The sequence below is a fragment of the Centropristis striata genome, chromosome 4, assembly GCF_030273125.1.
Source record: "Centropristis striata isolate RG_2023a ecotype Rhode Island chromosome 4, C.striata_1.0, whole genome shotgun sequence".
In the NCBI taxonomy this organism is placed as follows: Eukaryota; Metazoa; Chordata; class Actinopteri; order Perciformes; family Serranidae; genus Centropristis; species Centropristis striata.
In genome coordinates this window covers 16,202,458-16,333,276 of record NC_081520.1, presented here as the reverse complement: position 1 = coordinate 16,333,276, position 130,819 = coordinate 16,202,458, and the positions used below count along the sequence as shown (strand labels likewise).

The following is a 130,819-nucleotide window of genomic DNA, read 5'->3' as shown; positions in this document are numbered from 1 at the left end:
TTTTATTTGGAACATGTGCGAGTAACACAACAAAGTCAACTCAAAAACAAACAAATCCAATGAGAATAATCAAAACAAAAATAACAATAGTCAAAACAAAAGCTTTAATGTGAATGCAACATGTCCGAAAAGGAGTAGGATGAAGCATATGCTTATTTAAACCTACCCCTTCTCCACTACTCAATTAAAATTTTTCCCCCCGTAAACATACATATTTACATAGGGTTGTCACGATACTGAAATTTTCAACTCTATACCGATACCCAGGAAAATATTCGATACTGGATACCATTTTCGATACCACAAGGATAAAAACAAAGACCCCCAGAAAAATGCAACATGTAAAAATGAACAGAACCACAGGTTAAATATTTATAGTAAAAAACAGATGTGCAAAAAGAAACTGCAACTATGATAGCAAGATTCAGGTCTGAGGTAGTGCAAAAAATAAATAAATACAATAAACAATAACAACTCGAACAATATTTTGAGGTTGTATGGTTTAGCTGCTTAATAGGTTGTTGGATCGATACTTTTGAAAATGAGTATGGTATCCGGATACAACGTTTTAGTATCGATACTTTTGATTGAATTACCCTACAATTACATATAATTACCCTATAATTACATAATACTATATATTTACAAAAATAAATAAATAAATAAATCAATCAATCACTTATCATTTATGAAAACACCTGATTGCTAAAGCCCTTCTTCCTCCCTGTACCTTGTGAAAACCATGTGTTTGTACTGCTTTTTAAACTGGCTCGACATGTTTCCAATCATTAGGACATTCTAAGCTTCCTGTTTGTGTAAATATTTTCTTATTTTGTTTTCCAAGAGAGCAGGGTAGAATAATCAAGGCTGACCTCTCTGCCCTCCTGTTTCCTCATCACGTGGACGCAGCTCACCTTGTGTGTCGACGCGCCTGAGACCAGAGCAGCAGCCTGTTGTGACGCGTCGCAGGCTGGTGGGAGAGGTTAGTCAGGAATGGAAGGATTCTCTAAAGGTCATGAGCAACAGCCATTGATACCAATGGATAACAGCTGTGGGGCCAGTTTAAACTCAGCACAACCGTCTTTTAAACTTCACGCAAAGACAAAAATACATATCACATACTTTCAGATGTGTTCTATGTTTTTATATATTTGAAAAAATGAGTTATATTACATTTGAAAGAATAGAAGTCATGTTAAAGTCTTACAAAGCTCTTCCAGATATAGCTGTCTGCAACTTTGAAATATTACAGGATAAATCTTTCAACTCAGTATGTGTCTTAGCTTTTTTGGAATGAGGCCCTTAAAATCTCAGTATCCATTGCATCACCTGCCTTTCATCTTTCATTTATGTTTTCTCCGTGCTCCCAAAGATACTGACAGTTTGATTTCTCAGTATTCCTCCCTACGAAATAATCCTTTTTGCAAATGTTCTGAAGCATCTGTGAACAACATGCTGTGGCTCTCCACTCCGGGATTTCCGTTGTTTGAAAAGTTTGTGATCATAATCCTGCCTTAATCCTTACTGTAATGTTATTCTAAAACTTGGCCCACAGATCAGTCTTTACTAAATTAATCTAAACTGCGGTATTACATGGTATATGCATTTAAACAGACAGAGAGAGAAAATGACTGACTTAAACAGAGGCTTTTTGACTCAGACTAGTGTGGCTTGCAGGGAAGGAGAGCAGGTTGGTGGATTGGTAACAGTTTGAAATTAAAGCTAATGAAGGTTTGTGGTTGAAGCCAAGGACACAGCGAAGTTACACAGGTAACCAGGACAAAACCAAAGTTTTAATTATCGATACTGAAGCGAAGAGAGAGTAACTAACTATGAAACTCCAAGCACTGAATTTTAACCCTTGTCAACAAGTTAAAAACCTGGGAGTTATCATTGATTGTGATCTTAGCTTTGAGCCCCATATTAAAAATATTACCAAAACTGCCTTTTACAGTTTCTCTCTCAAACCAATACTGAGACATTGATGCTTTTATCACCTGTAGAATTGACTATTGTAATGCTCTACTTTCTGGTCTACCTAACAAAAAATTTGATTGATTACAGTTATTACAAAATTCAGCTGCTCGTCTATTGACAAAGACCAGAAAGAGAGCTCATATTACACCTATTTTAAAGTCTTTGCATTGGCTGCCTGTGTGCTTAAGAATCAATTTTAAGATTCTTTTACTGGTATATAAATCTCTTAATGGTCTTAGTCCAGCCTATTTATCTGATTTTCTTTTATCCTATGAACCCTGGAGGACCTGAGGGCCTTATAATAAAACCAAAAGTTAGAACTAAAACCCATGGTGAGGTGTCATTTTCTCTCTGTGGTCCACGTTGGTGAAACAGCCTCCCTGAAGACCTGAGGCCATCAGAGACGGTTTATATTTTTAAGAGCAAACTTAAGACTTTTCTTTTTAATTTGGCTTTTACTTGAACCATTTTTAGAGATTTTTCTGCTCATGTATCTTAGTGTTACAACATTTTCTCTTTTATTTATTTATTTGTCTACTATTATATAGACTATTTATTAGTCTATATATATATATATATATATATATATATATATATATATATATATTATCATGCTCTACTTCTTAATTATTCATTTATTGTTTTATCTTTTTTATCTATCTTTTTTTTTACTTTTTATTGTTATTTTTATTTACTTTTATTTACTTTTATTTCATTTTATTTTTTATCTTACCTTACCTTACTTTATTTTTTATTTATTTTATCTAATTAATTTCTAAGCTGCCTCCAGTGTTTCCTCACTGCTCCACATTGAGATGGAGCTTTCTCAGTTTGTGCTTTGTTTTTAATAGGATGGTGGTTGGAGGGTCAGGGCTGGAGGGTTGGGAATGGGTGGAGGGTGTTTGCTTGTTTCTATGTTTTGTTATTCATTCATTCATTATCCTTAACCGCTTATCTGCACTCGAGTCGCGGGGGGCTGGAGCCGATCCCAGCTGACATTGGGCGAGAGGCGGGGTGGACCCTGGACAGGTCGCCAGACTATCACAGGGCATATAGAAACTGACATTCACACTCTCATTCACACCTATGGGCAATTTAGAGTCACCAATTAAACCTAAGTGCATGTTTTTGGACTGTGGGAGGAAGCCGGAGTACCCGGTGAGAACCCACGCTGACACGGGGAGAACATGCAAACTCCACACAGAAGAGCCGCAGGCCTGTTTTGTTATTATTGTTATTATTATTATTATTATTATTACTTTTTCCTTTTTTATGCAAAGCACTTTGTGTTACATCTCTCTTATATCAAAAGTGCTATACAAATAAAGTCTGATTGATTGATTGATTGATTGATTGATTGATGATGTTGTTGATGCATGTAGCAAGCAGTGACAGAGGGTGACGCTGACTAATAGCGTTTGGCTTGTTTAAAGTTGTAAAGATTTGAGAAAAAACACAGAAGCAATTCAGGCTTGTATTCATAAAAATATTATACCCCACTCAGAAGTTCAGAGATACTTGCATTATGAAGAAAGTTACCACTTATCGCAAATGTTTGTACTGTTAGATTTGGCGGAAATGTCTCTGCTGTCTAACCAGCTTCTCATTCTCTCCCCTCACCTCTCATACCTTCAGCTTGTCTCTTCACTCCTCTGTATGAGGCACCGATGTGTGAAGCAGCTCTCTGAGGAAAGGCTAAACAAACAGGCTGGCCTAGGCACAATGAGTCCGCCACTCAGAGACATGTGGCAGCAAAACCCTCTCAATCCACGTCCCCACCCCCCCAGCCTCCAATCTCAAGCCCTCACACTCCTACCAGAGCCACACATACCCTGAGCATGGAGCCAAGAGAAGGAAAGATGGAGGAGGAGGGGGAGCAAATTCTGATTCCTATTCAGTGAATGTCACCACCTCACAAAGGGGACCGCATGACACTGCCACTAAATCAGAGTTAATGGACTCCTTTCTCAGTCCTGCGAACATGACAGGGGGCGTGTGTGTGAGAGTAAGGGGGTGTGGGAGAGGGACGGGGGCTGGTGAGGGTGCCTGTTTGCCCCATTGAAGGGGCACATGGGCCAATGAGCCTTGTGTGATATAGTGAGAGCAGATTGGCGAGGGAAGTGTGTTTTTCAGGGGCATTAACAGCTCGCCCAAATGGAAAGCCCCATGTCTTATTCAACGCTTATTTGTTTTGAGCAGTGTATAATTCAGAGGATATGCTGACTCTGCGCTTTCTCTAAATTGTAAGTGATTTAAAAAAGGTGAATGTTAATCATGTGGTTTGTTTGACTGTTCTGTCGTGACTCTTTCGACACAGCTGATTTGTGTGTAAGAAGCGAAACAACATAACATCAATCACAGGCCACTTTAACAGTAAGTACAACGCTACACAAACCATGTTGGTGCATGGGCAATCCATCAAACTCCTAAAGTGATGTTACGGGGAGCACCATCCACAGGGCTTGTGGGGCGATTGTTGATTTGCATGTGAACACTTATTTCACAATGAGGAGCCAGACTGGGGGGACAGCAATTTCGAAGACGTTTGTTATCTTCCCAACAGGGCAGAACCTAATACAAGTAACCCCTCTCACAGGGCAACGGCGCACCCCATCCCCGATTCAAAGAGCGCAGCTTGGAGGCCGGGGTGGAGATGAGTGAAGATGGCATTGGTGTCACTTGGCAGGCATTCATCGCCGCCACTCCCCCCGACTTGGACTGCGCAGGGGAGCTGTGGAGAGACAGAGGCGGAGAGACACGGAGCCCCAGGTACCGACCTCATTAGCAGATAAAAGCAACCTTTCCCCGTGACCCCTGACCCCGGAGGTTGCCATGGAGTCTTCCAGTCGAGGCATAGATGTTGCATGCTGGGATTGCTCCCAGCAGGGTCGAGTGAATATGGGCTGCTGTGAGAATTATTAAGAGCTCCCCACCCCCTCCTCTCACATACACAAATCCATATTTGTGCACTTCATGCTCCTCTGAACTCACTTCTTGAAGTTGTGCTGTGGCTCATGTGCTGCGCTCCCTCTCTTCCTGCTTTGTTTCTGCTCAGTCGTCTTAATACCAGTCAAACAGTTAAGCTCATTACACCCCTGAGTTCACCTTTGATGTGCATGGAGGAAAAAGTGTGATAGTTTACATAAGGGTGAAATGAAAAGAATAACTGCAACTATTTTCTCTGCTTGTTTCTTCTCAAAGAAGTGGCCAAGGGTGTTTGTTTTCAAGCTTTACTGTGGTGCATTATTGATGCTGTTTGTTTTTGTTAGCTCTCGAGGTGCAGAAATAGTTTAAATGTACATATCTTTTAATTGTTATTGCATGGGAATATGTTCACACAGTACATAAAAGAAAGAAGGCCTCAGCTTGTGTTGTAATCCTTCATAGTCTTTTAGGTAAAACTTATGGGAGAAAGTGAATGAGTATGTTACAGGGTGTGTGTTCATGTATGTATCTGTGCACGCATGAGTGTGTATGTGTGTGCACGTGTGGTTGTTGGAGAAAGAGGGGGGTGGGGGGTTATATCTTGGTCATGCTGACTGAGTTTTATAAGCTGTGGCTAACCCCACTCCCCACAGCTGACTGAATATTAAATAAACAGAGCCAAGTGGATGAATTCAACGGAGTGAGTGCTCAGGCTGGAGAAGCACTACTTCACCAGCACCGGGCCTCCCCCATGGGGCCCCCACATCAGCCTGTCTTATTCTTGGCAGCTGCAGTGGAGAGAGGCAGCCTATGGGGTGGATGGGGTGTGTTTGGGGTTGTGTACAAGGGGGAGTCACCTAAAGATGAAGGGGGAGGTGGATGGAAGGGAAAGTTGGAAGGAGTGAGGAAAAAGGGATGTGGGCAAGGGAAAACTGGGGGCTGGTGTTTGTTGCTGTGCAGCTGTGGGATAAAAATCACTACCAGCAGCAGAAGAAATCTTAGTGTTGTGTCGTCGCTGGCTAATTTTTCTTGCGGTTTTGTGGAGAGTTGGTTGAATCTGTGAAAGTAAGGCAGTGTGTCAGTTTCAGTCTGTCATCCACGAACAAACCTTCTGCCAGAAACACCACAGGCCTTCATGCTTAATCCCTAATTGTTTCTCATATCTAATGTTTGCAGAGGTGTCATGTAATATATATGAGACCAACACATACAGACACAGATACTGAAAAGACACACCGAGCACAGAACAATGACAAAAGATGTAACATCTGTTTTTGCACATTCAATTACCATGATTGGTTCAAATATTTTGAGGACTGAAACAAGAGTTGGTGTTAAAGAATATGTTGTGACAGCTTGTTTTCCCTTCTGTTGCAGGTACATGTAATTGGAAGGCGGGGCCGTTCACTTGGCTGATTGGGAGCACCTGGGCCCAGTGCTCCCAGTACATAAGCTGCCACTGAAGGCCTCTTTAGGGAAATTCTTGGTTTATTCATGTGCTCCTCAGATGGTCTCATTTCCTCAGCTGGCAAGTCATTATTCTGATTTTGTCTCAAGTGTAGATCAATTTTGCATTATGTTTCTTAGTTAGAGCCACAGGTCTCTAAAATTAAAAAAATGTAGTTCATAGTTAGAAAACACCAAATTTCTTCTCTACAGAGTCATGGTAAACACACACGCACGCACGCACACACACACACACACACACACACACAGCTCCGTCTGGAGCCCCCACCCCACTTACCAAACATCACTGTCTCACACCCTTGAGAGTTTCCTGTGTTATGTTGTTAAAATAAGATCTGTGGCTCAACCCCAGATTACCCCTCCACCACCATCATTACACACACCCAGTGCTTTCCATACACACACGCACACACACACACACACACACACACACACACACACACACACATACAGTACTTGGTCCATCCTTTGGGAACCCAAAACCGACCATCCCAGACTTTGTGTTTCGTCATTCCAGACAGTGAATAAAAAGCATTTGATATCAAGCTCCTGCTTGATTTATAAGGCGCTCCCACATGAACGATATCGAGTCGCAGCAAGCATCTGGGCAGGTCATGGGAGCCATTTTCTGGATGGAGTGAATCCGCAGGGCTCCAGCCTCCCACACCCTGCTCTATAAACACAGCTGTCAGTCTCGTGTCTCCTGTCATTGCCAGCTCTTGTGTTTTATTCTCTCCTCTTTCACATAATTTGAGCTTTAGGCTGAGCAGGCAGAGCGCTCCCTGTCAGCATCCTCTTCTGTTGTTGGTGGAAGTGGGAGAGTTTAGCTTACTTGCTGACTGAACTGATTTTGTCGAAAATAAATATATTTGGGATGCTCCCCCTTGTTTATAGAGCAATCTTCGCCAGGAACTTAAACTTCTGCAAAATGCTGGCCGTCTCTAATGACTGACACCAAAAACTAGCGAAGCACATAGTGAGAGTTCAGCTAATTGAAGCCAGCGTCTGTGTTTTTTGATGAATTGTTGTCCTCTTCGTATCCCTCCCTAAGCGTCCTCCCACACTGTGCTTTAGACCTCCCACAGAACGCCACAAACATACATTCATGCACTTGCAGTCACACATTCATACACATACTCAGCAGGGCAGGTAGAGGCTGTAGTCAGGGAAATGGCGTTTCATCTTGACCCCAGGAAAGCAGAGGCACGAGTGCAGCTCATTGGTTTTCAAAGGGTGAAAGAAAAAGGAAACAGAAAGATTGAGAGTGATAGACAAAAAGAAAAGAGTATTTGTGTGTGCGGTGGAGGAAAAAGGAGAACGAAGGAAACAGCAAGAGGTAGTAGGGAGCTTGCGAAAACCTCTCTGTGGACTCCCCTCTGCTTCCCTCTCCTGCAGCCCCACTCAGGTCGGCGTTCCCCCTCGCTCTCCTTGTGTGGTCCGGAGCTCCGAGTCATTCCCAAACAATCGGCATTAATCCAGGGAGCGAGGGGCCTGGAGCACAGCGCTGCCAGACTGCCAGAGCACCCTCACCCTGGCCTGTACTGACGCACGCTACACTACACCCGCTGTACAGACACACTAATAGACTCCTGCAGCCTTTAATCACACTCTGTACCGTGTTGTATTGTATGGCAGACTTTGACTTTACATTAGCAACATCACACAGCACACCATCGCAAATCTTCATGTGAAAATTGCAAGTTGAGAAGTCGCAGAAGAAAAGATATAAATTAGTTCAGTTCAAATATTTGTAGTGGCTGACTTCATTGAAGGTCAAGTATGGCATCACTGTTCCTGTTCAACACGTTCAACAGTAAGTGAATGTGGCACTTACTGTCAATTGGTTTGTTACTAGTTCAAGTTACGTTCAGTTCAGTACAAAAATAGGCCAGTATAAGCACTTTAGCTCAGCAGCCACTTACTGAAATAAACTGAATAAACTAAATATCCTCATATTCCACTCAGGAATGTTTTCTTTCATTGTTTACGCTCCCTAAAATGTCTGACCTTGACTATACTGACATGTTCCTACTGAAGGGAGAGATGTCTTTGCACTTCTCTAACGTCTGAGATTTAAATAAGCTAGATCTGGTATATCATAACTTTGAAAGCCAATCGTTGTCTTATATGCAAAAGCTGGAGAAGAAACCTGAAACCTCCAGTGAAGAGTCCAAGCCCTACAAGGCAAGTACAAGCCCTATAATGCTTCAGTCACTGTCAGACACAAGCTAACAAACAACATAAACTAATAAAAGATGCCAACTACACTTACCAATATGTCTGCTAGTCACCGAGTTTGGTGCAGAACAATCTTATTGAACACTGCTCTCTCACTGGTCAACCTAGTGCAAGCAGTGGTGGTGGGCGGGGAGGAGACAAGATCTTCAATTTCACAATAAGGGAGAAAGAGATGTTTTTATAGCCCCTTTTCAGATTTTTAAAGAAAACCTTTTTATGTGGGAAACCATGTTAAACAATACAGTCATGGAAAAAATTATTAGACCACCCTCGTTTTCTTCAATTTCTTGTTCATTTTAATGCCTGGTACAAGTAAAGGTACATTTGTTTGGACAAATATAATTATAGCAACAAAAATAGCTCATAAGAGTTTAATTTAAGAACTGATATCTAGACATTTTCCATGGTTTTCTTGATAATGATTTTTGTTATTGTGAAGAAAACCATTTTTTCCATGACTGTATATTAATCACAACAGAGTATTTTTGCATTCTTTAAATGTGTCTGGGTGAGACTTTTAATGCGCTTTAAGATTTAATATATCAAATATCATATATTGAAAGACATTTTTATCAATTTTTTAATTTCCTTGGCAGTCCAATATTATTCAGTCATCCCCCTTGCTCTTCACAGGTGCACTTAAATATTTTCCTTTCATGGACCATCTTCTTCTAATCTGACGCTTTGCATCAAGTCAAGGGTTTTAGTTAAGGGTTTTATTCCGTGTTTAGACGAGCGTTTTCGGGAGGAAATTTGCGTGGATACGGTGACGCAGAAGTGTGTGGAATCCAATTGTATGCATGCCAGGCGGCATCACTTAAAGCGATAAGAGCATCTTTGGGCATGCGGAAGTTTTCACACCACGCATTTTCATCAGCTACTCCTTCCACAAAGTTCTCCACCATCCACTAGATCTCCCAAGTCTCGTCCAAAGCCGTCTGCCTCGCCTCCGACCAATCGGTGCATCCAAAATGTGATAGAGGTAATTCCAGATCCTTCTCTGTTCAATAATACTATCTGTACATATCCTGTTCATTTGGTGGAAAGACTGTTTATTAGTTTATTAGAGCTGCCAGAGCAGCTTGAAGGTCCGACGCATGGAAATAATCCCACATGTTTGTTTATTTCCCTGTACTGGAGCATGTATGTGACGTAAACGCGTACGCGACGTGAGCAGATCTGAGCAGAGTTTTGCGTCTTGGCAGTGTAGACGGACACGATACGGCGGAGCGGATTACAGTTTTACACTCTGGAGGGTGGTTTCAGATTTTTGCGTTTTTAAGCCCCAAAAACGGCGTCACCATCTAAACGAAAGGCACTTCCGATAAAATATTTTGTCGTTTTTACCCGTGTCCTCATGTAAACAGCGCCTTAAGGTTGGTTGTGCACAAGGGCTCACATTGACCAGAACCTGCACCACTCCCATCCCACCCCTTCCCTCATATGCAGGCCCAGGCATCTGGGATCAGCATCGTGTGCTGCAGCCTGGAATGTATATTCCTGGCAGTGCTCAGGGTAAATTGCTGTAATCAGCCATTACTCTAATTCAGTGCTTTACCTGACTTTACACATTCATCACTTTCATATAATTCTAGGCACACAGATGATGAATTGGAGTGTTTGTGCCCCCCTCCCTCCATCCCCCTGCTGTAACAGCCCAGAAAACACGGCTCGCCAGGGGACCAAACTGGACTCCCCCTCCAGCCTCTTACAGCCTAATCACCAGCTCCGACCAGCCATTAGTCAGTCAGTTCAGACCAGGGTTCAGACACCCTGACACCACGTCCGGTACCCCAACGCACCATGCTCCCCAGCACACAGGCCAGAAGGTGGGTGTGCTGCTGGGAGCTTGGCTGCTTGGAGTAGTGGCGAGGAACCAGGTCACTAGCTCCCTTACGGCCATTACTGTAATTATAGTTGGCGTTGTTAATTGTTTTTTGTTGGGGCTAATGAGGTGGGGGCTGGAGCAATGCAATTAGGGAACCCGAAGGAGGCGGTGGGAGGTGAGGGAGTTTTGGGCGCGACGCAGGGTGAGTTGGGAAGCCGGAATGGGAGGAGGGAGCAGGCAATGGAGTGCAGGATTGAATTGTCAGTCCAGGTTATGATTAGGAGGCGCAGATGCGGCCATGTGAGAAATGAATTTCATGCCTGTTGATTCTGCGATTTCTCCTGGAATGTAGGGGAGAGAGAGAGAGAGAGAGAGAGAGAGAGAGAGAGAGAGAGAGAGAGAGAGAGCTCCTTAGACGGACTAACGTAACTCTTTGTGCTCTGATGCAGAGAGATAGAGGTATGAAAGTCTGAGGCTTCTTCATGGGGAAGAAGTTGTGCTTTAATCTTTTCTTTTTGGTCAAACTGTTCAGTTCCCGGTATAGGTAGTTTCATATCTTAATAATGATAAATATCACAATATAGCATGTGTTATGATAATTCAATTTAATGTAGGCTATTCAAGAAATAGCCTGCATGTAACAGAGTAAAGCCATTTTTGTACACTCCTGCAATAAATATTGGACAAATTAACGTTTTCTCATGAACAGTTTCAAGTGATATTAAAGAGAAAAAATAAACATACAAACATACTGTACATCAAAGTTTCTAAGAAATATGAATCGTATTGCTTGTCATTATTGCTTTAGAATAAATTTAGATTAAAAGATGATGAATTTGCACATAGAAAATAAATTTAAGGCGTACAATAACAGCTTTTATAAAAATGGAACTGATTTCAGTTCACTATTAAATGTATTTTATTCCTTAATCAAGTTTTTTATTTATTGATGATTTATTACTTTAGTTATTTCAGATATTTACGAGTTGATATTGTAAAACACTTAAAGCACTTTGTATTAATTTTAATGTAATAATTATTATGAAATGTAATAAATTACTTGCAGGGCTGTGATATCCTTAAGAAGTTGACCGACTATGACCCCTCAGACAAAGCAGTTCAGTATTCTTAGACACACATGGGAAGAGAGGTTACACAACGAGCCTGACCAGCTATGTGACAATTAATCAGGGAACGTCAGACAAATATTCCCTGGTGTTTTTGCAGGGATGCGTCAGATTGGATTTAAGGGCTGAGCCTGAAGAAAAAGTTGAGAGGCATTATGTATCCTTCACTGTGGGAACAACAGAGCACTATGTACACTTCTCTCCCCTTTGACTCCTCATGTGAGCACATGTTTTCCATTTCTATTTGGAGTGTCAGCGAAATGTGTGACACAAGGAGGGAGCAGAGTGTCTAAGGAGGGTGTATGTGTAGAGATGGGCTGCCAGGCACTGTTTACTCTGGCCAGCACCAGTTGTGGATACCAGCTTGTAGCCAACTGCTAACCTGCCATCTCAACAGCAGCTTCCCGCTTCATGTTGCTCCCCCACCCTGTACACTCTCCCGGGCCAACATTGGACGTAGATTACTTGGACCAGATCAGCAGCGAGGGTGCTGGCCAAGTGGGCTCCTCATCAGGAGAATGCAAGGCTCAAGGTTCAGGTTTATTTGCCCTAGAAGTGAACAATTATAGTTTTTAAGCATGAGAAGAAAACAAAACATCAAAAACAATCCGACCGAGAGATACAGTTCATCATGGTTCAGTGAAAGTGATTAGTACAGTTACTGTTATTCCTAATTACTTTGGATTTCCCGTTATAGCACAGTGGTGTTGGAATAAATGGTGCTTGTAATTATTTATCCTGACCAGAGGAACCAGAGCGTAAAGGCTTGAATTAAGAGTGAAGGGTGAGAGCGCTTTGGTTGAACTTACTGACATGATTTTCCTCGTCTCAGCCTTTTTTTCCTGCCGCTCCTCTCCAGTGCACAATAATAAAGAAAAAAAATCAAAGATGAGCCAGAAACTGAGCCAGCAATATATTCCGTAAAACTGTCAAGGTTTTACAGCCTTAACAATTACCAGCTGTCATTGGATAAAATAAAAACAAAATGTAAGGTATACGTTCCTTAAATGCTCCAACATGTTCTAATTGTGACATGTGATGATTGCTGCTTTAAACATGTTGCAAAACCGTGAGACTTTGTTTAAAGCTAAGCACCAAAACTACTTGGTTAAGTTTAGGTAAAAAGAAAAAGGTTTCACTTAAAAAACAGTAATTCCTGACATAACTTCAAACATCAGGATGCATGTCCGCTCTCTTCCCAATGGCGGATCTACGTGGTTTTTAACATCAAGGACAAAAAACTTTACAGATCAACGTTTTTTTACTAAAGTTAAGTGGTAAAACTGGAACCTTGCAACCCAACATTAAATTACACTCCAAAAAACATGAAGCTTACTAAGTCTTTTCTTCTTATATCTAGCAATAGTACCTTAATTGACATTGTGAGCTTTTTCACGCTTTTCAAGCTATTCAACTGTTGAATAAAGTGAGTTTTTACCTAAATTATTGGCTCCAATTGAGAGTTTTAATTGCATGTAGTTTGAATGTTATTTCAAAAGCATTTTCTACCACCAACGTGGTTGTTTCAAATATTTTTGGCTTATTCTAATGTTACTACAGTCGGGCTATTCAAGCCACAATTGCTCAAAATAAGTATTTGTAATATAGTAATATACTTGGTGTATTTGGATTCATTTCAAGACATCGTTGTTCTCACAAAGAAACATTTACTTACTGCACTGGCAGATAATTTGACTTGTTTCGAGCATGTATTTCCTAATTCTAGCTATTTATTTCTTATTTTTTGTCAGTTGGTTTTTGCAGTGTACTTATGGAGGTATAACATGCCAAAATTTGATATCATTTTGATGGCAACATACAAAGAAATGATCTCTTGGCACGATTTTCTCTGTCCAACCTCGTGCTGGTTCCTCTTGGTCCAGTCACTCAGAGGGTGGTGAGAGCCTGAGCAGTGAGGTAGTGCACATGCTGTAAGAGGGTGTCACAGTCAGACATAGTGTTGTGTCTGTCCACTGGGGACATAGCATCATGGAAAATCAAGCACAGAGCTCAGCCTGTGCGGAGCTGGACATTTCGTAAAGTTTTCAGCAGCCTTGTCGGAAATGAGTCAACGTACTCCCGAAAGCGTTTGTCGCGCCCTCGGTCCTGTCTGCACCTCACGGCGTGGGAGAACGCACAGGTGCAGGTCACAGTGCGTGTGTGTACATGTGTGCATTTCAGCATGTGGCTGTGCACAGGGCCCTGTTTGTGCCTCTCCCGCTGGGTTTGTTAATGAAGGAGTCTAATTGGATTTTTTGGGTTGGTGCTGGGGCGTTCAGGGGAGGGCGGGGCCGGTCAGAGCCCCCTGAAGAGAGGGGAGAAGAGGGGGACAAACCTGCGGGCTGGATTACCACTGTGCCCTTTTCTCTCTTGCTCTGTCTTCCCAAGGCAGGGGATTATTGTCCATATGAGCAGGGAGGCTGGTGAGAGAGCATTTCATGAGTTCAGCTTGTTAAGATAAAGGGCAGGTCATGCGAGGCTACACAAATTCAGCTTTGAACGCGAATGGTAAAGGGATAATCTAGTGTAGGTCAGCTGCTGCTATTCAATATCCATTACGTCCATGAACTTGTGCAAACTTATTCTCAAAGGTAACTCTGTGCACGCTGAAAGAGCGGTCATAAATTTAACAAATTAGAATTTTTATGACATGAAACTTATGAAACACTTGTGTGACTAAAGTCCACTTTAGAAAATGAACCTTACTTGGCTAGTTCATTTGCTGAGCTGTTTACTGCCGTGCCCTTTTCCTGCTCAGTGAACTGACTGTAAAAAAAAAAAGGAGGTTGACCCTTTCAGATATGCCATGACAATGGTAAAGAGAAGAGGGAGGTTCTGCAGATTTTTTTTTCACCAACAAAAGCAGTGAAACAGAGGGAGCCGTGGAGTGAGGGTGAATGCAGGTTCGCTGTCCCTCACACTCCTTCCCACCCTCCCTCGTTCCCTCTCCCTCCGCTGGGCTATTGTCCACTGTCCCCGACCTCCCCGTCTTCCGGCTGGGACTGGAGTAGTTCCCGATGGCCGCAAACAGGATTAGGAGCACCCACGGCTCCGGTCATTCTCTCTGGATTTGGGAGTGTTACTGCAGCTTGGCTGGGCTATGGTACTTTAATTACCCCACCACCAGGGGGCCTCAGAGCGGCCCGGCGGGTAACAAACGGGGAGCGGGTGAAAAGCTTCTGTCTTTACATGGGAATAATCTCTGAGCCCCACTCATCAGGTCAACTTGTACTAAGCACTAACAACCATTTTTAACCCTGACTGCCAGGATTTAGTGCCAACTGCACATCTTTTAGAGCAGCGATAAGAGAAATTACATTTAAAAGCGGTTGCATTCTTTACTTCTTTACCTACCATAAAAGGTTAAAACATTTTCAAAACGATTCATATCAGTAAATTCAATTTGTGGCGTTACCCCCTTTATAAACACATTGTGCAACATGGTTCTGCCTACGAGTGTGTAGGCCATTGTTGTTTTAAAAGGGGTTCAGACTGTGCATGAGAGTAAACTGTTAGGTTTGCTTTTATATAAAATTATTTAATGATCGATAAATGGAAGGATTTTTTTAATGTGTCTGTCTTTTAATAGGCGGTCAGCAAAGTCTAGAAAAGATGGAATGTATATGGGAACAGGAATAAAGAACACATGAAGGCAATTTTAAAAAAACACAAAAAAATATTTCTAGACTGTTTCACAGCTTCTTGGCAAATGCAAATCAGAAGGAAGCCTTGTCCCCAAGTCTTGCACTGAGGTCAAAGCAAAAAGGATATTTTTTCCAAAGGTTCAGCAGAGTCTGGACTGTGCAACTGGAAAAAAAGCAACACTTTTAAAATTTAACACTCAGGTTAAAATTACATTTATGTTAATTGACATTTAGAACATGTCAGACAAACTTTAAAGCTGCAGTATGCAAGAAAAGTAGCCGACTACATAGTATTGTTCCAACTTGTCAAGTACTGAAAAAAAATACTTTGAGTTAGTGTTGGTATGCGTTGGTATGAGAAGACCTAGGAAAGAGACAAAAATTGCATAATGTATCTTTAATGGTATATTTTTCTGTGAACACATGTTGTCTGCAGGAACTGTTGAAATGCTCTAAAGTTTTTCCTATCAAAACAATACAATAATTCAGTTTTAAAAAGAAAAAAAAACCAAACACAATAATGTAGCATACAACAATTAGGCTGTTTGAGGAGTACCAATGTTGGTGTATTCATTTATTTTATTTATAAAAAAAGAGGTCTGGTATGCCTATTTCCTTCTAACACAGTGATTACAGTCTATTCATGTACAAGTTGACTCAACAGAATCTTTCTTGAACATATTTAACCTAAGTAGGCACTCAGAGTGGCTGTAGTGCAGCTACATACACACAAACAGACCAACAGGGTTTGAACTGAGTCACCAAGTGAGTGACATCTATTTTTAATGTTATATTTTCATCAAATTGGTAGTTTTCAAATCATATTGTGATTTGAAATTGATGCAAACATAGTTGTGTTGTGTGTGTGTGTGTGTGTGTGTGTGTGTGTGTGTGTGTGTGTGTGTGTGTAACATAGCAACAGAACTACAGGCTGTTTGTTTGTCTGTTGTCTAAGTGACAATATCCAGGCTATATGCAATGCTTAGTGCTAGAACGTCTTTTTGTCTACTGAGGCTACATTAGTTTTATCTTCTTGAACCTGTTATATCCAGATGAGACCTGTTGCACCTGCTAATGATCAACAGACTTCATATAAAAAGTGAAAGAGAAGATTCTTTTTACAGCAACGATGTCTCAACCGATGGATCACAGCTGTAAACATAACTGATTTTATGCATTTCACTTCATGCATTTTTTGTGATACTGCAAAATTCAGGTGTAGGTGCAGGTGTAATCTAAATAAAGTGTATTTATGACAATGCATTCATGGATATATATATATATATATATGTATATCTTGAGGCGAGTGTCAAATGAGAAAATACAGCACGGACTTAAAATGCCAACATCTGGATCTAGCTTAATGTCCCTGTTTGCTGTGAGTGTATTTGTGAGCCCTGTGTGATGGCAGATACAGTGTGTGTGTCTGTGTGCCTGTGAGAGAGCAGGGTCTGCAGAGAAGGAGGCAGAGCGCGGGCACAGACAAAGGTAGGCCTGTGTGCCCCTTCCACTGTCGACCTGTGGAAAATTCCCCGTCAACACTGTGCCAAGACGCCTGGCCCTGCGAGGCGGGACTCAGGAGGAATGTGAGAGGCAGACGTGACCAGGAGTGCCAGCATTTAACCAGAGCCAGAAAGGGTAGACAGGGCACGTCTGAAAGGGGCGGTCAGTTTAAATTCACAGACCTTTGGGATGAAAAAAACTGCAATGCTTTAATTACTGAGTAGGTTGCGATGGGTGATTATAGTTACATCTACTCAATAATACTGCACTGCAAAAAAGGTGTGTCTAAAAACAAGATAAAAACACTAAATCTGAGGGAAATGATCTTGCTGCATGGCCGGATAATTTCACTTGAGAAGATTTCTTTAATTAAGATTGTTAAATCTAGAAATAAGCATGTTGAATGCTTAAAATAAGAAATAACTCTTAAAACACTTCTAAATCTAAAGTTTTTTTTATCTTGTTAAGAAACAAATAATTTACAGGTCACTCTGCTCGGGCCAGTTCATCGCTGCTTGCAGCTTTAATTCATCTTGTTTTAAGAGTTAATTTCTCATTTTAAGCATACAACATGCTTATTTCTAGATTTAATCATCTTAATTTAAGAAATCTTCTCAAGTGAAATTATCTTTCCATGCAGTGTGTGGCTCTCCCTCATTTCTTGTGTTTCTCGTTGTTTATTCTTCCCTTGTGTTTTTGTTTGGTCTCCTGTTTGTAATCTTTTTCTGTATGTGTGTGTGTGTGTGTGTGTGTGTGTGTGTGTGTGTGTTTGTGTGTGTGGGCGGAGCATTCCTTCTTTTCACTTCTGCTGCTAATCAACCTGCACACCTGAGACCCATCCACTAATAAAGGTCCTGCGGTAGATATACTCCGGCTCTTCAGGCTGGCTCTTCTTGGTCAGTTCACCATAGTGGTACAACTTGTTGGCCTTTTCTCTGTGGCCAAGCTTTGCCTGCCCTACTCTCAATGAGGAGAGTTCTCCTGGATTATAACAGCCTGCTGGTAAGTTTTACTAAAAGACATTTGAAACTCTCCTTTGCCTTGGTCCAACTTTTTTTAGCTGATCTCAGTAGGAGGCAAATGGAATTTCTGTGTAGGACACTGGTTTGTGACTAGAAGTCAAGTAAAAAGTACAATAGACAAGCCTAAAATGGAAAGCTGAGTGGTTTGCTGGTTGTGTCTATTTGGTGTGTTTCAGTTAGAGCAGGGGTCTCAAACCTGGGGGCCGCTGGAGGCAGTATCAAAATGACCAAAAAAAGACACAAAATGACTAAAAAAAGACACAAAATTACAAAAAAAGACAAAATGACTGAAAAAACACTAAATTACTTAAAAAAAGACACCAAATTACCAAAAAAGACACACAATTATTAAAAGAGACACAAAATTATATAAAAAAAAGACAAGTACCAAAATAGACACAAAATTACCAAAAAAAGTAATTAAAGCGACTTTCCACACACAACACGGTAAAGTGCCATTCATATAAAACTCACATTAAACTTTCATATCAAGGTGGGGGCCACAAAATATAGTCACGAGGGCCACAATTGGGCCGAGAGTTTCAGACCCATGACTGTAAATGAAAAAAAAAAAGGTCTCAAGTTGGGAAGAGCCAGATGTAAATTGTTTGCATTGCGTTTTATCTTTAGTGGCAGATGAAAACTGTCTCCCTGTCTGCTGCGTCCAGTTTAGTAGTTGTCCTGTGGTTTTTGGCGAAGTACCCATCTATGTTTGCTCATTCAAACAACTCAGGACCTCCAAAAGTATCTCTTTCTTGGCACTGCAGCCTCATTTAAGACAGCTGTCCTCAGGCAGTTCACCTGGTTGCCCGGCCCCAAGATGTCAATCTGGACCAGGTGTCCCATTCTACCCATCACCCCTTTAGTGAGGCATGTCTGACCTACAGGAAGTTGCCAAAATATCACACCCCACCTGCACTGGAGGCCTGCATTTCCTCAACCTCCATCCCCTCTGCTGCTGACGGCTGGGAGATATGCTACAGTGACTGCAAACTTCCAGGAACGGAACTGTTTAAATGCTCAACTACACTAATGAGCATGAGTTATTGCCTTGGATGGACATTAATAATGAACTATGAACAATTATTAGGGCAGTGGGGTGGCGCAGTGATTAGAGAGCCTGGCTCTTGAGCACAAAGCCCTGAATCCAATCACGTTTGACAGCAAGATCCCTTGGGGTGCCATTGTGTAGCTGATTTGGCACCTTGATGTCAGTGAGGTAAGCAAAATGACGAGATTCTTCCTTTATAAGAAAAAGTGTGTAGGTGGTACTCATATGTCCCTTTATGGTCTTTTAAGAGGTATATCTTTACCAGAGAAGCATTTATATGACAGTGATCAGGTGCTGTTGTATTCATTGTGTTGTCAGGGGTGCAGAGAGGAAATTGTCCCGTCTGCCAGGCCTCTGTGAATCCTGTCAGAGGCTCCACTGGGGCTACCGAGCCTCCCTCACTCGGGCCCAGGAGCCGCCAGGACCCTTGCATATGGTCCTGCTTAGGGCAGCCCCCAGCCTCTCCCGAATAACATAACAATCATTTGCTTTTGCTCCAGTTTTCTACCACAGCGAAGCTGCAGAGGGGCGCTAAGACAAACTGCTGGGTGTGCTCCTCTGCCGTGCAACTAAAGCATGCGTGAAAACAGTCAGGGGTTGGAGGAAACACATGCGCAAATACATAAATAAACACACATATGGAGACTCACATACACAATGGAGAGAGAAAAAGGTCAGCTCTGCCTTGCCCCCCTCCCTTGTAGACATTCCTGGAGCACCTGCACTCACTTAATATTTTGGCAGGAGTGGAAAAAAAGCTCCTCTGCTCAGCGCCTGTCATGTTTGTTCACTGAAGGAAACAAGTTTGGTTTTAATTAGAGCCCCTGCCAAGAGCTGAGGTAATTGCCACTCTGTATGTCTTGCTTTCTTTTTAAAATTTCTTTTCTCTCTTGTTGCCTCATATACTTTAAAACAGAGTTGAGGGGAGCTTGTGCTTGCAGAAAACCCCCCTGCATTTGTCTGAGCATGCGTTGAGTCTGGTCAGTGGGTGCATCCATGCTGGAAATTGTAAATGCAGAAAAAAAATAATGAGCGTTGACAGACCTGTATTGTCATCAGTGACACAGGACATGAAGTATATGCTGAGGGGTATAATAATTTGGAAAATTGCTGTATCCATCCAGAGCCAACCTCCCTCTGTCTGTCTGTATGTCTATCTCTCTGTCTGGTTTTGGCCCAGAATGAGGTTTTGTCCTCGAGGGGTCTCGGGGTTCCGCTCTTACTTTACCCTCCCCACCACCACCCACCCAAGCCTCCCATCCCCACCCCTTCTCCCCACCTGTAACCCAGCTGTGGCTTCGTGCAGCTCATGAAAATTCCCACCAAATTATTCTGACAAAACACCAACATCTGCTGCTGGGAGAGACACCCCCTTCATTACACACACATGCAAACACACTCATTTACATATAGCAGAGCAGCTCTGTTTGGTGCATACCTGTTTGTGTAAACGCTGTACGGTGGCCAAGGAAGCTCGACTTTTGTTTTTCTTGTGCGCTACTGCAACGATATATTAATGTAAAACATACACAAATTTGACAACTCATCCTTCTCCCTGCTGTGTTTCATCACACTCTGTGCAACCAGTGACAGTGGTGAGATTGAGAGGGTAAGATTGAGACAGGAAGACACTTTTGATTTGTCTGTCTGTCAATATGTGGATGAGAATCAGGGATGTATTTTCTTGACAGAGCCTCAAATGACTTGAGCACATGCTGAGCCTTTCAGAGGGGCTTTTATTTTGATTTGCACCAGCAGGGGATGGAATCGAGCCTGCTTGGTCTCTCTCCATCCAAGCCCCTGTGGACCCATCAGAGCCGCGCTCCAGTCCACAGATGAGACGCCACGGCGCTGATTTACTATTCAGAGGTTATTCATCGCCTGTGGATAAAAAGACAATTGAATTATGTTGTTGGAGCAGCCAGGACCGGGCCAGAGCAGTTCAGGACGGACGATCTGCACGAACCGAGACGGAGAGACAAGAGAGAAGGACGGATAGAGAGAGATGTCTGATCCTTCTGATTGCTCCAGGCCACTTCCTGTTTCTCTGATCTGTTCTATGTGCCGATGAAAAACAGAAATGGGAGCGCTGTTAATACACCCTGAGATGTCTACAAAAAGCTTAAGGTCAAAGGTGAGGTGTGAGCTCAGAGAACACAATTGCAGACAGGTGACTGAAATTAGATGGACATTTGAAAAATACAACAGAAGTTACCACGGACAAAATGTTGATTTCAGAGGTGGGGGGGACACAAGTATCTTAAGTTTTCTAGTAGTTCTTCTAGTTTTCTATTGTTACTTTTAAGTTTACTGTTCCCTTTTTGCTTTGACCTTTTGTAAAGCATGTAGCATGTAGCCTCCAGCCTCTCCTCCTCCATCTCCTCCAGCCTCTCCTCTTCCATCTCCTCCAGCCTCTCCTCCTCCACCTCCTCCAGCCTCTCCTCCTCCATCTCCTCCAGCCTCTCCTCCTCCATCTCCTCCAGCCTCTCCTCCTCTACCTCCTCCAGCCTCTCCTCTTCAATCTCCAGCCTCTCCTCCTCCTGTATCTCCTCCAGCCTCTCCTCCTCCTCCATCTCCTCCTCCAGACTCTCCTCCAGCTTCTCCTCTTCCAGCTTCTCCTCCTCTACCTCCTCCAGCTTCTCCTCGTCCACCTCCTCCAGCCTCTCCTCCAGCCTCTTCTCCTTCTCTACCTCCTCCAGCCTCTCCTCCTCCTGTATCTCCTCCAGCCTCTCTCCTCGTCCATCTCCTCCAGCCTCTCCTCCTCCTCCATCTTCTCCTCCAGCCTCTCCTCCTCCTCCATCTCCTCTTCCAGACTCTCCTCCAGCTTCTCCTCTTCCAGCTTCTCCTCCTCTACCTCCTCCAGCCTCTCCTCGTCCATCTCCTCCAGCCTCTCCTCCTTCTTTACCTCCTCCAGCCTCTCCTCCTCCATCTCCTCCAGCTTCTCCTCCTCTACCTCCTTCTGCATCTCTACTATCCGTCACCTGACAAAAATATATTGATGCATAACATGAACAGTGTGACAATTTGCGGTGTAACAATCATCAATTTTGATTATATGATTATGGAGGAAAAAACTTAGTTTCACAATTATGAGTATGGATGTATAAAATCACAGGTTTAAGCTTGAGCGGCCGTTTACCGCTTGGTCCTAGTCCCTGACGTCTCTCTTTTGGACGGTAAAAACTGTGGGGGACAAAAACGGTCTTTTGAAAAAGTGCAGGGGACATGTCCCCTGTCCCCCCCCAAAAAAATTACGTCCGTGGAAGTTATGTCTTTTGCGTGTTCAGTGTTCACACTCGTAGTTTCCCCACAACATAGCTAAATGCTTACTTCCTAACATTCCCTACTAATGCCTCAGATGCTACGTCATGAGTAGATTACAGATTTAGTCATTTACTGGCAGTAGTGATTGTTTAGACCATGGTTTGAAAAGTTTCTATGATGAATTTAACATTGTTTTTGCCATGATTTAGGTCTCCATTAGTATTGATTACATTTTCTGTGAATCCAAACTGACAGCTTCTGTCTTCCACAAAAGAGAAAGTTACAAACATTAAAGGTTTAATAGATTAGACAACCTTTAATAGATTAGGTGGGTGATTTTGGAATGAAATCCTTAATTTTCTCACAACATGAAATACTTTGGCTAATAAAGAGGCCTCTGCTCCGCACTGCAGAGACTGTGCAGATGCATTTATTTTTAATGGGCATCATGTCATACCTGTAAGATGTCCAACATATATACAGTTGTTGCCGTTGTAATGAAGCAAGAATGCTGTCAGGTCTGAAAACTCAAACACTGGTTTGACGCCCAGCAGTTAAATTGTTTCTTGGATGTTCTACTTCCTCCTCCTCGATGACATCATGTTGCTCGTATTGACCTGCTGTCAGTGCAGCAACATTTCAACTTTACACAGCGGTGCAGGCCCACATTTTCTGCCGTTTGTGGAAGATTAAACCCCTTAGTCATGTCTCAGGTGAAATAAACCACAAGAGACGCTCATTACCAAGCACTCAGTGGCCACAATTTCCATGTGAGCTATAAAATTGCTTTTTAATCACTGCTGCAGAAATGTCTATGCCAGATGCACTGAGGTGTTGGCAGGACATCCCTCGATTTTGAAGGACAGGGATGTTTTACCCATTTCCCATCACCCATGTGGAGTCGCTGATATTAAATTGAAAATACACATTGAAATCCCGGGACACACACAGATTGCAAAAATTTCAAAACATCAACAAATGGAAAAAACATTTAACAGCACGGATCCCTGTATCCAGGAGTCGAGTCCGTTGGGTGGCCTTTGCTCCGGGGGTGGCCCACCGTGGCATGTTAGGAGTGTTGATTGTATACAGTGTGAGTATCAATTGTAACACCCCCTTCTCTGTTCGCCAAGGGGAACATAGCTCCCTGTGCCCCTAACCTCCCAGGACACAGAAGGTGAGCTGGACACCGGCCCAGATAAATGTACCGTCTGTTCCAGCTGGGGTTGTGTCAGGATCTCCCGGGCGGCGTGGACAAGCCCGTCTTTGTCCAACAGGAGCTGCGTGTGGTTCAGTATCTTAAGAGAGTCATAATCACATCGGTGATCGGGGTGTTAACAGGCCCCCACAGCTGTCAGAAAGCGATGCACCCTGGGAATGCATGACGAAGGAACCGCTGGCCCTCGGCGAGCGGGTTGCAGTACGTGTTAATGTCCGTACACACACAGCATGCATATGTCTATTCATCTCTGTGAGTGTAATATGGGTGAACGCCTCATTTCTTGTCCAAACATACCAACAGCTATGGCTACACATCAACAGCTTCATCCTGTAATTTAAGTGTCTTATGAAAAGCATCTGTCTTGGACGTTGCGTCAAGGCTTTCTGAGCGTTGTTGTGATACATCTTTGAACAAATGCCCAAACACACTAAATGACTGGATTCAAAAATAAACATAACAACATGAAAAACAATATAATTTCAGAACCAAAAAAACCCACAAAACATCATCTGCTTTAAATCAACCCGACGACATTCTCTTCGCCGAACAGACATTTGGAGGCCTTTTGATGCGTGGAGGCTGACCCAAAAATAGCCTCGTGGTTAGGCAAGGGGATCTATGGGGCATTGCAGGGAACTGTGTTCATGACCCACGCTCAAGTACCTCCTGTCCACGGGCTGATTCATGAGCAGGGGTCAGTCCTTCAGAGTATATATCAGGTTCTCAGTTTGTTGCTTTTAGCAGCTGTTATTGCATTCAAGAGACTGAGCTGGCCCTGCAGAATCACAGGCATGAGTGAAGGGAGGGGGGGTTTGCTCTCGAGGGTCCCAGCATGCAGGCAGAACAGGAGGCAAGACCTTCAAGATGACGCTAAGGTGCTACGCTACTATGGTCCGGGCAGGAATATGGCAACACCACGCCAGGCTGTCTCCAGGCTGGCAGGCAAGGCAGCACAGGCTAGGTGGTCCGGTCCTGTTTACGCCTTCATCTGCACGCACAGGCTTGTTTAAACAAGGTGGGTGCCTTCACAAGCTTCCCCTCAGCCCGTGGACGTCATCAGGCAGGCGCGTGTTGATGTGGCCGTTCCCTGGAGCTCCCTGGACTCTGTCCTCCGGAGATGTTGCCAGCTGCAGGACTCAGACCACAGCAACTCCTCGTCCCAGTTGTTTGACCAGATAACTGTGGGCCAAAAAGATGGTGGAACAGCATCAAAATCTTGGCTCCGTGGCAGCCCTGATTAACATTTGGATCCTAAAATTGAGCCCTCCAGCCAACGATTCAACATTCTTCCACCCACAGTGCTGCCAGCTCTTTCTGTGATCGCTGGGTGCTCACTCCATCACCTGTTGCTTCTTACAGGTGATCCTTGCTGAAACTGTGCTTGGGCGTACAGTTAACATAAACAGTTTCTTCTGGAAGGATGTTGATCATAATGATTTAAGGGTTTAAGAGTTGTTTATATTTATAATTTAAGAGTTGTATATAGTTCATGAACCCAACGAAAACTAACTCCTTGTATCAGAGATAAATGGTTAACAGAAAAATGGGGGGGAAAAGGCAAAAACATAATTATTCTGAGCAACCTGGTTTCAAAATGTGTCTTATTTTTGGCTCTGAACACCTGGACAGGATGACTCACAGTGAAAATAATTTTGGAAAAAAATTTGCAAACTGTTTTGCCTCTGCATGTGTGTATAAGTTAGGGGAAAAAGTGAAAATAATAAAGAAAACTCTCCTCTGTGTCTTCTGATTGATTTGCTATGAAATGTAATGTTAAAAGCTGCATATGTTGCTTGTTAGGTAGGTTGCTGATGAGTCTAATTCTTGGCCTTTCAAGCAGCAGACTGGTGTTTGTGTTCTGCTGTTGGAAGTTACAGTATGTCTGGTAGTAGTATTTCTAATCCTGTTCTTTTAGAATAGTGAGCACTTGTTCTGTTAGGTAAAACAGCGGTTAAAACACTGTGCTGCGGTGCTTGAAAACAGCACTTGTCACATGCCACATTTTGTAAGATATTATACAAATTGCTCTGCAAAAGTTTAAAGTTTCATAACCAATTAAAACTCCTTGTTGCTTGAAAGTTGTCTGAAGGAGCTGGTATGTACTGTATCTCAGGACAAATGGTCTAATCAGCAAGCAGAACCATATGACCTGGACTTTATCTCCTGAAAACAGGTCGCTGCTATCTAGTCATGCTGAAGCTTTTTTCCTGAGGAATTTTAACGGCAGAAAATCTCCTTCTGGTGCACCACTGTCACTGATACCAAACCATCCATATCAGTCAAGAGCAGTTAAATGACTCATGAGTAGCTGCCATGAAGCCCATTTGGCTGCTCACTTTATCATTAATCAAAGCTCTGTGTCACTTAATGGCAACCAATAGTGTGTAACAAGCAGTGCTATCTGGGAGCTTTGATCAAGCACCCGCCTGTTCTCCATCAGCCTGTGGGCCTAGGGTGGCCCTGGGTGGCCTTGTGTTGTGGTCCTTGGGGACAGGGTTTAGAAGAGGTGGCTATCTCAGATGTCCTCCCCTCCTCCACACCGATCTTCTGCGTCCTTCTTCTGCGCCCCTCCCCTGTTTCTCCAGCACATGAAAGCTAACAGAGGGCACGCTGGTCTGATCCCAGCCGCTGACATGAATTTTTGATCAATGACTGGTGCCTCTGAAGGGCCTTTTCCAACGCTGCTCCTCTCGCCAGCCTCCCCCCCCAGTCCTCCCCTTTCCTCTTACTCTAAAGCTTGTGCAACTCCAAATGTCAATGATGTTAGTTTAGCCATTGTACACGGCTGGCCGCATCTGAATGGGTGACTTGTCCCCAGGCCAGCCCCCTACAATGGCCTCCTTTCTCACTCTGACTTGTTCTCAGCATTTTCCCCCCTCCATGAAGAGAGGGCTCTCTCTCTGGCTCTCTTAGCTCTTTGGCTCTGCTGAGAATCCTGGAGCCGGAGTTAAACTGGAAGAGAGGGAGCAGGAGATCAAGAGAGAAGGCCAGAGAGAGAGAGAGGGTGTGAAGGAAGGATGGAGGTTGGGAGGTCAGTGGGGAGGTGGACCGTGACAGAGCAGTAAGCGGTTTTATAACCAGAATTGTTACAGTGTGCTCTGCCAATAATTACCAGCATAGAGGAACGGCGGTAAATCTGGCTTTCACAGATCGGCTAAGCTTGTTAGTGTGCTTAATCGGACAGGGAAAGAGTGTGTTGTAGCGCTGAAAGCCTCGGAGACTGAGAAAATGTGCACCCGCTTCCCTAATGAAGAGTGACGAGAGGAGATGGGGTGGGGAGGAGGTGGAGGGAGGAAAAAGTCATACATGTATGGTGAATTTACAGATCAGGATGGGTTGAAATTCCTCATCTGAGAGAGAGAGAGAGAGCTCAGCTCAGACTGACTACATGGACTGACTTACAGCTGAAGGGCAAGCTGGGTTATGAAGAAAAAAAGAGGGAAGAAGTTTGGAGCTCTTTTTTTTCTTCCTTTTTTGGAGGCCAACTGGGGTCCAGCTGATGTGGTCAGTAGGGGCCAGGTTTGGTTTTTAAGGCTTCATGAGGCAACGTCATGAGATCTGAGTCAGTTGAAACAGGTTCAAGTCAGCAGTCTTCTCATACCAAATGTCAAATCTCTTGTTCTTAAAGTCAAATTTAGTGCAGTCAAGTATCAGTGAGTTCTCTCAGGTGTCTGAATACCAACAATTATTATGAGAGTTGCCTTTTAAAGATGTGACTGTTCTTGTCATAATAAAGCCAAATATAACAAGAGTATAAACTAGTCCAAATCTTAAGATACTCATGTAAATTTGACTGCTGGACCATTTCTCAGAAGGACTGAACGTGTAAGGAGTGTACATGTTTGTCTGACAGTTCTCAGAACTTACAGAGAACTCCAGTTGTTTTTATTATTTCTCTTCAGTCTCTTTTTTCAGTCTCTCTTGTCTGTATATTCATGAAACAGATTCATAAAGTGCCAAGCACAAATTTAAAACATTTTCAACTACTGCAGATGCGTCTTTGACACAATTTGCTTCGCCATGATCTTGGTCTTGCTGTTCCAGATGGTCGGAGAACTCTGACTACTCTTCATCTTCTACTTCTACCAATCATCTGGTGGATGGATTGGAAAATTCAAGACCGTGACTTGAACGGCCGTGAGAACATGTTGCTATCCGGACAGTTTTTACAAGTGCAGGACATCTCAAAACATTAAATTCCAGAAATGTGCTCTTATTTTCCTTGGAATATCTCTCACTGCTATCATTGAAAACGGCACATTGACGTTCGTGATGCAAGTCTCGCTTGAGCCTCAAGTCTTCAGCTCAGGTCCCCTCTCCTTCACCATCAAGCACATTGTCACCACTTTCTTCACCATCTGCTCAACAATCACCATTCAGTACCATCCCTCATTTCTCATGTGGAACAGATTTATTTTAGCACGTTAAAAAAAACAATGTGCATGTGATATTTTGTTGAACAGCTGCTGACTGGGTCCAGATTTCTGGAGAGGACACACACTTAAACACCCACACAAAAAACAATTTACCCCCACTTTTTCTCCTTGAGGTTTTTATAGACACATTGAACATCTGCAGCAAGAAGAGAAGTAACAAGTCACATATTGTCACTGACTTTCTTTTAAAGGAATTAAGTCATTTTTGGCTGTAATAATAATTACTTTACCATTTGAGGAGTGAATCGGCTTTTATGTTTACATATTTATTAAGTGGTTGTCGTTCTCATCAAAAGAAAAGTTATAGGATTTTAGTTGTACACTGATAATATGGCACATGTGTAAGACCAAAGTGTTAAGTACAATATGGTTTCTGCAGAGATTCAGTTCCTCAACCAAATGCTTGTTCCAGTTGAACAAAGTAGCTAAAACATTTCACAAGAAAGACACATTCATTTTTTTAAGTGACTTGGAAGAATTGCTTATTTTCAGACACTAGTTTGCTTTCTGCATGTAAACTTTGTGTGCTGCCATCTACTGATGCCTCACTGAATTGCTTGGCTCTTTGCAGGTATGTCCACATCTGGCAGGCACATGCCTTCTGAGACAGATGTATGAGGGGTCAGGGGTCACCCGGGCCCTTTAATGCAGATTAAAGAAGAAAAGTGAAGAACAACAGAGATGAACAAACCTCTGAAGTGGCTCCAAGGCTGGACAGCAGAGAGTGAGACTCTGATCAGCATCACTCAGGTATGCAAGTGATGACGTGTGGGTTGATTGCACAAAAAGACAGGAAGGAGGCTGCAGAAACTGTCCAGGACTAAAAAATATGTATGCGTGATTACATTTATAACATGGGGCAAAGATCGGACTGGTTTTATATTCTGGTTTTATTGCAAAATTGCAAGTTATTTCCTGCTTTACTGAGGATTGTTTTAACTTCTGTTTTAACACTTTAAATGTAGATGTGTTACGTGGCGTGCTGCTTGTGTCGAGTCTTTGTTCCTTCTGCTCCTCTGCTACTCGCTCTGCTCAGACATGTTCCTCTCTCCCTCCCCTAAATTCCCTTCTTTCAGAGAGGGGTCAGAGGCCAGGGACTGTGACCTACCCTGGGGGTGGGTGAAGGACTCACCCCTCCTTCCCTTTCTTGAGAGATGGGCCATTCCTTGCCATCTCTTTATTTTGTATACACCTGAGTCCCTTATTCTCTCTTGGATCAACTGACAGAGTGCAGAAAGAGCTGCTGTATCTAGTTTCCAGCTCTAGTTTGAATTGTTCGGGCAGATCAATAAGTGCCGGCCTGTATGGAGTCATTGTGCATGCAAAAAAAAGAGGGAAAAACATGGAAACTTTACTGATCATGCAGCTAAAAAAAGAAAAAAGCAATCAGTTTACAAATCCAGTGGACATAATGACGCTCGGTAGAACTGAATTACGTCCGTTTGTGTGGTTACGTTTTCCAAATATGTTTCTAGTTAGTAGTAATCTCTTTAAGTTTTCCACATCCTAAAGAGGTTTTCCATCATTACCTGGTTCAGGGAAGTTATTTCAGATACAGTCGGGCCTCAAAAGTAAAATCAGACAGTGTATGATTGTCCTCTCCGCACTCATACGCTCATGTGTTTTAATGTTGACCACGCTCCCTCCTCCTGTACCCCCTGCCCCTCCTTGGCACCGGCCCTTCATGTGTGTTTGCTTAGAGGAATTTTCTGGAGCCTGCAGGAGAAACGAGCTGCATTACACGCCACTGTCTCCTGCTCGCTCTGTCCAAAGAAAAGTGTTGCTGGCCTGTGTCTCTGCTTGCGCTATTCAAACACGTTCAAACAACTTGCCTCCTCTCTGCTCCTCATTCCGCATTTTGACGAGCCAGACAAGCAAAAGTGTTGGGATGAAGCTGGCCCCGTCTCAAACTTGTGTCTCCTCACAGTGCCTCCAGTGATCTGAACGATTTTTACAATCTCGTACTCGGTTCCCAAGAACTAAGATGTTTCTTATGTGCCTGAAGCTTGTTTTTATATCCAGATTTCAAAATGTGACTGTTATAAAACAAATTTCAAGGGATCCAGTTCAACATTTTCACATGTATTTATTGTTTTTACTTGATCTCTGTTATGAAAAAATGTTTATCATTCTTTGTCTCCTCTGTGACTTTCGTTATTGCTTTTCATGATGTAATTCTGTCTCCTTATATTTCATGTTTGCAAAAACACCCCACTTTTCCTTTAAAGCCACCTGTGCCAATTTATCGCTCCAATTTTCTGTTTTGGGACTCCAAACCGATAAATCAAACCGATGGAATTCAAATATTTCATCAGAAACACGCTACAGTACTGGAGCAAGTTAAGGGTCCTTTATAAACTTTTGAATGTATACTTTTCATGAGGTTTTATGTGCGGGATATGAGATTCTGCCCTTCAGCTGGTGGCATTCCTTTGCTCCTCAAATGCAATTATCTTTTCCCATTTGTCTGTTTTTGTTTTCCCTGTCCTTCCCTCTTATACTCATTTCCTGTTTTGAGCTGCACCAGGCTTTTAGTCCCCCCTCTTGCTCCCTTCCCATAAGTATGAGAGCATATCTGTTATTTACAGCCCCCAGGGGCTACCTGTCATTCTCACCGCTCCATTGTGATTGCCATGGTGACACTCAAATTCCACGGAGCACAGGTCCCGACCCCCACCCGCTCCACCATAAAGCTTTGACCCCTCACCTCCACACCTGGGGATGCAGGTCACAAAACTTATTGCTGTTGATTAGAGAGTGGAGGAGGAGATGTAGACGGAGGCAGAAGAAAACCAAACAGACACACGAATACTTTGAACTTAACTATAATATAATTGAATCTTCATTACACATAATAACATAACTATAATTCATGGCAAAATAATAGCCTTGTGAAAATGTCAAAGCCCCATAACTTCTAACAATCATTAAGTTAATTTGCCAGTTTTTCAAACATCAAATAAATATTTATTAAGCTACAGTAGATGTTCGTGTGACTGCCTGCCTCAGCAATGAAAAAAACTAAACAATAAACAAACAAACCACATCTGAAGCTATGCAACCTGCAAAATTAATCAGTGAGTGTTAGAGGAGCTGGAAGGCAGACTTTGTAACCTTTCAGTGGACTCATGCTACCTCTTTCCCCATTCTTAATAAAGTGGCTGGTGTGGTCTTCTGTTGCTGGAGCCCATCTGCTTCAAGGTTAGACCCGTTGTGCATTTAGAAACGAGTGGTTATTCCAGTTACTGTTGCCTTTCTAACATCTCATTTACATTTAGTCATTTAGCAGACGCTTTTATCCAAAGTGACTTACAGGAAAAAAGGGGAACAATCAAGGTGTAGTGCAATAAGAGCCGTTAGTGCAGCAATAAGTGCTAGTGACAATTCTTTAAGGAGTAGAGTTGTGGTGTGGTGCTAGGAGAGAAGATGCTCTCTGAAGAGCTGGGTCTTCAGGAGGTTTTTAAAGGTAGAGAGGGACGCCCCTGCTCTGGTAGGAACTGATAGTGCTACCAGAGCAGGGAAACGATAGATAGATGGGCCGGCTGTGGCTCAGTTGGTAGAGTGATTGTCTTCTCATCGGAGGGTTGATGGTTCGATCCCTGACCGTGGCAGCCTACATCCTTGGGCAAGATACTGAACCCCAAATTGCTCCTGATGCTGCATTCATCAGTGTGAGAATGAATTCCCAATGGTGGCACCGTTTAGGGGAGCCTCTGCCACCAGTATGAATGTGTGTGTGAATGTGTGTGTGACCATAGATAGATTACAGACATTACACACAGAGACAATAACAACACAATTAAATAAAAAGAACAACCTAGGCATATTCAAGCAATAAAAATGTCTAAAGAAGGAGTATTGATTGTAGTGCAGAATAAAATATAAATAATAGTATAAAAATATAGGTGCCGTGAAAAGATTAAGGTGCAGTGAACAGTGTGCATAAAAAACACAAAGTGCATAGCGACTGTATGTGGCAGGAAAGATTATCTATATCTGTCCCTACGGCAGCGGAGCTGGAGCAGCCTGTGAGAGAAGCTACTCCGCTGTCTTACGAGTGGTTATTCCAGGTACTGTTGCCTTTCTAACATCTCAAATCAGTCTGGCCATTCTCCTCTGAACTCTGGCATCAACGAGGCATTTTAAACCCTGGAGAGTTTCTAATTAAAACTGGGACTAATTTTTTTTTTTGTGATCAAATGTTTATTGGGATTTGACACACATACACGGCAAATCATAATAATAAATCAATGAAAACATGAAAATGAAATAAATATAACTGAAAATAACTCAACAAATAAATAATAAAAATACAAAAGGCAAGTAATTAAATACAGAGAATGTCAAACGCAAAAGGAAAATAGTGCCATTGATGTGCAACCTGGTTAGATCTATCAACTAGGTTAATGTCATCCACAATTTGCAGTACACAGTAAAACCCAAACAGGGAACATATACATATAAATACAGAACAGTACCAGAGGGGGGGGGGGCAGTTCACACCAAAATGCCTTTAAGAGCCTCGACTGTTTGAGCCCAGTACAATGTCACTTCCTCTTTTGCACCATGTACACGTGCTGTGGACAATTCCAGAAGCGCAACATCTATGAAGTTGAGCAGCCACTGACGCCGAGTTAGTATATGGGGCGGTTTCCACCTTGTTGCGATCATTTTTTTAGCTGCAGTTAGGCCAGCCAGAAACACGCGCTTTGGGGAATTCGTAAGTTTCAGTTGAGAGAGGTCATTTAAAATAAAAACAGCTGGGGACAGGGGAATAGAAAGGGATATAAGCAATGACAGTTCACTTTGCACCATTTTCCAAAAATTTGCAACCCCTGGGCATTCCCAAATCATGTGGAAAAAGGTGCCCACAGTGCCTATAGTACAAAATGTACAGTTTGGATTATCTTTTTTTTTCATACTGTAAAGTTTACGAGGAGTCATATAAGTTCTATGAATGAAATTTAGATGGATCTGTTGATGGTCAGGGTTTCTGGATGACTGTTTAACTGTATCCCAGACCCCATCCCAGTCGAAGTCGGGGTCAAGGTCAGGAATATCGGCCCGCCAAGATGTATCAACTGGCAGCGTGACGTAAGATTTTTCTAGGAAATAGCGATACAATTTAGATACAATTTTTCTAGATTCCCGGGCCTGATGCAAAAGTTTGATTAATGAATGATCCTCCAGAGGACCTTGCCAGGGTACACCATATGTTTTCATGACTGTTCTCAGCTGCAAGTAGAAATAAAAAGTGGAATGTTGCAAGTTAAACCGACCTGTAAGCTCTTCAAAAGAGTATAGGCCCCTGTTCCCAAAAATGTCACCAAGGGAGTGGATCCCCTTGTCATACCACTGGCGACACTGACCAAATTTAATTGGGGATTTACCAATCAACAAACGATCATTATAAAAAATAGGTGAATAAGGGTTCCAATTAGATGAAATACCACACACTTTTTCCGCTGCCCTCCAGACTGCTAATACGTGAGTCACAATGGGACCATAGCGAACTTGAGATTTCTTTAGGGGAACATTGGAAAATAAGATTTCATTTAGTTTCAATGGGCGAACCATATTCTCTTCCAGTGTTCGCCATGAAGTCTCGATATCCTCGTCGAACCAGCTGATCAGAGGGCGCAGAGCGAAAGCCCAGTGATATAATTTAGGGTTAGGCAGTGAGAGACCCCCATCAGCTCTATCTCTCTGTGCTGTGGATAATCTGAGACGAGGACGCTTCTTATTCCAGACAAAGTTAGAAATTATCTTCTGGGCCTTGTCCCAAAAAAGTGGGGGTGGTGGCAAGGGCAGCATCGCGCTCACAAAGTTAATCCGGGGAAGCACGTTCATTTTAATGATCGATACACGAGATCTAAGAGAATTAGGCAGCGCGGACCATTTATCAAGGTCACGGGTTATATTTGATAAAGTATCTTCATAATTGGACTTGACAATGGACTGTACTGATGAACTAATCTTAATTCCCAAATACTTAAAGTGGTTGGCTACTGGTATATTCGCAGGTAAAGCTACGCCTCTCATTTGGTCATTCAGAGGTAACAAAGCCGACTTTGTCCAATTTATTCTGTACCCAGATATATCACTAAAACGTTGGAAAATAGATAGAACATCAGGTAGAGACTGCTGAGCGTTCCCTAAATATAAGAGGATATCATCCGCGTACAAAGATATATAATGTGAGGTCCCAAACACAGTGATAGGAGTGATATCTTTAGACATTCGGATTGACTGAGCGAGAGGCTCCAGAGAGAGCGCGAACAGGAGAGGACTCAGTGGACATCCCTGTCTGGAGCCCCTCGCAATGTTAAATAGGGACGAACAAGTCCTGCCCGTAAGTACCATAGCTGTTGGATTGGTATATAAAACTTTAATCATATGTAAGAAGTGAGGACCCACCTCGAAGACCTCCAGTACTGACCAGAGATAATGCCACTCCAAACGGTCAAATGCTTTCATAGCATCTAATGAGAAGACAGCTGATGGTAGTTGTAATGAGGAGGCGCCGTGTATTATGTGTATTAATCTCCTCACATTGTCTGAAGGCTGCCTGGATCTGATGAAACCTGTTTGGTCACAGTTAATGAGTTTCATCATAAAGGGTTGGAGCCTACGTGCAAGAAGCTTAGCGTAAATTTTTATATCAGCATTTAAAAGGGATAGGGGTCTATAATTGGCACATTCAGAAGGGTCTTTATCTTTTTTTAACAACAGTGAAATGATAGCTACATTCACATCTCTAGAGAAAGCGCCTCTCTCCAAGGAGGCCTGAATCATATCAAGAAATAAGGGCCCCAGACTATGCCAGAAAGTTGTGTAAAATTCTGGGGGGATCCCGTCCAGGCCAGGAGATTTGCCCTTGTGCATATCGTCAGCTGCAGCCTTAAGCTCGTTTAGAGTGATAGGGGCGTTTAAACTTGGGGAGCCATCGTCTGTCATTTTAGGTAGCTGGATGGAACTCAAGAAGTTGTTGCATGAGTCTTCATCGTGAGAAACCTCTGAGTTATATAAGTCAGCATAGAAACTGCGAAAGCAGGCATTAATCTCAGAGGGATCTGTTAACAAATGCCCGTCTTCTGATCTAATGGAGGTGATGTCAGCGAAATGTTCATTAGCCTTCAGCCTCAGTGAGAGCAAGTGACTGGGTCTAGCGCCATTAAAATAATATGTTTGCCGTGTTCTATGGATCAAGAATTCAGCACGCCGTTTGAGAATAGCATTAATGTCTTTTTTCACCAAGTCATACTGTAATGCAATCTGATCGTCAAAATTTTGTTGTAATAAGTTATCCAATGCTGAAAGTTTGTGCTCCAGCTGAGTCAGCCTGGAAGAGCGGGCTTTCCTCAAATTAGATGCATAAAGTGTAGCATTACTTCTAATAAAACCCTTAACTGCGTCCCAGAGTATTCTTGGGTCATTGACTGACCCCTTGTTTATATCGATGAATTCGCTAAGTTGAGCCATGAACTGAGTTCTAAATGACTTGTCACGAAGTAAGGTAGTATTAAAACGCCATTTAGGAGCTCGCAATGGCGAAGACCGAATCAGGGCAAGAACAACTACAGCCTTGTGATCTGAAAGAGTGACTGGCAGAAGAGAGACCTCCATAATTTTTTGGAACAAGCCTCTAGAAGCAAAAACAAAATCAATCCGTGAAAAGGACTTGTGTCTTGCTGAGAGGTGGGTAAAATCTCTGGAAGTAGGGTGCATCAAACGCCATAAATCCACCACTCCAATGTTATTTGACCAAGATCGCAAGGCATCAGAACACTGCTTTTGATCTCTGTTTTCAGATTGACCGGATCTATCTAAAGAGTGGTCCCATACAGCATTAAAATCAGCACCTATGATTAGCTTGAAGTCAGGAAGATCAAGTAGAATTTTAGTTATCTGTTCATAAAATTGTGAGTCAAAGGAATTAGGAGCATAAAGCGATACAAGTGCAATGTTTGTGTTTTCTATATGAATTTTGACAATAGTTATTCTGCCTTTATTGTCAGACCATGTATCCAGCAATTTAAAGCGCAAATTGCGACGGCAGATAATTGCAACACTTTTGGTTTTGTTGGTGGCAGAAGAATGAGCAAGTATCCGGAAAAATCTATTAGATAAACGGTTCACATCACGACTAACCAGATGAGTTTCCTGTAGCATAGCAAAATGAGCGCCTTGTTTGCGGAGGAGTTCGAAAATAGCAACTCTTTTCACTGGATTATTTAAACCCCTTGTATTAAGACTCAGGACTTTCAACTGGAAACCATCACCCATTACAATATATAAACAGAGGCAAAAGGAGGGCAGCGTAATCGAAGGCTATGGATATGAATCTCAGGCAGGGAAAGTAAAGGGGCAAGGAAGAACCTCTGGACCTGCAATAACTCAATAACATCTGAACAATAAAAATAGAAACATAAAACAAGGAGAAGACAAGAACACCCATGTCTACAACTCCTATAGGAAGAAATAAATAAGCTAGTCTCCACCAAAACTTCAAAACCACAAGGCGGTGTCAAAGTCACAACTTAAACTAGCTTAAAAAATGAAAAGGCTTCCTTAATGAGTAAAAACAAACATCACCAGGAGATGGCCAACTCCCCCGCCCAGATGGCTGCATAATTTGGGGAAGGAAAAAAAAAACACAACAAAAAGCGCATGACCCATCACTCCACCACCACGCTGAAAGTTAAGGGGTGCAATTAGAAATATCAACCACGAATGATAAAGGGGAAGAAGATATAAAGAAAAAATAAATAAATACATAAATAACAATAATAATAATAAAATTAAATAAATAAAATAAATAAACAAACAAATAAAATAAAAATAAAAAATAAGGGGGGGGGGGGGGGGGGGGGGTTAACTGATGTGATGTGTGGGGAGCAGGGCATTGGAGTTAAATGTCTGACTCACCAGCTGTCAGAAGTACAATGAAAGGCAGAAAACGTGAAAAACACTGATCATATGTTACCGTCCAAAAATGTCTTTGCATCCTCTGGGTCCTTGAATGACTTCTGTACCCCATTTACCCTGAATGACAGCACGGCAGGGAAGATCATCTGGAAGCGGATGTTTCGCTTAATAAGCTCGGAGCAAACAGGGTTGAAAGCTCTGCGTGCAGACCGGACCAGCGGCGGGATATCGGGGGCGAAGCGAATAGGTTGGTCGTCATGTTGGATGGATCCTTTGCGTCTTGCCGCGGACAATATCATGGAGACATCTCTGGAACGATGGATCTTGACAATGACCGGGCGAGGGCGACCTTCCAAAGGCGGCCCGAGACCTCGGTGTGCGCGGTCGATTGTAATGGACTCGACCGGGAGCTCCAACACTTTGGGAATGAAACTTTCAAAGAAACGAACCGGGTCACCGCCTTCAGTCGACTCCTTTAGGTTTAAGATCCTGATATTGTCTCGTCGGGAGCGACCCTCTAAGTCTGTGACTTTAGTTGTCAGCTCGGCATTTACTTTCTCCATCGCGGTTAGTTTCCTCTTCAGCGGAGTAACGTCGTCCTCCAAGGCGGAGACACGGGCCTCGTATTCGGTCTGGCGTGCCGTGAGGGACTCGGTAGATGCTGCGACCTCATCAATGCGTTTCAGCATGCTGTCAACTTTTTCCTCCAGTAGCGATTCAAAGCTGGTGAAGACCCGCTGGATCATAGTTTGCGTCCGCTTGCCTTCCTCGGCAACGACAGTAGCAATGTGTTTAAGCAGCGCTTCAGTAGAAAACTCCGGCAACGAGCTTTTAGCGGTAGCATCATGCTCGGTGTTAGCGTTAGCCTCGCCCGAGTCAACAGGCTCTTCTGCCGTGTCCCGGGACTGGTCAACTTTTTGTTGTTTTGCAGACTTTGGCATTGTGAAGTGAAGTTAAGAGGACACTTTGACACGTTTCTATGCTGGTTCAGCTGGTGAAAGATAATTTGCTGGGTACTGAACGGGGGAGAGACCATGCCACGCTGCTGCTCGCTACCGCACCATACCGGAAGCCCTCCTGGGACTAATTAACGTTTATCTTAACTTAACCCAAGGTTGCTAGTAACCATGCAGTGATGTGAGAGAACCTTAACTCTCAACAAGGACGTGAATTAGTGTATTTCAACAAATGTCGATCCTTTTAACCTAAAGAAATTTCTTTATCAGTTCTGTTCAAGTCAAAAGCTGGTTTGAGATAAAAGTTTAAAGTCTTCTTCAGCACTATGCAGTACTCCAGTTAAATGCTGATTGTGCATCTCTTAAATATCTGAGGATCTGTTTGATCCATGTTTCTGGTGGTTTTTGTGGTCTTGGCTTCATCTCGATGCACCAGCCTGCATGTGTTTGTACATGTTCCTTTACAGTGTGAGTCAACTCATCTCAAGCCGCTTTGTGTGTCTCCATTACACCATTGTAGACCTGTTGCCATGGATACAGAGGCAGCTTTAAGAAGAAAAGACATCAGAAAGTGATAAGAAGCTGCTGTGAACTCACAACCTCCTGTGGGAGGCAAAGTTACAGAGTTACAGACCAGCGCTGAGTTTAATCTATTAGAAAAATCACAAACTGTAAAGATATCATCTACTATCTTCCATTTAACACTGGAAAATCACACAGCAGGGGTTTCATTTTCCTCCTCAGGTCTGACTCATGCTGCTACCGTTACTAGAAAAGATATGTCTGACTGTTATTAAGAAGAAAAAAGGCTTATCCCATTCACAGGCGCTCTGGAAGTCTGTTGTGTGAATGGAGTAGAGATCTGTACTCTGTTAACATTTAGAGTTGGGTGAATTAACCCTCCAACCCCTCAGGCTGTAGCACTCCATAATTACATGGTTTCATGCTTTCCCTTACTCATATTTATCCATGTAATGGTTTACTCCTGCAAATATTTTGGTCCAGCTGGCGCTACAGTGTAACAGTAGAAGCGAGCTCTGTAGTGCAGGGGAGCTCTCTTGTCTACTCATGAATGGACTGTGTGATGTTCGAGAGAAGTACAGGCAGACATAATACAGTCACAGAGAGAACATATCAGGGACAGAGAGAAAAACATGTCACATTTAGGAATAAAGTGGGAGAGGAATATCAAACTCATTTTGGGGTGTTGACTTTAAGAACATCGCTATAAAATCCATCCTCTGAAACTTTTACACTGTTGTCTTTGATGTTCAGTGCAAAGCAAGTCTGTGATGAAATGTATTTCCCGCTTCGGTTCATCCACTTTTCTTGTTTCCTTTCTGCAGTTTTCTTTTTCCACTCATTCCATTCTGATATCTTCCAGAGAATGAGGACCAAACATCAGTTGCGGGTTTTATGCATGTTGCATGTGTTGTTTCCACGGATAGTCACACCCTTAAACATGGTTCACTTTGGCTTTGTATGGAAACATTTCTATATGTCTCTTGATGATTGATTTTCTTTGCTTTGTGGCAGTTAAATGTTCATGCTTTTATCAGGAAAACATCTTGATTCTGTACAAAGTGCAACTTTCTCCTTTGTTTTGATGATAGAGACTCATTGTGAAACAAACTGGAAATGTTGCAAAAAAAGAAAAGCAAGTTAAGGTTTCCATCAACTGATCTGGAGTGAATAAACCAGGCTAAAGTGTAGTTTCATCAGAAGTTGGAGCTCATCTTGACTATCTAATCCACGTACAATAGAAACTTGGAGAAAGGTCTTTAGGAATTTGGTTGAATTGGGCAAGTTTTATTTGTTCTTTCATGTCAAGTATTGGCCACGTTTCATGCTGTCCAGAGACTAAGACATCTTGATATATTATACCGGAAGATGACAATCAGCTGAGCAGTCTTGCGTTAAATGTTCACTATGTCAGAACTTACTTGATAAAGACATTTTGGACACATGATTATTATCTATATTTGGTTCTAGTCATCAATCAAAATAACAGGAATAATAAAAGATTGCATAGCCAGTTTCGGTAACACTTTACAATAACCATCATTTATAAATGGTAAACATGTTATGTTAATGTTTAATCATCATTTATAAACCATATATAGGCCATTTAGAATGGTAAATACACAATTTATTAATGTTTAACTAACTACATCATTTATAAATTACAAATAGATTGTATATTAATGTAAGTTTATAGTTACTTTACTATGATCAAACAATTAAATTATAATTAAAAGTTCATCAATAGTTTTAGTTGCACTCATTTTAACGTTTTAAAACCATATTAAGTATGTTAATGATTTTGAAATGATTCATCTTTAAGAAATTGGTTTAAAACATTTAAAGATTAAATATGTATAGCACTTTCTAAAAGGTTAATAATAACATCATTTAGTTGGTTATTGTAAAGTGTTACCCCAGTTTTACTCTCACTAAAGAGGGTTGCATGCATTTGCAATTATTGGTTTTATGTATGTTAAAAATGTGCATCAATATAAAACAGAAACGTAATGTGGCACGCTTTTATAGAAAGCAGTAACTGAATTAGGGTAAAGGCAGCAAAGACACTTTGAGAGGTTGAAAGAATACCACACTGAGTGTCTCATCACCATAAACAGTAACCAAACTCTCCACCTTGTTATTTAACAGTGTGTTAACCCATCTGTTGCATTTATAAACTTTACAGTCCTGACCAGGCGCGCTTCACAAGCTCTTTCCTCTCTGGAACAACTGGTCAGTCTCGTGGTCCAGATCTAATGAGGCAGACATTATTGTTGGCCAGGAGACCCGTTCGTCGGTCTGACCCTTCGTGCCAAGATGCCAATCTGAATCCTCTGCTGCTGCTTTCCATCTGACTGCCAGCCTGGCTGCTCCACACCCATGTGACGCCCACCTGTCCATCACTGTTTGTTTGCCTGTCTTGGGAGCTGTCCGCTGTTGGGCCAAACCACACAACCATCTGCCCTCTGCCTGGCTCCTGTCCTCTGAGACATGGATCATCAAAATGTTATTCCAGTGTAAACCTCAGCAGAACTACTGGAACCCCGGCGCTCTGGCACACTCCCGTATTGTCTCGGAGACGTGAGGAGGGAGAGTTTGAAGGAAACTCTACTGTAAGAGTGATTCCCTCCCTGGGAGTCCTGAAGGCTTCAGAGAGAGCAGCACATCAGGTCAGAGGGCTCGGTTCATCTGTTGTACAAACACTGAGAACATGTGGTCACACACCACAGCCCCTTCGCTACCAACTGGCTCACTTTAACCTGTTTTACTTCTTCTTTTTTACTCATGCTTCTTTTTTACTCATGCTTTTATTTCTTATGCTTAAGACTTTCTTTTTTAAAAGAAATTTTAAAGATCTTTTTTGGCCATTTTTGGGCTTTATTGATAGAGACAGAGTGAAGGGGGAGACCCAGGGGAAGACATGCGGGAAAGGGCTCTGAGTCGGATTCGAACCCAGCCCGCCCGCTTACGAGGACAATGCCTCTATGGTACACACTCTACCAGGTGTGCCACCGGGAACGCCCCATGCTTAAGACTTTCATCATACACTGTTAAAAATGTTAAAAATTACAGAAAAACACTGTCAAATTGAATCAGAAATAGGGCAAACATTAAAAATTGTATATCAACGTAGTAGACACTTTAGACCGTAAATACAGGAATAATACAAAATTTAAACTGTAAAAATATAAAAAACTATTTATGGTTCAGACTACATTTTTTTTAACTGATATTTGCATTTAAATTTACAGTAAAAAACCCACTCACTGTATTTTTTTTGTGGTGAAGTTCTGGTAACATAGCTGATTTTTTTTTACAGTGTAAATTTTTGATTTTTGTATTGATATTTTTATTTATTTATTCTTACATGGATTTGGTATTCTTTTCTTTTCTTTTTATGCATTTCAGTTACTGTTGAAAACCTTTAATTCGACATTGTCAATGTGACTTTTACTGTACTACTCTTGTGCATTTTATAGTTCTGTACTCAATTTGCAATTTGTGCATTATACTATATCCACGTATACATGCTGATGCTTATTAACAAACAGTATCTACAGAAGAATATCACTTTATTCTATCTGTATTATGAGTCACAGAAAGTATGTTTTTATTTACATAAATCAACCTTTTGAGAGATGCATCCTCACCTGCTTTAAGTAAACTATAGATAGATAGATAGATAGATAGATAGAAAGAAGGAGTATTGATTGTAGTGCAGAATAAAATATAATGTACAGTATAAAAATATAGGTGCCGTGAAACAAATAAGGTGTAGTGAACAGTGTGCATAAAAACACAAACACGCATAGTGACTGTATGTTATGACCAGACTTTTAGCTGTTATTGTACAGTGTGATGGCATGTGTTATATGTTATAAACTTTATATGAACAAATTAAGTCTGAAAATTCAACCACTGTCATAGCAAATTCACTTCATTGTAAGGGGGAGCACTGTCCTCACAGATGACACTGTCCGGTCAGCATCGTTCTCATTAACAAAAAGATTAATAAGTGTAACTTTAGAATAGACAGAAAAGATGGATTCACATCAGTGAAGAGCATCTCTAACCCTTTTTAACCTAAAACCTCTCCATCACCCCCTTTTCACACACACACTCCTTCTTTTTGCAGTGTCTGTGCTCTTCTCTCCTCTGTTGTCTTTCTTTGAAAACAGCTTTCAATTTCCTGGGTAGCCGCCTTCAAAGGGAGCGGGCGGGGGGCGAGAGGCCGAGTAGGATGCCAGAGGCACAGTGACAGCTGGGAGGCAGGAGACTCCGAGACGAGATCAGAGGGTTCGAGTTTCTGCCCGCCACAGACACGCTGTCATTCTCTGAGCTCCTGCCCCTGCTGCTTTACACACACACACATGTACCAAGGGAACCACGGCTATAGGCAAACACAACTATGTACATTAATATCCAGTTATACACATACAAACTGTTATAGTTAACCCTCTGGAGTCTCCAAAAGCTCCAAATCCAGACTTCTTCATCACATCCAGACTAGAAAACAAAGCAGCGTGGAGCCCTACTGTAAATTTACCTCTAAAGTTCTGGCTGTAAACTCCATGAGGCCAGTTTCAGTTTGATGATGATATACCAAGTAAAACTGGAGACAAGCTCAAATATATTTAGTATAAAATGATAGAACTGGATGTAACCCTCTTATATGTTATATTTGACACCTTTGTTCACATTTGCAACATTTACAATCCTTTATTGAGCATGATAGTGTTTTGAAAGTAAAAAAAGATTCAAAATCACATTTTATGTTGGACCAAAGGACTAAAAAAGACACAAAATGACCAAGAAAGACACAAAATGACCAAAAAAGACACAAAATGAGAAGAAAGAATGACCAAGAAAGACACAAAATGACCAAAAAATGCACAACAACAGACACAAAATGACCTACAAAGACACGAAAGGACATGAAAATAATTAAAAAATGGACAAAATAGCCCAAGACTCCATAGAGTTAACAGTGCTTTACTGGATAAACAGCAAGCACACACACACATGAACATACATTCACAAAGCACTGAAAACATACAGTCAGCTGTTCACAAATTAAAAGCTTTCTTAAAAACTTTCCCAGAAGCACCTGCTCTGACTCGGCGCCCTTCAGCAGAGGTCTTCTGAGGTTGCAAGGGTTGCAATATCAAGCCTTTATTCCCAGGTGATGATGTAAGTGTTGAGGGAAGAGCGAAAATGATCTTATTCAATTTACATAATGTGTTGACTTTGGAACAGATACCATTCTGCTGGAAGGAACGCAGGCCCTTTTCATTGGCAGCTCTTTCGCTCAACACATTTTAGTGATTAATGCACTCAAACAGACTTGAAACATCTGTCCTACTTTCTCATCTAACTGTCTTCTGGTGCTGCAGTTGCTTTGCCCATGTGATATGGGTTTTGGCATGTCTGCTGCGCGGCGGCTTGGTTGGCCTTCAAAGCCAGGCCAGGTAATGGCACTTTGGCTTTTTTGATGATGGTGCCACAAGCTCGCAACTATGAAGAGCTTTTGAAGATTCTGGCGCCACATTACAACAGTATCTCTCTACTGTTTAATCATACCTTCCTAGAGGCCTCACTGTAAAGAGAAACAAATTACGCCCTGATAGCATTGAGTAAAGTGATGCCAGGCTGTTTTGTTGCTGCCTGACGTGTGGCCTGGCAACCCCTGGAGTGAGGTGACATCAGTGACCACAAAGCTCCCGTTTGCACACTAGCAGGAGCGGGGATAAACAGAAGATCTGTTTGGAGAGGCTCAGTGACGCTTTCCTCAGTCTCACCTCAAAAACCAGAGTGTTGACTGCTCTCGTATTCCCAGTGCATCTCGCACTCTCAAGGAAAAATATGCAGGAGTGGTGGAGGAAAGCCTGAGATTGAGTATGAAAGAGAGAGTGGAAGAAAATGAGACAGTGGGGACTCTGGCTAGTAGGGGGGGAGGGAGAAAAACGGGGAGGGTGGGAGAAGGAGAGGCAGAGTGAGGGAGAAAGAGAAGGGGGGAATGGTCTTTGTTAATCCCTCCACATCTGGCTTCTATTAGGATGTGGGGGCCGCTAAAATAATGTTTTTCACCCTACAAGCCTTTCTGTGCTATAAATTACCCACCAGCCACTGTGCCTTCCTGACTGAAACTCTTTCAGAGAGCCAGTTTTCGTTTCTCAGGCAGTCGATTTGACTCCTCCTCCCTCTTCTTGTCCTCTCTGCTTTCTCGATTTTGAAACTCCCTCTTCGCGCCGGAGCAGTAAAAATCGGGCTCCTCTTCCTGTCAGCCTTCCACACTTCCTGTCTGTACTGTGGTCTTTTTTTATTTGTAACTGTGTCCATCTCACTTCATTTGGATTTCTACCTCTCCATCAGTGCAGAGTCAGAGTCGGTGCATTGTGGCATGAGCATGGCTGTGCTTGGTACTGATAATGATCCTATGTGTGTAATGCTGACAGTAAAAAGCAACAACATCAATCTTTTCTTAACCCTATTTTCAACCTTAGCACCATATGTTACTTGGATAGACTTTGAGATCACATAAAATAACTTTACAAATGCAAACAGGTGAAAAAATATTGTTTTCACCTGAGGTAGGTTTGGGAACACAATGTGAGTAATGTACAGAGTTCACTGATGGGGCTAATCCTAGATCAACTTTTGCAGCCGCGGAGTCCAACATCATTCAGCAGTGGGCTGGTAAGTCAAGAATACCTTATAGCTGGTACTGTGTGAAGTTGGGTTAATTCTGCCCTTTGCCTCTGAAGTGCTTTAAAGCAGTGTAAACTGCTTCAGGGTCTTGGCATTTGATAAGCCTTCAGACTGGACTTCCTAAAGGCCAGATCCATGGCCCCCTTCAGTCTCTCAGCAGTGAGACGGTTAGCCAGGTCTGATCTGTCAGAGACTCATCACCACCAGGGGTTAAACAGAGTTCAATGTGCAGAGGTGCATAAAAGTAGTGGGCTTGCATGTATGGAGCTGGAGACATGAGGTCTGACGGCTGGTGAGGGCCGGGGCCGGGCCTCGTGGAGGAGGAGGAGGAGGGAGGCTGGTGGACGGGGTGAAGGGCGGCAGGGCAGTGCCTCTTCACCACTAACACCAATTAGATGAATAAGAACTGACAGCCTAGAGGATGAAAGGAAGAGGATTGACTAATGCGCAAATTCAAGTGGTAACGATGAACTGGCCGAACCTGATTTTATAGCCATTAGGCACCTGTTTTAGGAGGGCAGCTGGTCCTGCCAGGAGGCCGAGGCTTCCCCAGGTGATCCCCGATACCCGGGCACATCTGCTCTGAAACCAGAGCCACGGAAGCCCAAGTGCCCCTCTTCTTTGATGAGTCTGATCACCAGAAAGTCACTTTTAGAGATCACACCAGAGTTCAGTACACTTACATTTACATTTAGTCATTTTGCAGATGCTTTTATCCAAAGCGACTCACAGGAAGAATAAAAGCAAACAATCAAGGTGTAGTGCAAAAAGAGCTATTAGTGCATCAATAAATGCAATTTGAAATCCTGCACACTCTATTTTATTATGATCCACAGACCTTCATCAAGCACTGTTCAGGTCATCTCACCTGAAGACGAGATGTTGAAATGTGGAGGATTTCTGGCTCTACAGATCAAATAAGATCTGAAAGAGCTCTCCCCCCTCAACAATCACCACCTCGCCCTCTGAAACTGGCACGTCACAGACACTATGTGGGCATCACCAGGAGAAAAGCTATTCAGGAGGAGAGAAATGGAGGTATCATGTATCTATTGAGCATGACTTATGAGCTATAATGTGTCCGCGTTTGGCAGTAGTCAACTCAACTTTTGATTGTTTGAAGTCGTCCTGAGAAACAACAGGATCATATGAGCCTGAATGTACGGACACATTTCAGCACGACGTAATTCTATCTGGTCACGGCCTATCATCTGGATGGAGTGGATGTCATCCCGGTGCGGGTACCCATTGTGTCAACGGGCCCTTTGCCACATAGTTCGACGTGCCCCCTGTGTCTTCTGTCTGTCCCTCCATTACTCCATCCCATAATTACCTTCTGCACTTCACTCAGTGAACCCAATCCTTCCTTTGCTTGTCTGCCAATTCCTCAGATGTTCAGAGAGAGCCATGTCATTAGCATGCTGAGATGGGCTGGCCAGAGGATTGACTGTCTGGGCCGTTCTTACAGAGCCGTCTGCTTCAGTCCTGCAGTCTGTGTGTCTGTTTTCACAACTGAAATGGAACGCTGGCCTCCAAAACAACTGATTTATTATGCACGAGTTACATTTCTGTGGTCTGATTAACTCATATTGGAAAACTGCTGTTGCTATGTCTATCTGCTTGCATGACGCCTGTGTATCCTCAGGCTGTCGGAGTTTATCTCGGCTTAGAGCGAGAATGCCAGATAAGAGATGGGTCAAAAAGATAGACGGTGTGATCGCTGAGGTTGCAGATGAGGCGAGGCCCCTGAATTCCAGCATGGGAATATCGCAATTTATCCTGTGAAAGGTGAGGAAAGAAAGGACACAAACAACCTTTCAAAGGGCGATGTAGATGTATGTCAACCAAGCTCAGGATACTAAAACCCTCATCATTTTTCTGTCATGATCCATGGGATTATTTGTATGGAGGTGGGGTGTGTGTGGGGGTATGAACAGGAGAGGCTATTCCTCCACGCAGGGGTCTAAGATATCAAAGCCAGAAGGCTGTGGGGAGGATGGAGAGGGTGGATGCAGCGGGAGAGATTCGGGGTGGTGGGGGTTGGCTTTTGTTCCAACCCCTCCACCAGGATCCCCTGAAAAGATCACCGCGCAGGCCGATTTGTCACGGCTTCGAGCTCTTCCCTGTGATTGGTTACGGCGGCCGAGCAGATGTTGGAGCTGCAGCAGGGGGTTCGGATGATTCCAGCTCCTTGCTCTCACACCACAGGACGGTCTCACAGCACCAGCAGCTCTCACACACAACCTGCTGGACCAGGGGCCCACTGGCTCACAACACACACCACTCGCTCGGGTGACTCTCAAAGACAGACACACACTTAACACTGTTCACTTCTGCCTCCTTACATCAAAGATGAACATAAATACTTCCCCCTTAAACTATGTTTGCTTCTGAAATGTATTATGGGTGTCCACTGACCATGTATGAATCCCCTTCAAAGTGCTATTGACAAACTAAACATCTGGTCATGGGGTCATGGCTTTATTCCATCTTAACAAAAGATTACAAAATGCAAATGGGGCTACAGATACTCTTGATATAACCCATATTATTTACAATAACTTCTATAGCACCTTTATGTGTATCCTTGTTGTACTTTTGTTGTACTATACTGCAAAAAAAAAGGTGTGTCTAAAAACCAGATAAAAACTAAATCTGAGGGAAATTATCTTGCTGCATGGACAGATAATTTCACTTGACAAGATTTCTTAAATTAAGAATATTAAATCTAGAAATAACCATGTTGAATGCTTAAAATAGGAAATAACTCTTAAAACAAGATAAATTATCTAACACTTGGTAAATATCTTGGTAAAAAACAAACAATTTGCAGTGCGCTCTGCTCGGGCCAGTTCATCGCTGCTTGTTTTAAGAGTTCATTTCTTATTTTAAGCGTACAACATGCTTATTTCTATATTTAATAATCTTAACTTAAGAAATCTTGTCAAGTGAAATTATCTGTCAATGCAGCAAGATAGTTTCTCACAGATTTAGTGTTTTGATCTTGTTTTTAGACACACCTTTTTTGCAGTGTATAAAGTACTGATAAGATGCCAGTCATAGTTATTTCAACAAAAAATGAAGAGCTAAAGCAACTGGTGTTTTTATTCTTCGAGTAAAAATTGAGAGCCTGCCCAAAAAAGTTTAATTGGTTCCGCAAAAGGGACTTAAGGGATGCTGAAAAAATAAGCAGTAAAAAGTGAAGTTTCAATGCACATTAATCTATTGTTAAAGTTTTGAAAAAGTATAACTTCTTCCCCCCCAAATGATGTCTTTTCAGTCTTGTTCAGGTGCTTTTTTTTCACTAACAGATCCAACTGGCGGAGATAAAAGGAAAAAGATGCCTCAAAGCTAATATTCAGACATAACCCCCCTTTAAGTGAACTAATTAGTGTGATTAGTGTAGGGATTACTTGTCTGTGTGTCGTTTGAGCGACCCTGTTTCCCATCCCGGTAGCTCTGCAGCTCCTTATCCCTATCTTTCTCTTCTCTGCTACAGAAGATAAGAGTACAGCGTGCACATAGTGGTCTTGTGATAGAGAGTAAAACCCACTGAAGCCTCAGCATGGAGAGGCAATGAGTTTGGCAATTTGAGCTGGAATTGTAATTGCTCTGCTTTGCATCAAAAGACTGATGCTTGCTGAAGGATCTGGGTCCCATGAACCCTTTCTGGCAGAGTTAAAGAGGCAGATATGCTATCTGTACAAATCTGCAGGGTCTGGAGCTGAAAACGGTTCCCATACTGTCCCTCCTCTGCTTGGCTAAAGCTGCAGAGTAAATGGCCATTTGGACTGTCTTCTGGTTCTCCCTTTCTCTTCCTGACATGTGTTTTTTTTTTTATTACAACAACAAACACACATAGATCGAAATTTATGAAATAGAGACACTGGTAAATAAGCAACAAAAGAGGGGCTAGCAATTACTTTTGTGATATAGTGACCTGGAACAAATCTAGCACAAACTCTAATCTTCAGTAGGTTAAATCAGGACATGTCTCATAAATTTCCACAAGAGGCTTTTCAATTCTAAGTCCTAATTTCTAATAAAAGAATATACGGATTTAGTTTCTGGTTTCATCTTGCTGGGATCTGCGTTTACAGTTCTGGCGGGGGTCATAAGTGAAATTGTGCATGTGAATGTGCACATAGATCACACACAACACAAATCTGAACATTTGGAAAGCCAACAGAGAATGTTTAAATGAAAAAGTCAAGAGATTTATGGGTCAATTTACAGCATTGCATTTTCTTATGCCGAAACAAAACAGATGTAAGGCTATCAAGATGGTAAAGTTTTTATTCACAACAAGGCCTGCAAGCTGAAAACCTTTCAGCCTGAGCCTGGACAACTGCCACCAAAAATGAAGAGCAGCAGCACAGCTTGGCAGGACATTTCTCATGACTACAGTAGGTGTGTTCATCAGAACCATACAGCAATGTCCCTGAGGCCCTCAGAGCTGGGGCCAATGTGTTTAAGGTTGATTTAACATGATTCTGGTTGTTATTGTTATTCCTCTGCATGGCATATTTGCTGCTCAACTTACTTTCATCAAATGTCTCTGTGTTTCTTCCACATTACATTGCATTTTTTTGGGTTTTCCTGCATTTCCGAGTCATACAGACAAGCAGCTAATGCCGAGTGATTTAAAGCAGGAGGTGCACACAGGAAGGAATTTCTGATTGATTGATTGAAATAATGAACAGTTCAGTTTGTCAACGTTAAAGCCAAAGGGTCAAAGGGCAATGCTTCTCAAAGAACAGACAGGAGTTGTCTTATCCGCTAAAAATCAGCCTGCTGTGGCTCAGTTGCGTGTGCGAGTTCGCTCTCTTTGAAGCTCTGCACTCCCGTAGGTACAGCATGGCGTGACTCGAGCCGAACAGGGTGAGGAGACCTATGAGGGGAGATGTTCTGGTTGTGGTTATCGGTGCGCTATGCTGGCATCCAGGCAGCACAGCATGCTGGAGAGATAACAGGGAGAGTAGGGGAGAGAGAGTCAGATCATCCACCTTTTAATACGATGTGACCAGGCCTCCACCAAGGTTGTGGACAATTGAAGTCTGAGCCAGAAATGCACATCTGTGCCTTATTTTATTGCTGTTGAATTTTGCGTTGGTATGCGCAGAGGGCAACAAACAAAGCACAGTTCCACCTTGTTCCCATATCGCTGACTGAAAACTCCCTGCCTCCCCCCCATCTGCCTTCCTCTCTCCCCCCGTGCGGAGACCCATTTGGACACACATAGGCATGCATTACAGAGAATGCAAAGGTACAGATCTTATATTGAAGTAGCATTCCAGCGCGGCCCCCATGGGGTAGATGACAGGGTTTTACTTAAAAGAAAAAAGGCATGCAGGGGGAGACTTCAAGTCTGAAGAGGATATTAGAAAAATACATTGGAAAAAGTCCCCTCTGGCAATTTTGTACCTTTCCTTCAGAGGGAAAAGTGTGCTCGGTTGCGAGGGGGCAGGAGGAAGGGAGGGATGGTGTTTTTCTGGGTAGGTCTGAAGTGCAAAGGATGTAATGAAAACCAACTGGCAGGCCGTCACTATCTATCTATCGTGGTGCAGGAGTGCATTGACATGGAGAGGAAAAACAGGCCCTCTCCTAATCCAGTCAGGCCTGCACTTCTCTTTTTCTTTCTCTTACTTTCCTCCCTTCTCTCCCTCTCTCCTCGTGTTTCCTTTTCAAGATAGAAAACAGTTCTCAAACTGAGATGATGTTTTCACAAAACAAGAGAAGGACCAGCGGGATGATGATCGGACCTGATGTGTAGCCATGCTGAGGTTCTACATTTCTTTTTTGACTCCCAACAACATCAACAAAATGTCAGTTTTTCTGCAAACATCATGACTTCAACTTTAATCTTATTCCTCTAGTACGCCAAACAGACTTTAGATGTGTTGACTCTCACAGAATCACATTTTTCAGAACATAAAATACAAAGAACCAGGTGGGATTTGTAGTCCTGAATCTCTGTGTGCATGTGAATGCAGGGATTCAGGACTACATAGACTGACTCCTCAGATAAGTTGTGTCCCACCTGGTTTGGCAGTGAAAGTGGTCTTTGGGTCGACTCTGAAGGTTGTCCTGCAGCAGGGGGTTTCAGTCTGCAGGGCGATAAGACTCTGAAGAGAACTCTTTCACACCCACGCTGCTTCCTAATCCACACTGCGTCACCCAAACCACCAAGCCCAATATTAGCTTTCCTGCAGCTGGCCAGTGCAGGTAATGAATATGAGTATGTTTGTTTGATGCATGTGTAGTGTTCCTGATTTCTAAAACTCATGTTCTCTGTCTGTGGACATTATTACTTTGATAGACTTTAAGTCATGAAAAAAGTTTTGTGTTATGCAAATCTATTTTTAGTGTACCAAAGATTTGGATCAGAGCACTGACGAATGATTATTTTTATTATTATTTTTAATTTGTTTGATTAATGGGTTAGTCTTGTATCTTTAAAAATAATTGTTTTGTCTGACCAACAATCTAAAGTTCAAATATATTTTATTTATATATTATATTTTATTTATTTATTATATTTTTAGATATGAGACAGAAAAAAGCAGCAAATCTTCACATTTGACAAGCTGGAACAAACAAATGTTTGGCATTATTTAACAATAATACATTAATCTGTTAAGAAAAAAATACTACTGTTCTCTCTATCACTTTGCCAGTTAATCTGTTGATCATTTCAGTGCTACTTTGGACAACTGCTGTGAAAACAGTTTATAAAATAACAGCCAAAATACAAACTTAGTGTGGATGTCAGCCCCTCCAAAAAAGGAAGAAAAACAAGTGAATTGCATTAACAGAGCCATGACTTCAGTTTTCATTGAGGCTGCATCAGAGCTTTTCACTGTATAACTCAGCCTGCAAAGACATTTTACAGTGAACACCTTGTTTGGTATGAATATGAACGTAAGAAGATTTATTTGTCAGGTTGATGAATAGAGAGACTGGCTTGTCCATTAGTGAACTTCTATCAAATTCTACCAAACAAAGCCAAAAACTTTTATAAAAGAACAGAGCTGCTGTGGTTCACTGTGACATTTTAAAGCATAAACACTTTCAAACTCTAATATTTTGTGACAATCTTGAGCTGAATTGTGATTATCAATACATCACACAAGGTATGTTTATGCATTTAAGGGAAGCACAGTGGGGCTTATTGTCGCTGTGAAACTTTTACGGCCGCTGCTCTGCACTTAAACGTTTGTTAACACTCCATCTACCGTTTTCTTAATAATCAGTCATTAGTAAAGTCCAACAGGCTCCTCTCATTAACCAGCCCAGTCTGACAGGTAGAGAGAGCCTTTCATTCTCTCCACATTTATTATTGCCTACTTTAATGAGCACTTAGGACCATCACCTCCACACTGTGATTTATAGCATTTTCAGCAGAGATCAGAGGCCCGGGTCTGCATCGCGCCTGTGAAGCCGGCAGCCTTTCCTGACACCCCAGGCCGGCCTGGGCACTGGGGAGACACAGCTGGGCCCAACATGGCAAGAGGTGTGAACTCTCTGGGCTTAATGAGCTGATGGGAGAGGCGGATTACAGAGGGGGTCAGAGGTGATGGGACCGGAGCCAGATTAAAACAGAAGAGATTAACTCTGTCAATGTGCAGTCCCACAGAATTCCTCTAAATCAAAATGTTAATTTTGGGACAAGTTGACAGGTAACCTGTTTGTGTTCACCTCTACAGGGCCTGTGTGTATTATCATACTCAGAGACACAGCAACATCAGGTAACACTTTACAATAACCAACTAAGTGATGTTTATAGATGGTTTATAGACCAATTATTAACCATTTACAAAGTGCTATATACATATTTAATCTTTACATGTTTTAAACCAATTTCTTAAAGGTACACAAATCATTTCAAAATCATTTAACATACTTAATATGGTGTTAAAAATGTTAAAATGAGTGCAACTAAAACTACTGATAAACTATTAATTATAATGTAATTGTTTGTTAATGGCAAAGTAACTATAAACTTACATTAATATACCATCTATTTGCCATTTATATATGATGTTAGTTAAACATTAATAAATGATGTATTTACCATTCTAAATGGCCTATATATGGTTTATAAATGATGATTAAACATTAATAAACTATCTGTTTTCCATTTATAAATGATGGTTATTGTAAAGTGTTACCCAACATAAAAACAATGAGCTTTACTCATGCAGAATACTGATGCATATCAGATGTGACTGTTGTTGTTAATGGATTACTTCACCCTAAAATAAAAACTCAGTCATTAACCAATCTCCCTCATGGCCAAAAAGCATAAACATATTCCAAAAAGCAAAATTATTCCTCCAAACAAACATGCAGCATAATCAATGTCCTCTTCAGCCAAACGATTGCACCGTTGGGTCCGACAGACTAGTATTTATCTCATTATCTCCTAAATTTTCCTGACTTGACAGCTCTCTGCTTACAAACAGACCGTACAGTAGCAGGCAAGTCTTTCATTAGAGTAAATATATGTGTGCAACCACAGTATAATCAGTATGTAGAGTTGGTGCAGTGGTGTGGCTATTAAATGTTTGTATTATGCAGCACAAACTGTTTGGAGGAAAACACAAGTACACAAGTTTTTAATTTATTCTTTTAAACTTTCCACTTTATCCATTTTCATAAAAACTAAAAACTAATTAAAAAAAGAAAATACTTAGTTTAGATTTATGTTTTTTACTCTGTTTGCAGTTTGATTAGCTCTAGGCAACAAAAGTACTTAGCCAGGTTCACTATAAGGTCGCTGTTTGAGTTAAAACAGACTTTGATAGAAACTTAGTTGTGATACGTCAAAAAACAGCATCATCAATAAGAAAATAATGTTCTCCTCAAAATGTATTTAACCCTCTGAAATCTTGGGCTATTATGTCCTTTAAAAAATCTGTTAAAAAATCTTTACCATGCCATGTTGGTATCAGTTTTTCCAGCGTTACCTCACCTATATGTCCTGATAATTAATGTTTAACCTTGACTTACTTGATGAAAATGTTGAGCCCAAAAGAAACAAAGGAAAACATAAAATATGATCTTGAAAATTATATTTCAATACACAGAATTTTAAATGTTGCAAATATGAACACAGATTGCAAATATTACATACAACAGGTAAAATGAGGATAATCTCGAGTTCTATATTTTTATACTAAATATATTTTACATTATCTCAGGTTTTATTTGGCCGAATATAATCCAAAAAAAATCTGGCATGGAGTTTCAAGCCAGAACTTTAGAGGGAAGCTGATGGCTGAAGGCTCAACGTTGCTTCATTTTTATGTCTTCACATCATGAAGAAGTAATGTGCAGGTGATTTCATGGACTCTAGAGGGTTAACAATGCAGCTTCGTTGTATGGGAATTTAATTTTAAGTACAGGGCAGGCGTTAATACAACTGACGTCACATGAAACTTGTTTTGACAGTCAACTTGGGGAAATGATTGTTTGGGAGGTCAGGGTCGTGTTAGCCATGCTCCTCTGCTGCCCTGACCCTGCGACTAGAACTACCCATGAGCACCTGGGGGAAATCCGTCATTATCATAGCAGCCATGTTAGGGCTGCTGTGTCACTGTACCTGTATCAGCCGCCACTGACCTCAGACGGTCCGGTATCACAGAGGTGTCAGACTGTTCCCTGTTGTGCCATTAATCCACCCTGAGAGCCAAAGATTCACCTGCCCTGTCTCTCTTCCAACCAATTTGTCCTGGCTGCTCAGATTTCTTTCACAGCTAAAACTCCAAACAAAACAAAATATATCCTCTTCTTTCTCACAGTCTCTGATTCTAAATCTGCACAAACCTTCCCTTCACTTGACTGTTTTTTGTGTGCAACAAATACGTTCACACCTTTTTTTTTGATTTGTAAGACTTGCAAACCTACGACAGCCTCAGAAAAAAGAATAACTTGAGTTTTAGTTGTTGCCTACTGAAATTTTAAGTACTTGGAGTACTTTCAGTTTAACCCTTAATAGGGCACTCATTGAAATACTTGCAAATTCCAAATTTCAACCCTATTGGAGGATATTACATACTGTCAGAATTTGTAAAAAAAAAAAAAACATACAAAAATAATTTTTTGAGAAAAAAGTTAACGAGATTAAAGTGGCAAATCTACGAGAAAAAAAGTGCAGATTTATGAGATTTAAAGTGGTGAATCTGCGAGAAAAAAGTTGCTTCTTTCCCACTTTTTTCTCGTAAATCTGTGACTTTTTTCGCACAGATTTACCACTTTAAATCTCTTAAATCTGCAACTTTTTTTCTTGTAGGTTTGCCACTTTAATCTAGTAAATTTGCAACTTTTTTCTTGAAATATTACCTGAAGTTACCAAATATAGTTCTTTGCCTGATAAAGGGTTAAGAGACCAGCAGGTTTTACAGCTACAGTGTGAATATTACAGTGTAGCAAACCCTTTGTTTATATTTGGATCAGAAATTGAGCCTTTAAGGGTTGTGACCTCAGTCTTTTAATCGCATGATAAAATATTGTTTACCATTTCCAGAGGAGGATTGCAAAGCTGTTGCAGCAATAGAAACAGACCATTCATTTAGCTTATGAACCTGCAATTTTTCATGTGCTGACACACCACATTTATTTCTCCATTCCACTGCACTCCATTTCATTTTGAGTATACAACAGTGACCTCAGTCCATCAGGGCACGGAGGCACAACAAGGGAGGAAGTCCAGTGAACTCATGCTGGGCCGGGACATTAACTGTGGGAGCACACAGGCCATGAAATATATGCTTCTTTAGAGAGAGCTTTTTATTCCCCTTTAACAGGGCTGTAAACTGCCTTTCTGTGCCATGATTAGGAGACCACAGGCACAGTGACACCAGCTTCATCCATGCTAACACACTGACTCTCACCTTCCAGCGCCTGTCCCGAAACGGGATACAGGAAGTAGATATGAATTCAACTATGGGGTCAAGGGGACTTTTGTCCAGCAAGCCTAATTTGAAACAGGAGCCTTTTCAGACAGCTCTATCTGGCTCCCACTTGTACTGCCTTTCCAGCTGTCCCCAGAGAACTGCGATTTATGGAGCAGAGAGGGGAGAGCAGCCTGCGGGATGGAGCAGATTGTTCACGGGTCTTGCTTGTCTCTCTGGCATGAGGGGGAGAAAAAAGAGGAGACGGACGGGCAGAGCCGGGTGAGATAGCATGAGTTAGAGGAGGAAAAAAAACAGAGATCATTATGAAGACATCAGTGTCTTCACTTCACATCTGCCTGAGATTTCCCTACAGTCCATCCTGTTCCGGGGGGGAAGTCACTCCTCGGGGTATGATTGAACCCAACAAATGTCTTGTGTCTGATTAAATAACGGCCATCGTTGTCATGTGGTTGGCGAGACAAAACATGCATCCATACAAATACTAAGTATAGTATATCAGCACACACAACATGCACACACACTTTGTTTATTCTTGGCATATTTTCTTGCGGCTCCACAGTGACTATCTTGTGATATTGTGCAGTGATTGTGGGCCCGGGCCCTGCTGGGGGCTGTGAGGCTCCACATCTGAAAAAGCGGAAGAGAGATAGATTGTATCTTTTTGGATGGTGTCTTTGACCAGTGCCACACACAAACAAAAGTGATACTTCTTCTAAGATGAGGGTGCTGTCTGTGTCGGGAAAGACAGGGAAGAAGAAAAAAAAAAGATGAGGGCAGGGACGCTCTATCACACCCTGACATCCTGTCCTCTGTCTCACTTCTCAAACGTCTACATACACAGTCGAGTCCCTGAAAACAAACAAGCATGGGTCCTTTGCTGTAAGCCAACATATTGTTGAGATGGCTTACAAGGGACTTGTTGAAAGCATTCTACGGTTTGATATAACTGCTTGGTTTGGTGATTTGTAGCCTGGCTAACGCCAGACAATATCACAAATGAGATTAGTTTGGATACCACCTATTCATTTTTCCGTAGAGGAGGCGTGATTTACAATCCTCCAGAGCCGTTTATTGGGCGCTACGTATGTCTATCATAAGTGTCTGTACGTAGCTCTTAGCCAATCATATCAGTTATACCAGAAAACGTATGTAGAGCGACAGAAATTGCTCAATTCGTCTTCTGCAATGTTTTTTCTGCAGCATGTTCTGGCTCTGGCTGCTCTATAGTTTCAGGGTGTATGTCAGTGTGTGTGTCTGTGAGAGAGTGTTGCTTGCTGCTTTGCTTCTCCAGTTCTCGCTTTCTGCAAGATTATTTATTTCACCGGCGTTACAGCAGCGAGCAGTAGCGGGGCTAGTTGGTAGATTAGGCTTTGGCCAAATCCTGTCGGAAGCAAGGCTAAAACATCCTTTTGGGTGGTGATAAAGGAGTGTAAAGTCAAACGTTGTTCTTCTATTAAAATAAACTTTGGCTCTAAACTATCTAGAACACTGTCTACAGCTAGATCCAAAGAGAGTTTTGCGTCTGCTGCAGCCATGTTGGATCCGTAAGAAAACTACAAAACTACAAGCTTCCGTCTGTCCAGTAGTACGCGTCATTGTCTTGCCGTCCCGCCCCGTTCTGTGATTGGATCCCTAAAACAGTAGTGTATATATATTGTATATTTGTAGTGTACACATCCACTGAACTCCGAGTTTGAGTTGCTTGCGTCTGGCCGTCGACTCAGGGCCCCTATGGCGAGCAGGAACACATATAAGAGGTCTTTTATTCCCCGTGCCATACAGGCACTGAACGGCAAATTATGAAGACCTCAGCATTTAAATGTGTTCACCTGCTGCTGCTGGTTCCGGCCCATTTGCACAATTGTTTGTTGCTGTGTGGTGTATACTGGTGTATAGTGTATTGCTAGTGTATGTATTTATTATTTATATATATATTTATTTATTACTTCTGTGCGATTGTATGTTTTTATGTGTGTCATGTTTTTATTTTATATATTGGAGAAGCCAAAGACAAATCTATCTATCTATCTATCTATCTATCTATCTATCTATCTATCTATCTATCTATCTATCTATCTATCTATCTATCTATCTATCTATCTATCTATCTATCTATCTATCTATCTATCTATCTATCTATCTATCTATCTATCTATCTATCTATCTATCTATCTATCTATCTATCTATCTATCTATCTATCTATCTATCTATCTATCTATCTATCTATCTATCTATCTATCTATCTATCTATCTATCTATCTATCTATCTATCTATCTATCTATCTATCTATCTATCTATCTATCCATCCATCCATCTTTGTGGGTTATTTCAGCACCTGTGAGAATTCCAGTCACTTCCAAAGGCCACAATGAGATAAGTTTAAATATCCAAACATTTTGGGCATGCGCTCTCCTCGAGGTTGACAAATGTGCTCCACAAAAGCTGTGTTGAGGAATGCATGCTGACAGCTTCATGGTCTTGACTAAAGCAGAGTGGGCATGATGGATGGTGTCCTTCTTGACAATGCCAGCTGGTAGATGTTTGTGTATTGACATATATGTGTACATATATAACTGGAGATTCCTTTTATGTTCCTCTGTATGTTTTTAACCACTAATATGACTGACATAAATGCTTTTAATACACTTTTTCTCATTGCTTTAAAGAACTATAATATTTTTAGTGGCCAGTTTTTCCATCCTCATCTTAAGCACCTTAAAGCACCAATAGGAAACTTTTTCCACACTCTCAATTTAATACTAATACCACTGACCTGTATAAGCAAACAAGACCATTAACGAAAATATTGTCTATTTTATATAGTTATTCTTAACGGAGAAACAAAAGGACCTTGTAGGGTACACACAGGTGTCATTTATAACACTGATTATGGCCCTGGTCTATTTAGGTGGACCAGGACCCTGATATTGCACATGTAAATAATTAATTAGATTAATTACACCACTGTTTACCCTGCTATTATGTGTAAAAATGGCTGCTGGAAAAAGGGCTTGTTGCAGCAAATGAAAACTTTTTTATTTAACATTTCAGCATATAAGTAGGTGAGTATTGTTTTAAGATGTATTGCATGTGACAGTGATTGAGCACTGGCTTGTTTTACCTTTGAATGGTTTCAAAGACGATGTAAATATGCTCAAATTAAAGCTTGAAGTAAGCCATTTAACTTTACAGTATTTTAAAAAAATCTAATATGGTGGAGTACACTGCGCAAACATCCAAATACTTTATTTCTTCGTCCCCACTTTTATATTTCTCTGAATGAAGTCCCATTCCAATCATAATAGAGCCCTGAATCCTGTGGCAAAAAGAGTAGCAGATCACATAACAAAACAGTGAAGAGAGCTCATTGAAAAGTCAGTGGAGAAGTTACTTGGCAGAGAAAAAAACATGCTGAATGTGGAATTCAGGCTCGGTTTGTGTGCGTGGAGGTTATATGACCAGACGGAGTGTGAGTGAAAGAGAGTGTGGTGACCTGTAACAGCTCCATGACTCCAGTCTGGGGCTTTAAAAATCCACACACTGGGGTCCTGGATTGAACTCACAGCAGACCTCACTTCAGTATAGACAAGGCAGCCCCAATGGGAAACTGATTGTTTATTTAACTACTGTTTTATGGAATACCTAGTGACAGGAAGTCCTTAAAACAGCAGCAGTTACTATTTATATAGTCCCTTTTCGGAGTAAACACACTTGCTCGCCCCTCCTCCCTCCAGCAGACACCCTGCCGCTGAGGAATGCACCCATTCACAAGCTGGTGGCCATCTTGGAAGCTTGCCTCTCACTTCCTGTTTCCATGGCTACACTCCAGTGCTACGGGAGATGATAAGCACTAGCAGTCTCGGGTCCTAATCCTCTTCATCTAGCTCATTTTCTACATCACTTCATGCCATTCAGAATGAGCTGGAAAAGCCAGTTAGCTGCAACAAGCGTCACATTTTTACGCACATAATCCCGGGATTCACAGCAAATGTACACAAAAGAAGAGAAATGCTGATACATTTGTTTTATACTTTCTGTTGTCTAACAGCCGGAAAGCATTCATTCCAAAGCTGCGTTGATTTGAGAGCAGACCAAGACTAGCAGTAATGCTCCAGTCTGGTATACACATGTTTATGTGCAGCTATGGGGCAGCTGTATTCTGATCTGCTCCTCCAGAGCTGCACCATAAATCACAAGGTCACCATGAGCCTGTGGGACCAGAGGAAACATCAGTGTTAAACAGGAATGATATTTCACTTCAGCCTCTTCCTGCTCCACTGCTCCCCAGATACCCACTACAACCAACTCCCGAATGCTTTATCATGACAGCTTCATGTCAGTGCTGATTCGGATGTTGGGGATGAGACCGGAACAACACGTCCGTACGATTTGGGAATCCATTATAAATCTGAACTCGGTGGAAGTGATATAGTGCAGAGTAGCAGAGCAGTTGTCATAGCTTCACATCATGAGGACTGTTAAAAACATGCACTAGCTATACATGTTGTTACATTACTCCGAAAATAGCGTACTTTAGAAACAGCTACACTAAAATGTGGAAGGTGACCTATATTTCATGCACAGGTCGTGGAAGTGTAAAGAAAAAACATATTAAAAACAATGCATTAAAAATCCTAATTTATTTTCAATATGTATCAAAATTCCAGTTAATCTTTGTATAGCAATTGTTAATTGGACATATCCATGTCTTTATATCATTTAGCTTTACATCCACTCAGCTGCAACTGAATTTCTTTGCACTGTCTGTGACCTTATACACGGATGCATCCACGTACACAAACAAAACCTCACAAACATGTGACCCATGCCAAATCTCAACCTCCTAGGGTTAAAACTGTTTTTGAAACATTTTTGTGGACCAACTGACCGACCAACCGACAGAGCAAGCTGAGATAAAGAGCTGCCTGTCGCAGTTGAAGAATGCCACTAGTCTGTCTAAGGATCACAGGATCGGAGCAGTTTTACATTTATTAATTTCTACTTTGTTACCTTTATTCAATAAATATGACAAACGATACTAAAGTTAGAAAAAGCACATTGGGAGTTCTGTTTACTGCAAAACTCCTTCAGGAGTGACTTTGCCCTCTCCTTGGTTTGGTTTTTAGTTCTGTCCCTGTAGACCAGGGGTCTCAAACTCAAATTACCTGGGGGCCGCTGGAGGCATATCAAAATGACCAAAAAAAAAAAGACACAAAATTACTAAAAAAGACATAAAATGACAGAAAAAAACTAAATTACTTAAAAAGACACAAAATGACCAAAAAACGACACTAAATCACTTAAAAAAGACACAAAATGACCAAAAAAAATTCACAGAATTACCAAAAAAGACACAAAATGATTTAAAAAAAGACACAAAATGACCCAAAAAAGACACAGAACGACAGAAAAAACTAAATTACTTAAAAAAGACACAAAATGACCAAAAGACAGAATTACCAAAAAATACACAAAATGATTTAAAAAAGACACAAAATGACCCAAAAGACACAGAATCACCAAAAAAGACACAACATTATTAAAAAAAGACACAAAATTACCAAAAAAAGTAATTAAAGGGACCTTCCACACACAACACGGTAAAGTGCCATTAATATAAAACTCACATTAAACTTTCATATCAAGGTGAGGGCCACAAAATATCGTCACCAGTGCCGTAATTGACCCGCGGGCTGCGAGTTTGAGACCCATGCTGTAGACAAAAAAGTAGCCGTGTTTATGTGATTGAATATATATCGTTCGCTGTGGACAACTCTGGCAAAACAGTGACAGTGTGAAAACTGAAGTTGATGTTGTTTTACGTCCTGCACAGATCTCACTGAGATGATGTGGGATGGGAGGAAGCTTTAAAGATGGTCAGAGGATGTTCAGGGTCACGGCAGTGTCAGGAGGGACACGCAGGATTGTTCTACATGGTAAAGCCCACGGAGACGTGTGAATAAGTGAGATGTTACAGACTGATGAAATTCCCAGAGAGCCTACGATGGATAATGTGATCCCACCACAGTGATGCAGAAACCAGATGGAGAGAGGTGCCTTCAGATTTCTCTTTCTTTCTTTGTTTTACACATCCATGAACACACACACAACTGCAGGCACATACCCGGACCAAAGAAACAGCTATACACACACACTCACTGCACACACCTGTCTGAGTCACAAGATATACAGCTCCCCAAGGGGAAATCCATTTAGTCAGTGTTGTAAAATATTGTGATTGTTCTCACTCTCGTATATATTTCTTCACCCGAACAAAGTTTTCCTTGTCTTATAAAAACGTATAAAAAGTCGCAAATAAATGTCCTTGTCTTGGCTTCTTTGAAACCCCCCCCTCCTTTAACTGTTCTTCTCCACGTCCAAGAATAATATAGATAATAAGTAGAAGAAGAAGAATAAAGGCAACAAGTGCTTGTTCATGGTATTTTACCCTCTAAATCTGACCCACAAAAAATGACCCAAAAAATTACTTAAAAAAGACAAAAAATCATTTAAAAAAGACACAAAATGACCCAAAAGACACAACATTACCAAAAAAAGATACAGAATTGCCAAAAAAGACACAAAAAAAACCTCTCCTCTAACTGTTCTTCTCCACGGCCAAGAATAATATAGATAATAATAAGAGGAAGAATAAAGGCAACAAGTGCTTGCTCATGGTATTTTACCCTCTAAATCTGACCCACAACAAATGCTTTCAAGTAATTTTATACAATTGGGTGTTAGACCTGTCAATTATAACAAACAACAATTAAGCTTTGGTATTTTTTTCAAATCCACAAACCCTGTCTGGCTCAAACAGAGGGATGGTACTCCTGTTATCTGAAAGTGTCTTTTAATAGCTCTGGGAGTCAGGCGTCCCTCAGGCCCCTGCTGACAGAGTCAACACAACCGAGGGCTGCTTTGCAGGTCATAAACACTCTGTTGACAGTGGTCAGAGGCTTATTATCCTCAGAGCAAAGGACAGCAAGCTGGAGAGGAACCAACTACAAACAATCCCAGCCTGCGGATTTAGACAAAGCCCTTGTTAGCAGGTCTCCTGCCATTTCCCCTCCTCTAAGCTTAATCAGGATGTCACAGGAGGAAAGTCAGTACTAACATGTATAAAGTGTAAACCACCGCTGCACCCTCTGCATGACCATCAACATATAATCTTGTATTGGCTAAATGTGCTGTAATCTATTGATATTTGATCAGGGCTGATACGACTAAGGAAACAACCTTTATATCAGTTAAATGTGGGCCAGAGGTCAGCGCTGCTTTGTGTGCTCAGTGTTTCTGCTGCTTCTGCTCTCAGTGAGCAGTTGCAGAAGCTGCTGTGGCTCAACGGTGTGGAGCTGGCAGCTCCGCACAGATAAGTGAGCATATACCCCAGGGGGCCAGAGACAGCCGAACCCTCAGTGGATGAGAAGTGTCTGTGCTGTCAGCTTTGGTTCCCAGCGTGGCCTCTCCTCCTCGCTCGGCCCTCTCGCCCCCCCCGAGCCCCTCCTTGGCCCTTTGTGTGTGGACCCTACTCCCTGTGGACTCGCCGCTCTCTGGCCTTTCACATGCGACTGTGTCCAATCACCCCGCTCACCCCCCTCTGAACCCAGAGCCTCCGTCTCCATCTCCAACCAGCTCCTGACCCTGAGAGAAAGAGAGGCAGAGAAAGAGGGACAGAGATAAAGAGAGACGAGAGGTAGAAAGATGGCTTTCTCTGGGATGAAGAAAGTGTACAACTTGTGTTAAAAATGATGATGGAGTAAGTATAAATAAGAATATAAGAGTAAAATAAATGGGAGTAACAACTGAAAGAAACACAAACACTGGTTTCTGCATGATGCATTAAAGACCCAGTTAGATTTTATTCATCATCAGGTGGAAATCCAAATGTTTAAGAGCGTATAAGTCAGGAATGGGCAACTTAAATGCTGCAGGGGGCCACAATTTTTCATCAACACTACCACAGGGCCACATATAGGACTGTGCACTTAACCAGATATGATGAAACTGCAATTTTAAATATGTTTATAGTGCTGTAACTTAACATATTTCATGCTCAAATACATGTATAACAGTATAAATAGGAATACAAAAGGTTTGAAGCAAATAAAAAAATAACCACTTGCTGTGGTGTTTCTTTTTTTTTCAGTGCAAGAACGGCAGACCAACATTAATTGCAAGAAGTAATTTTGTGCATTTTTACACTGCACTTTTAAGATTTCATGCTCAAATGAATGTAGTTGCACTGAGGGCCACTTAAAGTGAGGGTGCGGGCCGTATGTGGCCCCCGGGCCTCCAGTTGCCCATCCCTGATATAAGTGATCTACAAGTAATAACAAATGATTTATTACATTATTAAAACCTTCATTCTAATGCTTTTATAATGTATGCTATTAGAAAGTGCTGCTGATGTCTAACTTGACAGCATGTAGAGAAAAAACACTTCACAGTGACAGAAAACTGGCAAAAAGATAGTTCAACTGTAAAAACAGAGCTGAAGCATCCATCCCTCGTCAGCCCTGTCTCCAGCACCTCCTCCGTCTTTTTTCTCCTCTCCGCCTGTGTCAGAGGTTTGCTGGTTTGTTGGCTTTGGCCCTGACGGCCTGAAGGCCCTCACTGGGTCGACCTGGCCTCGGGAGGATTGGATCACACCTTCCATGGGAGTCAGCTGTCAGATGGTGAGCTGCACCTGCTGTCTGAAGCAGGGTGGGCCCGCCGCGCCGCCCGGCCAACGCTGGAGCACATAATTACTGCCTCAAAGATGATTATGCTGTTTACTCATGCCCATACGCACAACAGATGACTGTTTCACACTCCCAGCTCCCTCTCCCCCGCCCCTCTGTGGAGGCGTTGCACCTAGTGATGAGGAAATAGCTGCAGCCAACCAACATTCAGCCCATCCAAGCAACAGGTCTGATGCCAGAAATGACCCGTAGCTATTAGCTGTTCAAACATCCCCCTCCCACATAACTTTAATTCAATTCAATGGGCCCAGTGAGAGCAGGTTTGAGGCACAGTGTACTCCACTGAAAACTGAGAACAGCCTTTATGGCTTTGAGGCTGTTTGTGCAGTAGATGGAACTATCAGAGTCACAAACAGAGAGGTAGATTTACTCACAGGTCATTAAGATTTAGGTAGAAAAACTTGTGTGGGCACTTGACTGTTTCTTTTGGTCTTGTTAATGAAATAAAAAATAGTGCTTCAGCAAACAGACTGTGCAGGAAGAGAAAAAAATATCAACCGTGTCAGAAATTCTCGAAGAAATAAGTGAAATATACATGCATGCAAGTAGTCAGTTTAATTCGAAATGTCATCTTTAGTGCAAAAGTTTTACACAGAAACAACATGAATCGTTAGTGCTCATGTCATGATGATGTCAGTTATGAAAATTAAAGTAGTGGTTCTGGAAATGTAATTAGCTTTACCTACATGGGGAATAGGTTTTTTATGCTAATCACCTGTTGCATGAGACATGAACAATGTGTCAATATATTAGGCCTACATCTTATTTTGCACTGTTGTCATTTGGGGTTTAAAGATTTTTATGAAGTCATTTTATATATTTGTCTATCTTAGTGTGCCCTCCAATGCTTGGATTCGGTAAAATGTGTTGATAAATAAATACATAATAAAATAAAATTGATTAATCCCCATCAAATGTATCGCGCTGTAAATGTGCATCATAAAGTTAAACAAAATAAGGAATGTGCTCAGGTGGATTAACCTTTCCATGATAACACAGGTACGTTTGCGCAGAAGAGGAAGGAGGAAGTTTTTTTTCTTTTTTTTTCTCGTTAGATTGTAAAACTTGTTAATGCACGGTCTATATGGGTAACACCCCCCTCCTCTCTCTCTCTCCCTCCCCTCTCCAGGAGCCGTATTGAGCTGTGGGGCTGGGACATTCCTGGTTTGACGACCAGCTTCGCCGCTGCCATGATTTGCTGAGCAATTCGACACTGGCTTCAAAGATGCGTGAGTGGAAGAGGCAGCGGTAGAGAGACGGAGACAGAGAAGTTACAATAACGGGTTAGACAGACAGACAGAGAGACAGAGAGAGTGAGCGCACCAAACCGGGACGTTACGCTTTCTATCCAAACACGCGGACTCCAAACTTCCCAGGAGAAAACTCTCCACTACCTCAGCTCGAGTTTAGACCAAGGGGAGTTGTCGCACCTTGGCCCCGAAGCCTGCGCTGCTCTGCGGGTCCTGAAAACTCTCTTTCCCCGCTCCACCTCCGGCTGTTTTCATGTTCCTCCCGTCGTCTCGCACTTTGAGCCCGTGTCTAATGGAGGGCCCCGTACGGATTTGCCTCCAGAAGAATGCGTTTTGCTGCTAACCCACCCGACGGCTCGCAGCTTTTGCCCTCCTGCAAGAGAGGTAAGGACGCAGGCAGACAGGGGAGTCCCGGGCCGGCTGGCCGGGAGCTGGGAGCGGGGCTGGGGAGGCTTCGGAGTGCGCACCAGGCCAGCTGCGCTTCTCTGGGAATAACAAAAGGGGGAAAAAAGTGACGTTCAAAGAATCAGAGAGCTCCACAGTGCAGTTTAATCTGTTTCCCAAACATTAGCGTGTTTTCTTAACTTTGTATTGTGAAAGTGGAGAGCAGCGGCACGGAGAGGCAGGACATGCTCCGACTGTGTGCCATTCTGCTAAACGGGGGCGCCCGTGTACGAAGATTAATATTATGTTCATGAATGAACAATTATGCACTATAACTACAGTTACGTGTTTATTACATTCTCCAAATAAGGCGTTACTTATGTTCCTTTTTACTCCATTATAATGACAACATAATTATGATTACAGAACACTGATTTTTTTTAAAGATTAGTTTGCATGAAGTGTCAGGATGTGATTGCATACTACAGTCTGTTTTAGACTTCAGGCTACATCTTTATTAGATTATAATCTGCAAAATCCTCTAACCAGACCGAGCAGCATTTCTGTGTAAAACCATGCTTTGTATTTTCCATTCACTCAAAAGCATTTATATTATCATTGTTATTCAGCAGTTATCTGTTATCTGTATGCAGTCTGACACAGCTCTTGCACTATGCTGAATTAGGTGAAAAAGCATAAAAAGACATAAATATTTGTTTTGTAAACAGCTCTGGAAGTCAGGGACACTTCACTTACCATCCCAGTTGAAAACAGATGGCCTCCGGCTGCATTTCTGCTTTGAAGGATGAAAGAACATTTATGGAAATGGCAAATATGTCCCTGCATTGACACAATGGTGTCACAGTCATAAAAGGTGAAAATGGACCTGGGGATATGTGAAGCATTACTTTGTTCTAAAGTTATACTTTTATTATGGATCTGTTTTAAGAGCCAACTTTCTGCCACAGTTACCTCTGAGCAGAAACACGGTGGCTTAAACTAATATTTGAAGTTTTTTTTCCTTCTCTCCAAAGACAGAGAGCCTTTATTGTTTTAGATAAATCCCCTGAGGGTGTCATAAATGTCGGTTTGGTAAATCCATGTTAGGCTTGCTGTAAAATTTGGCAAGTGCAGAAATTACTGTGCAAAGCATACAAAAGCCTGCTTGCATGAAGGTGTCATTGTTTACTGATTGGGAGCATGCTTTTTTGTCATTTTTTAAATCAGGATGAGTTTAGCCACACAAATAAAAACATGGGAAGCAAACTCAGCAAAGATGCAGATATGTGAGTCTAGTCTGATCAAGATCATCAAACAGTTTCTTTTTGTTGTTCCCCTTGGCTCAGTTTCACACATTTCATCTCACTTATTTCAATGTGGGAAATCTTCCAAAAGCAAGAAGCATTTTTGATGTGTCAAAAATACCCTAACTATAACCGCTCAGGACTGAGCGTGCAAGTGTGCACATGAGCTTATTCTGCTCAGGTCTCGCTGTGTTGTGATCTGCACCGCTGCACTTCAGGAACTTCGAGGATGACAACTAAAAACTTTGTAGTTTTTGAGTCATAGGCATACTTTTTTTCATTTTAATCCACAAATGTATAGCTGAAATGTATTTTTAAGGCCAAATATATGGACTTATTATTGTACTGTGTTGCTAAAACACTTTTTTTGTAAAGTACATCATATAATAGACATGCTAGTATATATTTAGAGGAACCATATATGTTGAGGATTGTAAATACTATAAAGATTAGGCTTTTGGTGGAATCCTGGTACAGCACAAATGGAAAGGATGACAGTGTAAAACTGATAGTAATGATGTGGCTGCAGAGACAAACTTATTCCCCTCAAGCAGTTTCCTCTGTCTGCTCTTCACCCCTATCATCAGAGCTTCACAGGGACTTTTGTTACATAGGGGTAACTCTCAGAAAACTGAACACTTAAAAGTTATCGAGAACAAAGTCTTGAATCCCTCTCGAATGCATGACATCCAGTCAGTGGGACACACATGGCTGCTCTCAGATAAAACACTTTCAAGTTCAAACAGTTGCTCGTGCATTGTTGCGTCGGTGGGGGACAAGAAGACACTTCCGATGCCTTTCAAATCCTTTCAGTGCTCCCCAATATTGGGTGAGCTTTTGACAGGGGCAGAGAGAGATTTGCTCTTTGTGTTGGTGCTCGGCTGCTGACGGCGTTCACTTTAAAGGAGAAATCCTCTCTCAGGTTCTGATACTGAGTCTGTTCCAGGAGATTTTTAGTTAGGTGTTGTACTTATTTCTTTATGTTTACACTTTCCTTCAACCTGCCTCATCCCAACTTAATGATTTCCCAGTTTTCCTTAAATACCTTTCTCCCTAGCCCTGACTTCTGCTGCATTGGCTGCGTTGCATTCTGGTCAGTGGTCTGTGGAAAAATTGGGTTTTTTCTTTGTTGCTGGAAATATTTCAACATGGCATCGTACTTTTCCGCAATTGTTTCATAGAAAGTACAACAAAATAGACCCATAAATCCAAGCTATAATTCCAATAACTTGTGGATTTCAAGATGAACATAAAAACCTGTGGAGTATTTTTAGTATGTTGGGTTTGTGCGGGATTTTCCCCTCAGTGACTGTGTATTGGTAATGTGATTGAATCAGACAACGATGGAGCCTCGGAGCCATGTTTTTATTTTCACAGCGCTTTTTTGTGACTGGTAGGGAAATTAATAAACCATTAGTGGCCCAGCTCTTATCAGACAGACCCGAACAAAGCACAACTATGCCATTAAGCAAGCTCGAATAATGTTTGAGCCATTAGGGTGCTCACTAATGATAAACACATGTTGCTGTAGGAGAACTATGTTAAGTGGGCAATTTGAATGTAAGCATGTGTAATGATACCAGCCGCTGCTCTCATAATGGCTCTTTTGATTTTCTGATGCAGTGCTCTAATCAAACAACCGCGTATGCCCAAACAATGACAAATGATTGTTGAATAGTAGCAGTTGAGGGTTTTCATAGTAAGGATTGGGCTTTCTTAAAGGTCAAACCAAGGAACCTTTTGATTGAAAACATTTGTAGGTTAGTAAAATCAGAACGGGAGGTTGTATTTGAGCTGAAATCTTCTTCTTTTGGTATTAAAATGAAGATTTTCTTAGTACTGATATTATAAGTTGATCAGTAAACTGACAGACAATTAATACTGATTTTGGTCTTTAGTTGCAGCCCGACTTTCAGCTGTAAGAATTTCAGTGATGGTTAAGTGGCTGAATGTCTATTGGAGGTCAGTGTGGTGGAGAGGGTGTGTCTAACCGGGTGACTGAAGTATATTTTGGGCACCTCCCACATTCTCCCATTTTCAAGGCCATACAGATTTGAGGCCAGCAGCAAACCTCAGCCCTGGACCTAAAGCGACTAGAAGTGAATTTAAAGCCTAATATAACTCACAGTGCGGTATGGTTGTTTATTTGGTTTCACGCTATAATCTGTCATATTATTCCTCTAAAGGATAAGCTTTTGGCTGCATAAAAGTCATAAAAAAGGAGAAAAATCTAATTTTTTAACAGCCACCTTATTTTTCATCACCATCACAATATTTTGACAGCTGTAATTAAGTCTTACTCATTTTCCAAATCTCCGATGGCTAATCCATTTCAGCTTCTTAGTATAATAAAGCAGAATTTAGTGGCCTGTTGTATGGTTGGCGTTTGACCTGCCAAGCAACTATTCCCAAGCTGAAAACCTGGCTTGTTTTGAACTCTTGACACATAGCGCTCTTTATTCTCTCATTGCTCAGGGATTGAGTCATACTGCAGTCTTTTTCCCATTTTCTAATGCTGGCCTTTACTCTGCGAGCTTCAGCTCCCATTCGTCAAGGACAGACCCAGAGCTCAGGGCCCATTAGATGGACAGAGGAGAGTTTTGGGCAGCATGCCAAAGAGCCCCCATGTTCAAGGAGCCAGGGGGTGCTGATTGACAACACCCAGCAGCCATGAGCAGGGGGTCGATGGGAAAGATGTGCAGGTCAGAGACGGAGTTTGAGTTCTTGTGACTGCTGCGTTGGTGAGTGCACCCTGCAGCTGCAGTGCTCACAAAAAAGACTTTACTTTCCACTCTTCGTTTCCCTCCCCAAATTTATTCTAGGGACAAGCTGTGAGTGGAATTGGATAAATTGAAGCTGTGTTGAAGAAGCTGTGAAAGCAAACGCAGTAGCTGAAGGTGTCACTCGTGTTTATATGAAGCTGTCATTAGTAGCACTTCTTATCTGCTCTGAGCTCACACTCTCGTTGTTTTAACTACGCAATGCATATGTCTCTCAGTGGGACCCCTCCCCGTTTCTTCCATGTCCCCCTACTCTGACAGATGATCCAAACAGCCCAGCGCTGACTCGCTTTACTATGCAAGCATGTTACTCCAGCAGGTTACAGATAGGCTGCATGCTTCCTCTGGTACAACTCCTCTGAAATGTCAAAGGTGAGCTGACTGTAGCCTGATGTATACACCAGCTTTCAACAGATGGTTGTATTGAGTTTCTACAAATTCAGAACCTTGAAGGACCTGAAACTGGATAATGACTTTCGAGAGATTTTAGAAATGAAATGAGAAACATCAGGGCGTAATTGTTAAGACAAACAAACAGTTTTTAGAGCAGCAGAAACAGATGTTCCAGCCAGCCACCGAAATGCAGCGGGACGAAGCTGTACAGGCAGGAGATAGGCAGGTCTGCTTGGTTTCTGAAGGTTTGTGTTCTGTTAATGTCATGGATATACTGACCTCAACTAAATATATATGCCTTTATGATAAGGAAATGTAAACCAAGGGAAGCACATTATCCAGGAGAGTACAGTTAATGAAAATGCCCCAACAGCAGATGGTTAAGAAAGGTTTGTGAGATGCACAAAGACACACTTTGACTGAACTGTGGGATCAACTCTGATGAAAAGACCAAAAAACTACTACAGACTGCAAAACACTTCGTCAGTCCCGAGCCGTTTGAGGCACACTGCCAGTCTTTTTTAGCCTTTACGGTTTGAAGTTTACTTTCCGTAGATTTCTTTTTTATTATGTGCTCATAATCTTTCGAGGGAGTGCTTTTTGGCGTGTGCAGCTATAATATATGTGCCTTTAACATGATGCAGAACACCACGTGCATGAGAGAGAACAAAAAGTTCCCCGGGAGGGTTCAACGTGGCATTTTACACAATGTTCGCCTCTTGCCAAAAACAACCATTTTTTTTCATAATTGTCGAGCAAATATACGATGAGACCCATTGTTCCGCTGCCTTGTCTCGTGTAGTGTTCTTAATGATTCCTCAGCCCTAGGGAAGATTTCAGGGAGTGAACTTCTGAACCGGACCCTTGCTGACAGCTCTCACAGCAAACTATTTCAGAACATTCGTGGGGATTTTTTTTTTGCATCCTCAGCATCTTCCTGTTTGCAAGATTCATTCCTTCTCCCTTCCTGAATCTGACCCTACTAAATATGCCTGACTCGCCTCAGCGCGGGCCCCCAAGAGTTAGAGACTTTTCTTCTTGAAACTGTGAGCAACCACAGCTTTCTATTTCAAATGTTGAACCAATAAGTCACATCTGACATGGGTTTTCTGCGAACCAGAATGTGTGTGCTGTTGAAAAGCCAGCGCAAGGATCAGCAAGACTATATTAAGGCAAAACTAGTGGCTGGCACTCCCCTCCGGCTGACAAACAGGCTACTTGTTTGAAGGGCTGTTTTTCTCCCAGATCAGAGTGTGAGGCAGTGTGGGTACTGCTGCTGCCTGCCTCCGGCCCTGTGGTTATGGGTGCCATTTTGGGCCTTCCCTGCTCCAAGATGTAGCCCCTTAGGGAGCAATGGAACCCCTTATTTATAAAATATATTTGAAGTGAGCAGAGGAATCTAACTGAAGGATAAACCATATGGTTGGTCCAGCCTTCTGCATTGTTCTGGGAAGATTGTAGCTGACACTGTGCATACTGTGGCATGTATGATGAATGAAAACACATCCCTGGTTTGACTGACTTTATTTAAGTGGAATAAATCACTGCCATCTCTTTGTGGTGCTCTCACACAGTAGCAAACACACAAACCTATACAAAGAATACACTGAGTTAGCATATGCCATGGTTTCCATATTATTGTATGTTTGGCTGTTGTCATGAGGTTGTGTTTTTGTTGGCGCCATCAGAGCGTTACGTCATCTGCCAAAAGCTCTTCTCACCTCCAGCCCTGCAGCAACCAGCAGCCTGGACCCTAAATATGTTGCAGAGTTTTTTTACGGTTTGACCAAGAGCCAGAAGTGGAAACTTAGATGCTGTGTGTGTTGATGTATCACCACCAAGTTTGTTTTGTGATCACTCGATTGCCGCACAACAAGCGTGGAGTGTTACAAGGCGAGACGTATAAACATTTAGACAAACTAAATAAAGCATTTACACACTCTGTTTGGGACTGCATATTTATCTTTGGGTCTTCAAACTTGTACGTACAAGGGAGCTGGTTTGTTTGTTTGGGTTTTTGCAAGAGATTTGTGGAGTTGGTGAAGAAGACTAATTATATTTTAACCGTTTTACATGTGTTTGTTTTTGTTCTGCCGGCTGGCTGTGGAGTTCAGGCAACGCTTTCTGTCCTATAAATCCTCCCCCCATGAATATACGGCCATCACTCCATTATATTTGCAGAGTCAATTTATCATTCTGAGGAATGAAAATACTCTGTGTGTACTTTCTTTCTCACGCCTCTCAAGTGACAAACAAAGAAGCGGCAAACACCCTGAATGCAGTTTTATTTCGGTTCGGCTGTTAATTCTGACTCTGCAAAACTGAGTTTCTTGTTAGTATCTATTTGGACAGTCTGTCATTTTGTTTTCGTTGCACATGCTTGAAATTACATTATTTAATATATGTTTTAGTTTGAAAGTACTTTTGGTCGGCAGCCAGGGACCTATCAGGAGGAGACTGAACAGAAACTGTTGTCTGCGTCTTTGCTGCTTGTTGCCGTAGAGACACGGGCAGTGATGGAATCCAGGAGAGTCGGGGAGAGACGAGAGACGGAGGGGAGAAGAGGAGGGGGCAGCTGGATCAGATCACTGTATGCCCATAGTTCACAGCCCACACAACAGCATTTAAAAACAAAGATAGTGTCTCCACTCCCCCAGAGAAGGTGGACATTTTCAAGACACTTGGCAAACTCAATCATTTTCCCCTCCCTTGCATTAACGTGTTTTCCCATCATCTCTCTAATCAAGGCTGATATTGAGGAATGTGAATCTGTGGCCTCCTCTGCTTGGGTGCCACGGCTGCACAATCCCACCTCCTCTCTCGCCTGGCGTGATGAATCAGACTCTTGGCACATGTTGGAGATCAGTGTTATAACGCACCCTGCGGGCAAGACGGCCTTCTTGTGCATTCCTCCTTTCCATCAGAATTACCTTTTCGTCTGAGCAGACGTTCTCCCGTGGGCTGAAAGGCCTGTGAAATCAGCCGGAAGGGCCCAGAGAGCTGCGACAATGGGGAAGGGTTGTTAGTTACATGCGCTTTGCAAAAGGTCTCGAGGTGGCCTTGTATGGTGGGGATACCCGGGGATCTGTTTCCAGTGTCCGAGGCTGCTATTGAGTTTCGCCCCTGTGGTTAATCCCGCTGTTCAGGACCTTGGGAAACAACCGTACCTCCCCACCCTCCTGCCCCTCCCCTTCACAGATTCCCAGGAAAAACAAGGCATTGCAGAACAATCTCCAATTAAGATGGGTCTTACATACTGTACCATTCAGTCCCCACTCTCTCTCCCCTCTGTCTCTTTCTACCTCCCTCCCTTTCTCTCCCCTCTCAGCTCTCTGTTTGTGTCCTCGGCCAACAAGCCTCGGGGCAGAATTAGCACTGTCTCCCAGGTCCCGGCCCTGGCACTTTGGGAGGGTCGGGCTTTGGTGAACGGAGATGTTGGGGGAAGGAGGTGAAGGGAGGGGTGGATGTGTGTCCTTGGTAAACAGGGCTTTGTGGGATGTGACTGTCTGATCCCTGGGGGCCTCTCCTTTCATTCCTCCTCTCTTCTGATCCCTCACCACGGCCATGTTGTCAGGGCTGCGGCGTCTCGGGGTTCTGGGACCCACTTGGCCCTGTCGTCACCCTGAGCCTCCCGGACTGCTTATGCTCTGTCCTCCTGCAGACACACACACACACACACACACACACACACACACACACAGTGAGAGAGACAGCAGTGTCTGAAAAGCAGACTGTCCTTGAAGATGTATCTCATTTGTCTTCTGCAGTCACACTCAGTTTAGATGATTTATTGAAGAGACTTTGCATTAACTTTCTGCAGGATGTCAGGTTCAGACAAGGGCAGTCATTTTCTATTATGGATCGACTAAACCCTTCAAAAGTGATTTTCTCATTGTAAAACAAAAAGGACCCCTCAGCCTCCCCTCCTAATTCCCATATTTGATTCCAAATCATGTCTCTCTTTAATTTTCTCTCTTTCTCTCTCCTTCTTTAGCTCACTCCCCTTCTCCAAGTCTGTCCCACTTTTAATAACGTCTCAGTCTTTAATCAGACAGAGTTAGGCCATACCAGAGGCCCAGTGTTTCCACTCATTAGTTTCCTCTGTGGCCCCGGGCTGCCTCAGTGGGCTCACCCAGACCAACAGAAGAAGCCTATAATGGTCCCCTAGAGTCTCTTCTCTCGGGACGCTCTTCCCAAGTTTTAGGGCCAAGCTGAATCTAGTTAGGCTGAATCATCAGTCACTTTTGGCAGACGTGGATGCGAGCTCAGCCATTATCTCTACGCCTATCTCTGAGCCAAATAAAGAGGGAGGAGAAATGAGTCGAGGCTTGGCAACTTTTCACCTCCCAGTGAATGTTTCACCTCTTTTTACCCCCATCTCCTTTTACTCCTCTCGCAGAGCTTTTCTTTCTATTTTCTCTCGTATGCTTCCCCCCATTGCCTCTCATCTTCTTGTTTTGAATTTATCTCCCATCTCTTGTGTGTGCTCTGTCTCTTTCTGTGTCCGTCGCTCTTCCCTTCTGCCCCTCTCTCTCTTTCTGTGGAGCTGAGGAATGTGTGTGCTGCAGATCCTCTGTCCGTGAGATGTGGGGCGAGTGCAGACAGGTTTGGGGTATAGCATGTGAATCAGCTTCAGCTCACAGGTCAGATTAGACCATCATACCAGAAAAGACGTGCTCTTTCTTTTATACCCCACTGCTCCCTCACCCTGAACGCCTTTATCGCTAACCGAGCTTCATTCACCATCAGGCATTTGTTACAATACTTCTTTTTTGCATTCCTGATTTATTGGATTTGTACCACTCTGGTATTGATTTTCAGAAGCAGTCAGAATGTATTAACCTGGTAGCAAATGAGTGTTGGAGCTGCATCATGAAGTTTGTCATTGACTTTCATTCAGCTGTGCAGTCATGTGAGGTGGGGAGCCCAGGCCCCTGCCTCAGTCAGCAGCACCAGTTGTGACCTGTTCTTCCTCTGCCCTCCAGGTCTTTGATGCTCCGCCGCGTTGCTTTTGTCCCTGTTTACCCAATATGACAGGGATATGGGCCATCCCCACATGCGGGCAGATGGGGCTTTAAGTATTTCCTGCAGAGAGGAGGCCAAAAAGAAGTGCAGGTGCTAACCCCCCCAGAACTTGAATCCCCTTCCCTTCCCTCAGGGCAGCCTGTCAGAGTGTTTATTTTCTCCTGTGTCATCACCGGGGATCCCTCTTGTCCTACCAGGGGATATATGGCGCTAAATCCTGTGTCTTGAGGTCTGTATTACTCCCAAGATCGATAAATAAAGGCACTGCCTCTCAACAGTACTTCTCTATTATGGATTTTTCTAGAAGACAGGCAGATAACTAAAAAAAACTTAGAAAAACCCAAGTTACAAAGACTGAATAAGGGACTCAAGCTGTCTCAGCGGATTGCTTTGTTTTCTTACTTTCACACACACATTTAAGCCAGGTGTCAGTCAAACATTCCCAAACATACATGGGTCAACCCCCACACCCAAAAAAATAGGAACTTTTCCACTTGAACTCACTGACACTAACCTCATTTATTTTCATAAACTGTCCCTGTGTCTGTATATCAGCTTTCAACGGTGCAGTCTGTCTTGTATGCAGGATGTCTCTTCAATTTATAGCTGGACGATCCCGCCTTGAGAATGGCCATGCATCTACAACATAAGTGCAAAAACAGAGGGTAACACAAGATCAGATTTGGGATAGGAGGAGGAAATCTGGAACACAGAATTTTTTCCCCTTTAAGTAGTATAGTCTGGAGTTTTAAGAAAGAGAGCAGAGGAGTGAGGGAGTGGGTTGGCCGCAGATCAACACTGGACCAGAGGAGACAGCTCTCAGGCCGATCAGGCTTCATTTGACAGGGACTTCCCCTTTGTCAAAGGGCCACTCCGGCTTTTGTCTGGGCGTCTGCTCAGGAAGAAGCGGGACTTGCCTTTCCATGCAGCCAGTGCTGCCAGCATCAGGATGACTCTCGATGATGAGGGATACAAGATATCCTCGCAGTGTCTGTCTCCACTGAGGCGGCTTCATGGTGGCGGATGTTAGAGGAAAGCCAAACAGATAAGAAGCAGGAATGATGCCCCTGTGTTTCCTCGTTGAGCCAGATCGATGGACCAGATAGGCAGCTGTGTGTGTGTTTACACAAGGGCACCCAGTCAGAGCTGCAGTGCCCAACTGCTACGCCCACTGCAAGGAAGTAACTGGTTAAAAGAAGAGAGAGAAAGAAAGGTGGATACAAAGAGGGGGAGTTACAGAATCAGCTCTGGTTTCTCATCATTCTGTGTGCCAAGGTGCCTGCGCTTGGCTGTGCATTTTTATAGCGCTGTTGTTATTATTGTAATTATATATCATTATTCCGGCAGAGAGAGAAAGATAGTTTCCACTGATGACATGGGGGCAGTGTGCAGGGCCTGTTGCAACTCGTGGGATGGAGAAACGCTAGCCTGCAAGATGTGGGTTTGATTTGCTTGAATCAGCATGCACACACTTAAACTGTAGGCTGAAATGCAGCACATGCACAGTGTAGTATGCTCAATCCTACAGTCAAAATTACCAGTTGTTCTTCAATGTTCAGATCAGAATCAAGCTGAAATTTGCACGATTAAGAAAGCAGCTCAATTGATTTTACAAATTTTTTAATTTAGTTTCTAATTACTTTTTTGTTTTTTTATCACTTGTTTTGTGCAGTACGTTTGGTGATGTGTGTAAAAACTGTGAAAATGTGTGTGTAAGTGAAACCGAGAGAGCTGGAGGTGACCTCTGGGGGCTGGTCCAGGGCCACCAGACACCCGCTGGTCCACCCTCTCTCTCTGCTCTTCCCTGACCTTTGACCTGAGGGTGAGAGGGGGGTGTGAGCCAGAAGCTGAGAGAGTTTATTATTTCCTGCCTCTTCTCTCCTCCTCCTCCTCTCAGGATGCCTCAGAGAGAGAGAGAGAGAGAGCAAGATGAAGAGAATGAGAATGAGTGCCTGAGCATCTGTGTCTCATTGTTCAAATAATAGAGGAACAAACAAGCCAGTAGTAGGACTGAAAATAGCGATGATTTTCATTTTTTGATTAATTTTTTTCTAGATTAATTGTTTAGTCTATAAAATGTCAGAAACTAGTGAAAATTCCAGTCCATCCCAGTTTCTCAAAGCAAAAGAGGATGTCTTTTAATGTCTTCTTTCAAATTAGTCCAAATGCCAAAGATATTCAGTTTAATATGATGAAAAAACTGAAAATCAACATATTTTAGACGCTGAAATTACAAGTGTTTTGCAATTTTTACATGAAAAATTACTTAAACAATTAAATAATCAATAAAAAGTTATTTTTCTGTTGCAATCTATTCTCTAGCATTGCAGAAAATCATCAACAAAAGTTATGATAGTTGAAGAAGTGTTCAAACAATCCATCAAACAGAAATACAAAATATTTGCTTGTTCCATGTTGTCAGTTCTGAAGATTTACTGATTCTTTAGTTTTATGTGTAAATTGGACGTCTTAACAGAATCCGAAGAGGTCACCGTGGAATCAAAGAAAGTGTCATAAGCAATGTTCACCCAATTTATCAACAGATGAATTGCGATTACAAATATGTTTTCCTCTAAGCTTGACTCAAAGCTGTTACCCACTGGGACCAGCTTGTCATTTTCTTGCCGTGCTGCAGCCTCGAGAGGAGGCTAAACAAATTGACCTGCTGGAGTGTCGAGCAGATGAAACAATGTTTAGGTTAGAGAATGAGGGTTAGAAACCTGTTCAGCTTCACCGATCCCACCCAGACATCATCCTTTTAATTTGACCCACCCTTCAGCCCAGGTCGGCCCTTCCGCTAACGTCTGCGAGCCACCGAAGCGCCAGTGTGAATATCACAGCTGGACGGCCATTGTCCCTCTGGCCTCAGGCTCAAACCCTGGTAACCAACCAGGAACCTGGGATCAAAGCTTGCCCGGATTACTCTTAGAAAAAGGAGGAGGAGGTGCCGCAGTCGGAGGGGGTCGGGTTGAAAAGGATAGAGGAATGCTCCTAATTACGTGCCCTCCAGTGTGTCTAGGCCTGCACTTCAGGCTACAGTGAACCTATGAGGAAGCAACACAGTGTGACAAGAGAGTGATATTAAGAGTGAGGCGACAGTCTCTCCACGGCCACTCCATTAGCAGGAGATCTCTGCAGCCCAGTGGGAGAGAGAGGCAGGGGGGCAAAGAGGCTGGACATTCCAGCCTCCGTGGAGACACTGAAGTGGGTGAGAACAGGGGTCAGAGGAGAGGGTGGGAGGTGGAGATCAAGGAGTGTGTAAAGAGGATGTGTCGTGAAGATTAGAAGGATTGTCGTACAGGATTCATTTGGAACCTAATAGATTTTTTTCCCGCTCAGATCCACCTCTGAAATCCTCCTCCAGCTTGTTTTGTCATTTATTTCCGTCTCACCTCTTCTTTTGCTCATGTGGATGCTGCCATGTCTCCATGCAGAGCTCTGGTTTGATGTGTTTTTCCTCTGTTCTTCTGTGTGTTGCAGGTTTGCTGAACAGACGAGGGTGTGCGGACTGGGCAACACGGCTGCTGGCAGGGGTCAAACTGCACCATGGACAGTGGCCTAAGGGTCCTCCTGTCCACTGTGCTGTGTCTCAGCCAGTCTCTGCTCATCAGCTGCTCATGTAAGTTTTTCTCTCAGCTTCACATGGATGGAAGTGGTGTGCTCCCAACTAATATTTGCTTAAACTACCCACCATTAATTCTAAAATGAACAATGGAGCAAATAATTGTGTAATGTGAAAGGTGTTGTTGCACAAAGATTATCAGCAACCATGTAGCTTTCTCGCTTTCATGCATGCTTTCATCAGTTTCTAGCAACAACATGGCAGCTATTTTTTTTAGCAAAGAAGAGCATAAACATTGGACTTGCATTCATCAGGTAGCCATTTACATGACTGTCTGTCTGCTGGATGTGTTAGGGTTGTGCTTTTCAGCTTGATGTGAAATTTCTTGCTCCCAAGTGGACAAAACATAAACTTTTGCAGCTTTAAATTGATTGTTTAAATCTTCTTTTGGTTTGAGACAACTCGGGCCAGATGCATAAAACTCTTTGCAGATTCATGATTAAAACTGCGTGTACGCACAAGGACAGAAATGTGCATACACATTTTTTTCATCAGATTTATAAAGCCACATGTGCACCTGATTCTTTTTTATATAACTCAGTCATTATGGAGCTGGGCACAGAACATGCCATTTTCTCTAGCTGCCATTACACATGGTTGTGTTTATGAAAACCATCACTGTAGTAAATTCTCAATCAGGAGGATGATCAATGATTCATTTATAGTGAGCATGCTGAAAGTTAATGGCTGAAATGTAAATAAAAATTATTTAAAAAATCACCATTCAAAATTAATTAATCAATGACAAATTGGCAAAAAACCTAAAAACAATGTTACCCATCTCTCAATTTATATTCAATATCACCCGTAACATATTACCAGACGCTGGCTCAGCTAAAACTGTGTTTATGCCTATTCTGAAGAATGCATGGAGTCTGCACATTTTCACCGCACGTTCTTCCTTTATCACTTTCAGTTCATGTGTGGGAAAAGGCATCTGGCCCCTGGTGTAAGGGTAGATCTATCCTGTCTTGCAGTTGGAATGCTAAAATAGCAGACAGCATGATAACCATCATAAGAGAAGAGAAAAAAGGGCTGTTGCCTCCTGAAAGTTAAACCAAATCAGGAACATGGATGAAGCCGTCAGCTTTATAGGTCTTTTTAAAATATTTTTATGGCAAAAACAACAAAGCAAAAAGGGTCTTCTTCATGCTTACCTCAAAGTTCAAAACCATGCAGATAGTTTTTGTTCTATTTGTCAAAGAGATTTGTGTCTTTTCTTTCAGCACCTCCATTGTTTATGTGAAATTGTATCTGCATGTTGTCGGTAATTTGGGCTAACCAAGCATCTAGGGTTGTCAAAAGTATCAATACTCAAAAAAGTATCGATACTAAAATGTTGTATCTGTATAAGATACTCATTTTCAAAAGTATGGATACCCCCCCGACCTTTCGTTTCAGGCTGACGTCACCTTAATGATTATAAAAAACGTAAATAAATAAATAAATCAGACACGTAGTATGCCCATATTACGTTTATTGACTGTCAGTATACATACGCATAGAGTTAATACGTTTACATAAATGTTGGTGACTGAAAAGTGTTATTTTCTCTCTTGAAGTCCCAGAATGAAGCAGAGAAAAGTCGACTTATCAAGCTTTCCTAATATTGTGCACAGCATACAACCTCAAAATATTGTTCTAATTCTTATTGTTTATATTATTTATTTATTTATTGCACTACCTCAGACCTGAAGCTTGGTATCATAGTTGCAGTTTCTTTTTGCTGTTTTTTATTATAAATATTTAACGTGTGGTTCTGTTCATTTTTACATGTTGCATTTTTCATGTTAATAATTCTGGGGTCTTTGTTTTTATCCTTGTGGTATCGAAAATGGTATCAAATATTTTCCTGAGTATCGGTATCGGGTTGAAAATTTTAGTATCGTGACCACCCTACAAGCATCTATAACAAAACGACTGATTCATGATTCTGACCCAGTTTTTCTCCGCTCTTTCCTCTTTTCCAGCTCAATATCCCTCTTTCCGCTCTGAGCCTGCCTCCTTGGTTCAGAGTCAAGGCTCTGTTGCTCGGCTGCACTGCTCAGTCACTCCTCCATCAGCGGTGCTTTCTTGGCGCTTCAAAGGCCGTCCCCTGGACCAGGGCACCCTGCCTGGTGTGGAGCTCAACCAGGGCTCCCTCACCATCTCCTCCCTGAAGCCCGGCCATGTTGGCATCTATCAGTGTGTGGCACGCTTAGACCGTGGGCCGGCCATCGCCAGCCGCCACGCGCGTGTCGCCATAGCAGGTACGGATGCAGAGAATTACCCTTCTGTGTGTACTTCAAAGCAGAAGGGTAAAAAAAGAGAGGAAGTTGCCTTGAGAAAAGGAAGGCCATTTTGTGAGTGTTGAACACTTTGAAAGAATGCCTGTCTGCGGCTGCCTGCTGCTGAGTGGCGGAGGGGAAGGAAGCAGTAGGAGCTTTTACTCGGGCTCCCTTCCAAATGCCTCTTGACCGGTATCCTTAATGAGCCTTGGGCTTTCCTGTGTAGTGTGTTATGTTCCTGCTGGGATGCTGCTTGCTGTTGGACACTGCACTAAGGGGTTGACCCTGATCTGGACTGTATCAGGCATGAATAGAATCACTCATTGCAACAATAAACAAACCCAGTGATCCAACACAAACAGCTCAACTCAAGTAGTGCTGTTCGCCTTCGCCCTCGACTGTGCTGATACTCGTATTAAATGTCCAATATTCTGCACAAGGAGTGAGTCGAACTACGAATACGACAACTTTATTATCCACTGAGTGGAAATTCTTCTTTGGTTTCACCTTAGACATGTCTCAAAACAACAGAATAAATAGTAAAACAATAAAGAAAAAACATTTCAAGGATAGAAAAAATATAGAATACCCTACAGCAATAACTTTACTTCACACATCACCCATGCAAGTACAACATTTCATAAAAGCACACCACAGTACAAATCAAGTTTACAAATGCATGTCTAAGACCTGTCTAAAGGAGTCTTCTTTTTCTCTGTCTCTGCAGAAATATCGGAATATGAAGAGGGCCGACGGCGGTCATTATCAGTGCAGGAAGGAAGCTCTGTTCTTATAGAGTGTCCTCTACCGCACAGTGTCCCTCCAGCCCTTCCCAGACTAAGAGTACGAGGGGAGCGGATAGAAGTGTCAACAGGTTTGTTTCTCATTTGTATTTTGAGTATATGCTTTTCACTGGTGTCAGATACAATTTGCTCCATTATTTAAACTGTTAAAATTGGTTGTATTAGGCCGTTGCAAACATTAGGAACATCAAACATCATGAAAAAACCATTTGTGCAAACAGATTTAGTCATGTGCAGTTTTTCAAAAATGGAATGTATATTTCATTACTTTTAGGTGATTTAGAGTTTATGACAATGACAAAGAAAGAGGAGGTTAAGATGAGAATCGGAAAATGTTTTTTTTTTCCAGGATTTGTCATTTTCATTTGGTTATTTTGTAAGTGATAATACAAAACATGTACTACTGCACAAGATTTTTTAATATCACTGCATAAAATCACGTGTACAATGATCAAATGAAAAAAAGTCATCTCTGTTGTTCACCTGCTCATCGCGTAACAAACTCACACGATCTAAATAGTGTGAAAGTTTTCTTACTGTTGTTTCCTTCTCGTTTCAGATGACTATTTAGTTCTTCCGTCTGGAAACCTCCAGATTGTCTCTGTTTCAGACCAGCACCAGGGCATGTATAAATGTGGTGCATTCAACCCTGTGACAGGGGAAACCGTGATGCAGCCTCATGGGACCAAGCTGTCAGTGAAACGTAAGTCTTCAACCTCCCACAGACACCTGTTGACTGTCTGCTACTGTCTTGGGCCTAGTAAGGTTGTCTCCATAGCAACCGCTATGCTATCGCTTTTTGTCATTCCAGCGAGCTGAGACGGGGACTGATTAGGTAATGGGCAAAGGCGGGTCTCAGGCTTACACTGCAAAAAAGATGTGTCTAAAAACAAGATAAAAACACTAAAGCTGGAGCAAATTATCTTGCTGCATGGACAGATTATTTCATTTGACAAGATTTCAGATGAACTGGCCCAAGCAGAGTGCACTGCAAATTATTTGTTTCTTACCAAGATAAAAGAAAACTTCAACGCGTTCAACATGCTTATTTCTAGATTTAATAATCTTAATTCAAGAAATCTTGTCAAGTGAAACTTTTTAGACACACCTTTTTTCGAGTCTACACACTCAAACTCCCACATATACAGATATGCATACCCTCTTTTCATTGATTTTTCCTCCTTTCCTCTCCTCACATTGTGCTGTATTTCTTTTCTTTAATCTCTGTCTCCCTGTCCTGTCCACCTCTGTCATATTGTATGTGTGTTTTAAGTTTACGTTTGGACGGGTTGATGGCTAATTTCGTTGTCCGATTACTTGTTACTGTGCAATGACTATGACTATGACAATGACTGAATAAAGCAAAATCTGACTCTGAGAAGTTTTTAATCTGCTGCTAACGACATTAATTTCTTTGTTCAGATTCAGACTCCTCCCCTCCAGTGCGGATAGTTTACCCCACCGCACCAAAGACTGTTTGGGTGCAGCAGTCACAGCCGCTGACGTTGGAGTGTATCGTGTCTGGTAGTCCTGCTCCGGCAGCCAAATGGTTTAAGAACGGTAAGGAGGTCACACCGGGGCCTTCTCACCAACGACAGCACAACAACCTGGCCTTTGCTGCGGCGACGAGGAGTGATGAAGGGAGTTACAGCTGTGCTGCTGAGACCAAGCAGGGGCCTGTGATCAGCGCTAACTACACTGTGAATGTTCTCGGTAAGAAAAAGTCAAGAGAGTGTGTTGAGATGTGGGACTGTTTCATGCAGTCATGATGATGTTAACCCTCCTCTCCTCTACAGAGCCTGTATCTGTCACAGACGGCCTCACCAACCAGCTCGTCTCTCCTGGCTCCTCTGCTCGTTTTACCTGCGCTGTGGCGGGAAATCCTTCCCCAAACATCACCTGGCTCTTTAACGCCGACCCCATCAAGGCATCGAGACGCTTCCAGATCTCTGGATCCTCAATTGTTATCACAGACGTGACACCACGGGATGAGGGCGTGTTTCAGTGTCTGCTGGACAATGGGATCGGCTCAGCACAGTCATATGGCATCCTTGCAACAAAAAAATCAGGTTTGTTTTAATCATCTTAAAGCAATTTGTTACTTGGCTTTAATCCTCTGAATCCCAGGCAGTGTCATGCCGTTTTTTCTGCTATACATTTCTGCTTACTGTAGCCTTGTTTTTCACTGCAATATACAAGTCTTGCACCTCTGTGAAAACAAAATAATCATGGCGAGAACCAAAGAAAAAAAACCTGCTTAAGTTGAATTTCTTTAATAATTTATTTTACAAAAATAGGAAAAAAATGTAATCTCTTTGTACATTGTATTCCAAGTGCCCACAAGTGTAAAAGAGTGAAAAGTGGCTGCTCCATATGCTAAACATATTGAACTATTTACATTTTTACAACCTCCATTTACAACTTCTTTGATCCTCTTCTCTGCTCTGTGTAAACAGCCTGTCAGTCTTTTGTGTTTTTTTTCATGTAAATGTTGGTCTCAGCCAAATCATTTATGGCTTCTTAGTCATGCATAGGAGCGCAGAATAAATTCTCAAATCTGGTTAGGGCAAACTGTTTAATTTTTGCAAAATGTTAAATGAGACGTGAATAATTTTTCCTGATGGAAGCATTTGTCACACAGAATTACACTGCAAAAAAGGTGTGTCTAAAAACAAGATAAAAGCACTAAATGTGACGGAAATGATCTTGCTGCATGGACAGATAATTTCACTTGACAAGATTTCTTAAATTAAGATTATTAAATCTAGAAATAAGCATGTTGAACAAGATAAATTAAAGCTGCAAGCAGCGATGAACTGGCCCGAGCAGAGTGCACTGCAAATTATTTGGATCTTACCAAGATAAAAAAAACCACTTTAGAATCAGAAGTGTTAGATAATTTGTCTTGTTTTAAGAGTTAATTTCTTATATTAAGCATTCGACATGCTTATTTCTAGATTTAATAATCTTAATTTAAGAAACCTTGTCAAGTGAAATTATCTGTCCATACAGCAAGATCATTTCCTGCATATTTAGTGTTTTTATCTTGTTTTTAGACACAACTTTTTTGCAGTGTTGTTCCCCTTAAATTTCTTCTTCGAGAACTCAGAGTATCTTAAAAATGTATCCAGTGCCTCTTTGTCCCTGTACTGTAACATCCTGACCAACCTAACAACTCGTTTGTATGCCGACACTGACTTGCTGAGAGATTTTATGCATCAGAGCATGTTAAGAAATGCCACTTGATTGTAAATTGTTACAGAAATTGTTGCAAGTGTTGGAAGGGGTTAATGGCATCTTACCAGGCGGGATCTCTGTAGGGCTGCACGTACAGTATCCGCAGGGCGTCCTTGCACTTTGAGTGTGAGTGTGTGTGTTTTTTGAGGGCTGGTAGGAGAGGCTTAGCCAGGGCCGCCCTCCTCCTGAGCCTTGAACTGAGCTTGAGCGTGAGAGTGAGCTTTGTGCACGCCGTCGGGGATAAGCCCCCGGACACTGGAATGTAAGGAGTAGCCGTGGAGGGTTATGACGAGGAGCAGACCACCCAGCTGTCAACATCATACACAACTGCCTTTTATTTATTAACACATCACAACGTCCCCCCCCCCCCCACCACCACCACTTTCCCCCAAGCCGCCCCTCCCCTCCCCTCCTCTCCCTCCCCAGCCCCTTTACGCCAGGGCCCAATCCCTCAGCTCGCCCCTTTATCTGCAGAATGATTCATACAGCTACATGTGGTACATAGGGAGTACAAACCAGACAGGATCAGACGGGTTCACTGCAAAGCATTTGCTCCCCATCCAGAGACTACAGGAAGAAGAATGAGATTTAATATCTTTTGCCGCAGATATACACAAAAGTGAACATGAAGCTGATAAGCAGGATGTGCCCAGCAGAGGTAAACTGAGGTCAGTTTGTGTTCAGTTGTTTTTAGGTACCAGGCACCGGAGCTTATCGAATGCCCTTTGCATTCAAACTAAACAGTTATTATTAGTAATTCATCACATAGAGCGATCTGAAATATGTTTGGTCTTCTGTTTGGTATCGTTGTTTGCATCACCATGACAACTTCCCGCTTTCATCCGTTAAGTGGGATGCACCACCGGGGAGATGTGGTGTCTTTATTCTGTCATGTGATTGGTTGTTTCTTCCCAACTCCCACATGACAAAGCTAGATGCCTCGCTATAGCCACAACACGTACTGAAAAGATTATCTGATCTGATTGATGGAAAATGAATCTAGAACAATTGAGAAAATCTATTTTTATATTATTATTGAGCAGGGAAACAAACAAACAAACATTGTTTTCCTTTGTTTTTTTACATCATTCATTTAATATCTTTGGGCTGCTGTTGTGATTAAGTCAGGAATTTAACATTACCTTGGACTTTTTAAGCTGTTTTCTAAACCAAATGATTAACTGGTAAATTGCCAGAGAAAGTAATAATTAGTTGCAGACCTAATCACAATTCCTCACCACATCAGGAAAGAGCGACAGTGACGTCCAGGCAGCCAGTCAGGAATATAAAATATACATTCACTTTTCTTCCAATAAGCCGAGCTCTGTCCAAAGTGAAGCTCTGCTGGTAATCCTTTGTGATTTACTATCACATTTACTCCCAGGTGTTCATCTCTAATGGACTGACCTTTTCTGGGAAGAACCTGGCAGCGTATCTCTGTCCAGGTGTAGTAGCACTTACTCAAGATATATCACTCCTCTGCATGAGGACAGCGAGGACGCCGTGGCCTTAATTGCCTCCTCCTGTATCAGTGTGTCGGAGGAGGAGCCCCGGCTGTGGTTAAGCTGTGAGTCAGAGCTGTGGCGAGAGGGCAGAGGGAGGGAACGAGCTGCAGAGTGTGTTGGACTGGCTGTAGTACTGGGGTCTGATTCTCTCCGGTATTTTAATGGTTGGCGTGTGGAATGTGTGGCAGCTGGCCGCAGTCCCAGGATCAGGTCTAGTGTTACCAGCTCCAAGCCTGTTTGTTTTACAAAGTGAACCGGTGCCGCACACAAAACAGCACGAAACTGGACCCTAGGCCCTGCACCGTGCCCCTGTGGCAAGCCTCGATCTAACCTCCTTACTCACTTGTTTAGGTTTTAATATTCAATTATGGCGCTCTTTGACCTCAGTGGTGTGGCTCCGACTCGAGTGGTCGCTGCTCTTGTGGGCTGTGCTCAGTGTCCTCCAAACGTCTGTGAAAAATTCCACCCGACTCTGCCAAACCGGTGTCAGCAATAATAAGTCTCGCAACTTGCATGATATGCCCAGGTGGACCGCTCGGGCTCTGACGAAGATTTAATGAAGAAAACAAACAAAGCACGATTATGTAGAGCTGCAGAGTTCCAGGTTTTTCTTGTTATTTTATGTAAATTAAATGGCTCGGTCCAAAATGTAAACCTGCACTGGTTGTCCTCTGTCAGGCCACCTCAGTTAGTTACTGACTGAGTGACTTTGTTCGATGCTTCAGCTTTTATTACATTTTTCTTTTTCAAGGGATGATTTTCAGAAAAACTCAACCTAGATCCAGGTTCTTAATCAAGAAACTAAATATTTAAAATTTTCCTACATCAGCAAATAAAAATAGACTGATGCATACAGTTTTTTTATTTTGCAATGCTCATACATGCAAAATAAAAAAATATATACTTTCTGTGATACAAAAATGTGACAATATGTCTTTTAGAGTTAAAAAAGTTCATAAAGTTTATTACAAGGTAGGTTTTGACATTCATTCAAGGAATTTGGCTTGGTATTCTGGTGCATTACAATAAACATAGTAAGAGGAAATAAAAGATAAATGAAAGTACTGCAACAGTTGACAATAACAAATTAAAAGCTGTACAGTTTTGAGCAGGAATGTAAAGTAAATAATAATATGTACAGCGATGATGGTCTGAAAGATGTGTGTTAATGTGACGCATTGTGACAGATGTGGAGGCTATACTTTAATTATTGCAGCAATGTTGCATAACACCAACCATTTAAAGTCCTAGCTGCTGTCTGAAAGTGTTGACATGTCTTAAAAACACTCTTGTGTTGTTTCACAATTGTTAAATCAGTTTTTGTAAAAATGTAAAAGTTCAAATGGGTTTTTTTTGGCACCTCCAAGAAGGTTTATCTAGTCATTTCAACTAAATCCTCTGTGTAAGGCTATTAATCTTCTGAAATCTTCAGCTACTATGTCCGTTAAAAAATCTGTTAAAAAAATCTTCACCATGCCATGTTGGTATCAGTTTTTTTCAGCGCAACCTCACCTATATGTCCTGATCATTAATTTTTAACTTTGACTTACTTGATCAAAATTTTGAACCCAAAAGAAACAAAGGAAAACATTGATCTTGAAAATTATGTTTCACACACAGAAATGTACATGTTGCAAAAATGAGCACAGGTTGCAAATATAACATATAACAAGTAAAATGAGGATAATCTCTAGTTCTATATTTTTATACTAAATATATTTGACATTATCTCTGGTTTTACTTGGCCGAATATCATCAAAAAAATATAAAATCTGGTATGGAGTTTCAAGCCAGAAATTTAGAGGGAAGCTGATGGCAAGACTCAATGTTGCTTCATTTTTACTACATGAAGTCATGTGCAGGTTGTTTCATAGACTCCAGAGGGTTAAAAAAGGAAAACTTGTGAACCTGACAATGTTTTTTTCCAGTTATATTTAAATAATTTAAAAATTTTCTCCCTGACAGATCCACTGCTCAGCTCCACTGCTGGTGTGCTGCTGGAGGCTTCACCATCGCTCCACCCCATGCAGAGCGACGAGGGCCACGAGCGATTCCTCACCGAAGATGACGGCGACACGATCAACGTGCCGGTTGAAAGGAACAGTGACCGTCCTACTCCAGAGGCGCCGATCATTACCAGCCCTCCTCAGACTCACAAACCTGACATGTACGACCTGGAGTGGAGGGCGGGGCGTGATGGAGGCAGTCAAATCAACGCCTATTTTGTCAAATACCGCAAGGTGAGGGGGAAAAAATACACGTTTTTTCTTATTTCTTGTCATTGTTTTAAAGACAGCCAACTGACAATGGGCGAGTGTTTTATGTTCATTAACCCTTTATCGGGCGAAGAACTGTATTTGGTAACTTCAGTGGATATCAAAATAGGGTCCCGGTGACATCTGACCAATCAGTATGATAATAATATAATAATATTAACTTTATTGGCCTTGACCTCCAATGTAAAAATGAAAAATTTAGAAAAAAAATCTGCAAGAAACAAACAGACAGTCGTACAAACAGAATTATTCTTCAATGACTTTGCAAATTTACTAGATAAAAGTGGCAAATCTACAAGAAAAAAAGTCGCAGATTTAAAGTGGCAAATCTGCGCGAAAAAAGTTGCAGATTTACGAGAAAAAAGTGGGGGGGGAAACAACTTTTTTTCTGGCAGATTCACCACTTTAAATCTCATAAATCTGAGCATTTTTTTCTTGTAGATTTGCCACTTTAATCTTGTAAACTTTTTTCTCAAAATCTTACCCCCCTCCCCCGGGTCCGTATGTTTTTTTTTACACATTCTGGCAGTATGTAATATCCTCCAATATTCTCTAGGGTTGAAATTTGGAATTAGCAAGTATTTCAATGAGTGCCCGATGAAGGGTTGAATTAGGAAGCGAAGGTCAAGGCCTGAACTGACTGAAGGGTCGCTTATTTCCTGTTTAAAATCCTGCGTTTACTTCAGTTTCAAGCTCACTCTGACTACAAAACTGCAGCAATACTACTGAAGACTGTTGGCAGCAGGACTCAGTTTTGCTGGAGTTGGAAATTGTGACATAAATCTCAGTGGGATTGTTTCTGAGGCCGTTCCCTGTCGTTATTCAGGCTCAGTAGGAGACTGCGGAGGACTGTAGGCCGACACATGATTTTGTTTTTCCCTCTGTAATTTTTAGTCATGTGTTTGTGTTTGTCTGTGTGTGTGGCCGTCTGTCTGTGTGTGTCAGGTCGATGAAATGGGAACAGTGGTGGGGAGCTGGCACACGGTCCGTGTCCCTGGCAGCGAGAAGACCCTGCGGCTGTCGGAGTTGGAGTCCTCCAGTCTCTATGAGGTGCTGATGGTGGCTCGAAGTTCAGCAGGCGAAGGCCAGCCAGCCATGCTCACCTTCCGCACCGGCAAGGGTCAGTCCGACAACAACAAAAAACACTTAAAACAACTGTTAGAAGCGATTTACTTTCAATCCCAGCGTGTATTCGGCTGTTTAGTGTTTCTTGTGGTATTCTTGGGAATATCTGACCACTGGAAGACCCCTCTTCACTACTTTTCCAGCAAAGCTACAATAGAAAGAGGAAAATTTTCAGCTGCCTAAAACATCAACAGTAAATGTCAGGTTTTGGTGTCATCTCCTTTGAGTTAAAGAGCATCTGGTTGTTTCTAGACTCCAGATTGTGCACCGACATTAAACAGACATTCAGGAAGAAATTTGTCGGAGAAGAAAGCAGAAACAGGCATCGCTTTCTCCAGCGAAAGCTCCCATGAGAGCAAAAAAATATGCAAAGCACAGTGCATTTTTGAGAAGTAATTATACTGTCTCTTTTCAGGGTGATATTTGTTTTTCTACCTTTGGACCCATATAATTGCATTATGCTTGTGATTTATGGAAGGGAGGAAGCAGAATAATGTATTTTCAACCAAGCTATTTTTTCTTCTTTTGTTTAAGCACCTGGCAAAATGTAATTAGTTCACAGATTCTGTGGAAGGGAGAAAGTTCATAACAGAAGAAGAAGCACCTCATTACTAAAAATGTATTATATACAAATATAAACTGTATGTGAGGGCAGAATAGTCCTTCAAACTACAACTTCCACTTCATTGTCCAATTATAATCCCAAGTACAATCATAATCATCAGTATCATAATCATAGTTTTTTGTGTTTTTGAGACAAATAGAAACAAGAACAACCGCAAATGTTCCCAAAAACTAACAATAATGCTATACCACAGCAGGGTTGACAAAATGTTCCCCCGCTCAGCAATACTGCCAGAAACCACAGATATGGTTCTATCCCAAGGGTGGTTCTTATACAAAATAGTCCTGGACAAAAAAAAAAAAAGCCAACCAGTCCAAAACCAGACTTTTATGTCCAGATATGGCTCCAAACTCTGTCGCCACACCCCGATGCAATATTTGACTTATCCTCAATAAGGTCATATTTTTGCCTCAATTTTATTTATTTATTTAACTTTAAGAATATCTTCTGTAAAATGTATCTCCCTAATGAACATGTGATGGTTTTTTTTTTTCTTTTTTTTTTCACACTGCCAGAATTATAATTCCAAATACACTGTTTTGCCTACAGATAGTCAAAAAAATACAAAAAGCAACCAAATGTTTATAAATAAAACCCCACAAATACCCAAAAATATGAACTAAGACATAATCTAGAGCTACGGCCCTGTTTGAAAAAACAATCTTAATTCCATTATTTGCGACGGACATTCAATTGAAAACAAAATATTTCATGTTTAGACTGAAATAAATATACTTATTGTGAATTTGATGCCTTTTCTTTATGAATGTTTTTCACAGTGTCCAAACTTTTTTTGGAATCAGGGGTTGTAAGCTACAAAATTATTGTTTTTCAATCTTTACGTAAACAATTTAATGCGATTAAAAATGAGGCTTCAGCTGCTAAAAATTGTTAAATTAGATACACAATCTACATCACACACTTGTTCAAGCAACAACACAGCAAAGTGCACTGCAAAAAAGTTAAGAAATTAAGAAATTAACTCTTAAAACAAGATAAATTATGTAACACTTCTTAATCGAAAGTTTTCTAAATCTTGGTAAGAAACGAATAATTGTCAGGTCACTCTGTTCAGGCCAGTTCATCGCTGCTTGCAGCTTTAATTTATCTTGTTTTGAGTTAATTTCTTATTTTAAGCATTCAACATGCTTATTTCTAGATTTTAATTTAAGAAATCTTGTCAAGTGAAATTATCTGTCCATGCAGCAAGATAATTCCCTCAGATTTAGTGTTTTTATCTTGTTTTTAGACACACTTTCTTTGCAGTGTTAAACTGCAGTGTTTTGTCGAGTGGAAACCTGAAACCCACCCTGATAAAACCCGAAAAGCTCCGGAAACCAGGAGGAAATTTTAGATTTCAGAGCCAACATCCGGAGTTGTTCCATGTGCTTTTGGTGGAAGTGATAGCCCTGAAGACCTGTTTGGCCTTGTTTTTTTACTCCGTTTTTTTTTCCTCTCTCAGAGAAGAGCACCACCTCCAACAAGAATCCATCCAAGCCTCCCGTCATCTCGATGCCGCCTAAAGCTCCAGAGGACAAACCCACCAACACACACTTTGGTGTCGTCATACATGACAGAGGTAAAGTCCTGTTGTGTTGCTGCAGCTACAGACAATGAGTGTGTGGTGTTTCTGAGGAAGTGATGGTGCTTTCTAGGGTTGTCAAAAAAGTATCAATACTAAAACTAGGGTTGTCATGATACTAAAATTTTCAATTAGAGACAAATACTTAGGAAAATATTCGATACTCGATAGGATTTTCGATACCACAAGGATAAACACAAAGACCCTAAAATTTAACAGAAATATTTTTATTAACAAGAAAAATGCAACATGTAAAAATGAACAGAACCACAGGTTAAATATTTATAATAAAAAACAGTAGTGCAAAAAGAAACTGCACCTATGATAACAAGCTTCAGGTCTGAGGTAGTGCAATAAATAAATAAATACAATAAACAATAACAATTACAACAATATTTTGAGGTTGTATGCTGTGCACAATATTAGACAAGCTTGATAAGTCGACTTTTCTCTGCTTCATTCTGGGACTTCAAGAGAGAAAATAACAATTTTCAGTCACCAACATTTATGTAAACTTATTAACTCTATGCTTATGTATACTGACACTGAGTCAATAAACGTAATATGGGCATACTACGTGCCTGATTCATTTATTTACGTTGTTTATAATCATTAACGTGACGTCAGCCTGAAACGAAAGGTCGGGGGGTATCGATACTTTTGAAAATGAGTATCGTATCCGGATACAAAGTTTTAGTATCGATACTTTTTTGAGTATCGATACTTTTGACAACCCTAACTAAAATGTTGTATCCGGATACGATATTTTCAAAAGAATCGATTATCTGTATTTGCATTACCTCTTTTATTATAAATATTTAACCTGTGGTTCTGTTCATTTCTACATGTTGCATTTTTCTTGTTAATAAAAATATTTCTGTTAAATTCTGAGTATCGGTATCGAGTTGAAAATGATAGTATCTCTACAACCCTAGTGCTTTCTGTTGGGGAGATAGTCATTGCTGAGTTCATGACCGGGCTGTGTTGAAAGGATCTCAGAGCTTAATGTTTAGATGTGGTCTGCTTTGCTTCTTGGTGCCTTGGAATACAAACAGTGACACGATAGTTGACACCGTGTAATGACTCTTTGGATGAAAGATGCTGTAAGCAGAAAGCTGTGAGAATCCACACGACTTAAGGGTCAGATCTGAGTGTGTGTATCTGTGTGTGTGTGCATGTTTACTCGCATTACAAGTAGGCCTACTTTGCTGAAACTCACATTGGTCTTTTCACTAACCCTCATTTCTCTCCCTTACTCTCTCCTGCTCTCTCTAACTTTGTGGCTAAGAGCCCAGGCAGTAAGTACACATTCCTCCACATCATGCTGTTGTTTTTCCTTTTCCTTAAACTTGTTCCATCCTTATATGAGTTGGGAAGCACTCGTTAGCCAGTTCTCTCTGTGTCTTTTTTTTAAAATTCGATTTGCGACGATTACACGACTCAAACTCAAAACTCAACTGCACTGATTTGTTTTCCCCCCCAGTACCTGAGGCCCCAGACCGCCCCACCATCTCTATGGCCACTGAGAGTTCGGTGTATGTCACCTGGATCCCGAGAGCCAATGGCGGGTCTCCGATCACAGCTTTCCGTGTTGAGTACAGACGTCGCAGTGCAGACTGGGTTGTGGCTGCAGATAATATCTCTCCTCTCAAACTCTCTGTGGAAGTCCGCAATCTGGAGCCTGGTGAGTTTTCACATAGTTCTTTACTTAAGTCCAGTGAAGGGTGACATGTTTCCGCGGCCCAGATAAGGCTTTCTTGATCTAAAATCATCAGGTGATGCTACACTCTCAGAAAATAAAGTACAGAATTGTACCTTTAGGCAGTACCCTCAGAAGGTACAATTTTGTACCCTTGACACTGTCATAACATACAATATTGACTGGATGATTAGTCATTTTTCATACCTGCTAATCTGCTCACAAAACAACATTTTATATCAAGGCTACTCAAAAAATGGTTAGAAGTTAAAATCTTCATTGAAGATTTGAGGAAACAGTGAAACCTTCACATTTAAAAAGTATAACTACTGCTGAAGAAAGACTAAATAATTATTTAAGCAATAATTAATATTTAGGCTACTGCCATTTGTAGAGCTTAACACAGACTGTCTATTGTACCCCAGCATGTAGAAGAAAGGATACATATATGTACCTTTTACCACTTGGGTACACATCTGTACCTTTTGGGCCCTCAAAAAGGTACATATAGGTACATTAAGGTCCAATAGTTGGCCCTAGGGGTTACATTAGTGTAGATTGTACATTGGGGTACAAAAAAGGACTCGTACTGTACCCCTATTTCTGAGAGTGTATGTGACTAGTTTGCTCATGTGTCTTAAGTCAAGTCAAGTCAATTTTATTTATACAGCCCAAAATCACAAATCACAGATTTGCCTCAAAGGGCTTCACAGACCGTACATGGTACGACTCCCTCTGTCCTTAGACCCTCACATCGGCCAGGGAGAAACTCCTCAAAAAACCCTTTTAACAGGGAAAAAAGAAGAAGAAACCTCAGGGAGGGACAGAGGAGGGATCCATCTCCCAGGACGCACAGTCTTACCTTTATTTTTCTATTTTCTGTTTCAGTCAACCTAAATTCAGACTGTTTTTACCTGTTCCACTGGTGCATATAACCAGCTGATATGTTTTAGTTTATTTATGGCCAGGAATGTTAACAGCATGCAATCAACGATAGTACAGTTTTAGCAGTTTGGTTATTACTGTATCACAATATTTGTAAAAAGGAGATAATGTAGAATAAACCTATCATATAATTAGAAGGGTACACAGAGAGTGCAGACCACCACCATGGCCATTGACCCTATCTCACAATGTTTACAAAAGTGAAATAATAATTTGTGTATTTGACTCATGATTCGGATCTGCTCCTAAATTTAATATGCTCTTCTTTGGCACATGCTTCTCCCACCAAGTTTCATGAAAATTGGAGCTGTAGTTTCTGTGTAATCTTGCTGAAAAACAGACAAACTGAACTGACAACATAACCTCCTTCGTTAAGACAGGATGTTTAATAAAGAGGAATAAAAAAACAACAATCACCTCTCCACTTGAGTTAAATGAAACAAATCATCAGAAACACAGACACCATATATCACCTTAATCTCTATAAACCGATATCTGCACATGAATGCAGAATCTGTAGCAACAGGACAAGATTTTGGTCTCTGAAGCATTCTGGTTTTCTGTTTTATACACAGTCATGCAGATGTAGTATGATATTTTTTATAACATACTGGTATTGGATTGCTACTCATTATGGGGAGGGATCTCTATTTGGGATCGGGCATCACCATAGCTGGACCCCACAGGATGATGAGTTATTGATCAGCACCATTGTTCTGTAACATTGTTATTCTATTTATTTCTCAGGTTCTTCCTACAAGTTTCGTGTGGTAGCCATGAACATGTACGGTGAGAGTCCTCACAGCATTCCCTCTAAGCCGTACCAGGTGCCACAAGCCAGCCCGCGTCCCCAAGACCGTCCTGTGGTGGGACCTCACATCACATCCACGGACGCCATCAGTGACACTCAGATCATGCTGCGCTGGACTGTAAGTACATCCATAAATCTAGGGGAAGGAGAAGTTTATAGATCTTTTTCTTACTTCCTTAACTTTTTACAACCTAGGCTTTATTTTCAAACTTTCAGGTATGATTTTACTCACCAAGGTAATTTCAGAGGTCTGAAAACAAACAAAAAGCAGTCAGATGGGGTGAGAAACACAAGCAGTCAAATTTGACACAAAATTACTTTAAGAGAAAAAAAACAACTTAACTTACCTCCATATGTGAGATGAACTGGATAAACTTTAAGCTTGTTTAAAACCTGCCTGAAAACTTGTGCATCTAGTTGGACTTTGTTGATGTCCTTATAATACATGGGTTTAATAATTGAATTCTCAAGGCCTGATTATACCTGTTACTTTGTTTTTTTATTCTGGGATTTTACAATGCCAAAATTTGCGATTTTCTGCAAACATTCAAGTCTGAGGTCCTCATGTCTTAATGTCAAGTCTACAGCTCTGGAGTACAAGAAAAAAAGCAGCTAAAAATAATTGTTTTAAGAACAATACTTAGGTAAACAGCCTGGATGATGTAGTGTCTTTTCCAGCTAGCTTTAAGCTTTGAGCTGCTGGTGGTTTTCCTGCAGCCGAGCCTCAATCAGACCTTTAATTGAGCTGCTGTGCTGATTAGAGTTCTGCTCTAAAAGAGATTAAGAGGCCCTGTCCATCTATGTTTTGATTCCGCTCTCTCTTGAAAGCAGTTTTCCTCCTCACCACAGATGGACGCAGATAGTTCCCCACATTTACTTAACCTCAGACAGTGTCATTATTTCCTGAACTTTAGACACAAAGTGCAATCATAGTCTTGCTTGCAGTCCTGTACATCTGCTGATAACAAGCCCCGCCATTAGTTGCCGGAAAATTTCCTCTCTTTGTATAATAATTGCCCACCAGATTGCTAACGTAATCTTTTTTCCATCCCCATCCAGTATAGTCCCTCGAGTAATAACAACACTCCGATCCAAGGCTTCTACATCTACTATCGGCCCACAGACAGCGACAACGACAGCGACTACAAAAGAGATATCGTTGAAGGTGAGTGGAAATGCGATGTTTGTGCGTCTGTGTTTCCACTGCAGATTGAGTGTGTAGCTGGTGTAGATTGTTTGTCGACAGCCCATCCTGTCCCGGATGTTCGGCTCACGCTCTGCAGATAAACTGGGAGCTGGGAGGGTAATGGATACTCCCAGTCCAGAGTGGGGTGTAATGAAGAGGGGGCATTTCTGCTGTTTGATTTATAGACAGTGCTGTCCCTGGGCAGCAGGGCTTTCTGAAATCTGTTTTTAATAAATGGTTGCCAGAGCTGAAACATGAGGAGAGGGGCTCAGGTTGCTGGATGGAATGCTAACAGTGGAGCCTGGTACAGGAAGGGAAGGAGGGACGTCCTCCACTCCGCCCAACTCTTTAACATCTTATTATCTATCTCCTCACTGTCAGGGACACGTGTGTGTGTGTGTGTGTGTGTGTGTGTGTGTGTCTGTGTGTGTGTGTGTGTGTGTGTGTGTGTGTCTGTGTGTGTGTGTGTCTGTGTGTCTGTGTGTGTGTCTGTGTGTCTGTGTGTCTGTGTGTGTGAGGCTGTATACACATGAGCACACTGCAAAAAAGGTGTGTCAAGATAAAAACACTAAATCTGAGGGAAATGATCTTGCTGCATGGACAGATAATTTACCTTGACAAGATGTTTTAAGTTAAGATTGTTAAATCTAGAAATAAGCATGTTGAACTCTTAAAATAAGAAATTAACTCAAAAAACTAAAACTAAAAAACTAAAAAAAAACAAGATAAATGATCTAACACTTCTAAATCTAAAGTTTTTTTTATCTTGGTAAGAAACAAATAATTTGCAGTGCACTCTGCTCGGACCAGTTCATCGCTGCTTGCAGCTTTAATTCATCTTGTTTTCATATAAATATCACATTAAAAAAAATATATTGATATATCTTTTATATCAATATATCGCCCAGCCCTACTCTCAAACCTATCAGATGTTCTGATGGAAATCGTATAATTTTGGGAAAACCATTGACAACCATAGATATAACTGTATTTCCACTACAATTCAATTCAATTCATTCTGCCTCTACTTATCTACTTATCTAACCTAGCTAACATGGCAGATGTGTATTAGTTTGAAACCTCATTTCTGATTTGCACTGAGTGATACATGCAAGTTGGTGCAGTGCTTTGCCCTTTTTCAAGTAAGTAAAACGTGGCGCCCTGGTCACAAATTTCTCCTATTACAGCTAAATAGTGCACTAAAATGTGTTTCTGAAAACAGATGAGGCGATAAAAATCTTGATCACTACTGCCTAGTTTGACAGTTTGATAGGAGTTGGGTTTCTTGAGTGACCAGATGCATCTGCCAGAGCAAATAAAACAGAAGCTCTGCTGATTTGACTGGTTTTCAAGCCAAAAAACAGTAATATATTACCCAGAATTATACAACCTTTCTAACCAGTCCAGTATTAAAGCCAACAAGACATGGTGGCTGACACGAGACATAGACTGCACACATTTTAACCTGGATTGTCACATTGTTCTTCAAAAAAATTGGACTTGACAATAATTTAAAATATCATCAGTGCTTACTTTATTTTTGAAAATCTAGAGTTTCAGTTTCTCTACACAACTCTCCTGTTTTGGTCATGTATAAATGAAAGTACTCAGATGTTTTAGCATCTAATGTCCTAAAAACAAAATTTATAATCTGAAAAACCAACAATCCCCTTCAGTTGATACCCACACTGCAAAAAAGGTGTGTCTAAAACAAGATAAAAACACTAAATCTGAGGGAAATGATCTTGCTGCATGGACAGATAATTTCACTTGACAAGATTTCTTAAATTAAGATTATTAAATCTAGAAAGAAGCATGTTGAATGTCTTAAAATAAGAAATTAACTCTTAAAACAAGATAAATATGTAACACTTCTAAATCTAAAGTTTTTTTTTATCTTGGTAAGAAGCACATAATTGTCAGGTCACTCTGCTTGGGCCAGTTCATTGGTGCTGCAGCTTTAATTTATCTTGTTTTAAGAGTTAATTTCTTATTTTTAAGCGTACAACATGCTTATTTCTAGATTTAATAATCTTAATTTAAGAAATATTGTCAAGTGAAATTATCTGTCCATGCAGCAAGATCATTTCCCTCAGATTTAGTATTTTTATCTTGTTTTTAGACACACCTTTTTTGCAGGTTCAGTACCCAGCCCTCTATGCCTGCTGTAGTCACATTCCCCTCAGATATTCTTTGTGTATCTTGTTTAAAACTGTATATTTGAAATCTGTGATTGGGAACAAACTGGTGTTTATTTGCGTATAAAACTTTTGCTCCTGTACTGACTCTGATTCAGAGCACAGAGTAGATTAAGCTTCAGCAGCAGCTTTCTTTTATTGTTCCCACTTAGAAAAGTTAAGATCTACCTTGGGGCAGAGGCAGCACATGTGCAGTGATTTATTATACTTCGTATTAAACAAAACACAGCAGCTTATTTCAGCCTCATTTGTTTGAAATGTAGCATTTCCATGTTGGAGATTGCCGTCGCATCTGTGATTCCAAAGCAGCACGTAGTAGTGTGATTGTGTGTTGGTGCAGCAGTGGTGTGTGTGTGTGTGCAGAGTGGGAATACTGGAGACAGGCCAGGACAAACATGAAGCTGCCATATATGGAGCTCATGGAGAGTAAAGCAACTGTCTGGGCCCTCGTGGGACTGACGGAGTAAGAGAGAAGGGTGGGGGGCTCTGAAGCAAAGAGAAAGGGGGGGTGAATGAGAGAGAAAGAGAGCATGAAAGAACATGACCTGAAGTGTGAGACATAAAGAGAAACCAGAGAAAAAGTGAAATACTAAGAGTACAACTGTGTACTGGAGCAATGTGAGTCAACACCAGCTCATAGAGGAAGTCCTTTCTCACCTTTATCCCCCTTTTTTTTCCACCTCCCTCTCCTCTGGGCCTCTCAGGTTTAATGCAGTGGCACATGATTGCACATCTCCAGGCTGAGACCTCCTACGATATCAAGATGCAGTGCTTTAATGGTGGGGGAGAGAGCGAATACAGCAACGTCATGATCTGTGAGACCAAAGGTAAGAAAACATAAACTGTCTCGCAAAAGAAATGACTCATGCGTCAACCAAACCTCCACTTTATCAGAAGTCCAGGCATGTTTCTATGAAGGCTGTTACTTTAATGACGGGTCCGATCGCCATAATTACACAACATAAATATGTTGAGTTTTATGAGAGCAGCAACAATGGTTTGCATTCTGTAGTTTGGTGCTGTGTTATTTTTCTTTGTTGCTAGCGGGTAAAAAGCTGTTTCTCAAGTCCCCTCCTCCCTCTCTTCTGCTGCAGCACGCCAGTCCCCGGGGTCACCCAGCCAGCACCCCATCACCCCACCTTACCCCCACCCGCAGGAGCCACCAAGCCCACCTGGAGGACTGCTCTACCTGATTGTGGGCTGTGTTTTGGGAGTGATGGTGCTCATCCTGCTGGCTTTTATTGCCATGTGTCTGTGGAGGAATCGCCAGCAGAACAACATGCACAGTGAGTTAATATAGACACTAAACCCAAAGCCAAAGGAACACTGCAAAAAAGGTGTGTCTAAAAACAAGATAAAAACACTAAATCTGAGGGAAATTGTCTTGCTGCATGGACAGATAATTTCACTTGACAAGATTTCTTAAATTAACATTATTACATCTAGAAATAAGCATGTTGAACGCTTAAAACAAGATAAATTAAAGCTGCAAGCAGCGATGAACGGGCCCGAGCAGAGGGCACTGACAATTATTTGTTGCTTACCAAGATGAATAAAACTTTAGATTTACAAGTGTTAGAAAATGTATCTTGTTTGAAGAGCTAATTTCTTATTTTAAGTGTTCAACATGCTTATTTGTAGATTTTCTTTTTTGCAGTGAAGTATGGAGAGTTTGGATAGCTGTTCACTTTAAAATGAGTTTGCAGCACCAGCACACATACAGTTAACTACATTTGAAGTGTTTCATATTTAAACATTGTTGGCCCCGAGACAGCATGTGCAGCATATTCCAAGTGTTCATAGAGCGGATATGGTTCCCACAGTGCTTGCAAAAGTGTTTGCCATTGTTGGATGGACTCTTTACCAGACCTTTAGGGTCTGTAAATAGTTGGGGTTTTGCAGCTTAAAGATTTTGGAAAAAAGCTAAGATTGAGTCACAGGTGCTGATTTTGTGTTTAATAATTCACATTAACATCAGAGTGAAGCGAACAATAGAACTGATTTATTTATTTATTTATTTATTATTACTGGTGGCAATATGAGTTTCATGCAAAGGCAATGCTTATTTCATTAACTTGTTTTGGCAAAAATAAACACAAATCATGTCTCTCAGTGTACAAAACAAACCAAGCTTCTCAAAGTGCAATGTTTATTGTTGTCTAAACATAAAACAGCTTTACGAGTACTTTGCAGATGTGAAGTGTATTATGTATTATCTGTTAAATATCAAATATGACGTCTAAAAATGATCTAATTTCAGTACCTGATTTGTACCTGAACTGTGCTATGATGTAAGAAAACAGCTGCACACTGACATATTACTTAAAGAGGCAAATCTGATGCAAAAAAGAAATGCATTTATTTGCTATCCAGCAGGGTTAGGGTTAATTTTAGAAAAAAAAACGTAATCAGACCATTTTTAGCTAAATGTAAAGATTTATCGAAGTATTATAATATGGATATTTATAGATATTGTAGAGTCCATTTTATTTATGATTTAATTTATTACAAAATCTAATTTATTGCAATCACGTCTGTGACAATATATCATTCAACATAAGTAATTTTTGTGACAGGCGTAAGAACTAAGGCTGAATACGTAGTTAGATATTTAAGTAGAAGGATTTTTCCTGCTATGATGAATTATTCCTGTAAGTAGACTGCAAAAACGGGGTGTCTAAAACCAAGATTAAAACACTTAACCTGAAGGAAATTATCTTGCTGCATGGACAGATAATTTCACTTGACAAGATTTCTTGGATTAAGATTATTAAATCTAGAAATAAGCATGTTGAACGCTTGAAAATAAGAAATTAACTCTTAAAACAAGCTAAATTATCTAACACTTCTAAATCTAAAGTTTTTTTATCTTGGTAATTAACAAATAACTGTCAGGTCACTCTGCTCGGGCCAGTTCATCTCTGCTTGCAGCTTTAATTTATCTTGTTTTAAGAGTTAATTTCTTATTTTAAGCGTTCAACATGCTTATTTCTAGATTTAATAATCTTAATTCAAGAAATCTTGTCAAGTGAAATTATCTGTCCATGCAGCAAGATAATTTCCCTCAGATTTAGTGTTTTATCTTGTTTTTAGACACCCCGTTTTTTGCAGTGCACTTGCTGCTGCATCAATGCAATTTCTAATTAAAACTGGGACTAATAAACGTTTATCTTAACTTAACCCAAGGTTGCAAGTAACCATGCAGTGATTTCTTTATCAGTTCCGTTCAAGTCAAAAGCTGGTTTGAGATAAAAGCTTGAAGTCTTCTTCAGCACTATGCAGTACTCCAGCAAAATGCTGAGTGTGCGTCTCTTAAATATCTGAGGATCTGTTTGATCCATGTTTCTGGTGGTTTCTGTGGTCTTGGCTTCATCTCGATGCACCAGCCTGCATGTGTTTCTACATGTTCCTTTGCAGTGTAGACTAGATCATCCTTTCAAACTGGCCTCCACCTCTCTCCTAACCATTACGCCCCTCCATCACCCTCTCTGTCTCTCTCTCTCTCTTCCTCTCTCTCTCGGTCCCTCTGCTGTAGAGTACGACCCCCCCGGCTACCTGTACCAGCCAGCAGAGATGAATGGCCATGTCCTGGAGTACACCACTCTGCCCGGCACCAGCCGCATCAATGGGGGCGTCCATGGGGGTTACGGACACAGTGGCCCCATGTTGCCCCAAGGGTGCCATCACCTCCACCACAAACTCCCCAACGGCTTGGCGCTGCTCAACGGCTCTGGCAGCCTGTTCTCACCCGGCCACCCACACGGCCACGATGGCACCCTGCCCCACAGCACCCGGGACTGCGAGCACTCGCACCCACACCACCACCATAACGTGAGCGCTGCACCACAACCTACTCCAAACTTAGAGATGCATTATTGTATTATAAATGACCAAGCGTGGTTTTTTACATCAGCAGCTGCAAATCCAGTTTGGTTTGGCTAAAAGCGATGTTTGTGTTCTCTTGTCAGGGTGGAGGCATGTACACAGCTCTGCCCCAAACAGAGTCGTCTGACTGTATGAGCTGTCAGAACCTCTGCAACAATAACAGGTGGGAGAAGTTATTTTAATTTAGTGTTGTTTTTATGGGTGGCTTTTGCTTTGTTGGACATCTTATCTTCCAAAAAATCTATGGATTTATTGTTGTTTTATTTATCAGACAAGAAGAAGATAATTTTATCTTTTATTTGAAATTAGTGAGCGTCATAAAAAGAGACTATACTTTTATCATTTATCCTTTTTTACTTACTTGCTTAGATACTAGAAGGGATTCTAGTGCATTTTCCACAGCTTGCATTGCAAAAAAGGGGTGTCTAAAAACAAGATAAAAACACTAAATCTGAGGGAAATGATCTTGCTGCTAATTTCACATGTCAAGATTTCTTAAATTAAGTAGTTAAATCTAGATATAAGTATGTTGAACGCTTAAAATAAGAAATGAACTCTTAAAACAAGATAAATTAAAGCTGCAAGCAGCTATGAACTGGCCCGAGCAGAGTGACCTGCACATTATTTGTTTCTTACCAAGATTTAAAAAAACTTTAGATTTAGAAGTGTTAGATAATTTAACTTGTTTTAAGAGTTAATTTCTTATTTTGAGCGTTCAACATGCTTATTTCTAGATTTAACAATCTTAATTTAAGAAATCGCGTCAAGTGAAAATCTGTCCATGCAGCAAGATCATTTCCCTCAGATTTAGTGTTTTTATCTTGTTTTTATACACCCTTTTTTGCAGTGTGATTTTTACAACTGGAAAATTTTCTGAGCTCTTTTTCACAAGAGCACCTTGAAAAAAGAAACTGAAAAAGATGAACCTCGTGGATATTACAAGGAAATGCACCTCACTCAAATTTACAAGATGCCGCTGAATAAAAGTACACATACACACACACACACAAACACACATATTTCCCCTCCTGCTAGTCATGTTTATGTACTTAAGGGTCCCCAGCATCACAGTTTACCCTATGTGCACCCAGCCAGCAGACCTAATGAGCCCCGTGTTTATTTACCTCCGGCTGCTGGGAAAAGAGGGGGTGTGGTTACAATCCAATCATGTGCCGATGAGGGAAGCTGAGTTTGGGGAAACGTGGTGGAGCTCGCTGCGTGCAACTGTCTGCATTTGGGAACTACTCCGGAGAGCAAAACCACAATGTGTCACAGTTATTTAGAGGCAGTGAGACTGGACCTTTAATCTCCAGTTGAACTGCTGAAAACACTTTTTGCAGCTGTGTGCGACTGCTCCGGTCGTGTTAAAGCTGTCATTGTTTTGTACACTGTAAGGGGTATTAAGACAAGGGTTTTCTGTGTCAGATGGAAAACCCACAGATTTCTGCAGAGAGGAAGAACCAGAGTGGTCTGTTAACCCTCTGGAGTCTGCAAAAGCTCCAAATCCAGACTTCTTCATCACATCCAGACTAGAAAACAAAGCAGCGTGGAGCCCTACTGTAAATTTACCTCTAAAGTTCTGGCTGTAAACTCCATGAGGCCAGTTTCAGTTTGATGATGTATATATAATATAATATATAGAATAATATATTTAGTATAAAATGATAGAACTGGATGTAACCCTCTTATATGTTATATTTGCAACCTTTGTTCACATTTGCAACTTTTAAAATTCTTTGAGCATGGTTTGAGCAAGATTCAAAATCACATTTTATGTTGGATTAAAGGACTAAAAAAGACACGCAATGATCAACAAAAGACACAAATGACTAAAATAAAGACACAAGATGACTATAAAAGACACAAAATGAGAAGACAGAATAACCAAAAAAAAATAAAAAACCACAGAAGACCCAAAATGACTAAAAAAGACACAAAATGACCAAAAAAGATACAAAAATGACATTTTGGATTCAAAAATGGACAACATAGCCCAAGACTCCATAGAGTTAAGGGGAAGAAGCTGAGAGTTGTCAGTGGGTGACCACTCAGCAATGCACAGGCACCTTTATAAACAAATGACCAACTTTTCTTTCCATCTCCCCCTTTCTCTGAGCAGATGTTACAACAAGACCAATGGCACTTTCTCCAGCGGCACTCTGCCTGTAATGCATCGTGTGGCGCCGTGCCAGCAGGACGGTCTAGAGATGGTTCCTCTGGGCCAGGTTTCGCCGCAGTTCCACGGCCCCGACAGCTATATGCTCTCCGGTGAGCAGGGGGCCGATGCAGGGTGCCAGCCAGACGAGCACAGGGAGTCCTCGCCCTCACAGCATTCCTGCTGTCTGGTCGGGAACAATGAAAACTGTCCAGCAGACAACACTGGTGAGACACATTTTTATACCCACAAAATCTTTCCAAGTATTTTGTCTTTTTCCTCCTCCACTACTTTTTTCGTCTTCTCTTCCCCTGGTGCTTTCTTCTGAACTGCAACTGCTCACTGCCTTGTTGGCAATATACATTGGTAACACTTTACAATAACCATCATTTATAAATGGTAAAAAGATAGTTTATTAATGTAGGTTAATAGTTACTTTACTATTAATAAACAATTCAATTCTAATTAATAATGTTCATCAATGGACTTTTTATTAATGGTTTATAGTTGCACTCATAACATTTTAAACACTATTTTAAGCATTTGTTAATGATTTCCAAATTATTTATATAGCTTTAAGAAAATGGTTGTAAAACATCTATAAAGATTAAATATGTAGACCTAATTGTAGTACTTTGTAAATGGTTAATATTTGGTTTATTAACCATCTATAAACATAACTTAGATGGTTATTGTAAAGTGTTACCTATACATTTAAATGTCTTATGTATCACAGTCTATAATTAGAGGTAATGTATTCATAATAACACCAATAGAGGCTAAATTCTATGACTGGGCTTCAATTTCACTGTCCATTCTTTGCCCATTATGACAAATCTACCCGAACTTCATGTATGATATAACATGTTCACTTGTTGAATCTAATGGCCTAAATCTGAGTCTGTTTCTCACTGCTGCAGTCTCTGTGCTAAGCTAAGCTAACCTGCTGCTGTTATCTTCATATTTACCCAGACAGAGTGATATCAATCTCTTCCTCTAACTCCTCGCAAGAAAGCGAATAAGCATATTTCCCAAAATGTCCAGCTATTGTTTAAAGACAATAGAGCTAACAAAATAATCCCTTTGTAAGTGAAAACATTTACTTCTAGACATTCATGGTCCAACACTATTATGAAATCTAACTCTGACAGTTTTTCTTTCTTTTTCATGCTAGTAAGTTTTTATATCATTACCAATCCTCATGTTTTATGCAGACAAACTATGCAGCATCACCACAAATTACACTGTGGTCCTCTCCAGAATCTGTTCTTGTCTTTTTTAATGTGAAACACAAACCAAAGACTCTCCTCTCTCTCTGTTTGTGTGCAGCTGAGGAGGAGCTGGAGTGCATGGACATGGAGGGGCCTGTGGTATGCTGGGAGAGTCTTGGCCTGCCAGACTTGGACTGTGACGAAAAGCCTGGGTGGATCTCCAGCAGCAGCCTGGCAGGCGAGCTGATCCAGCCCAGTCCACAGGAGGTCTGAACAACGCAGCCCACACACAAACACACTCCCCTGTAGCGTGGAGGAGTTTAAAGGAACCAGGCAGAGAGACTGGACGGGAGACAGTGGTGGAAATATCACAGAGGAAGAGGAGCAGCGATGGGATAGTCAGAGACACTGCATGTTACGGTGACAAGGACACAAAGCTTTGGATGGACTTGACTGAGCTGAGCAAAGTGTGAAAAAGAGAGCGACTACAAGAGACTGAGAGCCGAGCCAGATGGAGAGAAACGCAGAGAGCAAAGGAAACGTTGCTCAAAGACAGAAACTGTATCCCACTGGAGGGAAGACTCTCATAAAAGATCAAAAACTCTTGAGATGACTTATTTATTTTTTTGTAGTAGTGAAATATTATTTCATACGAATGTATCTGTTTTAAAGTAAAAAAAGTTTGTCTTTTATATTATTTATGCCTTTTGGATGAGAAATACTTTTTATTTTTTGTTGTTCTGTGTTCCACTCAAGTGTGGAGATTAGCAATTGTCTGTGTAAAGTTTTGTAATAATATAAAGAGAAGATATGAAAGAGTAAACAACAACCTATTTTCAATGTCTTTCCTCCCCTCCTTCATGTGCTGCGCGCAATGAATGTTGTAGCCGTAGTGAATTTCTCGGCCTCGATCCAAACCCATCGATATTTCTGGCAGGCCTTTGATGTGGCTCTGTGATGGGCTGTTCCACTGCAGTGACCCCTGAACGGGGTGAACACTCCCTTCACTGTTCAGATTAAGGCTGCTGCTCTTTGCTTCAGTGAATACTTGATAGCTCATCACTTTACACAAAATGCACTGTTGCTTTTAGTGCACTGTTGACCTACTGGCCCCAATCTGTTAGAGGAGTGGAGGAGTTGCATTAAAACAGAATTGTTAAGTGTGAGTGGCTTTCTGACAAAAATCTTTGTATGTTTAAACTTCTTCTCTGCTGCTAGTGACAGAATGCTTCTCCAACCTTTCTGATTTTAAGATCACACAGGTAAAGTTTATCAGAACAATTAAATCAAATTAAAGTTGGCATAAATGGCAGCAAATTCTCCATCTAGAGAAAATTTTCTCATCTCTCATCAATATGTGTCATTTCACCAAAATAATTTAAAAAATACATGTTTTTACATTTAATCCTGAAAAAGCTGTCAGTGTATGTCTTAGCGAGAGTAAATCAATCAATCAAATCAATGTTCACCCCACAGGTATTCACTGGCTGAAGGGGGGGCTTGAACCTGTGGAAATCTATGATTATTTCCTTAGTCTTTGAGGTGTTCAGTTGGAGATAGTTCTTGTGACTCCAGTCACTGAAGGCTTTTATCAGATCGCTATATTCAGATTCCTGTCCATTCCAGATACACGCCACAATAGCAGTGTCGTCCGAGTACTGGCAGAACTCAGAGTTGTATTTAAAGTCCGCTGTGTACAGTGTGAACAGGAATGGAGCCAGAACAGTGCCTTGTGGAGCCCCTGTGCTGCTCATTAATGTCCCAGAAACACAGTTCCCCAACCTGACAAACTGTGGTTTTCCTGTCAGGTAATCTGTGATCCAGGAGATGAAGGAAAGATCCACTCCCATCTCTGTGAGCTTGTTTTTGAGTATGTTGGGTTGGATGGTGTTGAATACCTTCGAAAAGGGGCATTGTTTATGGAAAGACACAAATGTCACACAAAATGTCCATTTCCTGAACTATAATGTGTTGGTGGCAGAAAGACTTAAAACTTCAACATAAATTACGAAACTAATGCTGCGTTCCAAATGATATATTTTTACTTTTAGTACGTACCGCAGCAGCCCTTATAAAATATGCACTGTTGCATGCAGGATGAATTGGGATATACTACTTGGTCATAACATTGGGCCTAAACTTTGTCAGCTCATGCTGTGCAGAGGATGTGGGACAGAGGAGCCAGAAAAGCATGCTGGCTTGCACACTGCATGCAGTAGGACATCCTGGTATTTTTGGCATACTGCATTTGACATTCTATGCATTGGGATGTACTAAATCTTTTTATGGAATACTATGGAACGCACCCAAAGATTATCCGTATTGCTGGGTGTTACAAGGGGCAAAGTGACAAAATATATTATATTGTGTTTTCTGTTAACTGACACAAATTGGAAAGGTTGGTAAAATGGCCATCTGTCTCAGTTTTATGACATTACATTCCATGACTTCTGGGAACTGAAGGTTGAATTGCCAGTTGGAGCTGCTCACATGCCGAGTTGTTTAGTATGGCTTTAATATCTTGCTGGACACTGGTATATTAGAAACAGACAGTGGTGATTTGGGATCTGTTATTCTGTCATCAAAAGTTGTTGTGTGATGCTCCTGATGTGTGAAAATACTGCAGATAAGTTGCATAAAAAAGTGTAATATTGTCTTCTTAGGTTTCATTCTGCATTTGCCAAACCCATTTTCTGAAGGCTTAAGCCCTTCATTGGTTTTAAAATAATCTCCATGCTGTGCTGGCTGATTGGAGTTGATAGGATTGCAGCGGGCAGATGACAGGGCTGGCCCTGCTTCACTGAGGATGACTGCGGTGCAGGCTTTCCATGCTTGGTGCCTGTCTGCCTGTGTTTGTGCCAGAGTCGGCTGCCAGTCCTCAGGCCCTGGCTCGCCTGGCATCTCTCCTCCCACTGATGGTATACGGGATATTCCTGGCACCCGGATTTACTCGCCTGCTGCTGAGGCGTGGCATAGCCTCTTCCGGCTGTTATTTTTAGTCTTGATGCAGGCTGGTGGCATTCATTCAGTTGACTTGACTTAAACTCTTTTCTTTCCCAGGAATAGCCTGCCTGAGTTTCTCAGCCTCAAACCCTAAAATGTTTCAGATGTGCATGATTTGATTTAGCTTTTTGAGCTGTGAACCCGAAACTAAAAGTGACTCAGCCCAGAATGATGGGAAGAACCGGCGATTCTTTGCACAGTCTCGTTAAGTTCCTTGTCGTCTTTTATTTAATTCCCATGCAGTAACTCATACGAGTGTCCATTATGATTCCCTTGCTGCCATTAGGAAGAAAAAGGAACAAAACAATGGGTAGGAAATGAAGCTGGAGAGGAAAGAGAAATGGTCCGGGGAGGGAGAGGGGATGCTGACAGATGCAGGCTGGGCTGATGAGGAGAAGATAAGGGCAGGGTTGTCTCTAAATGAGCTTCTTCTCCATCTCCCACGTCTATCAGTCGGCACTCTCCCTCAGCCCTGCCCTGCACCCTCTACCCACGCAGCTACACCCCTTCATTAAGGAGCCCATGGGAACAAGAAAGCTCATTGTCTGCCCTGGAATTTCTGCCCCTTGCTGCAGAGTCGACCTGTTAACGCCAGTCCTTCTCCCCTCCGCCCACCATTCTTCCTCTCTCTCCCCTCTCCAGCACACCCTGAATGAATGCAATTCTTATGAATCGGGCAGTGTGTTGTTAAGTCGCTTGATTCAGCCCCGGGCGGTTTTATCCTTGAGATGTCACAAACCACAAGTGAAGCATGTTGTGGTTGGATGAACTCCAACGGCATTCCAGCGGGTCCCTGCAAATGATGAGCGCATATGCAGCATAAAACCAATAATCTATATTTCCTCTCAAGGATTTCCGTTATTTATTCATCAGGCTCAAGTCCTGATGCATGAAGATGCTACGCTCATTCTGATGCAGCCACAGCATTTGTAGACTGCACCTGTTGGATATAATCAGGGAAGCACTGTCTCATCTTTATCCCAGCTGCATCCATTTAACCACCCCGTTTTCTCCCTGCCAACAGACTTCATAATTTCAACATGATCAGTAATGAGGATATTAAGCAGGTTGGACATGTTGACCCAAAGCTAACTTTCAGGATTAAATGATAACACGAGACAGGAGAAATTCGAAGAGCCACACGATCTGAAAAATAAATCAGATATGCAGTCATTTTTATTCACCAACCACTCTTGAAAATCTGTGCACAGATATGAGTAATGATATGTTTATTTTATATGGATTAGGAGAATGTGTAAGGATTTTTGTCACAGTATCTGACAGTTCAAAGGAGCTAAAATGTTCCCCAGAAATTATTCAGGAATTAATTTGCAGCCTCGAGCAATCTGATTTTAAAAATGTTGAGATGTGTCAGTGTGCTCTGGACGTGCCACAGTCTCTCACTGTGTTAAAAGGGATGACACACAGTAGTAAAATAATGAACACAGTCTAATGCACTTAAAGAAAGAAAAACAACACAGCAGGGTGGTTATTAGAATTAAGCAGAAACAGTACTGAACAATATAGTTCAAGCTAAACAAACAAAACAATAGTCTTGTCTAATGAACCTGCTATCCAGATGGTTTTAATATCCACACAATACAAGACTGGTTAGGTATTTGAAATGGAAACCACAACCCCAGGTCTACATGGTGTCACGCTCTGTACGTTTATATGGCTACCAAGACTGCAGGAGACAATAGCACAGTCTTTCAGTGATCAAAGTGTTTCAGTGTGTATTACAGTCCAGTCTGGGGCTAAAAAGTCTGCTCACACATATGTAAAAGAAAACCCAACAACATATTTTCTCACTTAACTTTTGTGGACTTGAGCCTGTTAGTTTTGGGTTTATTTAACAAAAGTTTTTAGTGTCCTGTTTCTGAGATTTCTGCCTCCATCCCAATACACTGCAAAAAAGGGGTTTCTAAAAACACAAAGATAAAAACACTTAATCTGAGGGAAATTGTCTTGCTGCATGGACAGATAATTTCACTTGACAAGATTTCTTAAATTAAGATTGTTTAATCTAGAAATAAGCATGTTGAATACTTCAAATAAGAAATTAACTCTTAAAACAAGATAAATTATCAAACACTTCTAAATCTAAGGGTTTTTTTTTTATCTTGGTAAGAAACAAATAATTTGCAGTGTACAATGGAGGTGAGTGGAATTGTTTCTGTGATGTTTGCAAAATGTAAATGGTCGATTCAGCAACAGCCTCACTGTTTGGACAGTCTGGATAATCCACAGAACACAATGTCAATGTTTTAAGGATTTCTCCTTTGGGAGAATGTTCTTTTGATTAAATTGTAGTCAGAGAGGTCTGAGGATTATTAAGCGCAACCAAGACTTTGTTTCTAAAGCCACATTGAAACGGTGCTTCAAGTGTTTTGTGATGGACTTTCGATAAAGTTGGAGGACTCACAAAAAACATATTAAGGCCCGGGATATACTGCTGTTAAATCACATGTACGCATGCAAAACCAGCTGCGTTGTGAACATAATTGTTCCCATACTTGCCTGTGTACAGCGCCTGTTCCTTGGGGTTTTCACTAGAGGGTGCACCAGAGAAGTCAGACAGTATAGCACTACTAAATTTGCAGGATGTAAATAACAAACAAGACAAACCCAGGAAGTTTCTACATTGTTAATGCAGAGAGCACGGCAGAAAGGTATATAAGGCCCTTAAATCAACCACATCTAGCAAATGGTGAGTACGGCTCCTACACTGTTCCTGTCTGCACGGCTAGATACCACTTTAGAATATGTTTTGGAGGAATTTAACTCTAAAAGTAGATAAGATCAGGAGGTACACACAGTGGTGCCGAGTCTTAAAAAAAGACATTTTGCAGCACACTTTTAAAGTGATATGACTAATGTTAACAAAATCCATCAGAAGTATAATCAGTCGTCCTCCACATCCAGCCGGGTGAAGTAGAAAGTTATCCTGGCCCCTTCGTCTGTATCATACAAAGCCTGGCAGGTGTACGTCCCGTCTGCGTCCTTCTGAAGCTCCTCTATGACTAAAGAAGAGCTGTTGACGGGAACCTGCATGTGGCCCAGGCTGCTGGACTGAGACTGCAGCTTTGGGCCTTGTCCATAGTTGTAGGCCACTGCTACATTATTATCAGTTCCTGGTTTGGTGAAGCCCCAGATGAAGATGGTGGGCATGGTGGAACCACAGTCCAAGGTGACCGAGCCTCCTACAGACGCTGTAACATGGGAGCGAATGTATTCCACCTCCTCGGGGTCAAGTATCTCCAGAGCTGTAACACAAGATGACCGGAGTCAGTTGGCATTACTCGAAGGAAAGAAAAGTAAGTAAGTAAGTAAAGTTTATTTATATAGCACTTTTCACAGTTAAAATCACAAAGTGCTTTTCAGAAGATAAAAAGAAAGAAATAAGATAGGGGAACATAAGACAATTAAAACACAGTTAAAAAACAATTTAAACACAATTAAAACATGAAACATGAAAAAATTATAAAATAATATGTACAATGCATGGTGGTCATTCAAATGTCTGTCTAAAAAGATAGGTCTCAAAAGCTCATATGTTGTTTACACATCCACAAAAACAGCCCCAACAAGCTCAGTACTGACAGATGTTTATTAGTGAGTGTCTTCAAAAAACTTTTACAAGACCCCACAGTTTGTTGGGAATGGACTGCGTCAGCTCTTGAGGATGAGCAACACATAATTAAACACACTTGTAGTTTATCTGCCTCTGGCCTATTTGATGGATCAAATTTTATAACCCTGCCTCTGGCTGTGCTTAGCAATTTGACATATTAATGACAGCAGTTTGTGATGAAGAGAAACTCTACTCGCCTCGACTTGTCTCCAACGCAACATCTCTGTTGTTAAAGTAAGCTAAAGTACAATGATCTTTTACCTTGAAGCGGAAGAGCCAGCCAGCAGAGGAGCAAGCAGAAATAAGGAATCATCCTCAGACTCCCTGTGGTGCCACAAAGCTTCAACTTCAAGTCAGGAGGCTATTTAAAGCCTATCACAGAGGTGAAAGCGTGTCTCCTCTCCAGTCCACACTGCTGTACACGCTGAGAGTGACTGAGCAAGGCTGAAGGACTGACAGGGAGAATTCTTTCAAACTACACTGGATTCACTTTAAATTATTCATCAATGCGTCCACCTCCCCAGTGTCGCTCCATTTTGCCTGTCTCTCCAGCTCCTCCACTCATGACTGGGCTAATGGCTAGACCTGAGAGTGAAAGGTGTAGGGTGTCAGGGTGATGCCATCGCTTCATATATTATTGAATAAACCGGTGCAGATAGCCTTTTTAGAAATTCCATCACTTCCAATGTGAAATGAAAACCAGGGCCCGGCAAGGGCGGAAAATTGGCGCGGAAGCTCTCTCGCTAACACATGCCAGTTATTATTTACCCTATGAGAGGCATGCAACCAGAATAAAATCATCGTTGATTCGCAATATCTACTGATAACTATATATTTCTCATGACTTACTTGAAGACATTGTGTCATTTTTAAGCTTATACGTGTAAACCAAGGAAGCAATGCACACAGATACTCAAAAATGCATGGGTTTTTGCATAATTCATGCATGGATATTAATTTCCTTAAATGCTTGTTGAAGCGGGACACTCCTGCAAGTGTCTCTTGAAACGAAAAAGGCTTTGTTTAGACTAGATTTAGGAGGAGACAAACTGTGAGCGTCATTAGTGGTGCCACGCAGCAGCCAGCCAGCAGTTAAAACTGTTTCTCAGAGCCTCTGGCTGATGTTTGGGCCTGCTAGTTGCAACAGAAGAAGCTGAAGCTGAGCAGTGCTGCCCTGCAAGCAGCCCATAAACCTTCTCTTACTGGAGGCAGCCCCAGACTGAGGAGAAGGCTCTAATTAGTAAGGACTTAGCATTCAGCTCTTTTGGGGGGAAGAGGAAGACTATATTTAGAAGGCTGCTGGAAGACAGACAGATGTAATAAAAATGCAATATAAAACAACATGGTTTCCGAGGGAAGCGTGGACTGGAAGATGAAGTTCAAAGATGTGTCAGGAAAAAAATGACAAGCTAGCGAACACATTGCACAATGATGTTTCTGAAAGCTGCCAAGACTATGGTATGTCACAATGGCAAAAATCTGACCTGAATATTATGTACAAGAGACAAAAAAGTTGCAAATGGGAGCAACAAGAAAGAAAACAGAAAAGAGTCAGGAGAGTTTTAAAGTGTGCACCAAAGAAAGAAATGAGTTAACAAGTTTGGGAGACTTTTAACTTGATGTTTTCTTCTGGAAAGAACTATCAACTTGTTGGAAAGCCTTTTAAAGTTATTTGCACCCCACTGGCCGGTACCCCAAGGTATGTAATAGGCATGGTTTGGAATACATGTTATTAACTGTGAAGGGCAGCATTAGCCCACAGCCTGCCAGAAATCCATTAGAAACACTTCAGCTTTATTGTATCTGATCTAAATTAGACCTTACATAAGCAATTCAATTATCCTCGATGTAATACATTCATTTTGTGCACAATGAAAATGTAAGCCCATGTGCATTGCAGCTAGGCTGCTGACACAACCGTGACAGTACAGCCCTGCAGCTGCTGCACCGGGCTACAATGTCCAAGCTATGACAAAGGAGAGAAGGGGTGTGATTTGTCATTAATGGGACCAGTAAGTCCTGTTCTGTTGGAGTAAGAGCTGACCAAATTCTTTACTGGTGAAGCACATCCTTTCCAAGTTCTACAGTCCTGCACACAAGGGCCTGCCACATCTGCTGGCTGCCTGCCTGATTTGCTGCCTGGCTGCTTGCAACTTTAAAAAAAAACATGGGAAGGAAGAAGACCAGGCGACTGGAAAATGTGAGTCGCTGAAAAACAAATATTTTGGATGGTGGTCGGTGTGGGGGGAGTGGGGCTTGTTGGGGGAGAGCTAACGACAAGGGAAGGTCTTAAGCATCTTATCTGGACGCTCTTAGCCTGTAAAAGCTCTCAGGTGGTGCCGTGCACCATTGAGTGGATCCGGCCAGGCCAAGCTTGAGCAACTTTTTTTGTTCTTGGCAGCAGATGAGAGAACAGAATCAGACCCAGATAGCTGGGACTAAATAGGGATCTGTGTAACACATTACTGCCACACCAGAATGTGCCACCCGCTCCAACTGTGAGTGCTTGGCAACGCTGCACTTTATGTGAGAGCAAAGCTGGCAAAACAGGTGGGTTCTGTGAGCGTGCCCTATGATTAGATCAGTCATTACCACTGGCATTGTTGAAAGCAAAGCTAACCTCTCATTTCAGAGGACCACCTGTATTGGAATGTGTTACAAAAGCTTAACAGCAGATGATTCAATCTCTGGATGAGAAAAATAGTCCTGGCTTACAGCAAGGATGTGTGTTTCCACTTATCATCTAATGAGATTGTGATTCACAGTGCTGTACAGCCACTGAGTTTATTTTTGTTCCTCAGGTTTTATCAGAGCTGGCCAGTGTCCATTAATGTTGACTTCCTCTTATTTGTAAGTGTAGATGTCCTTTGTACCCCACTGTACTCAGACTTGAGTCCCACTCAGCTCAAGCTGGCTGCAGCTGTGAGGTTTCCTCCTCCTCCTCCTCCTCCTCCTCCTCCTCCTCATCCTCCTCTCTGCTTTTTCTTCAGTTGACAGTTGTGTCAGGGACCACACATTGTGGAGGTGGAGCGAGGCTGTTGTACTATTCTGGCAGACAGGGGAACATATATTAGCCAGCCTACCGTATATTTCTCCTCTATCATCATTTATCAGGCAGAGCGGAGGTAAGCAAGGCTGTGCAGAGGCTTGTGCTCGTAAAGCACAGAGGCCCACCCCCATGACCTCCATTCCCCTCATCTCATAGCCTCAGACCTTGCCAGGCCTCCTCTGTAGAGGGCTCCCCTGTTGGGCCTCTACCTGAATCACAGAGCAGAGCACAGCCACAGCTGACTGGCCTTGGGACAAGGGCAGCAGGAAGGGGCCTCTCTCCTCAACTGAGCCCCAGGAGTGCACGGACACAAAATGTTTTTTTTCCAGAAAAGTTACGGATAACCTCTGCAGTCCCTGCACATTGGTGTCTAGGTTCAGTTTGGGACTATAGAATCAAGTTTTCTTACAACAAATGACAAAAAGTAGAGCATCGCACTTACATATCACAAATCAAGTAAAAGTGTGACATTTTGTGAAATATGTTCAATGGCTTTCTTAATGAGAGTTAACATATCACTATTTTCCTTGTTACCTTAGCTTGGCATAAAGACAGTAAAACTGTCCAAAGGTTAAAAAAAAGTTTTAAATTCCACCTACATTACCTCTGAAGCTCATTAATTACCATGGTATCATAATAACAGCTTTTTAATAACTAAGAAGACTTGCTCTGGTTCTGAATGGATGAGCTCAACTGGCTTTCAAAGGCCCGTAGATAAATTTACTCTCAAAGCCAAAGTACTGTAGTGCTTTTGATGATCACTTCCACTGCACACAACTTACATCATAACAAGTCCCTTTTGTTTAATATTTAGAGCTGACATATTGTTTTTTGCAAAACAAGAAGAAAAATCTGTCATTGTGGTAAGATTATATAACTTGTTCCCAATTAAAATCAACTTGTGTAAACGATTTACTTGAATCAAGTGCTGTTCTCTTGAGACTAGTGGAAAGATCTGCTTATTCTGCCTTGTTTCAAGATGTTTACACTCACAGAGGTTTGTAACAAGAGAACCCACATTCGATCGAACAGGAGTTGTCTCACTCCGCTGACAGAAGTTTTATTTTGATTTCAGAAGGATACAATGTTAGGACTCAGTGTAATGCCAAACAAGGCCTGTCTGTGGTCATTTTTTACAGTGTGCTGGTCTGAGTGGAGCTTGCGACATGCTAGGTTGGGTATGTAAACCACAGGACTACAGAGGGCCTGGCACTCTCCTCTCTTGTGAAGCAGAAAGCAGGTCCATGTCAGGGAACGTGTGTAAAGTCCTGGAAGAGCTGACCTGGAAAGAGCCAGATGGGGATTGGGGTTTAAGCACCATAGAGGCCTTCTGCAAACAACATGTGGAAAGGCTTTGGCGGCTAATGTAGCGTGGAGTATTTATGTACTGAGTGCAGACTTGACCACTGTCCATCAGGATCTGGGGAGCAGATATGCCACAAACAGCCACGACCCCTGCAACCATTTCCACAAGACCACCTCGTCTGGACCAGCCTACCCCCAACCCCCTCCAGCACCACCCCCTTCTCCAGCCTTTCTCCCAACGGGACCCTCATATTGCTCCTGGTTCAGCTGTTTAGTGTACAGTAGCTCATACCCACAATCCTCTCTGAGCAGGTGGTCTGTCATAGGCCTCTTTGTTTTCCAGAGCCTCCCATGGCAGCTGAAGGCAGAGAACAAGACGAACAGGCAATAATCCAGTGCTTTAGGCTTTTTTGGCGGCGCTTTCTTTAATTCATTTAGTCAGAATGCCATCATAACAGATTGGGAGAGTGAAGTTGACACAGTGGTTTTCTCAATGAATATTTCATTGGGTGGTTTTACATACTGTGATTTTAAAGACTGTTGGGCCACAGTGATAGCAGCAGATTTATTTGACGTAATCACAGCGAAATGTGTATACTACAAAAAAGGACAACATAACTGATTTTAAACATGCTCCGCTTGATATATACAATCTTTGAACTGTTTTCTAAATATTGTAATTTCTGGGGTTTGTGTGGTTATGAGGTAAGTGAGAAGGTTGATATCTAAACAGTCAGATGAATTTGTGATTTTGACGATTAACTTTAAGTTGACTTTTTTTCCATCACAAATGTCATAAGTTAAATTTGTTTGTGCAAAATGCAGACCATCCTCACCAAAAAAATGCAGTTTAGTTCCTCTGTACAAGCAGCTTATGACAACGTATACATTTATTGTTGGGCAGCAACCTTCAGCGGCCTTAGTTAATATGTTAGTTAATATGATGTAAGCAAAGGTGAAAGTCAGGTGACATGATATAAAGAGTGACAATCTTCATGTTCTGCGTGAAACCAAAAGTCAAGTTATGTCATGTTATGTAACCTACTGTTTCTAACCCAAACCATGGATTTAACAAAGTTATTTTGTTGCCTGAACCTAACCAAGTAATTCAGTTTCTCTACTTTAAACATGTCTTTTTAAACTGTGACTGTTTTATAATGGTAAATAGAACAGTCTTGTGTTGTTTTGGGAGTCATTGGCAAATTACTAATTTTGTTGCCTAACCTGACCACACAGTAGCCTGGGTCTACCCATGCTCCCTTGCGCTCTCGATTTCGTTTCGAACTGCAAGGCGACTTGGTGTCCATGTTCGATTCTTAGCCCTGCTTTTGGTATCCAATCACAGAACGGGGAGGGACTGCAAGACGATGACGCGTACTATTGGACAGACGGAAGCTTGTAGTTTGCTTACGGATCCAACATGGCTGCAGCAGACGCCAAGCTCTCTTTGGATCTAGCTGTAGACAGTGTTCTAGATAGTTTAGAGACAAAGTTTATTTTAAAAGAAGAACAATGTTTGGCTTTACCCTCCTTTATCACCACCAACTTCCAACAGGATTTTGCAAAAGCCTATGATAGACATTCGTAGCGCCCAATAAACGGCTCTGGGCGATCGTAAACCACACCTCCCCCATGGAAAAATTTGTGATATAGTCTGGCGTTAGCCAGGCTAACCACACAGTGAATTCTCACCCCAACTCATCGGATACCAACACTTTATAACAGCCCTCTATGTGTGATATCAATCCACAAGAAAACCCCTTTGCATCAGTTTTGTACCTGTTACAGAAAGTGAGTCACTCCCCGCTACTTACAAGCATCATGGCTTTTCAAAATAAACTTCTGTGTTCCCAGGAAAAGGTTAACTAGGGCTTTAAAACCTGCTTGACTAAGGTAGGTTAAAAGAACAGGCCTGGGCTTAAAAACAATTACGTCCACACTTAACTACTGGACACAGTTACTCCAAATAATATTTACACTTGGTTTCACAAATGGATGTTACTCCATTCATTTTAGTGAACATCATAATTATTTAGTTTTTTTTTTGCAAAAATGATGACAATGAATTGTTTTTTTCCCAGGCAATCTGCAATGCCATTCAACAATGTGATGACAAAAACAGACATAATGTTCACTTTGGATTAAATCACAGTTGAATGCCTTTGCATATTGATTTTCACTGTGTTCAGAAATTAATGGATCATATGAGAATACCTGGAATTTGGTAAAAAATACAGTTTTGCAGTTGTGCAGTATGTGATGGACTAAAAACGGGTGTTTAAATAGCTTTAGGCAGATGCTAACCTCATTTTTCTTCCTTCAGTGTCAGATGACATGTTTTAAAGACACTGTGACCCGAGTTGTCTTGTTCAAACTGTTTATACTACAGCATTTGGGGAACACTTTGTATTATTATCCAATTTATCACCAGATGTACGACAGTAAATTATCAGACTCGCTCAACAGAAGCCAACACTGTGGCATGTCGACAATTTAAATGTTGAGACGTTTTCCTAAAACCAAAGATTAGCTTCAAAAATGCTTCAAACATGACAGTGAAATTACTATTTTGTTTCCACTGGTGTAATGAGAGTTGTCAAACATGCTTTAACTCCTTCGTCTTCTAGAAAAAAAAAATTCTGGGTGTAATTTACGAGCACACCACTAATTTGTGTAAGCAGGGGTGTGAAAGTGCAGGGTGCTGGCTGGCACGCTGACTCAAGTGGCAGAAATCCTACAGTACTGCACAAGAGTTTGATATACATGTAGATTGGATTAGTTCCTCAGATGTTTATTCTTATATAAAAATATATTAAATATCAGGCTTCTCCTATTCTCTTTAGCAGAATACACAGGCGATCACACTCAAATTAACCTGGACAACTTAACACTAATTGTGGGTTCATGTGAATTTCTGGACCTAACAGTATGTCTTCAGGCCAGAAACTGTTGAAACATCAGAGGAATAAATATTATCTATAGTGACTTAATGGAACCAACTATGATCTCAACTACAGTGAGTATGCGCCTAGCTGCTAATGTGTGTATGTATCACCCCACCCTTCTGTTGGCTCAAGTCTGAACCAATACAACTGGTGATCAGCTTTCACTCTGACATGTTCATGACATGCAGCCGGTGCTGTTCCTGTGAAACAACACTAATGTAATCACGTTGGGATTTTTTTTTGTTTTTTTTTGCAACAAAGGGAACAGAAGAAGGAAATCTTTACCATTCTAGCTTCATAGTCACTTTGAATGAAAGCAGGATTGAACCTAAATGCCACATTTTTAAGAAGTATTTCCAATATATACAGGACAACAGGAGAATGTGTTCCATTGATATAATTTCAAACTGATGCATACTGTTGAAAAAACACAGTCTTTTTTTTTTTTTGCTATTCTCACAGACAAACTCAATTTATTGGTGGCTCGAAAAAAAAAACGGAGGAGCCTATAATTCTGCTGCTTTATGATTGCTTTGTAGCTGAATACTATAAAGTTAAGGATTAGTTAGAGGAGGCTGCATGGTTTCTTGCATTATTTTATCAGTCTTTTAAATGTTAATGGCTATATGGCTATATGCTGGCTATCTTAAATGTAACTACCAGTTTATTGTTTTCAATTAAAGCAAGGCACAAAAAGCTAATCTATTTGAGTTTGTGCACTATATTTTTTTTAATCAAAATGGTCTCCTTGAGTTTCACTGTTGCTTTTACTCATATATCTATCTATAAAAGCAAGAAGAGTCTGTCTGTGTGTGTGTGTGTGTGTGTGTGTGTGTGTGTGTGTGTCTAGGGCATATCTCTCTAGTCAGACTGACCTCAGATTTCGTATGTGGCTTGCGCATGGCACGAAGGTGTGCATCCTCGATTTTGAAGTTTTTTTAATTCATTTTTCAAAATATCATTTTTTAGGACGTGTTGCAGCATTGCACTGTTTCTGATCGGACGCCTTTTGGGGAGCTCCGCCCCCTTTTAGGGAAGCTCTGCCCCATTGTATGATAGGCCTACAGCCTACGGGCACTGCACTAGTAAAGTCCACAGTTCTTTACACATTCAAAAAAATATTTGAGAACTAAACTTTATCATCAGCTTGTCATTCATCTGTATTCTTGACTCGACTGGACAGTTTCTTGTTCTCTCAACACTTCAGTGTAACATGTGACAGATGTTTCTGTGTAAGACAAAGGTTAAACCTGCCATCCATCCCTCCCTCCCGTCTCTGTTCCCTTTAGCTACTTTACAAGCTTCTTAAATGGATACTAGCTCATTCTGAGGTGGTTTTCTTACCATTTTATGGAGGAGGTCACAAGAGCTTTTTGGGTGGGAAAGGTGATTGTAAAGCAGTCAGTAATTTTGTTCCTCTCATAATTTGGACCCCGTGAATATTCTAAGTAGTACAAGACTTGTAATGTCACAGTTGGAAAATTAACTATGCATATATTTTTTTCATTTTTTTAAGTGGAGAATGGAGACTGTCATGGTTTCCCAGTTTGGATAACATACCGAGACATGCGTGCATGAAGATCTAAATTTAGAGTTGGGGAGAAAAGGTTTTTCTGCAGTAGGGACACTGGAGGACTGGATGTGTGCAGAACAATTCTCATACACAACAACATCTTACTTTTATGTTTATTGTGCCCTAAAGTTGAACATCAAAAGAATAGATGTGGATATTGTGTAAATAATTTCATCAGGAGCTCCAGTTTGCACACACATGACATCCTGAAGCCATAATCAGAAAATCTGAGCTGTTCCATAAGCTCATACATTTCCTCAACCACTGAAACTGTCACCAGCATGCCTCCATTCACACATACAGTAGCCATGTAAACAAACACCAACAGAAATAAACAAACCTTCTACATGGCCTATGAGTTTTACAGAGTGACACAAATCTGCGACCGGCTGCATCGTGTAGGTTTCTCCTCTTGCTGCTTGGTTTTTGTAAGGTAAAGACATTAAAGCATTACATTTTTTTTAAAAACAAACTTGAACCCCGGAGTGCCTCCCCCATCTGGAAGCAGTAGAGGGCTTGTCTAAAAGATAAAAACGATATGAATCGCTGCTGGCAACTCAAATGTCCAGTCTGGGATCAATTACCTAGACAGGATTCAGAGAGAGGAGGGGAGCACAGATTCTGTATCCCAGTCTGCTCCAGCAGAGGCATGTAGCCCACATACACCCACACACAAACACACACACTAAACAAACTGCTCTGTGACCTGCAGCTTGTGCGCACAGTTCCCAGTGTCTGGTTATGGATTGGCTGAGACCGCATGCTGCCATGCTCCCGCCCCACTCGCACACTGCATTTAACAAGCGACTGATGGCAGTTCCAGATGAGGCCACTCTCAGCCAGCTGCTCTGTCATGTGGGTTGGGGCTGGGATTTCTCTACGATCAATAGAATAAGTTACTATAGCTTAAAAGTATAAAAGAAATCTTACATGAACATGTTAAGTGTTCAATTTTAAGGATTATTTCCCTCATTTATGTTGAATGCCCAAGTTTTTCTAACAAACTTCTGCACCCAGAATTCATATGGTTCAGCACCATAAAAACATCTGCCCAGCAGTCTCGACGAAATGCATTATGGGATGCTTAAGACGGAGGGGAGGAGGGTCGTAATGGAATGAATATGAATAACACAAAGTAAAAACAGACAGCACAACCAGGAGGGGAGAATGGGAGAGAGACAAAAGGATTTAATAGGATCCAGATTGTTGTGAGCTCTCACTGTTTCAAAGGGAGACGCTGCCATATGTACGTCTACGCTGTGTTTGTTGGAGACCTAAGCAGGCCGGGCCAGGCTCTCAGAGCTTTACAAAAGGTCATAGCAACACCTCCAGTCCTCGTAACCTTTTTAGGGTCAAGCTTCAATTCACAAATAGTGCAGGACCTCACCTCATGTGGCCCCTTTAAACTTCATAGGCATGGCCTGCTCTGTGTCTCCCATTACCCGCACAAATGTAAATAAACACAGTTGCAACTGGTTGGTTGTTAAACATTATTGTACAGTGATATCTGGATTTGTAGGCTTCTTATATGTAATTTCAGATTAGTCGGATTAATCTGAGGAGAGTTAAGGTACTACATGAGTATTATTATTATTAATGTAGTAAAAAATAATAATAAAATACACTTGCAAAGCAGCTATCCTCTGTCATAAAAACATTTTTTCTGTCCTGCCACAATGGTACATTTGATAAGAGAAGAATGTTTTTGCTGTAGGTATATTTTCTTTTTAGCACTCCATTTTTAATGTGTTAAATTTTAGTTTGAAGACCAGCTATTAGATTTACCAACAGCAGAACGTTTGTGCATTAATCCAAGACTAAGCAATTGTGGTTGTGTTGCAGAGGATTAGGTATGCCATGCCAACACACCATCCAAATGTCTGGATTTACCAGCTTTTGGAAAAAAAACATCTGGAGTGTGGTGTGAACTTTTTCTTCTTTGGCTTTTCTGTGAGTCATACCTGTGTTTGTACAAAGCAAATGTGTCACTACAGAAAGGCAACAGTGAATGACTGTGACCGTGATTAAAATTCATCAGAGTAACTCTACTGCCATCTGCTGTCTGTCTGCTCGTGTTTCCAAAATGAAAAGTGAGCATGTTTTTCTATGGTGCTGTGCAGTTTTATGTAGAAATTTGAGCAGGAGGAGAGGTAACTGTGACCACCAGCATGATAGAAGAAGAGCAGCATTTATTTTAACTGACTGAAATCATAATACAAAGTCTAGTTTTGTCAAAACTTGGAATATGTCTGAAATAAAATCATCTGCAATTAGATAGGAAGATAAAGTGGGCTTCCACTGATACCTGGTTACTGTCTAAATCCTGTACCAGACTGTTGCGAATTATGTTTAGTGTTCAACTGAGTTACTTTAGAGTTGCTGTCAATCCAGCTCACCTCTCTTTTTAATGGCTCATGGGTATTTATATTGTCTATTGTCTTTAAGTTATTGCTTAAATACTAATGGAGTTATTGATGCTAATCATGTTAGAAATCCTTCCATGTCTTGTTACATTTACCTGAACCTAATATGATTGATTTGGGTTTATCCATTGTTTCCGAATAAGATTAATTATTGTCTATCTTAAGACATACGACATTTGACATTTGAGTTATTACGTTTTAAACCTCTGAAGTCCAGGAGATTTTGGTTCAAATTTGTCAACTTCCTATGCATTCTGTCTGTGTTTAGCATCTTTCAGTCTGTCCTTACATCACATGCATGGCTCCTTTTTCTCGACACAAACTTGGCTATCAGATTTTTCATTTTATCTTAATTAACAAAGAATAAAGCTGCCACGAACCTAAAATACAAGCAAAAGACACAGGTGTCTATGGACACATATTTTACCATTTACACATACAAAAACAGCAGATAAATAAATAAATAAATAAAACTACAAAACAGTCTATTTGCATGTAAATTGAAAATAGTAATAGTTTTCATTGTAGAAAAAAAAATCACAATTTAAAAATGGTCTAGAAACATAAATGTCACACTGTGAAAGCTCCTATGATGCACTTTCAACTGGCTTTCTCAGCTTGTCTACATATCATATATAAATTAAGTTATTACTGTAAATAAAACGTGTATTTTCAATAAACAGATGGACTCCAGAGGGTTAATGCACACTCTGCTTTCAGTGCGATAATCACTGAACTCAAACTACCCGACTGAACATTACCTTATTTCACCCCCTACCTGGATCTTATCCAAGAAAACAAGTTGGCCATCTACTGCAGAGAATTGGCCACATGGGTATTTAGGTGTGCCAACAACCTTGATCATAACACAAACAAGACTGTGGAGATTAGATTGACTTTAACAAGAACCCAGAAGCTCATCTCCCGCTGGTAATCAACAAGACTACCTTGTGTACACAGTTGGGTCCATTAAACATATCAAAACCCTCTTAAAATGAAAACATTTCCAGTTGGACTGAAAAATTTTCAACCTGTCTCAACAGCAGAAGCTCAAACATGTCACAGCAAATTGTCCGAATCCTTATCAATGAAAATCTGCAAAGCATCCTTCACTGCTTGCTCTGGTTTGCCTTTCCTCTTTTCTAAAGTAAGGACAAGAGGAAAACATGATTGTTGCTGACTTTGCCCATCTGGGAAACCACCTGTTTGAAATACGGTTCCTGTGCATCAGTGCCTGCACCAGCCGCCACAGCAACCGCTTCTCCCCGATTACAATTACAGTCTCACCAATCACACACACACACACACACACACACACACACACACACACTCACGCACACACACATACACACGCACACTGTCAAACTGACTGAACAAACAAACAAATCTGCACATGGCTGCTGGTTATCAGGTTATTCAAGCTATTTATCAATGTCAGCCACTGATGCATCATTGTCACTTTGTTTTGGGCTTCACTGCATTCTCAAATTGACCCTTTTCTGTTTCAGATATTTAGGATTATGACTGAAATCTGGGAGTATTGTATGTAATAACTACTACTGTGTATAAATGTCGTTTCAATGTAGTTTAATTTTGTCAAGTGTTGTATTTTACATGCACCTCTCGGTCATTTATGTCCTTGTTTTAACGTATTATGTGTACAGCCTTTTCTGCACCTGTTCAGCATGAATGTGCATTTTACAATTTCCACATGTACCTTGTGCACAAACATGCATTTCTTAAATAATAGCTCCATTTATGTGAAGGTAATTTGAGAAAACAATCTGAAGCTGTAGATACTACAAGTATGCACACATTAGATTGTTTGATCTATTGTTTGTTGAGTACATGCTGTTCTCAGATGCACTCTGTTTTCACTCTGAAATCGGTGCTAGAGATTGTAGGTGAGGGACTCGACTTCTTACATTGCTACACACAATGGCAGGGGTAGTGTTTGTCACCACGGAAACCATTAGTTTCTTGGCAACATTCCTATCATCTCTTGCCGACTAAAATCAAATCTAATGATGGGATTCCAGCAGTCGGCTGAAAGAGGAATGTTTTGCGAGCAAAGTGCCGGCAAAGGTTTTGGCAGTGTGAAAAAGCACACAGGTGAGAGGTAAAATAATGATGAGTTGCAGAAACCTTTTCTTTCTTTGGTCTCTTCCTAATGGGTCTGCACAGATTCCCTGCAGCCTCTGACAGTTGGCTTTCTAAAGACGAAAAACCAAACATTTAGACTTGAATCCTAACATCTGTGAGGTTCTTGAATGAAAACGTGAGAACAATGTGGTCAACACGGGCTTCCACAGATACCTGGTTACTGTCTAAATCCTTTTGATGGATTGAATTATGTTTAGTGTTCAACTGAGTTACTTTACAGTTGCTGTTAATTGTGCTTTCCCAACTCACCTGTCCAGTTAATGGCTCATGGGTACACTGCCAAAAAGGTGTGTCTAAAAACAAGATAAAAACACTAAATCTGAGGGAAATTATCTTGCTGCATGGACAGATAATTTCACTTGACAAGATTTCTTAAATCAAGATTGTTAAATCTAGAAATAAGCATGTTGAACGCTTAAAATAAGAAATGAACTTTTTTTTTTATCTTGGTAAAAAACAAATAATTTGCAGTGCACTGTGCTCGGACCAGTTCATCGCTGCTTGCAGCTTTAATTTATCTTGTTTTAAGAGTTAATTTTTTATTTTAAGCGTACAACATGCTTATTTCTAGATTTAATAATCTTAATTTAAGAAATCTTGACAAGTGAAATCATCTGTCCAAGCAGCAAGATCATTTCCCTCAGATTTAGTGTTTTTATCTTGTCTTTTTTTTATCTTGACACCCCTTTTTTGCAGTGTATTTATATTGTCTATTGTGTTTAAGGAGTTCTTGGTAGTAATCATGTTAGAAATCCTTTCATGTCTTCTTATCTTTACCTGAGCCTAATAATGTATGGTTTATTTAGGTTTATCCATTGTTCTATTCTTAATAAAATTAATTATCTGTCTAGGTTTAGTTGTATTTGTGTGTAAAACCATCAATCCCAAAGAGAAACACAAAATTTGAGCCGTTGTGTTATTGTGTTTGAATGCACATTCTGACAAAAAACAAACATTAGTCTTGAATCCTGCAATCAGTGAGATTCTTAAATGAAAAGCGTGAAAGGGCTTTAAAGGCATCTCCGTCGTTAAATGTCAACCTGTTGAAATAAAAAAACATTCCTGCTAAGCAGCAGTCGCCAAGCCACAAGTTGCTTACCCATATAAGTAATTCACCCACTCACACTGACCTCTCCACCTCACAAACTGATGCATTTTTTAATTAGTCATTTGTAAGAAACTGTGCAGCCAAAAGAGATGAGATCTGACCCGTCCAACTACCACCATCTCAATCTATTATGTAGATTCTCTGAGTCAATATAAACCTCTACATCCACAGTTTTGTCATCATCATTACTAATATGTGTTGATTTTTCTTTCAAATCTCTTTATTTGCATATAATGTTATGAAAGGTCCTCTCTTAAACACATCTCCCTGCTTATTTCTTCCCTGTAGCGCCATCACATTCCCTAAGGGTAAACCAATTTACATTCTTGTTTTGCTCTTCAGATCCATGCCAGTTTCCATGACAACATAGTTTCACTTTCTCATCCTCTCTGTCTCACTCTCTCTATCTCCCTCCTCTCTCTCTCCCCTGTTCTCTCATTCCCCACTGCTCCTTTCTTATGTTCTCTTGACCTTCCTCCAATGTTTCATTTTCTTTCTCTCCAAATACCAGGGTCCAAATTCCCCCTCTCCTCTCATTTCCTCACCTAATTGAGCTCATTCCTCTGCTTGCCATAAACCAGCAGAGAATAATGGGCTCAGATAAAACATATCTCATGGGGGAACCACGGGATGGAATTCACAGCATCTTTTTGCATTTTCATCATAAAATACAAATGCAGTATGCTCTGTCTGCAGGCTGTTTTTTGCGGTCTTAAATATCCTCGGGCTGGTCTATTTGGCAGGAGTGATGCCTGGAGCCCAAAATTATTGAATCAAAACACTGTGCAGCAGAGTTTTTCTTCTTTTGATTAAAAATACATTTGTTTTGCAATTAGCATGTCTACACAATTACATATAGAACTCAAAGGGACACAAAGAACAATGAAAAAACAATACACATCTATCAAATAACCATATATGTTTCCTCATCTTGTAATTTGGTAATCCATCTGGGCTTTTTTCTATTCTGATTTGGCATATAATGTAGAGTGCACATCTCTACCCAGTGGCATAATTAAAATCTCAAGCTATTTAATTACTCAATGATTAAAAATGTCTGATGCCAACAGGTGTGATGGCGCTTCCTCGGCTGATTAATGCCAGTCCTTTTTGTCTTGTCTGGAAGGAGAAGGTCATAAAGACAGACAGTGGTCGGTCTCCTGCACGACTTTGACCGGTCTGCTCTCACTCCATGTCTGCAGGTCAGGGAGCCTCAGCAAGTCACCTCTGTGGTTTGTGTTTTTCTTCAATGCTCCATTCTGTCCCATATCCACTGCAGATTTGTGTTTTTTATCATCTCCCATACAGTATAAATCACTGCAGCTCCCTCCTCGGTGATTTACAATCTACTTCCCTAATGTTCAACTGGTTGCCTCATAAAAAATAAATAAACAAAAATCTGAGAGAATTCTTATTCGTCATTTCAGAAAAAAAGAAAAAGAAAAAAGAAAAGAAAAAAAATTCTGCATGATCTAGAAACCTACATCCTAGAGGTGAGAGAAGCGACTGATGCAGGTGCAAATTCTTGCAACATCTGGAGAAGAAAAGCACAATATGAGATGTACTCTCCACCTAACCAGTGTCTCAAAGTTGCCTTGATTATGGCATTAACTTTGGTAGGTCTAAGTGGTGTAGCTGGCACCGGAAAGGTATCAATGTCTTATGATGCTCCTAGATATAGTCTACCGTAAGTGTTCTTAACTGTACATTTGCTGCAGTAAAACACATGTGCTCTGTCAGCCTTCCCTTGCTAACAAACTGTATGAATCATTACTTAATGTCCCATCTCAATTTAAAAACCCAGTCAGTGTATTTTCAAGAAAGGCCATTATCCCAAGTGCACTTGAGGGTTTGTTGCCAAAGCCTACTTCTGCTACCCATACCACCAGAGGGAGTATTCAACTAAAAAAGAAGAAGAGCTAGCTGAGCAGTGCAACAACTGGATCTTCACTCTGAGTAACTTTATAATGGTTTCCCCCAAACCTGAAGCGCTTCAGTTCACACAGTGTGTCAGATTTACTTTTGATTTGAAATCTACTGCAGGATGGGGTACTCTAGTAATGTGGTCTGAGGTGGAATCAGCTGGATTGCTGATTGCTGGATCAGATAGGTCTAATCAAATGGAAATAAAACACCTATTATGGGCTATTTTTATTGATTGCTTCCCTAAAATCCAAAATTCCCTAACAAAATCCACCTACAGTGCCTTTTCAGTCTAAAATACAAAAATATTGTAGGATATTGTGGGATATTCCAGAGTGTTGACATCACTATCATCCAAAATTTTTTATAAATAATAATATAATCATTTTGAAGTGACTGACATCGCCATTCATTATCAAAAAAATATCCGACTCTCAGGCAGCACAGTATGACCTAACTCATTTTTTCAAGTTTTGCAGGAAACACAAAGAACGTCACCAAAAGTGTAACATATCACATTTATTGATCATTTCACTCAAAAAGGATGTAACAAAGGATGGCTATTGACATAGTAATAACACTGTATGTAAATTATGTAACTTAAGAGAAATAAATGACTTAGGCAATTTTTTGAACATGCCTTTGTGACTTAAGCAAGATATGGTAACACTTTATTTTGAAGGTGTCTACATAAGGGTCACACAAGTATCATGAACATTAATGACACTTTGAAGTAACATTAATGCTCATGATACTTGTGTGACTTAAGCAAATTTATTATGCCTAAGTCAAAATAAAATGTGACTTAGGCAATTTTTTTGAACATGCCTTTGTGACTTAAGGAAGATATGGTAACACTTTATTTTGAAGGTGTCTACATAAGAGTCACATGAGCATGCCATAAACATGACATGGGATGTGTCATGAACATTAATGACACTT

General features: G+C 41.4%; 1 protein-coding gene across 1 annotated transcript; it reads left to right on the top strand.

The window, feature by feature from the left end:
- The first annotated feature begins 17,611 nt into the window (after positions 1-17,611).
- cdon (cell adhesion associated, oncogene regulated) lies at positions 17,612-107,172 on the top strand. The gene is made up of 21 exons (XM_059331458.1): positions 17,612-17,711; positions 28,276-28,454; positions 65,613-66,117; positions 79,100-79,238; positions 81,212-81,490; positions 82,236-82,382; positions 82,871-83,014; positions 83,734-84,024; positions 84,108-84,380; positions 89,019-89,293; positions 90,275-90,449; positions 92,542-92,658; positions 94,145-94,345; positions 96,053-96,234; positions 97,176-97,281; positions 100,205-100,327; positions 100,595-100,786; positions 103,036-103,331; positions 103,469-103,548; positions 105,505-105,767; positions 106,870-107,172. Exons 4-21 carry the CDS (start codon positions 79,166-79,168, stop codon positions 107,022-107,024), a joined length of 3,372 nt encoding a protein of 1,123 aa, XP_059187441.1. The 5' UTR covers positions 17,612-17,711; positions 28,276-28,454; positions 65,613-66,117; positions 79,100-79,165; the 3' UTR covers positions 107,025-107,172.
- The last annotated feature ends 23,647 nt before the right edge of the window (positions 107,173-130,819 follow it).

Bases quoted from the DNA above. Each gene is read 5' to 3' on its own strand.
- cdon (XM_059331458.1), top strand. From the start codon at position 79,166: ATGGACAGTGGCCTAAGGGTCCTCCTGTCCACTGTGCTGTGTCTCAGC. The intron at 100,787-103,035 runs GTGAGTTAATAT...CCTCTGCTGTAG, and splicing joins CCAGCAGAACAACATGCACA to AGTACGACCCCCCCGGCTAC. The intron at 105,768-106,869 runs GTGAGACACATT...GTTTGTGTGCAG, and splicing joins CTGTCCAGCAGACAACACTG to CTGAGGAGGAGCTGGAGTGC.